The 122,544-nt window shown below is 42.8% G+C and overlaps 4 protein-coding genes and 3 long non-coding RNA genes across 9 annotated transcripts; 4 read left to right on the forward strand and 3 right to left on the reverse strand.

Moving 5' to 3' along the window:
* The first annotated feature begins 50,195 nt into the window (after positions 1 to 50,195).
* On the forward strand, positions 50,196 to 56,678 carry smu1a (SMU1 DNA replication regulator and spliceosomal factor a). Its single transcript, XM_034597628.1, has 13 exons — positions 50,196 to 50,324; positions 51,753 to 51,963; positions 52,373 to 52,525; positions 52,688 to 52,798; positions 52,934 to 53,062; positions 53,178 to 53,297; positions 53,425 to 53,541; positions 53,685 to 53,812; positions 53,949 to 54,075; positions 54,184 to 54,351; positions 54,655 to 54,807; positions 55,579 to 56,027; positions 56,176 to 56,678. The coding sequence occupies exons 1-12, from the start codon at positions 50,299 to 50,301 to the stop codon at positions 55,675 to 55,677; spliced, it is 1,542 nt and encodes a 513-aa protein (XP_034453519.1). The 5' UTR covers positions 50,196 to 50,298; the 3' UTR covers positions 55,678 to 56,027; positions 56,176 to 56,678.
* Positions 56,340 to 57,388, reverse strand: LOC117769047. Its single transcript, XR_004615144.1, has 2 exons — positions 57,251 to 57,388; positions 56,340 to 56,960 (listed from the first exon to the last, which is right to left on the reverse strand). It is a non-coding gene; the product is annotated as an uncharacterized LOC117769047 (long non-coding RNA).
* A 92-nt stretch (positions 57,389 to 57,480) lies between these two features.
* LOC117769043 (probable carboxypeptidase X1) lies at positions 57,481 to 67,257 on the forward strand. Its single transcript, XM_034597627.1, has 16 exons — positions 57,481 to 57,914; positions 59,198 to 59,350; positions 61,210 to 61,319; positions 61,406 to 61,545; positions 61,790 to 61,874; positions 62,550 to 62,709; positions 62,789 to 62,880; positions 63,689 to 63,812; positions 64,536 to 64,732; positions 64,827 to 65,006; positions 65,198 to 65,395; positions 65,495 to 65,591; positions 65,895 to 66,034; positions 66,129 to 66,231; positions 66,730 to 67,146; positions 67,177 to 67,257. Exons 1-15 carry the CDS (start codon positions 57,572 to 57,574, stop codon positions 67,032 to 67,034), a joined length of 2,427 nt encoding a protein of 808 aa, XP_034453518.1. The 5' UTR covers positions 57,481 to 57,571; the 3' UTR covers positions 67,035 to 67,146; positions 67,177 to 67,257.
* A 230-nt stretch (positions 67,258 to 67,487) lies between these two features.
* elp1 (elongator complex protein 1) lies at positions 67,488 to 77,279 on the reverse strand. The gene is made up of 36 exons (XM_034597622.1): positions 77,156 to 77,279; positions 76,042 to 76,254; positions 75,768 to 75,920; positions 75,553 to 75,634; positions 75,230 to 75,310; positions 75,031 to 75,116; positions 74,762 to 74,952; positions 74,495 to 74,618; positions 74,292 to 74,385; positions 73,660 to 73,890; positions 73,411 to 73,581; positions 73,207 to 73,285; positions 72,962 to 73,117; positions 72,766 to 72,872; positions 72,411 to 72,514; positions 72,276 to 72,329; positions 72,066 to 72,171; positions 71,832 to 71,947; positions 71,621 to 71,694; positions 71,347 to 71,425; positions 71,169 to 71,248; positions 70,946 to 71,083; positions 70,773 to 70,858; positions 70,477 to 70,625; positions 70,170 to 70,293; positions 69,874 to 69,971; positions 69,589 to 69,790; positions 69,434 to 69,495; positions 69,256 to 69,318; positions 69,063 to 69,123; positions 68,754 to 68,867; positions 68,556 to 68,655; positions 68,328 to 68,455; positions 68,092 to 68,243; positions 67,713 to 67,803; positions 67,488 to 67,629 (listed from the first exon to the last, which is right to left on the reverse strand). Exons 2-36 carry the CDS (start codon positions 76,189 to 76,191, stop codon positions 67,562 to 67,564), a joined length of 3,954 nt encoding a protein of 1,317 aa, XP_034453513.1. The 5' UTR covers positions 76,192 to 76,254; positions 77,156 to 77,279; the 3' UTR covers positions 67,488 to 67,561.
* Positions 77,280 to 78,368: 1,089 nt separating this feature from the next.
* LOC117769046 lies at positions 78,369 to 81,045 on the forward strand. The gene is made up of 3 exons (XR_004615143.1): positions 78,369 to 78,570; positions 80,096 to 80,192; positions 80,897 to 81,045. It is a non-coding gene; the product is annotated as an uncharacterized LOC117769046 (long non-coding RNA).
* A 1,772-nt stretch (positions 81,046 to 82,817) lies between these two features.
* Positions 82,818 to 100,641, forward strand: arhgef37 (Rho guanine nucleotide exchange factor (GEF) 37). 3 transcript variants are annotated; one of them, XM_034597623.1, is made up of 16 exons: positions 82,818 to 83,024; positions 83,264 to 83,268; positions 83,332 to 83,428; positions 86,190 to 86,644; positions 87,650 to 87,779; positions 87,882 to 88,029; positions 88,151 to 88,350; positions 88,481 to 88,611; positions 89,055 to 89,159; positions 90,198 to 90,311; positions 92,128 to 92,297; positions 92,893 to 93,040; positions 93,264 to 93,392; positions 94,617 to 94,812; positions 95,240 to 95,409; positions 98,435 to 99,805. In XM_034597623.1, exons 4-16 carry the CDS (start codon positions 86,201 to 86,203, stop codon positions 98,642 to 98,644), a joined length of 2,295 nt encoding a protein of 764 aa, XP_034453514.1. In that variant the 5' UTR covers positions 82,818 to 83,024; positions 83,264 to 83,268; positions 83,332 to 83,428; positions 86,190 to 86,200; the 3' UTR covers positions 98,645 to 99,805. The 3 variants fall into 3 exon arrangements, with proteins under 3 accessions (XP_034453514.1, XP_034453516.1, XP_034453517.1); XM_034597625.1 differs by lacking the exon at positions 83,264 to 83,268 and having other exon boundaries at positions 82,824 to 83,024; positions 83,336 to 83,428; positions 98,435 to 100,641; XM_034597626.1 differs by lacking the exon at positions 83,264 to 83,268 and having other exon boundaries at positions 82,824 to 83,024; positions 83,333 to 83,428.
* A 1,230-nt stretch (positions 100,642 to 101,871) lies between these two features.
* On the reverse strand, positions 101,872 to 102,162 carry LOC117769045. Its single transcript, XR_004615142.1, has 2 exons — positions 102,067 to 102,162; positions 101,872 to 102,033 (listed from the first exon to the last, which is right to left on the reverse strand). It is a non-coding gene; the product is annotated as an uncharacterized LOC117769045 (long non-coding RNA).
* Between the last annotated feature and the right edge of the window lie 20,382 nt (positions 102,163 to 122,544).

Genomic DNA, 122,544 nt, shown 5'->3' on the forward strand with positions numbered 1-122,544 from the left:
TCTGTGGAGCTGCGAGTCACAGAAGTCACATTAAAGAGTCAATATTCAATACAACTTGACACGTTGAGCAGATATAATCACTGACGGATGATCCCTGCTGCCTCCGTCCCCTTTGTGTCGTTTCTGTTTAGCGTGTGTTCCCCAGGAGAATTGAACCTTTTGTTGGGATGAAGTCCCATTGACTGAGCTTACATCATTAAATCGCTCACAATGAAGAGTCTACGTTGGACCTGTTTCAAGGGTGTTTCTCATCTCAGCAGATTCACTGGGGAGGATGAAGTCGATAGAGATTGAAGCGTTGTAGCTATGTGCATGCAGCCTCCTCTGGATTTAACGGTGATGTACGAGAAGGAGCCTGAAAAGCCTGTTGCTCCTCGTCCTCATTCAGATTTGGTTAAGTTGGATCGTTTTGTGTTGCTCGGCTGCAACATGGAGCTGCAGCAGCTTAACCCATCGATGCTTGCGTGTGCAGGAGTCAATAAATCAATCCTACATACTCCAGAAATTGAAGTCAGGGTGGATATGGGCTCTGGAACTGGAGCCGTAGCACTCCATCACCTCTTAAGTCTGACAGCTCACTGCGGCCAAAGGGAAAGTTGCAGAATGATGCAGACGAATGTGCTTCCAGCTGTTTTGGAACAAGCTCCGTCGTCTCCCTGGGATCAGACGATCGGTCCAGTGCAGAATCATTTTCACAATGATTCTGCAGAAGAGAAGAAACAAGAAACAACAGCGAACCTTTATATCTAATTTATTTGCTGATTCAATAGATGCAGTGAACGATTCCCTTGACCTTTCAAAAGTTATGGCCCTATTTATTTAGATTGGAGCCAGGTCCTGTCAGCTTTACCTAATTTCCCAGGGGGCTTTGCTAAGATGGCTACGGTTCTTTCTGATCGGAGAAGCTCTAAATCTTAGTCTGAGCATTTTGTCATGAACTGTTACATCTGATATATATTTTAAACTAATCAGGCAAAACACACGAGTGAAAGCTTCATTGCTACATCTGTTATCCGTAGAGACGTCTCGCATCAGGGGAGATAAACACGTAATCGAAGAAATCTCTTCAACGGGCTGGTTTCTGCTGGTTTTCTTTTCAGAGCTTCTCTCAGTAACAAACCTGCTGCTGTGGTCTCTGTCCTCTTCAGTCCTGTAAACTGGAGCCGCCACAGGTCAAACTTTCTTCCAGCACATCCTCCGACACCCTGTCAGCCTCCATGTTGACATCCTCCCGGGACTTCAGTCAGCTTGAGCCCACCGCTGCCGACTGGGAGCTCCCCACCAGTCCTGCCCTTTCGGAGACGCTCCAGCTCAGTCGTCTGGTCATAACACATTTTGTCAACATCACTCGGGTCTTTACACCAAACTTTTTGAACAAACTTGCCATTGCCATAAACACATTGTTTATGTAAGTTCACTTTATGAACTTACATAAACCTCCTCAGAGCTCCTGTGAGTTTATCATCTTGAGTTACTCCTGTTAACGCTCCTCTTCGTCCTGTCCAGGGTTCATACATCCATTCGTCCTCTTTCCTTATATCACGTTGGTTATATTATCATAAATTTTACAATCAAATTCTCTATAATCCCTCTTCTACGTGGGTTATTACACTATTAGACAATCTATAAACAGATGTGTGGAAGTTAATCTAACTCATATGTATCAGCTGATTTATTTTTCCCATTATCATCTCATTTCTAATATTCTGTTCTGCAGCCGCAGCTCTAATGACGAGGAAATGAATCGTGGGTGATGATGTTCATGTGGAAGGAAATGAGCTGCTGGGATGAATCTCTGTCATGATGTTGAACGGGTTCAGAGTCGAGAGGGTGTCACTTTAATTCTCTCGTGTGAATGGACGTCTGATGTGCTGATGCATCGTGACACAGAGCAAAGGAGTCGGCTGGAATCAGAAGATACAACATCAACGGTTTACATGTGGTGACTGACATGTGCCGGTGGATGATCCCGGAAAATCATTGTTATTTCAGAGACGATGATCGTATCTGTGCAAGAAACACGAGTTGACTCCAGACGACATAAATTTAATATCACGACACGAACCTGAGCCTCTGCAGCTGATGATCAGGGAAGATTGAGTTTCCTTTTTACACTAATAGTTCAGGACCGACTCTGATAAATGACATTTTTACAGATTTATAATCATGTTTCCAGTCAAACATCATTTAGTTTAATGGGGGGTGGAAAGCAGAAGTTAATTCAGCAGCCAAAAACATTTTGAGGCCTCAAATATCAATAAAGTAGCATGAAGGCAAAATTGAGGAATAATATGCATCATCATTATTGTTCCAAACTAAGATTTAAACAATTCTTTATTATAGTTTTTGATTATTTGCACTTTCAGCCTTTGAGTGATCATCACATAGAGACTAGAAAGGACACGTAAAGAATAATATTCAATACTTTGCAGTGTGTTAAATCCCTGAACTTGTGTAATATGGTCATTATCAGCAAGTTCCACTGCTTTGATTCAGCTCTTATAAAGTTTACAGTATGTTAAAGATTTAAATACTTTGCCTTATTTATGGATTCATCATTGTATAAATGGAAATATCTTGTGCACTATTTGGTATTTGTGTTTTTGACACTAGGTAAAGTATTTCTCCAGCAAAAAGCATCTTATTTTAATCCCTTTACTTTACTAACTTTTAGAAACAAGAGAACAAGTGCATGATTATTCGGATCCATCTTTGCAGGCCACTCTCCTCCTCCTCCTCTTCCTCCTCTCCTCCTCCTCCTCCTCCTCTTTTCATCCTCCTCCTCCTCTTTTCATCCTCCTCCTCCTCCCTCTCCACAGACTCAAGAGGCATTTGATAAACAACCGGTTTCTCTGTTGAGCACGGGGTGTGGTGCGGGGGTGTCGTTTATTAAAAGTGTACGGGGGGGGGGGGGGGGGGGGGGGGGTGCATTTGGCTCCTTGCCTCTACGTGGAACAGAGAGTTTGGTCAAATCAAATCCTCTTGAGGGAGCCTGTGAATACATTTTGCCGGAGCGATGACGAGTCATCAGTTATCGTGGGCTGCACAGGATCCTCGTTCCTCCCCGGAGCTTCCACAGGATGAGCAATTAGAGGCTGAAGTGATAAACTGGAGCTTGTTAATCCAAACAACCTGATAAACTTTGTCGTGGCAGCAGAACGAGAGCGCAGGTATTCGTCTGCTCAGCTCAACCATCGGGGAAGACAAAGGAATTCATAGGACACATACGCAATTTGTCTGATGAGACTTTGTCCTCGTCTGTGCAAATATCTTATTATGACCCAGAGCACGCAGAGAAATTAAGTGTATTAAATCAAATAATCATTTCAGCTCTTTTCTTTCTAATTTTATTCTTTTATACTTTTATTCTCTGTTCAACACTTTGAATTTCTTTGTAAATTCTCTTTTTGTGTTGTCTCATGTCACTCTTACAACTTGTCATGATGCTTTTTGTATTTTATGTGAAGCACTTTGAATTTCCTTGTTGCTGAAATGTGCTAAACAAATACAGCGAAGAAGCATGAAAGCCAGGGATGTGTTTCTCAGGGTGAAGCTGCTTGTGTTCACCGTGAGGTCCACACGGACGTGCCCGGTTGCAGCAGCAGTTCGAGCCCAGTCAGGTTGAATCCCCGTGGGCCAGCCCCCCCGAGGCCACAGACACCTGCAGCGGTGCCAATCCAGCAAAGGCAGCGGCCTCAAGGAGCTGACGCCTGCAAAAAACATGATGGGTTCAGCGGTGTTTTTCAACCGTTTCTGCCCCATAGACAGTTTGTGTGTTGTCTGAAAGGTTATTATGGTCTGTTATTCATTGTGGGTACGATGAAGTAACAGCTGCAAAGCTCAGGCAGCAGCTTTAAAGCTACAGTTTGTTTTTCAGGGTGTATCATGTCTTTAAATCACATCACAACCAGTGAAATAAACTTTTTCCTGTGACCACGACTCTTCTGTTCTTACCTTTACACTCTGTAATAATGTCTTCTTACATTTAGAGTGGCGTAAGGAATAATAATAATAAAATAGAAGAACTTTTCCTAACTTCACCAGCACGATTCTGAAAATCAAACCAAGATCTACATGTTGGATCATTTTCACTCCCTTCATTTGACCTCTGACTTTCTTCTCTTATCTCCCGAAAAATGAAAAGAAAATGTGAAAAATGCAGCGGCGTAATATCAATCGTTCTTTTCCATGAATAAAATATCTCATTCTGTTAAAGTGATGCCGTATTAATATTGCACTGCTCAGAGACTTTCCTCATATCTCAGATTCTGTTGGAGATTCTCTCCTCTGGTTCACTCCGAGTTCACAAAGATCCCGTCGCTGTGTCACGGTGGATCAGACGTTTCAACTTGTGAGGGGGGAAACGCTCCGGGGACGGAGTCAGTGTGAGGCAGACACAACTGAACTGAGTGAACAAAAATAAACAGACGTGTTGGATGAATATATCTGCAGCTCATCTGCTCACAGTTATTTCACAGACACATTGAGAAACACAGCGTGAAAGTCTCGCCAAGTTTTTAACAAAGGTCTGCAGACGCTTCTCTGACTTGAAGAAGGGTAGAGAACTTTACTTTGTGGTTTACCTGAGTACTTTCTCTATAAATGAACTTAATCTAACATTATTACTTTATTTTGCAACGGCAGCAAGATATTTACAATCTGACCATCTAGTTCCAGCATTTTACATTTAAACTTCATAACACTAATGTTTTATTTTCTGGATCTATCATTTCTAGATATTTGCTTTAGCTACTTTTCTGGAACTGTGGTTTCATATAGTTATAGTTAGTGGAGTTTTATTAAATTCTAATATCTTGGCATTGTGTACAATTTTACAGTTTAAACTTTCCATTCCATCCTTTGCTTTTTTCAAAATTAAAGCATTTGCAAGGTTTATTTTCTTATATTTTTCATCATATGTTTCAGTCTTTTACTTCCAGAGAATCTCAAAGTGATTAATTACCGTTAGAGCAAAGAGCAGTTTTACTGTTTCACAATGAAATCACGATTCCATTATATCCCAAACTCCTCTCTACTATTAGTTGTTGTTTTCGAGCCTGTAAATTATTTCCTCAACTCCAGATTTCACTAACGATAAAAATAAATCAGACCTGGTTCCTGACGAGTTCTCAGCTTCTGCCTCGTTAGCTTCTTGATTGTGAGAAAGGTTTCCCGGCTGCTCTCACACGTCAGTGGGAAACCAAAGAGTCTGTCTCGGCTCTGCAGTCGATCTCAGTCGGATACGAAGCCGCTGATGGTAAAAATAACGTGTTTGATCAGGGCCTGACTCATTTTGGCTGATTCACAGACGACAGAAATACTCCTGACTTTGCGTGAGAAGAAGCCAAACTAGTGAAAAACTTTTTTAGGAATTTAAAATGTACTTTTTCGCAGATACGTTTTTTAAAAATATGACAAAGATAAAACACTGAATATGTAAAACTGTCCAGATTAGATTTATGTTTCCCAGTGCGTAGTGTTTTCCTGACAGATTCAGCGCTTTAACAAAAGGCAAAGCTCTCAGCGTGGATAACAAATCACCAGTTAGCACATGATGCATCGAGCTGCTCTTATCCCCCTGCCAGCTTAATTAAAATGATCAATCTGGGACACAGCAGCGTGTTTGCCTTTGTTTGCAGGCTAGTCCCTGATTAGGCATTAATAGTAATGATGTATGAATATTTGACGACAGCTTGTGTGGCCTTTCAGGAAACTGGTGTGTGGGCCTCAGGTGTGACGGAGAGAGTCGTAAACGTTACATTTCTAAACTCAATACATGAAGTTTCGGAGAGAAATGTCTCGAGTCAATAAATGAGGAAAAGTTCTTAAAGGTCAGAGATGTTGTTGCTGTTGATGTTACTGAAGCGAGGACCTCAGGTTCTGTGAGGACACATGAACGACCTGATCCTGCCTCTGATTAAAAAAGGAAAATGTCAGTATGAAGATATGGAAACTGTAATTACATCAGCAGTTAAATGATTAAAGTAGGAGCAGCGGTCCTCAGAGGTTCTAGAGTATGAGCCAAATTCAGATAACATTTAATTTTTTACGAGTGATTTAGTGATTAACTTGTCTGATTCACCGATTTGTTTTATTTTTTATTTTATATTTTGAGTTTTCTTTTGAACAGAAATCAACAGAATAGTCCAAACCTGTGAAATCAATCTGCAGTTATTTAAATCAACTTTTTCACTAATGGATTAGGATGCAGCGATTTGAAATAATCATACCATTGAGATTATTCAGTTATATCTGGAATGGCTGAATAGTAAGTGACATATCAGTTAATTGTCACCATGAAGCTATTTTAAATTTTCCGCACCATTTTTATATGGAAACAGATCTCTTATGTACGTTATTCACAAACGTTTCTGAAGACGGAAACATTTGTTAAACCTGACGTCATGTGTGTACGAACCAATGTCGGAGAAATTTAGGATAAGAATACGAAAACGTTCTTGCACGAGGCTCATCGTGTTTTCTAAGTTCCAAAGATACACACAACACATGGATCCTGGTCAAAGTATGAAGCGCACTAGAACCATGAGAGAGAGAAGTGGACAAAGAATCGTGTGTGATACTCCAACACCTGCAGGTTTGACATTTCCAGGTGCAGAAACCCGATGAAGAGCGCGACAGTCGCGGCGTCACTTTGCAGAAGCTGATGATTCTGTCACTTCACCGAGTTCCACATCCAGTCGGAAACACGCGCCTGACACACAATGTGCAGCAAATGGGCTCATCACTTCGACCTAATTATGTCAAATCTGAAAAGGAAGCAGGGATGTGATGAGAGACAAGCAAACGTGGAGGAAAAACCAGATTCTGAGCAGGTCTCCATTGACAAAACAGTAAAAAATGAACAACCTGGATTGTGTGACCTCATTATTCCTCATTGATACACGTGGGTTGTGTGAATGTGTTCGAGGTAAAAGCACCGTAAGAAAAAGCTCTCTCCAAAAACAGCCAGAATGAAGTTAGGATAAGATTTAATGTATCTTGCTACATGACAGAAGTGAATCCTGATGTTCTGCTGCCTGTGGAAACAATATTTTCCAATTTAAAATTCAGCAAACAGGCCCCTTCACTTATTGAGGCTGATATTCAACAGGTTCCATTGACCACACGTGAAATGTATGAAGGGAGACGATGGAGACCGAGTGAGCAAACTCCATTTGCAGCTGAAGGTCATGAGAAGCAGCTGAAAGCTCCACGGTGACATTCACAGAGTTCAGTATCGATTCTGCAGCTGCACACAGTCTCTCCGGCCTCTTTCCACTTGGAGATCTGTTTTCTCGACACATTACCTCTGTGGTTCAGTCTCAGGTTTCTTTATCAGACAGTAAATCCAGCAGCAGCAGCACAAACCTGCTCATTCTGAACCCAGGAGAAGTGAGAGGAGAGAGAAAGTGAGACGTGCACATACAAGGAGCCATTTGTGACTAAACTCAGTCTATTCTACAAATTAGACTGTGGGGGGGGCGCCACAATCTACATGAATAATGGGAAACAGTGGAGGGGGAACATTTTATTCCCAAGAATTAATCACAAAACCCAGTCATGCTAGCAGCAGCAGCAGCAGCAGCGGAAAAGTTACATTCATACGATAATTATGAACTTTAAGAAGTTGAACTCAACTTCTGCATTTACAGGAATAATTTAACAAACCTATAAAAGTTTAATTGTCCCATTCAGACACATGGGAGGTGGAATCATAATGTGATTTAACAATGACAATGATGTAAAACACTATTTATGTATAAATACTCAATAGACAATAGAAAATAATACAGTTCTTCCACAGAGCAAAGGATAAATACATAGAAACATAGATCTGCTAAATAACAGAACGTAATCAATGCCAGTGGATTTAAATTAAAAAGACAAAAAAGTTGTATTTGAAATGATCAATTCACTCATGAAATCAAACCATTGTGACAAATAAACATCATTTTCAAATCCACAGCTAATCAGGTCTAAGATATTAATTTGTATTACAGTAGCGATGAGCAGCTAAACATGCTAACAGACACGTTGTTGTCCTAGCTCGTGTTTACGTGACCCTCGACTTTGAGGACTTGAGGAACTCCTATGATATGTAGTGAGTATGTTGAGCTCACTACATTGCTTCGTGATTAGTATAAAAAGAATCACTGTAAACTATTTGCGATGTGTCTTAGCAGCTCGAACTGTCCACTGGAACTTACATTACGACTTCTTCCCATCATCGGGCGATTGAGCAAATACAAACCCTGTTGGACAGCGAGTGGGGCCGAGGCAGGAGGGCTGTGCTGTCACATTCATTAAGAGTCTTAAGGTCACTGAGGCTGTCGTCACACAGCGTTTATTTGATTTGGGCAGAAGGGTGAAATCTTGTTATCCTCTCCTAATGAGCAGAAAACACTGCTCGGGATCTATGGAGACGGCGAAGGCCTGTCTGGCACCTTCAGTGGCTGACATTCTCTGTCCCTGCTCAGGACGAGGTTGGGGACGGAGGACGTGCGCGGGGACGCTCTCACCTCAGGATGAGTCTCCCTCGGCCTGTTTGTCCCCGGTGAGCGTGCAGGCAGCTAATGAGGGCGAAGCCGTGGCTCCTCAGCTCGCCGCTCGGGCGTCGTTGTTGTTGTTACCAGGGAAATAAGTGAGAGGAACGTGAAATGATTCGTTATCACACGGGGAGAAAGGCCTTTTTTTTTTTCAAAAGACTGCAGTGAGGATGTAATAACCTGTTTCCAGCTCCTGCTCATTAGTGGACTCATAATAAAACAGCATCTATAGAGTAAAGGACCCTGTTTCTTTATGCTTGTTAATTATTTACCCCGCAGATGTGTTTTTCTTCTTATTTCTAACAGATAAAATGTGATGCTACCAACACCGAGTGGTGACTAAGCATCTTGAGGAGCGGTGCAGCCTAATGTTTCTCAGTATGAGGGAATTGAAAGGTTTTGCTTTGTCAGAGCGGCTGATGTTCTCCATTAGAGCTGAAAACGGAAAGCGAGAGCTTCGGATGAGACGAAGCATTAGACCTGAAAACACATGAAGCCACAACAAAAAGAGAGAAAGACCGAGAGTGGAAGTGCCACAGAACACACTCATTACTCAGCTCATGGACATAATCCACTGAGATACAGTCCTCTGACACTCTTAGTACTTTTAAAACTTTTTTATTACAAAATTAGCGAGGAGCCAATTATACATTGAAAGATAGATAGTTTAAGTAGCAGCCATTTTTATTTTTATTAGATCAATGTACCCATACTGAGTGATGACAGAGCATTCATCCATCCATTCATTCATTAATTCATTTTTATGTAAATAACAAAAAAAGAGATATTATACAAACATATGAGAAAAGATAAGCAGAAAAAAGTATTATTTACAAACACTTAATGATTTAATCTACATATTCGAAAAGGAGCGAGAATAAGTTATTTAATTCCACCCCTACTCCATGAGTCATTAATCAATACTCGTGTGTTAAATCTACATTTATAGTTATAGTTACTGTTATTAGAGATGAGACCAAATGTCGTCTGGACCTGAAACACCAACGCAAAGTGTCGCTGTTTGTGTTTCGTGTGGAGAAACGTTCGACTCGTGTGATAAAAGAAACTAGTCGGACTGTAGAAAGTGGACAGAGGACAGAGGACAGGGGACAGAGGACAGAGGACAGAGCCTCGGCCCGGATATCCTCCATCTAAACAAGGTGCGGCAGTGTTTTGGCTGATTCATCGTCAGACGATAACCGATGAGAGGATAAGAAAACGTTTGAATTATGTTACGATACAGATTTCACGTCCTCTCTTCAGAAACAGCAGATCTCTGCCCTGTCGAATCCTCTGTGCTGACAGAGACGTCACCTTTCATTACGGGTCTGTGCATTTACTCTAAAGCTTTCTCACACATTGATAGAAAAATGAGTACGTTTAGACAAGCCAAGGCAAACATCCAATTTCATTACAGGGCGACACACACACACACACACACACACACACACACACACACACACGGCTCATTCTCCGTGTAAAAGTAGGTTCCCATGGTGATGAATTCCATTATAAAGTATCTCCTCAATATGATGAATATTTATGGCTGGTGTGTTGTTTCCTTCTCTTCTCTTCTGTGTTAGAGCTGCATGTTAGAGCTGGTAGTGGGGAATAATTATGTGGGAATAAACATGTCATATAAAAATAATCATAATAGAATTATGTACAGTAATAAAATGTGTGCTTGTCTGTCGGGCGGCTTATTATTTCACTTTGGTTCTGGATTCACCTCCAAGTGTAAATGTCATGTTGACCTTAAACCTGGATTTGTGTGTTTACGTCATGGAGCGTCTTTCTTTCTATTTCCCATGTTCTCAGGTGAGAGCGTCAAACTGAGTGTGTGTGTGTGTGTGTGTGTGTGTGTGTGTGTGTGTGTGTGTGTGTGTGTGTGAGCCGCTGCTGCTCTAGAGAGTCGGACTCCAGCAGAACATGTGGTTCACTGCAAAATGGAACTTAATCTTCACCACGGTTTCTTTATTGTATTTTATTTATTCTTTTATTTGGAGTCACTTACTGTTAACACTCTATGCTGTCATCATCATTCTGGAATAACTAAAATAATAATAATAAGAGTACAATTAAGATATGTATATAACTTTTCCATTTCTCCCAAGTTTCATCAAAGTTGATTTCCTGGAGCCTCATGTACTGGATCTGTTGAATATGTCACACACGTAAATAAGTGCAACACTTCCCTTTCCTGTTCCTGCTTCAAAGTAAAAGCACTTGTGAAATACTTGCAGGACCAGAAGATGCACAGCTTCATACCGTAGAGTCCTGGCATTAAGTTGAGGTCTGGGTGTCATTCATGTCACATGATAGCTGATGGGCTCCGTGATTGTGTCTCTGCAAACAGGAATGATGTTTGTGTTTGTGTGTTTTTCTAAATAACCAAGTGAACTCAAGAGAAGCTTAAAAACTCAGTTTGTCCTTTTGCACAACATTGACACTGATGATGTGCTCAACTTCACACATTCAGTCCTCGGAGCAGGTCAAGAAATGCTAAGTATTATTATTATTATGCAAACACAACGTGCACGTCTGAGGCAGAAAAGGCTGCAGCACTCCCAGCACTCAGGCTAATGTAATATCACACAGTCGTCTGCAGGCAGCAGTTACATCCGAACCCCTAAAAGCCTCCGATGGACTCAATTATGCTTTCATCAGAAAGAGCGAATCACAACGTTATTTTCCTCTTCCCCTCAAGAAACAGACGTTAAAGTCTCCCGGAGAGATTACATTCATCCAGGCCGGCTGCATTGACACGGACAGAGACGGGAAATTAATACCAGCCAGCAGCCAAACGACGGAACAAGGAAAGTTACGGACCAGCCAGTGTCAGCAGCTGCTCTCAGCACAAAGACAAACTGTATGCAGGGATATCAGGAGATTACATGTGTGCTGCGGACATGTCCAGAGTCTTTAGTGGACAGTGGATGATTGACACCGACATGAACGTGTCCTTTTACCCTTGAGGCTGAAGACTGCAGCTGCTTCCTCTTCTTTATCTTCTTCTACTGTTTAATTATGTCTCAACTTCCTGTAAATGGTTAAGAAAGTCTGGATTATGTTTATTATATTAAGTTGTCACACTGCAAACATCTGAACCCGGAACCAGCTCTTATGGTCGGACTAGTCTTCGGCCCCTCGGTCCAGATCGTGTTTTGATTCAGACTAAACTGAAAAGTCAGAAGTTTTGGACCAAACGAGGCACAAAGGACATTTCTGCTGAACTGGAACTTTCCGTTGTATATTGTCGAACGTATTTTGCAGCAAGAAGCTTTGTGCTCTGGGGATTTATCTGTTCAGATTCTAAAGCATAATCCAAAACACCATAAAATCCTCAAAACCCTGTGTAATGACACATTTTACTTGAGCACCATCACGTTTGGCAGTAATCGTATTAATTAGTCTGTCAAATTAAGTATCACAATTAACTGTAATTACCATCATTTAAAATGGCTTATTCCAATAAAATAGGGGCGTTATTTGTCTCTCCTAGAACTGGTGGGCTGTGTCTAGTGGCTGGTGTGATTCAAATCCCTGAGGCACCTGGGAAACAAGTTATTTCATCTCAAGCTGCCAAAACAGTATAAATGACTCTGTGTTTAATTTATTACAATAAAGTGGCCGATCAAAACTCCACTTACCTCATCAGGGTTGATAACGGCGACAATGAGAGATCCAACATGAGCGTAACTAACTAATTACTGGATTTAAGTCAGCGAACACAGAAGGAGCTGCAGTGTTGTGATCGTTTTGCAGACACAAAACGAGTTGTTGTGTTTTTCTCCTCTCCAGCCGTCACCTGCCCCACGTGGCAGCGTTCACACTGAATTCATATCATATCACGTCTCACACGATCCAGTGGAGAAGGTCACGTCATGGGAAATGAGAGAGAGCGAGAGAGAGAGAGAGAGAGAGAGAGAGAGTAATCCCTGTCACGCTCCCTCTTTTCTCTGCAGGCAGTGCACGAGATGAAAACCCCGGCAGCTGTGTGAATATTGACGAGCGTTTCTTCCTCCGGCCTCGTTCAGTTCAGAACAAATCGTTGTGAGGGAAATTACAACCGTGCAATAAATCTGAGCAATAAAAAGTGTCATTACTCTGCCATCGTGCAGCAGCTTGAAAGTCTGCTGTGAAATTTCCTGGAAAAGTGGTCTTTGTTTGGTGAAATACATTTTTAACGGATTCAAACCAGAATCCTCGACTCGAGATGAAAAGTGACGACTGTATCGTTGTTTCTTATAAAAGAAGAATCGTCTTCGTGAATGCGATTGTCTGGAATTTGTCAAATTACGATTTCTGCAGCTGTGTCTTCACTTAGAAATGCATCTTTTACAACAGATATGATTTTTATTCCTTTTCCGCTTCAACCTCTTCCCCTTTCATTCATTTGTTCCAGATGTAACGAAGCTGCTTGAAGTTCACCTTCCTCTGCCAGCGAGGCCGACTTCTCCTCCTGTTCTAATAATAATCCTGCCCTTGTTGCTGCCGGCCGGGCTTCCCTCCTACACCTCTGCATATTTAATACGATACCTGCTGTTGCTGCAGGGTGTTCCTGTTCCTCCTCTCCCTCACCACCAGGGAGGAAGAAACCATCTCTGGTGCCACCTCTCATCTTCTCATCCAGAGACCCTATAGATGCATTGTACGGATGCTGTTCTTGCAAATAAGCTAATACGTGTATTTGTAAAAATGTAAAGTAGAGCGGATACAGCTGTTTTAAATAGATCTTTGCCTTGTTGTTTTACCTGCTTTGCTCTAAAACCTGAATAAACTGGCTCCTCGCTGTGCTTTGATGATCACATTTCATATCTAACTCTTGTTTTAACTACGTTCTTTACTTAAACTCCAGCAAACACCTGCAGGTTTCCTGTAAAGTCTTTGTTTCTAAAACCTTAACGACGACACAGAGCAACGTCTTTCTGTACGTTTTGCTGTGAATCACTTTCTTTTGAATCCGTCCAGGGCTCAGTTAATAACGGAGCTATACTGAGCAATTTCATATTGATTAATTAAAAAACAATTTACTCAAACTCTGTGGGCGTTGAAACATAAATACAATATTAAAATCACCTGCGGGGGAGCACGTAATGAGCCAGCAGGTAGTCAATCTGTGCTCCGCTAATGGACTGATGAAAGACACTGGCAGTGTTTACACACACACACACACACACACACACACACACACACTTCATTTACGTTGTATATTTCCAACATATTAAAGTAGCCTTTTTGTCTGTTGTGTATTTGTCAGTATATAACATTTATTGTGTGAACATTTCTATCACGTACAGTTTATATATGTTCGATATTTACATACCATGAAGAAAAACAGGTATTTTAATCACATCATCGTCATTTACTCAAAAACTGAATATATATTTTAAAGCTAAATTACAATAAATAATATAATGTAAATTGAACACAAATTGGAGGTTTATTGAATCAATCAATTAAAGATAGGACATATGAACATCATATTGTACATTTATATAGAGTATTGGGAACATGTCGGATTTGTTAAAATCAATTGTGAAACTTTTAATTTGTTTATTCAAATCTATGGTACGTGTTGATGCTGCAAATGTTGTATTTTTATATCTTATTTTATACTTAAATGTGTTTTGAATAATTTGTCCACTCTTGGGTAATTTTGTACAACAGAGTATTGGGGGTCACATTAAGTCCTAATATTATGAGAATATACTATATATAATAATACATTTACTTATAAAGTAATACTTTTAGGAGTAAAATCAGAAGATCAACCTGTCGCCTGCGTTAAAATGACGAATGTGGAGCATCTTGTAAAGTCTCAACTTTATTAATGAAATTACTTTATTCTCGTTAAACTACGACTTAATTCTTATAATATTACAACTGTGTTCTCCGTATGTAAGAACATTATTCTCACATTATTTCTTCAGTACGGCTTAATACTCTTTAGTAATTTGAAAACCTGAGGTTTGTAGTAAGGTAATTAAAACTATAATGCACTGATAATAAACACTGGAGTTACTGTGAGAGTGTTGTATTGAGTTGGATGTATTTTTTCTACATGTGCGTCTGTTGCATGGAAACAAAAGTTCCTCCACTTGTTTTCTTCACCATCTGCGTCACTTCAGCCTCACACAGAAATGATTGAGAAGGCGACAAACTCCTCGCCTGTGAAAACCCACTGGTGCAACGGTTGAGCATCATTTCCTTTCCTCGGTGGGCGGGTGGCAGCTCAACCTTTTCGCTGCTGGCAGGAGCTTTTCTCAAAGGACGTTTCTGTTCAGTTTTTTTTGCTGAAAAAAACTGGAAAATTCTCTTAAATTCACAGCAACAAGAAAAGTCAACTGTGGCTCATCAGAGGTTTGAACCTGACGGCAGCTCGGCCTCAGTTCACGCATGTGAACTCAAACCCTGGGAGACGTCGGGTGTGTAAACCTGTGAGTTAGAGCTCAAACACTAATGTCAAACTTCACCTTCCAGTAGCAGTGTTCACCACGAGCAGGTCTCTGTGCTGCGTGACTGAGCCTCAGCCCGACGTAATGGGATCCTAGAAGAGACCAGATTAAATGCTTCACAGTCGTTACAGCTCCGCCATGTTGACAACAACAGGAAGTCTCATCTCATCCCAATGAATGATTACAGTTCATTTCATTACGTTACAATCACTGAGGCGGTGGATTTGTTTCAATCTGTTCAATTTGTATTTTGACGAATGAAAATTCCCCAGAAGAAAAAACGCAGTGAAACCTTTTCAGTTTGAAACTAGAATCTGATTTAAGTCTCCTGAAATTCAATCAACCTGCACCAACTGTCTTTTCTCATCAAGATCCGTGAGTCATTTCCTGGGAAATCAATGAAAATGCAACGTTAAAGAAATGTTTGTCTGGATCCACATCAAAATGGATCGGCTCCTGTTTGACTTCAGGTTCCATCGGTTCACAAACGTTCAGAAGTTTCTGTTCAATCAGTTTGTATTTGCAAAGCCGACATTCAAAAATCACAACGTGCCTCATAGGGTTTAACAATCTGTTGCAGGTGCCCTCAACTGATTCAAATTATCATGAATATTATATATTGTGATGAAAAACACAGAAAAGATAACCTCCCTGGTGGGAGGGAGTGATGCAGCACAGCAGAATGAAATGGTTGCTATGAGGAAAAACGTTATTTTGGAGAAAGTGGAGCTCTCCATTACTTTTAAATCTTTCTGGGGCCTGGTGGTCCGGGATCGATATCCCTCTCACCTTCAGGTAAGTAGCACAAAAACTCCTGAGACGCTCTGATTGAAAGCTTTACGGCCTTTACCTGTTTAGATTTTAAAGAAGATCGACTCAGGCCACATTTTTATTAGCAGCAGCGGTAACAGAGGTGTGGGGGGGGGATTGATTCGACAGTTTATCACAGCCTCTGCAAAAAGAGGTGTTTCTGCAAAAAAGTTATCTATATTATAAACTAAATTCAAAGTTTAATGTGAATTCTACCTAAAATCGTCTCACCTTTTGCTTATTTGCTGTTTTCCATTAAAAAGTACAAACTTTAAATTTTTCATTTAATTAGAAAAGTAAGTCGGTGAGTTTACAATTCAACGTTTGGAAGAATAATTCATATTATTCATCACAGTCGGAATCAGAGCCTTATTAGATCGAATCAACTGAGCTGCTAATGGAAGAGTTGCTGAGATTAATTCGATGGCACCGAGTCGTAGCTGCACAATATGCATATAATTACAGAGAAGGGGCATCACAAAGCTCCCGTTACACAAGTCATAAATCTAATTTAAGATAACGTGAAATCCCAAATGACCGGAGGTAACGTGAAGTATGAGCAGGGAGCAAAACGAGGCTTAATATTAAACGACAGGTTTTCATTTTAAAGAAGCCGGGGTCTAGCTCCTGCTGTCGGACTGGATTTCATCACTTCTCCACACTCTGAGCTGCAGAAACGTTCCCGTTCTAATCGAGTTTTCTTCCTCGTCAGCTCCACGACTGATTGGAGCCGTTAATGACTGAAGAAGCGTCTTCGTCTCGGCACGATGTGGTGACACAACGTTTTGCTGGCAGAACATTCCTCGGTTTTGAATTCCAATTAGCCTTTAAAAGAAAATGGCAAAAAAAGTCCCAGAAACAGTCTTTGCCAGTCGGCACATTGAGTTCACGCTCGGTGGGAGAAGTGCGTTTTGAAAAGTTTCTTTGTCACGATAACTGCTTCTGTTCTCAGTGAGTCAGCAGTTCAGCACAAATAAACTTTTATTTTTTTTTTCAAACTGGTACAGCTGAAATTTATCAGGCATTTAATTAGAAGAAAGCACAGATTGAATGTTTTTAATTCGTGCACTGCAGGAAAAAGACAATGCAAGTTCCTAATACTCAATTAAATAATGAAAAATTATGATTATTTCTCATTAATTTTCCTTACAAAATAAATTATTTTAAATTAAAGTCTGCATCGGCCATCATATCACTTTGTGCCGCGGCTACAGAACAATCTGGACGTGTGGGAGGTTTATTTCTCATTTGAGGACATTAAATGTATATTAAACTGCAGGTTACCATGGCAATTAAACTTAAAGATGAAAACTTTAATGTCTTACAAAACATATTCTGTGCATATTTCACTGAGATGTTGAGTTTCAATGTATTTGCAACTTGCCAAATAAGTAAAAGACCAGCACATCCTCATATTTGGGTTTCACATGTAAAACCTATGTAACACACGCTGTTGCAGTTTGGCTGTAGATGAATTTGAATTCAGAGAAAGGTCGGAGCTTCAGCTGTTTCAGTAAAAAGCAGATCAACATGTTGTCAAGTCAAAGCAGCTCCTCCCCAAACTGGTCTAAAAGGAAAATAGATGAACCAGGCAAATATTACTTTTACAAAAACTTGAATCTCTATAAAAGTTGTTTCAAAACGCTCATTGCTATTCAGGTGTCCTCCTCAGAGACAGTGGTTGCAAGGGTCTTGTTTGGTCTGGGTCATGGTGGCAGGAGGCTCAAGCCCAGGTTCTGGGTCTGCTCCCCTGGAACACTTCCACAGAGCAGCAGCCAGACGATCTGCTGTTTAGATTTCTGTTGATGGCTCAGTAGCTGTTTTAGATTCTCACCTCGTCTCAAAGCGTGAGCCCATGAATAAAACTGCTTCTTTCCAGCTTGTGCTCATCACCCAGATGATTGTAGGTGATGGTTGAAGGTCAACTAAGAGCATCAGCTTCCACCTCAGCCTCCTCCTTCTGTAAATATCATTTCTCATCTTTCCCCCACTTTGGGAAAAACATCCAGACCAACTTGGACTTGAAGAGACTCACTTCAACTTCGAAGGCAGTGATCTGGTGTTTGTATCGCATCAAATTTGCAGAAGCTAACTTTCATCCTCACGGCTTCACAACCATCCAAGTGCAAAGATAAAAACAACAGACCCTCTAGAGGAAGCTGCTCTCGTACTGGAATGAACTCGCCCCTTGTTTTTGAGTCCTCCACCAAGAATGATGTTACCTGACGAGCACCAGGAAGAAGCGTTAAATCTGAAAATAGCGGTTTCTTGGTTTAATAAGCTGCTATCAAACCTTCATCCTATGTTCTATTATTCTCATCTTCTTTCCCGGGCTCCCGAGCTCCCAGGTTTATTTCACTCAGACGAATCCCCCCCCCCCTCCGAGTAATTCGGCTTCTGCTTCAGAAAGAGTCAACAACACGTGAATCTGAGCAACTGATGAGGCCGGCTGGAATCACAGATGCTTCAAAGTCAGCGGATGCACAACAGTCTTCAGAGATTCGTCTAGAATGTGTGTGTTGTTCAAAACGGGAAGAAAACGTGAAGTTCCCGAGGAAACTTTTCTTTAAGGACTAATGACCTGCTCCCCCTCAGTTCTGTTGGAGTTTCTCAACAATGGCAAATTAATCTTTTCATTCAGAATTAATGGGAAAGAAAAAAAAAACGACAATTCTAACAATAAGGTCCGTGCAGGATTTAACACAAGCTCCAGTATGTGATTAGGGACAACTGTACATGTATCTGTATCGAATGTTCCTGGTTGTTTCTCTGCTTCATCATTGTCTCATTTCTTCTGCTGCTGTTTCCCATCAGGTCGAGAAACGAGTCGATGCACCGACGCTCCTCTTAATCCCTGATGTGTGTTAAAGATTGAAGTGAACTCAGACCTTTGTGTGGAGATGGCTCGACGTGTACACTGTCTTAAACCATGTATTGTGTACATTTATTACTATAATTTACAGATTCTTGAGAGGAGCCCAAAAAATCTGGAAACTCTGGCTTTTACGTGTTTTAGCTTTACCGTTTTTTATTTATATTTCTCCATATTTATTATAAAATACTTGAGCTTTTCTCAATTCTCATCTTTTGGTTCTGATTAGATGCCAAGCAACCTCCATATTGTATCGAAGACTGTGAGATTAGAGGTAAAAGAGGAGTTTAAATTGGGATTATATATATTGTCAAGTGTCTGTTTGCAAGGTTAAGAATAAATGTTCAAGCTGAAATCTATAAAAACTACCATTAAGCAGGATTTTATAAAAACTAATATTTCCACTAAACGTGCTGGAACAACATTGTGAGATGGATTGTTTTTTGATTTCCCAGAGATCTATGATAACAAATACGACAACAAACTATACCACGAATGTTCAGCTGAGATCATTTGGGTTCAGTCAGGAATCGATATCGTTATCTGTATCTTCAATAGTTTTCAATCTATATCAGAACTGAACATTATGAAAAACTATGCCATTTTCATTGGGAGCAGCAAAAAATGTGGAAATCCTGCTGTAATGTTGCTCAGCCACTGAGGAAGCTGAGTCCTGTGTTGAGAAATGTCTCAACATAGCTGCAGTTCATCCATAAACACAGAGGAGAGACTCTACATTGTTTAAATCTGTTCCAGAATGAATACTTAACAAGAAGATGCCGATGTGGGTCAGCGATCTCAGCGCGAAACACTCAGTGTCCCAAGGATACCAACGTCTCAGTGTTCAAAAGGCTTTGAAGATTAGACTGAAATGAAATTCCAGCTTGTGAAACACCAAAGCTGTTTTTTTATTTCTGCTCGGGGGCGAAATGACTCCACAACATCACGACAGACTCACGGCTGTGACTCTCAAACCAGAGCAGCGAGTTAAAAAACGTGGAAATGTTGAGTTACGAAGCTGATAAAACATCCGCGGGTTCACAACTCAACACTTCTCCTCTGCACCGAGTTACTTGATTCATGCGTTAATTCCAAAAGTATTCATTAGTGGAGCTTTGAACTCATTTGACTCCCTGAAGCTGCCTGCTGGGCCTCGGGGAGTCTCAGGGCCCCCGACAGAAAACCAGCGCTCCGAGCTTTGTGCTGTGGAGAGAGTCTGGCTGCATTGCATCATTTAGTTTCACGTCTCCTTCACTAAAAAGAAAGAGCGAGAAACCCTATCCCAGCTCAGCGGGGGAGTAGTGCAACACCAGTCAGAGGGAAAAGTTAAAAGCTTTGCTCGGGAACAGAGTCAGTCTGCGGCTGTGGAAGCTCCAGCGCTGCAGCGTTGAGCTGAAATGTGACGGGAGCGATGGCGCCGGCTGCTCGCCCAGTTCATCTGCAATGCGTCTACTTCAGTGGAATGGGAGCGTTTCCTGATTGTGTGTGTTCCCCCTCTAGTCGTCTCTGTTTCCTTCTCGCAGTTAATCCACAAACATGAATAAATCCAAATTTATTTTACCAAAAACGCCCGTTGTGATCGGAATCCATCAAAGGAAAGGAAAATCTCCTTTTCTCAATCTGGAGCCTGTGACATATGATTGTACTTGTAAATACTGCACATGCTGTGTGTATTACTGTATGTGTGTGTATGTGTGTGTGTGTGTGAGCTGCATTGTAATGTTCTCTATGTTGACTACAAGCAAAGATGGAGATTTAAAGGATTTCTGCGTGGGAGTCTGAAGCTCCCCACGGTGTTTGGGCTGTACAGGGAACAAAGACGGCAGCATGGTGCTCATGTTTCTCATGTTCCCCGGCATTAGATCTTCACATGTTTGGAAAGTGGGGCAACGAAGCAGGTTTCTCCTGAAAAAGACGGGGGGGGTGTTTGGTTTTAAGGTTGGCAGGGTGGTGGAGGTGACAGGAGCGAGGATGTTGTTGATTTATTTGAAATGAAATCAATCAAGAGGGATTTGGAGATTTAATATGTGATGTGATGGAGTTTGAGGTAAGAGGGATCTGCTGGGAACCGACAACATGAGAGAGAATCATTTACTTTCAAAAACCTTTGACTCTGAAACATAAAAGTAAGAAAGTAAGTAAGTAACATAAGCGAGTGAGGACTGGAGTACGGGAAAAGATTACAGAGTGGATTAGGACTTCGAGATCTTTGGTCTTTGGACAGCACAGGTTTCTAAGTTTAAAAAAGCTCGTCTGTGAAAGTTTGTGATCAGATTGCTGAGAGGTAGCATGCATATGAAAAAGAGTATGGGGCCCAGGATGGAGCCTTGTGGAACACCGCATAGCAAAGGTAATACTATGTAACGTGTATTGATTTCAGTCATTTGTAGATTTGATGTCTTTACATTTGGAAATTATAAACCTTTTCATCACCTGTGACAGTACGAACCATGTATCCTCTCAACTGTCCATGAATAAGATACAGAACCACAACAAAAGATTACGTAAAGTTTGCCTCATGTGTGGCATCTGTTTCCATCTGAGTTAGTAGGTTGATACTGGACTGATAATAGAATAATGTAAATACCAATAATGTAAATACCAGGTCTGAATACGCATTCTGCTGTTACATACATATATACAAACATATACCTAAACGACCTAAACACAGTTCTTACACAATGATCAGAATCCACCGCACAACTGTGTAACTCATACGTCTTGTGTCTCCTGAGAGAGTTTATAAAGACACAGCGTGATGAAACTGGATGTGGCTGAGACTCAGCCCACTCGCTGCTCCTCGCAGGCGGCGTCCACACAGCCCTGATGAAGTATTGATTCCTCGCCTGCTGTGGCTAATGAAGATAACTTTGAACATCGACAGAATATGTAAGCGATCCAGTGGAAACTGCTCGACTGCCTCTGCTGCCGCCGCCTCCGAGCTCGTCTCTGTCAACAGCTTAACGGCCTCTGGTAAATATAAAGTAAATGTAAACAAGGCAAATCGCCCAGAGTGAGAAGCAGCGAGCAGGAATACATCACTTTGGACCTCGGAGCTCCGTGTGGTAAATGTGTTCTTGAAAAATGAAAATACTTTAAAACATAAACACATTTGCTTCAGTGGAAAACATTCAAAGTCTCAGTGTGGATCCGTGTGCAGACTTCGAAATGTATGAAGTATTTTGGAATTTTAAAGTTCTGGGAAATCTCAGGCCATAAAACTGCAGGTTAGTATTGATTGGAATTTTTTTAAATGCATCATAATCCTCCTGAAATATTAAGATGTAGGTCACATACGCCTGAAAACTTTATGAGTCTGTACGAGAACTGGAAAAAAACAGGAGCCGTGTCGAGTTGAGTTGAGTTTAAACTTTGAGTGCATGTAGCTACCGTGAACCCAGAGGGGGAAACAATTAGTTTGATAACATGTACAAATCCAAGTCGTCAGGAGAAGGTGACATTATTTAATACAGCAACTCGGCTTTAATGACATTGATACGCCTGCATTGGAGCATGAGAGCAGTCCGGTGTCTTAGCTGCTCCCAGGACTCCGCCCTTCTGGACAGAGATCTCAGATGTTGTTCCTTGAATCTGCTGCAGCTGCTCTTGTAGTTTGGAAGTTACAGCCCCGAGTCCTCTGATGTCCACTGGCATCTCTGTCTTCTTCACTTTCCCTCTAGCTCCTCTTTCGGGCCATTTGTGTTTGTTTGTTTCCTTCTTCTTGCTGTTGCTTGGGATTGCAACATCTATCACCAACATCTTCTCTTGGCCACCATGTGTCCCCTTGGTTAGTCTGGATTTGCAAGTCCCACAGGATCTTTGCTCAGTCGCTCTCAACCACCTTTGGAGGTGTCCTTCATTTTGACCTTGGAACGTCCAGCTCATACCCGGCACATTGTCCCTGTGCTCTGTGCCACTGGGTTCTGACGCCTGAGGACATAAGGACAGGTAGGAAATATATAAAGATGGACGAGTGTTGTATAAGAGCTTCTCCACTGCTTTTCTGTTCAAAAGAACCAACACAATAAAAGGTCTTTGCACAGTTTGAATACAAGATACAAGAGTTCAGTGCTCAACAGAACGGATGCAAGGACATTTCAGTTTTATCCAGAACATCACAGGTGATTTCAGAGTGCAGCTTCCTGCAGAGACGTTTTTCTGTGACTAAGACTAATCTGGTGTGAAAGAAAGAGACAGATACTGAATGTGTTTCTGTATTTGTGTATTTATATGGGACAGCAGACGTGCATGTTTTCATAGGGAGCTTGTACAAATACCAGTGTTTGTCTGTAGGTAGAGAAGCTGCACAGAAAGAGCAGCTTAAAGCACAGTTGTTTAGGGATTAAAAAAAAACTCTGTTTCTCAAGTTTACTTTTGTATTTAGTGATAAAGTGTGTTTATTCTCTGTGGGTGGACTTTACTACCTGAGTGAGGAGCAGTGATTATAATCTGAAATTACACCATAAACCTTCTCTGAAAGCTTAACACAAGTGCAGAAAGGGGCCACGTAGACCGGGCATTAAAAAACAACGTGCAACACCACAAGGTAAATATTATTTTTAATATTCATCATCAATCATTTTAGCCTGAGGCTGCAACATAAAAAAATTATAAATATTTATAAATTCATAAATAAATAAATAGGACGCTGCCATGTAAACAGTTTTTTTCTGATTAACTTAACCCAAATAAGGTAATATTTGGTATAAACATATCGTCATAACATCACGTCCTGTTGGAGTTTTCACAGGAAAAAGTAGGAAAATATCTCAGGTTGGGCTTTTAAAGCTGGTGGCATAACATCAGACTTATTATATATTCAATATTCTACTCGCAACTCCTGTAAACGCTATAGTCGAAATGATTCTGAATAAGGTTAATGGGAATATTGGTGTAACGTAAATGTTAAGTCTCTTGTACAAGACAGCAGAGACACGTATTTAGTGTGTGTCGACTTTCTGATGACTAACGCAGACGCGCTGGTAAATTCGATACCGACTCTATAGGTTCCGCTTGGTGAAAATCAAGTGAAGCCACAATGTCGCTCTTAAATTCAGCTTAAAATAAAAGTGCTAACGCGTGGGAACATCTGCTGATTGGTCTAATTAGAGCCTGTCATGTGTGTGTGTGTGTGTGTGTGTGTGCGTGTGCACATGCCCGAGTGCATGTATGAAACCTGGATTCCATACGTCGCATCTGAGCAGACTGGCAGTGTGTAATTATCGTGGCTGTTTATCGTCCCATGTTCGCTCTGAAGGTGTCAGCGCTGAGCCGTCCTCTTTACGTGTGATGGATGCTGTAATTACACACAAGGAAAAGCTGGCTACGTAAATTGGCTGGAAAGTAAAGTACAGCTTTTGTTTCCGTGACCCTTTTACCAAACATCCATCTCTCCGACAGCAGCGCCAGACTTCTGCTTGTGTTTTTTTAAGATTTGCAGGTTTTTTAATTTGTTCACTTTTCTGGTGACTCAAGTCCCCGGGAGCCGTCGGTAACTTTGCGACTCCGCCGCTGTTCTTCTTTTGCTTCTCGGTGCAGCTGTGCAGATGCCACACGGATGTATAGGCTGCCTCCGAATCTGCCAGTTTAATTTAACTACATCAAAGGATACAATCGAGGGCCTCTGAATAATGTACGGCACCGTGGGAGGCAGCATGCAACTTCTGACAGCGACATTTTGGGAAACCTGCAGAGGGAGAATTAGAAAAGAAGAAGACACCGGGAGAGTGACACAAAGAGCAGGCTGGGAAATCCTCGGTTTAATTGCACTGTGCTCGGAACCCCCCCCCCCGGTTCCTCAATAAGTGAACTATCTCAAAATTATAAATGAAAAACTTTCTTTTCTGCCTGTGTGGCTGAAATTGGATCATTTTGTGCTGACGGGAAGCGTTTTCTGCTGCAGGTAGATAGAGAGGTGTAGTTTAGCATCTGAACTAATGGAGACAAACTGTTCCCGGGGATTTGTTTGGTCTGTGGGTGGGACATCCATCAAGACACCGCCGCAGAGGAAGCTGCTTCCCGGGCTGTGTTCGGGGACATGACCTGTTTTGAGGGAAACAACGGGCGAGAGCAGATAAATGTATTATTGTTCTCGTCACTTTTTATATTCCAGGTGGATTTTCTTATTTAAGCTGGACATTGTTCTCCTGTCCGGTCGCTCTCATCCAGATGAGGGAAGAGAGGAGCAGATAAAATGTTGATATTCTTCATTTATACGTCTTGTACCTAGGTTCAGTTGTTGTTCTTCTAAAAGGCACTTGCTCTGTGGAACGTAGCTCGAGTTTTTACCTTAACTGTATTGTTTATTTTAGTGTAATTGTTATTTCTTTATCTATGCTGTTTGTCTTATGTTGGCCTTTTGAAAATTGTTCACATTTTTGGATTGCACGATTTCTGTATTTGTGTTTAATGCTTACTGAGGTGAGATTGCGACCATAAGCTTCGCAGGGTTTCTTCGATCTCACCTGCACATTGTTCAATATTTTATCTTTTACCCTATTTTATCTTTTTTATAACTCAGCAGACTTGTGGACTAATTACTGTTATTACTGATCCGCATGCCGTCTTATATATTTTAACAGCTGGTGTTGAAGTTTGAATAAAAACCACAGGCTGCTGGAAATTTTTTTTTTTATTTATCGTTTATTTACTGTGACTTTGTTCCTGGAAGAAAAGATTAATAAAAGCTGTGTTTGTGTTGAATCGTCCCCGCTGACCTCCTGCTGGTGAGTCCCTGAACCTGCAGAAGCTGCACAGTTTGTTTTTCCATTAGAGGAAGAGCAAATGTAAATCTCCTTCTCCTTCTCCACACACCTTCTGTGTCGTGTTTGATTTACAGAAGATAAAACGAGTCAGTCTGGATTCATCCACAGTGAATTGAAACCAGCTTTAATCGTGATGATTTAACACTTTTTATGAAGAATGTAGAGTAAATTAAAATATTTTAAAACCGGTTCATTTAAGTTTAAAAGCCAGGAGCTATTCAACGATGTTTGAAACTCTTTCCTCTCGTCCCTGAGGCGGATTTCCCGACTTACTGAGCGACTCCACTGGAAATGTGTGATTAATGTGTGGCTTAATCAGAGCAATCGTTTGAAAGGTCATCTAATGAGCAGGAGTGAAGATCATATGTTCGCCTTTGTCCCTCACGGTGGGAAGCTGCGGCGGGGGGGGGGGGGACACCTGCCGTCTCCTTGTCAAAACATTAGCTGGTGTTAATTAGCTGGAGGATTCTCCTTGTTTTAGTTCAGCCGAGGGCCACTGAGACCTGACAGAGGATAGAGGAGGCACACGCTGCTCAGAGGACTTCAGATGCTCGTGAAGTTCAAATTAAAGGTCGACTCTCGGTGCGTCTCCGCTGTGGAAGAACTTCTTCCTGAATGTTGAGAGTTGTGAAGAATAACAGACGCGATGTGATGAATTAGAAAAGAGCAACACGGTCGTTCTGTGTCTGACTGACTCGTCTCGTGAACCCTCAGAAGAACGGCTGCTGACTCACCACCAGGTCGTACTTTCAGATGTTCATCACTCCTTCCTCGGTTCAATGACCTACGTGTCCGTTGATTGAACTGAACACTGCATCAGGTGAATAACAATAATAATGAATGTATTTAAATAGCACCTTTCAAAACACTCATTAGAAAGTGTTTCACAAAGAGGACGAACAGAAAAGAAAATAATACAACATAATTAAAGATTATTGACAAAAGAAAAGGATAAGGATAAGAAACATAATAGCAGCTAAAACAATAAAGTGAAATTGCATTAGCACGTTTTCCAAAGACTAAAACCTTCTATTGTCAGTTGCCGTGTGATTATTTCTTCGTGCACCATTTTGACTCGTACAGTTGCAAAACACATTAAGGATTCCTTCCATAAGTCCGAGTCACAGATCTTGAATGATGTAGACGCACCTTTCGGGACCTTTCCTGAATAAATTTCCATTTACAGGAGACACTGTTCTCCTCCTGACTGAAAATGTTCATAATTGGTTTCCAACAGAAACTCCATCAACGGCGTCTGCATGGTTCCATTAGTACATGTTTGGTTGCACAGGAAAAAACCTTTTATTCTTATTTCTAAAAGAAATTCATTCATTTTCTTCATCTTAAACCCGTCCGCTGAGCTTCCTGACACTTTATAAATGAAGACATCCACCAGCGATATTAACGGCGCCAGTAACAGCTGCAGGAGCACGAGCCACCTTCATGAATTCTGACTCCTGAGTGAACCTGCGTTGCAGCAGATTGCGTTTTAATGTCGCCATGAGTCACGAACCTGCTTTCATCGCACACAGCTCGCTCCTCGCAGTGTTCCCCTCCACACACACCAGCAGCGTGTTTTAAAAACGGAGGCTTTTCAAAGGGAGAAAACCTCTGCACACAAATAATGGAACACCACAGGACGTTCACCAGACTGAATAAAGTCCCAGATCCCCTCAGGGCCACAGCACTGACCTGCTTCCATTAGCAGCAGTAACGATGTGGCCTGTGGTCGGGTCTGTGCTTATATTACCTATCTCCAAATTCATTACCTTGTATTGGTTTTCCATTCATTAATTCTCACTGATGACTTTCTGCACTGTGATTTACCACGATTAGCTCAGCTCGCCCACAGTGTCTCTCTCTCTCTCTCTCTCTCTCTCTCTCTCTCCCTCTCTCTCTCTCTCTCTCTCTCTCTCTCTCTCTCTCTCTCGGTCCCCTCCACTCCTCCGCAATTTTCTTGTTTCCACTCTTGTTTTATCTCGTCTTGACTCGGCTTTTAGTCTCTGCTCCTCGCCGCCGACTCAGAGGACTCCTGCGGACACCAAAAGGTCAGTAAACGTGGGACCATTAAGTGCACACACACACTGTCCAGTCTCCAAAACACCAAACGATACAGCAAGGACACACACACACACACACACACACACACACACACACAGACACACAAAGTCATTGCCGATCCACGAGTCCAGTATTTGACACTAACTAGAAACCAGCATGTGGAAGCAGAAAATCACAATAGGTGTCCTGTGTGTGTCTCTCTCTCTCTCTCACACACACACACACACACACACACACACACACACACACACACACACACACACACACACAGACAGGAGACTGTATTTCACATATAATATGATCCACACACTGACATTTACTTCACACTTCCTCGTCTGTGGTTCAAACTGAAAGTAATTGCCGCATCTTTTGAGAAAAAATACTTGACATTTAGTTGAAATGACAGAGTCACAATTTGTTGTGTGTCACCTTTATTCACAGCAACTCTTCCCACCTTGAGATTTTATGGGTTTCTGTACAAATACATGTACTCTGCAGTAAATGTACGTGTTTGGTCAGAGAGCTGTTCGACATAAAGTCATAAATACAGTTTAGTTTCTCATATAAATTCACTTACACTAATTTTAATGGACAGTTCATCATGTGAATCATCTGTTGCTTGTTACGTCTGTGAAAGAAAGAGACAGATACTCAATGCAATGTGTTTCTGTTTTTGTGTATTTATATATGACAGCAGACGTGCATGTGTTCATAGGGAGCTTGTACAAATACCAGTGTTTGTCTGTAGGTAGAGAAGCTGCACAGAAGAAAGTAGAAAACAGCCCGAAGCACAGTTGTTCAGGGATTAACTAGTTTCTCAAGTTTCCTTTTGTATTTAGTGATAAAATGTGTTTATTCTCTGTGGGTGGACTTTACTGAGTCAGGAGCAGTGATTATAATCTGAAATTACACCATGAACCTTCTCTGAAAGCTTAACACAAGTGCAGATAGGGGCCACGTTGACCGGGCATTAAAACACAATGTGCAACACCACAAAGTAAATATCATTTTTCATTTTAGTCCGAGGCTGCAACATAAAAAAAATTATAATGTTTTCTGAATGTGTTGTTATTGTGTTGACAATAATCTTGGGATTTCTCGTTAATGTCAAATACTGTTTAGTTTCTCCAATAATTTCACTTACTCTCATTTAATTTTTTTTACTAATTCCAGATGTAGAAATGACGTAAATGAAGGAGGGAGGTGGGTGAGCATGAACGACAATCAAGGGGCAGTTTTTGTTTATATTTTATTAATCCTGAGCCTCCACGTTGTTGTTTCATGTGCACGTCGACAACACAACCTTTTCCCTTCTTGTGTCATTATCCCACAAACGGAGCAGCTGACTGACTGCAGCAGGACAGATGTGTGAACAGATGAAAACTGTCACTTTGCCCATTTGAACGGGGACAGGGCATCACGCCGGCTCAGTGGGGGCTCAGGGCAGGTTTGCAAAAATTCAGCCCAAATTGGCTTTTAGCCGCACAACAAGCTGTTCAACACAAAGCAAACGTTTCCTTCAACCAACCCCTGTCAGCTCGTCTGACATCGTGCTGCGATGCATGTGGCTGGAGGTCGCTTTGTGCTTTGTGCTGCAGAGGGTTGGCTTCTATCCATTCACCCATAAGTATTAAGAATGTAGTTTAATAATACATTTGTACAGCTTTTTATTTAACAAAGGGTTTCAAGAAAGGATGAATGAACAAAAGATGGAAGCTTTTTTTTTTTTTTTTTAAAGGTACATGTGACACTAGTAGGAAATCTAATCTCAGCAGGAGAGTTAATCCAGAGTTTTGGGGTCCGGGCTGTTACAGATTACAGGGTTATGGAAACGACCAGATCTAAAATGGACCCCGCATTTTTCTGTCCTTGCAAACAGCTGCTTCGACTGGTTGTGCGCCTCCCAATTATTTCAACTTGGCCCAGGCTGTGTGGCCGAGCCCAACATTAAAGAGCTCGAGGGGAAAAGTTTGTGAAGAGGAACATCTCCACATCTTCATGTGACCCCTCCCACACTCACTGCTGTTGGTAAAGACGAGGCATTCTGCAGTGAACTCTGGAAGAAAAACCTCTGCGACCTGTTTGTAAAGACTAAGACGATCGCTCAAGCCCAGAAGGAAACGAGCCGCTGCCAAAACTGTTTGCCTTTCTTCTTTTCTCGGCCTTTTCCCAGCTGTGCGGTTGTGTTTTTCTCGCTGGTATATGATCATGTCTTCCTTTTCCAACTCTTCAGCAACTTGTTTCTCAGAGTGCAGCAAGAGTTGCCAAAGAAAACTTTGTTATGTACACCATCCAGTCCTTTTCTCTGGTTCATGCGAGGCTGGATCTTCCTTGAACGCAGCTCCCCTGTCACAGCAGCCCGGCGGCCTTGAGGAGTCTCACCCCAGTCGAAGCTGTGGTCGCAAACAAACTGCAGCCACGCAGAGTTCCTCTTCTTCTTCTTCACAGCGCGCTGCACGAGGTCCTGTTGGAGGAACCGTCTTTGAAGGAAGCCTCGTTGTCACAAAGGCACAAACGGCTGCAGGCCCCCACGCTTCAGTGGATTTTATGTGTTTTGTGTTGCTCCCTGTGTGACGGACACGCCGCCGCTGTCAGAGGCAAACAGTGAAGTTAGGAGGACCCGAGCTCGACAGGGAACCACTCTCAAGGCTTGAGAGTGGACCCAGTCTTGTTTAATTCAAAGTCTTTTTCTCAAAGTCGGCGGGGGTTCTAACAAGCTTCAGAACTTATCCAGACGGCTTTTAAGTCAGCACATCTCCACCACGTGAACCAGTCCCCCGCTAATGAGACTTCAGCCTCAACACTGCGTCCTGGCCTTTGTCTGCTGTTGCCGGGTGACGTGTTGGATGGCGCGACGCAGAAGTTGCGCTGTAGACAAAGTGTTTTTTAAAAGCCTAAAAGACCCCCCCCCTTGAGTAACAGAAAAACACATGCTGTGGATCTGTAATGACCCAGAACTTCACTTCCTGTGTGTACGTTGTCGTGACTGTGTGGTAGAGACACAAAGAGCAAGAGGGAAACTGTGTGTGTGTGTGTGTGTGTGTGTGTTGGGGCTGTTTTTAATTGTAATGCTTAGTGGCAGAGTGGAAAAGCTTAAGATCGTGAGTGTTACCCAAAAACTGAATGTGTTGCAGTTCTGCAAAAAATGGACCAAACAAGAAGAAGGGTCTGTTTCATGTGGATACGCTGTATAAAGGTCTCGGTTTGTATTTGCACAAGAACAAACTGTATTTGTGCTTCTGCTTCTCCGAGATTGAGTCGTGGACACACTCATCTAAGTAGAATATTCCAAACCTTCTTCTCTTCAGCCACGAGTTCCAGCTCCTCCTCGGCCCCGAGGCGTCCACAGGTCACATGGTACCTGACGTCCATCCAGCGACTTCTGGATCTACCCCTCGGTCTACAGATATATTTCATTTGTTTATCCATTTGTATGTATTGTAACTGTCCGGAGAGTTTCATGTTCTTCTCCAGGTACTCCGGCTTCCTCCCACAGTCCAAGGACTTGTACTTAGTTCCCCCCCCCCCACGGCCCTCGGAGGATAAGCTGTATGGATGATGGATGTTTTATGAGAAACCAACCCATAAATCATATGTTTTGTATGTCTGGCCATCGACTGACTTTCTCCCTCTGTCGTTCTTCATACAAACATCAGACTTTTCCTCTCACAGTGTATTAACCGATGCAAATGAGTTTCATATTCACGGCTGAATGCATTTGTACCTGCAGAGTTAATGTAGGGAACAAAGGAATGGTCCCCGCCAGGTTAGAGATTTCTCTAAAGGTTAATGCATTTCCGTTTAGTTTGAAATGAGGTTTATAATGGAGTCAGTCTTGAGTTAATACATTTAAATGAATACAATGTCCTCATAGTAAATGACAAAAGGGATGATGTGTGTGTGTGTTTGATTACAACTCTGCTTCGGCCCAATTTGTCCTCTGATTGTAGAAGCTGCTTATGTCTGATTTTATTGGGCCTCAGTGCTGGAAATGAGAGCGGTTTACCAGCAAGGGGCTGATTGTGTATTTAATCAATATCAATGACTCAACGCTGGCTGCTCGTATACGCAGCTCATCCTCCGCTAAAAGTCACAGCGGGAATACAACGGCCCCTTTCTCTTAATGATCGACATTAAAACATTTCACTTACACATGAAAAAGTGATGAAAAGCACTTTAATTACACCAGTTGCCACGATGGTGACTTTTTTTCACATATTAGTGCCAAACATGTCTGATTGTTCCCTGTTCCCATTAGGACGCTGATCTGTCCTTATTAGGACAATTTGTCGTTTAATGTCAGAGGAACGAGGAAAGAGTTTTGAATTCTGCAGCAAATGAAGAAAATCTCCTCTGAACAGCTCGATGTTAAAAGGTTCAACTCTCAGGGTCCGAAGGCAAATTAATTAGTGACCAACCCGACGAGGACACCGGCCTCCAGCGCCGAGGTTTTATTTCTCCATTATCCACCGGAGTTTATTTCATTGCACCGGCTGGAGTTTTGTGCTGAGGTGGCAAATGTGCTTTGTTTTTTTCAGCCTCTGAGGAAACATAATGTCACTAAGACACAATTAGATCCACAGAGGAGCTTTTTGTATTATGGGATGTGTATAAGTACCTTTTATCTAGAAATCCATTCGTTACTAAGACATGCCGACACATTGGTCCTGCCGACGAGCGATGGGATAACAGTGACGTCATCCTATCCAGTAATAATTAGGCTTAATTATTATTAATTCATAAAATGCACAATATCAAAATATTAAATATACAAATATCAAATCATCACTATGATGGTGGACAAGATATTATTGCTATTGGGCCGACAGTTTCCAGTCAAGTACCTTTTCTGAAATTTCAATTGAATGCTGAAAATCTATTTTACGAACAAATAAATAGAGTTTGTATCAAATCTCTTCATAAATCGTTTGATATTAGAGACAGGTTGTCATAACAACCCTCAGCTCATGGTTATTCCATATATTTTAATTTAATATTTATCTCTGCTGTATTAAATTCACTTTCATAAAACTTACTACTTTACACAGGATAAGAATCTGCTCTGACCTATAATTCGCTGCCGTGTGGCCAACTTGTCCAAACGTAGATGATCCACGATCGATGCCACAGAGGAATTATTTCTCATCAGAGCTTTTCCAACCAACAAATCTAGAAACAAGCATTTGAAAAACCCACTTGACTCCGACACCAGAGGCTGTTTGATGACCTGCGGTCGCAGCGGTGACTGCATCACTCTCATCTCTCTGAGACGAGTAATTAGAGACGAGACGTGCGACGATGGAGCTATAACACGATGAGAGAGTGGTGGTGGTGGTGGGGGGGGGGGGGGCGCACTCTGCAGGCAACTTTTCTTTCAGTGTGTGAAAATGAAAGTGACGCTGTGGCTGGAAACTCACATAAAGTCGCCACAATAATTAATCAGGGGCCTTAACCTCAGTGTTGACATTTCCTCTAATGGTGGCTTTACACACACACACACACACACACACACACACACACACACACACACACACACTACAAATAGGCCAATCACAGCTCCTGCTCGAGGGAGAACAAGCTGTTGAACCAATAACAGCAACGAGCCATTTGTGACGTGCTGTGTCACTCATTCCACGTCACCTCTCATCCTCACTGAGGTTTGAACCACGCAGATGATCGCTGAGTCATTATATGAGCAGGGAGATGTATATAATATAATAATAATAGTGCAAAGTGTTAAAAATGGTGCAAATTAATAAAATACACAATAAATATCAATGTGGAGAAGGGTCATGTTAAGTTATGAGTAAATTCAGGAGGTAAATACTTTCCTACCCTGTTTTATTCTCTAGTCTTTGTGGCTTGAACTTCGATCAAAAACTGAAAAAGAGCTCGAGGTCTGAAAAAGTGTCGAGGACAGTTTGACACACCTCAGGGACAAGAGGACAAGACGGGGTTTTCAATGTGAAGCTGGATTTGACACTGACGTTTCTCAGTGTGGAGAGAAAGGTGACGGGAGTGACTGACAGCCTCAAGTGAGATCTCTGTCTCATCCCCACACTTTAGTGTCAGCAAAAGATATATTTTATTATTTTATTTAACCTCAGCGTCGTTTTAGAGTCGCACTACGGGCAGAACAGTGACACGACTATTTGAAATTAAAGTAAGAATCCCAATAACTTATACTTTACACTTTATACTAAACAAATATAATCAAAATATGACACAAGGGCAGGACAGTTAACAGAAAAGCAAGGTCTTCTTGTACAAAAAACAGGCCAGTGACAGATTGTATCCCCTAAATGTTTGATAGCAATGTGTCATTTGTAATCAAACTGCATTAACTTGGAAAGATTAACTGTAAAACCTCCAAATTCAAAATATTAAATTATAAACGAGCTCCTTTTGAAGTTTTCTCTATCAGTCCTCAAACTTCCATTTGCTCAGCCAGCGGCTCTGAGGCGTGAACGAGCAGCGACATGTTATTGCAGATGAATCACCTCGTTCCCTGACTAAATAAAGGTTATAGGAACCTGACATTTGTTCCCCCCACTTGACGCCACGGTCGCTGCCGTGTGGTGACACTGAGAAATACCAAGGCGAGCGGCGACAGTGTGTGAGCTGTTTGACACGAGACGCGACCTCACGCTGATGCTGTGTTCGACAGGGGTTTGTTGTGGGCCAGGTTTTGACGGTGCTGGAACATGGAGGTCCTCACGTCCTCTGCAGGAGAAACAAGCAAAAGATGAAAAATGCAGGAAAACAGGAGAGAAGCTTGGTTCATGAATTCTCAAGAAGCGAGGATTGTGTTGTGCACGTCCATCACAACAGGAAGAAGAGAAGAGGCTGACCAGACGAGGCAGAGGAAGTATCTCACAGTATAATGTGAGCACACACCTGCAGGGATCTTCTCAGTATGGACACGTATCCTTTTGTTGCCTGGTTTCATCCAGCAAGATAAAACGCTTTTTTATTTATTTTTACATAGAAGAAGGTTTCTGACTCTTTCAGGTTCATTTGCACATGAAAGGAGCGAAGACTGAGATAAATAAAAAAAGAAAAGATGGATAATAGACAAAAAGAACAGAAACACAAACCGTGGGCGAGACGAACAAACTCCAGTGGGTTCGAGAGATAAGTCGCACAAAAGAAGAAGGAAGTTTTCAATGTGAAATATATATATATTTTTTTATATGTGTGTTTAATAAGCAGTGACCTGCCTCATTTCAAGCTGTCACTGACTGTGTTTGCCTTCACACTGAAACCTGGTTATTATCTGGTGTTTGATATATTTATTTTCTATTTAAGAAGCCTCATCCTGGCTGCAACAGAAGCCATTGTTTGTTGTGTTTCCAGCCAAAAGCAATAAGTTCAGGACGAGCTGCTGACGCCGATCACAGAAATCCTCTGTGGACCAGACTGTCTCATTCGGGTTCAGCCTTCGTCCACGTGGCCCATGTCCTCTGACTCTGAATTTAGACACAGCTACAGTTATACTTGTATTCATCGTGTATATGGGGATATGAATAATCAGATTTCCACATAAACACCATATCCCAAATATGATCAAAACCAAAATAAGCCTTATAACCTGGATCCGAGCGCATTTAAACACAAACACAGTTCTTAAAACAGCTGCTCCGATGTTTTCTTTGTCTTATGTAAACCTGCACTCAGCTGGAGACCTAATGAAGTGGAGATGGACTGAGGTAAATCGAGCAAAGAGACCAAACAACATCAACGCTGGTTTATAAAAACCACCGAGGAGTTTTGGTTCATGTGGCAAAGAACAGATCCCCTCTCTCGTGGCCTTGGGGCTAAATAATTGCTTTGCCGTCTCATGGTCAGGAGTGGAAATGACACACTAATGTGGGCTGCCTGCCTCCGCACATCCTTGATGGAAGGAGATTGGACTGACAACACTGATAACGTTGATCGCTCCATCTTCCCGCTGCGCTCCCGTTTCTTCGCCACCTTGAAATAAAGGTCACACATCTGTCCGTCTGAGCTGCGACTGTCATTCCAGACGACCGACTCAGATCTTTGTCACCGGGCGGAGACGGCGACCGTTTCAGCGGCTGATGAGTTCTAACCCTCTTCTGCAGTTTTTTATGTTCTCACCGGTTTGTGTTTTTTAGTTTTACAGAGATTTCTGATATATTTATGTAAGAGTCCGTTCAGGGTAAAGCAACAAAGGTGTTTTGTTTTTCTTGTAGTTTCTGGATTGAGATAATACATTGTTGGCAGATTGGAGTCAGTGAACTAGAGGAAAATACTGCAACTCAATTTGAAAACATCCTGGGCAACATTTCACACGTTATTAACTCTGCTATAGTGTCAAAATCTGTCTTTATTGCCAAGTAGGTTTAGACGGAAAGTTGGAAAGATTAATTGTACAACGACGTCAGTTTGGAAACAATGGAAACACAGAATCTGTACAATCACAAATCTGTTGAAGTTATTAGTTTTTATCATCAAATAATTGATTAAAATCAAACTTATCAGAAACATGAAGACTTGAACTTACATCCGTGTGATAATAACTACATCTAAAATAACAGGAACCATCTTTGAGAAACATTTATGTGACGTGTGGTCCAATGTCCCGTCTGCTAACCTGGAGGGGGCGGGGTTTAAGACCTATACTTCAGTCAACCACCAGGGGGCTATCACACATCCTTCACTCCACCAGTTCTCTAAGTGCACGATAAATGTCTCTTTGACACAAGGACGTGTGTGTCTCCCTGTGGACTCTCGACTGAAGACACATCCATGTTTAATTCATCCGTGACCTGTTTAATTTGGGACAAGTGAGTTGACTTGGTGCTGCTCACGGTCGGATCCTCTCAGTGGAGACGTTGCTCGGAGACGAAGACCAAAAGTTACTGTTAATGCCAAACAAACATTTCCTTCTGCTGCTGGTTTGGTTTTCAAGTCGAATCAATGTATCGCCAATGATAAGATATTGATTTAAACTTGTACTTTCAGGTTAAATCAGGTTATAAACCAACATTTTCAGCTGTTTGCAGATTAACTGTCGTCGTGCTGTTGAATGTTGAAGGAAGAAAAACATGTTTTATTATTTTTTTGTGGTTTTAAAGCTAAACGAAGCTCTACAGATGTCGTCTGTGCTGATTTTCATTTGATTAGAAAATATTTTTGTTCCCACAGAAAACCTGAAGCATCAAACTCCTCACAGCGTTTGTTTGGCCTTGAGTCGAATGAATGGAACCTTATTTCACTGTGAAACTCTTTATATCTTGTTTCTAAAGGACGCAACATTTAAAATCCTCCGAATAACCATATAAAAGTTTCCCCCACGCGACGGTGATGAACTCACGACCTCCGTCAAACTCCCTCCAACTCGTTCCTACGCCGTGGAATCGCAGCATCGCAGCAGACGATCGGAGTTTTAAAATCACCATGAAAACAAAATTCATCAAACCTCAGTAAATTGCCGAGTGAATTTCACGGCCCCGCTCTTCACCCCCGGTACAAGATAAAGTGGCACTTATGAGCGCGGAGAACAATCGGAACCCTGGCAACTATTTTGAGAGGAACGCGTTCACTTATCTGGCTCTCAAACGTGGCCCCGAGGTAACATGTGATTATCTTATCAACCAGCTATTCAACAGCCATTATTTTATTGTCAGACCTGGATGAGGGGATGTGGGACGGGGGGGGGGCTGACTGGTGATCCTCAGGGAAATGACTTGAAGAAGCATCATGAGACTTTTGTCTCTGTTTACCTGCGCGAGGAAAAAAGACCAAATGACCTAATGGATTCAGAAGAGCGGTGGAAAAACACGTCCATTAAGAGCAGCTCGTCAGCCTGAGGAGCTACGTGTCAGGAGGTCTGAGCAATAATCAATACTTGGCCTCATGGAAAAAACATGTTGGTGTGTAATGAGAAAATGAATGTAGTATAGTGGGGAGCTATACGTTATAATAATCCCAGTTAGAGGCTTCTAATCAATACTTTTTGATTCATTTGTTGTCCAACTCACTAAGAGGTTTGAGGTTTTCATGCATTTCTATCTTCAAAAAATACATATTTATAGAGTTCTAGTCTTTTCTTTTGAGGTTTATTTGGTGAATTTTCATCTTTATTGTGAATAAAAAAGACTTTTAAAGAGGCTATAATGGATATTTTGGGATGTTTGATGACGTCTGATTCCCCAGCTCATTGTGCAGCTTCGGGGTTCTGAGTCCAGCAGCAGGTCGTCATTTGTCGTGGCTCAAGTGCTGCAGGTCACTTTCACAGTTTCAGAAAAAAAATCACCACAGACCAAACAAAACAGGCAGGTGAAGAGAAACCAAATCCTTGGGTCTGAACAGAATAAATAAAATCCTACAGAACTCATCCAACTCTCCACAGGATTCAGGCGAGGGGGGGGGGGAGATCACTCGATTTTGTTTGTACAGCACACGGACACCGGCGTCTGTTCTTATCACCACAAACTCTCTTGACATCTTCGTCTGTGTCTTCGACGTGTGAGACACCACTTCTTCTTTTTGTTGTTTTCATTTTTCCAGAAGGATCTCTGGAGTTCAGTTCATGTCTGAAAGCAGCTGAAGACAAAGCATCAGGGTTTTTGAAGAAGGTGAATGAACTGATGGATAAATATCAGCGATTAAAAACCTGAGGTGAATAGATGAACGCTTTCTAAATGCTCCTCCCTCCAGTTTTGAGCCTGGCAGTTACACAACACACTGTTAAATGTGAATGTGTTGACTGTGGAATAACAAATTGTTGTATATAGGAGTTTCCTCCCTCCTCTTTTAAAGATGAACACTATCAAATGAAGCAGAATTTACCACAAACCGAAGCACAGCCTTCAAAACGCTATTGATTTTTGTAACTTCTTTGAGTCTCATTGACTCCTCGGTGTGAATTGCTGTGAGGAGCCTTTCAACGAGACGGATATCAGGAGTCTATCATCAGCATAATGGAGAGGAGGTGGTGAACTTACAGCCAGGACTGATTGCTCTGGAGCAGTGAGAGGAGTTTCCTCCTCGCTCTCGCTCCGTGTTCCAACTTAAACTAATTCTGTTTCACTGCAGGGAATATGGAGGGTGGTGCGTTATCACCTTTACATTCTGCGAGAGGCGGGTGAACCACTTCAAACACGTCCAGTCATTATGTTCACGTGACGGAGGATTGATTAAAGCCGCATGTGAGTGTTGGAGAGATTTCCGGACAGCAGGAGGAAAAAGATTTATTGCCTCGCAAGAGTACAAAAGACAAGGGGGGGTGAATTAATCTGAGCAAAATGAGATGACCTTTAATATCAAGCCGAAACCGACCTGAAGTTCCCCCGAGTTGCTCTGATTGTGTTTGTCATGTTTTCACAGCCCGGCGGCGGAAAGGCCGACTCCAGGAGAACGAGTTTGATAGTTGATAAAAGCAGCGAGAAGATGAGCTCTCGTCTTTTCAGATAAGATCTGCGAAAAGCTCAAAAGAGCCAATTTGTCACCCGTGTGTCTGCAGCTTTTTATTTATACATTTACTGGCTCCGGAGTCTAATGACCTGGTTTACTTTTCTAATGAACATCATATCTCACCCCGAGCGGAGACTGAGTGACATGACGCAGTCGAGTAAAGAGCAGATCAGAGTCGAGTCTGTGTCCTTTGGGTTTATGTCTTATCGTTGGAGTTGTTTATTAACAACAATACAAAAGAGAAATGAAGGTGGGGGGGGAGCAGTGTGAGAAACATGTGAAGAATTTCAACTTTCAGTGGTTCTAAAGGACTAAATCTATAAATCATCAATCATCAATATAACAACATATCAATATGTATCAATATATTGATAATGCATTGTGCACAGAGAGGAAGTAAAACACGTAATTGATCTAACTGAGGTTTATCAAGTGTTTGTCATTCTCTGCTCATAAGGAGGAGTTTGAAACCTTCACTCAGGAGTTTATCATTTATCATGATAATTATCTATATCGACTGATATGGACATTTTTAACTCGATATCTTTTTGGGGATATCGTGGAGCCCTTTGGTTTCAGTGCAGAAGCAGAAACCTTGAATAGCATTAAAGTGGAATCGCTAAAAATAGGTTCAAATCACATAGAGAGCAAGCAGCTCCTCCCTCCGCAGAGAAACCTCATCTCACTGATCCTGTATCTGAAGTTCATTTGCATCAAAGATTAAAAAATAACAAAATTAAAGATTTGGTCGGGACACACTATACCCTCCCTCAGAACTGAATTATCAGAATGCCCTTGAGCAAGGCAGACAAACACCAAGCTGCTTCGGTAGGACTTGTTCGGTCGGCACTCAGCAGACTGTGGTTTCATTAGGCAGCGTCCTGCTGAGGATTCATTTAACTGTGAGTGAGTCTGATCACATTAACGATTAAGGAAACGCACGCTCAGTCAACTTTCCCTGGAGAAAGACGACAAGATAAAATAAACTTTATTGATCCCTGCGGGGGCACGAGGCGGCGGCGGCGGCGAAGAACAGAGACGTCAGTTCGTGAAGGAACGATCTTAAGATAATAAGAAATAAGAATGAAAAGACAATGGAGGGTATAGAGCTGTTGTTTTAGGATATAAATAAAGACGGCAATAAATTAGGATATATATTAAAGATCTTCCAGATATTTAGAAACTAACAGGTATGATGTCACGTGGCTGAGAGAGTGAGTTCATGTGAGGAGACAGAGAATAGAAAAAAGAAAAGAGGCCGAGCGACTCCAGACTTCTTGTTCCTTCCAGAATACTGAATCAGGTCTTTTTCTGACACCAGTCAACAGGACACAGCGTTTAGCCCCGAGGCGCCGGCTCCTGCAGATCTGCTCTCTGTCACAGCAGCATTTCACTCCGGACAAAAGAAATCTGCCCTTTTCACAAATGTCATCTGAACCTCGGAGTCTTTAATCACAAACCTCAAAGAAGTAAGTTTTTACAGATGAAGTTCACACACAGAAAAAGGATCTGACTATTTTAGTCCATTTGTCCTAAATGTCACAGCGGCTCAGATGAAGCCGAGGGGATCAGTGGAAGGATGTGAAAGTAATGTAAGAAAATAAAAGATCTAACTAAACATATGATGCAAATGCTCATCAAGCTAGAACACGATGTTAATGACGGCGACTAAAGAAAAGACGGTTGCCACGGTGACAAGTGTTCTGTTTAAAATTGAAATGTGTGAAGTTGATCAGATTAGTTGTTCTTAGAGAATATTGAAAAGTTTACAAAAGCACGAACATCCAAACTTGATGAGCTCGATTAGTCCACGTTGGAGGAAAGACGCACTTGAGGGATTAAAACAGAAATCAGAAATGTCTCTGCTTCTTGTCTCCGTCCGGTGGTTCTATGATTTGTCTTTTTCTCCTTCAGGAAAATGGCTCTTTTTGTCTGCGGCTGTCCAAAACTGATTAAATCAAGGAAGTGTCCTGTTTGTAAAAGGACACAGGGAACAAACCAGCAGCTGCGTCCAAACGCACTGGAAACGCCTCCGAGGCTCATCGGCTCTGCAGCGTTGGCCTCGTGGGGGTTTCAGTGTTTTATAATCTCTTTACTCCAATGAATGGAAGTTCAGAAACACCTCTGCTCCTCTCTCACATCCGTCATTTCTTTCATTGTCCTCGGCCTCAAACGACGCTCATTACATCATCTCTCACTTCGGCAGAAGAAGCCTGCAGACTTTTTTTTTTTTTTTTTCGTACGCCTCTTCTCCGAAAGTGAATCAGGAAAATGGGATTGATAATGATTCTCAGAGTAAATATTGAGTGGAAGGGAAGCAGGGAGCAGCTTGTGCAGCTCTCCTCATGTTCAGTGTCTGGCTAAAGGGCGTCTGTAGCTCAGTGAGTCAGTGTCAGAACTGTCAGGTTTATGGGTTTGATTCGCTCTGAGTCTGTAAGAGTATGAGTCTTTGGCTACTTTATCTGTGTTTGCTATCTTTTTCTTCTACTAACGTCCAACGATCCACACAAATGTACTGGGTTCTTCCTGCACAAATGAACACCAATGCAAACCAGGTATACAGATTGTTAAGTTTTGCCACATTTATAGAAATGTTACACTTTTATGACCGAAAATATGAGCAACAAATCCCCAGAAATGCTTGTGATCATGTTACTACGAGCATTTCTTCTGACGACAGGTTAAGAAGCGTCCGTTGGGAGAATCGACTCGGTCCAGTAACAGAAAGTCTAAAGGAGCCTGTTGATTTAATCATCTCCTCCTGCTCTCGAGTGCAGGAAGTGAATCGGCTCATCAGGCTTTAGTGAGAGCGCTCAACAACATGGAAGTGTAAGGAAGCCCATTGAGGCTATTTCTGTTCCCAGTTTGCAACTTTTATGGCATCGAGTGAGTCGCCATCGTGTTCTTGTTAATGCATCCATGGTTTTTAAGTGTGACCACATTTCCGTGATCGACATCACCAGCTTGTCCCCCCCTCACTGCTGCAGTTGGGCACCACGAGAAAGTTTTAACACCCCTGGATCTTTAACACGTGTGCCGTTAGGTTGATGGACATCTCATCACTAGCCGGCGCCATTACCTCTTTGAAAACACGGTTCATCAGCCAAATGCAATGAATCCTGGGATAGGTTGGTCTGAGAGGGATCCACCCACGTCTGGAGGAGCCTTCGCAATGTGACGGTCTGATTGAACCGCTGTGACGCAGGATGCAGCCTCAGATTCTTACTGATATGTCCTCCTTCTTCCTCTCTCATCTCCAGACGTAACCCTAATTACACATTATTTTTCCTTAGTATGATTGCAGGTGTCGCCCATCGGCTTGAGCACAAAGGTGGAACAGCACAAAAACCACTGAATTCCACCACCTGATAACATTTGGAAACCAAACGATGATTTAAACTTCCAGATATGTTTCTCTGAAGCTCGGGGCTGATTCTGTCTCTCAATCAATAATTAACATTCATGCAGCAGAAGCTTGAAACAACAGAGAGCTCGGTCTGTTCCGCCCGTTCAATTAGCCGGCAGCCAAATGTTTATGCATGAGAACATTTATGAAATGATGCTGGTGCTTCTCGTGTCTTTGGCCCCTGTTTCACCCCACATGCATCACACAGTGCAACGGGAACACCCCACCCACCTGCGAGGCTCATTTCAGAAACAGCACATGTTCCTAATAAGGGATTAAATATGAATCAATGCATATAAATAAAGGAGAGTAAAGAATCCTTGTTTCCAGTGTGGTAGGAGGACAGCTGTTGGATTTAAAGTGATGCGATGGTGTGTAGCGCGAGATCACATCGAACCAATCAATGTCTGCGGCCTCCCCGGCTGCAGCCGACAGCTGTAGGAGATAATACCTCATGATGCGGCAGCCAGCGCGTTCGCTTTCTCCTCACGTCCGGCTGATTGGGCTCCTCTTTGAAGCTCGGCGATGGGCAGGAGAGAAACTGACGGAGGCTGTCACACACTCTGCTTCTCCTGCTGCACACCCACAGAGTCTACCTGGGGTGTGTGTGTGTGTGTACGTGAGAGCTACAGGGGAAACATTTAAAACGTCCCCTTTTCAGGGGCTTTCTCTGCATATGTGAGGATTCGTCGTGGTAACAAACGATTGGTGTCACTGTGATGTCCGAATGATGTGTAACCTGTTTTTAATGTGGGTTTTAGAGGTGCTGGTGGATCGATGATTTCATCTTGGGATAGAGCCGGAGTATCAAGCTGTTTCCCGTCTTTCCAGTCTTTATGTCGGCGGTAACATTTACTGGACAGATATTCATGTTCTCCTCTGTTTCTCTTCAAGAGAGCGACTGACAAAATATCGAGAAGACGACTTAAGAAGCTTATCTTTCTATTTCTAATTACTGTACATAGGATTAATGGAAGTGCATGTGCATACAGAAAACATCCGTCAGTACAGAACATCCTTGGTTTATTATATATTCTACTAATAGCTGTAGGAGCTTCATTGAACCAGGCAGTTTTTTCTTGACCTTTTCAATCCCACACAAATATAATGAGCAAACACAGGATAAGAACTCGACAACAAAAATTTGTATTTACAAGCGATTTCTTGATTTGTGAAAATGTTAAAGTAATAAAAGAAGTATAATTGTATGAAAATGTCAAATGTTCTTTTCACAAAGCAAATCTTTGTTCTTCGGTGCGAAAAATAAGACTCCACTCATCATGACAGTAATTGCACCGTATTATATCAGGCATCATAAATTCAAAATGCAAATATGAAAGAAAAGGGCCAATCTGGTTCTCATTATGACCTTTGCAAAATGGGCTATTTCTGTTCATTCACTCACTTGTGACGCTCCGGCCCGTTCCAGTGGAGACCAAATGCCACAGAAAAAAGTAATATGTCTACGACAGATGAGGAGAGGCAGTGACATTTCACACTTCTTGTTCCATTTCTGCAGTCGCCCCTGTAGAAACCCACCGATGATTTCCACCCCAATCCAATATTTGAAAAGGAGCCGTGCACGCCACTCCTGTCTCTGTAGATGACAACTGCCATGGGGCGCACTGACAGTCCACGGCCATTATTTCAGCTTGAAATCGTCTCCATGCTGAGATGTGCTGCTGTGGAAGAGTGAAAATAGCCTCAATCAGCAAAGAATGAAATGTTGAGGACTTCCTGTGAAAACCACCGGGGTCTCGGAGGCCAAGTGGACAGTTGACATGTTAACACGATATAGAAAAACCCAGTGTGTGGGAAGAATAAGGCCAAAAAAGATCAACTGGAATATATTTAATACTTAAAAATGTCCGTATTGTACTTGTTTCCGAGGCTTTTTTCACTTCTACCTGTTCCTCAGACCACGGTCCAGACAAACGGACAAAGATTTATTTCCGACCAGAAGAGGTGTTCTCGGTCTGGATCAGGAAGTTGAGACAGTATTAAACAATAGAAGAAGAAGCCGCAGATCTAAATCGGAGGCCATAAAGGGGCCACACTTTACACAGAGGGACCAATTATGTCGCAATTGTCCGTGATTCAGTAAAGTGCAAGTTTAAGTCGTTGCTTCTTTACAGTTAGCTTTAAAGCTTTGAACAAAACCACACATCGTTGAAGATATTTTTTAAAAAAGCACATTGTTTTCTCAAGAAAAACATTCTTAAGATGTTATCATATCAACTGTTAGTATTGTTGGTAGAGGACTAGTTTATTTAAGAAGAAGACGAATGACAGGACAGAGGCACTTCAGTAGCAGCTGCAGTCTTCCCCTCCGACAAAGTGAACTGGTTAATTCATTTCCTCCAGTCTAACGGAAAGACAACTTTTTTCTGTGGACTAATCAAGACGCCACCATCAGACACACGTCCATCTACAAGCGATTCAATGTCAAGTCCACGTTTGTGATGACGACAAGACGTACATATGTCATCAACGGCCTTTAGTGCACTCCCTAAATTACAATGTGAAACCAAAACAAACCAGAAGTAAATAATGGAACAAAGACTTGGAGCTTGGTCCGAACGTTCAGTTGTTAAATTGATGAAACAATCCCCCCCCCCTGTAGGTTCATTTGGGTGGATCTGTCCCATGAAGTGTACTTGAGTCATTGCTTGAGTCTTTGTATCCCATCCACGAGCTTTGTTCCAGCCCAGCACCACACGCTAATTAAACCACCACAGATGAATTTACTCTATTATTGGATTCTTTGTGCCGCCGAATATCCCAAACCTTCCAGAGTCCCCTTGCTCTTCACAGCCTGGCTCAGTGTGGCGTGCTGGGACCGTGCGGGACAGAACAATACCTCGGTAATCCTGAACAAAAGACGACAGAAGAAAAATTGGACCTCCATATGTTGGCCTCTTCCCCCTCAGGACCCTTCTGCGGGGACTGGCAGAAGATGGATTTACTTATTATCGTGCCTGTGCATGCCAATGAACGAGACCGGGGGAATCAATAACTCTCTGGGAGGAGCGTGAGGAGCATACAAATGAGCGGTCAGGCCAGGCTATACAAGCGAGGCGGTGCAACACAGTAGCACAGAGAGAGACTGACGCAACCGCATCCTCGCTGCTGTATAAATTATTAGACCTTACTAAGAGAATTACTACGTTAATTAACTGCAAACAGCCTCCCTTTGTCTTCTGCGTTTTGCATAATAACCTCGTTTGCCACATTCTCCTACTATGGGTTCCTGAGGACAATTAGGTTTTTAATTGTGAGTCTCAATACGAAGATCCGAGGCTTTTTATCCGTTGCTCTGTAACACTGAAGATTTTATAGTCATACGAGGTCACAGGCTTCTCTAAAGAAAAGGCTCTCGGGTTTTTTAATTTGAGCAAGAGATGAAAACATGTCCCTCTTCCACCAGCAGTGGAGCTGCTTTGTGAAATGTACATATGTGGAGAAGAGCGTGAAGCAAAGAGTAGTTTGTCTTCGTGTCATTCAAAGCAGTTCATTAGGATGTTATCTAATCAGACTGTGGACTATATGATGTTTGGTGTCCCCTTCTCACTGGTGGTTCTAGCTTGTGTGGTGCCCTGGGTGAGTCCATATATGAATAACAACCATAAATACCATGAATTATATACAAGCATAAACATACACAAATATACAAATGGAAAATTAATAAACAGGAACCTTCTGAATTCTGACTTTCTTGTCTTTCATGATGCAAAGTCATCAATTACATCCTCAAATCAAATCTATCCAGCAATTACCGGGTTACTACTGATCACACTGAGTGATTTAACTCATTGAATCGGCTTCTGAACTAAATTAGTTGCACTAGATTTCCTCACTCTCTGCTCCTCAGGCTCCTGGTGGAGAGACCTGAGGAGCTTTGACCTGAAACTACAGACTGCCATGCAAGCTTCTAATGTGTCCTCAAAAATATTTGACATCTCAAAGTGTATCATGGCCATTCTGAAAGCATGTCCACAAAGCCCTCCAGTGAATTTTTAAGAAAAACCTGACACCTCGAGTCAGACTAACGTGTGCAGGCGCTGGAACAAGCGGAGAAAGACCCACTTGAAACCACCGAGTCGTGTCAGCACTCTGCGGGTGTTTTTCTTCAGCCCCGGGAGCTTTTCAATGAGAAGCGGCAGCAGCATTCACCCGGGAAGTGAGAGCTTCCATTTGCATTGTTACAGGTGGAAACACGGTGTGTATCTCTCCTCTCCAGACTGCTGAGAGACGAACGTATATCAGCTCACGTGGGCGCTGCCTGGTTCGCCGCCTTACAGGCACAATCCCATTTCCAGCTCAGTGCTTTGTCGCCTTGATGACCCGTAATTCATGGAGCTGCAACGCAAGCTGCTGCAGCACGATAGAGCCCGATTCTGTGGCTTTGTGTGGGTTCGTGCACCTGCTCTCCGGCAAACTGAATACTGTTCTTTGGCTACAGCGTTGGTCCTTATTCCAATTTTTTTGTGTGTGAAGGAGGTTGAGGACATCAATAAGGGCTTCTCAATGAGTCCCTTTTGGTTTTATAATACGAGCGTTTGGACTAATGGACGTGCCGATTGGGCTGAGGCTCAGATCCGAGCAGCAAATCCATCAAGGTTGAATGCCTTACTACCAACCAGCAGCAGCAGCAGCAGCAGCCCCATCACCAACACCTCTCAGGGACACACAGTCACGAGAGCGCACACACACATTCCTCCCACCGCCACTCGTTACTCGAGGGGCTGACTGACTGACGGAGAAATCAGCCATTAGCAAGGAGCCGTGAGTAGCTCCTTAAATTAATGGACCCTTGTTCATTGTGTTCAGCCGCCAGTTACACTCAAGGGCAAAGCTCTTAAAGAGACATAAACAAAAACCAAACAAAGCAACGAGGCTCTGATGTTTAATTTGGCTGTTTTTTATTCACAGAGTCGCGTGTTCTGCATCGAGTGGTTACTGGTAATCTTTATGAACGGATTCTTCATGTGGATTCGCAGGATCTGAAGGCGAAGGACGAGATTTGGGGCGATGGAAGCGTTCTTGGTCTTGGAGAAACACAGAAGCACAGGAGGAAGTATCTTGACATTTTTAAGCCAACACCACAAGTCTGAAGGAGGGAGGAAGGAGTCGTTGCCCCACAGAGCGTCAGACTCTGACACCCGGGGCTGTGGTCTCTGGTGAAACAGGCTGCAGATCTGAAGCCCATACGGCTCAGCTCACACTGCATGAGAAAGTGTCGAAGTTCAGGGTATTGTTCACACTTCCATGTGACGCTCAGTGGATCTGACACTGTCTCACATCAATTATCAGTTTCCTATTCTGATCTGGATCGTGAATCTGTGGCACAGCATCTCATCCGGAGTCGTGTTCTGACACACGTGCTTTTTGTCCTTCAATATCTCCATGTTTGAGAATGTGCAGAGCGTAGCATGCACACAAATCATCTTTGCTATTCTAATCTCAGAAAAGCCCGTGCATCTTATTCTGACAGCACACCTGTAATCCTGTAGCTGACAAGACATCACTGAGATTTACTATTATGTGTATTATGTCATTAATCCTTATTAAAAAGTAACGGCACTGAAGCTCAGCTATGATGTACAGAAGGTATTTATCACATCACATACATCACAAGTATTTGGAAGCTTGGGACACGTTTGACAGTTCTTATGCTTCTCGATAAACTTAACAGAGCAGAACACAGAAATAAGAATGGCAATCATTAGAACACATACCTGGGGGACAACTCACGCAGACGGGAACAAGATGGAACTCCTTACCGAAAGACCCCGGACGGTGACAACAAGGCCCAACTGTTCCTTAAATTCGTTCAAGCTGCACAGATTCAAAGATATGAGTCTTGTAAATATGTCACTTCCACAACAGAATGAGAGCACAGGAAACTTAAACCTAAATGGTCTGAGTTTAAAGAAAGTTGGATCGCTGTCTGACGCCTGAACAGAAGCTGTAATCTGGTCTGTCTGAGCAGATCCAGCTTGGATGGTGCTCTTCCTCCTCTTCGTCTTCCTCAGCCCTCTTGTCATGTATTGGTTCATTCCACTGTAAATCTCCCTTTGGCGCCGCACTTTGATTTATTATTATTGTCAGCGAGTGTTCAGTGTGGCCAAGTGGTCATTTTTTTTCAGTGAAGCATTTTTAAATGGTTTCCATGAGAACACAAGAGATTTGAGTTGTGAAGATTGGGCCAAGGAGGCAGAAGTACCTGCTTGGGAAGAGATGGGATTTTGAGGCAGTGAAAAGCAGATGAATACTTAGTTCATGAATGTCAGGACTTTCTCTTCCACTTTATTCTTTGCTTAAAAACATCAAATGAATGAATGAGAAGTGAATAAACACAGTTGACGTGTGTCTGTTGTCTCTAAATCCTTCCAGAGGAGATGCCGTGGTGGTAATGTGTTCTAATTATAATGGGTGGGCTACGTTTATCTGGCGCCTCACATAAATATAGAACTTTCTTTGTTTTTCTCAGAAAGGATAAAGTGATTACATTACAGCCCTTTGTGTCGCTGTCATTCTTCCAACATGGTGGCGGTGTCTCCCTCACTGGGAAACATTTTCCCAACAGCGTCTGCTTTGTCACGCCAGAAGACGGCGGAATCATATTGACGTCTTCCCTCTGCTCGCGTGTTAATATATTCATATATGACTGCGGTGTTATGGCAATGTATGAAAACACCTCCCCTCCCCGTCCTCTCCACCTCCCCCCATCACGTCCCAATATTTCTCTCCATCTGCAAAGGCAAATGGATCCAAGCGTGGTCTGCTGCGTTCCTGGTGCCAAATTCATTTCCAATGTGGATGAGGCTCAGAGTAGGATTATGTCGCGATTTGCCGAAAAACAATCAAGCCCAGGCCTCTGGGCCACCAACTGAAGTGGTGCTGCACTGAGCCTCATCATCATAACCTTGAAAGACCTTCACTGGCAGCGAGGAAGGAGTCAAGAGGGCCTCTGAGAGAAAAGCTGTGCTGATAGCACCACCCGTTGATCATCTCGGGGAAAAAGAGGAATATCAAAGGCTGTGCAATTTCCAAATACTTATAATAACGTTATTATTATACATTATATATTTCAGGGGAGAAAAACCTACAGTATCTGTACTTTAACCTCTTATAGGGAGGAGAGAAAATACAGTTTAATGGAATATATGTTAACAGATTATTCTGCCACAATAATAATTCTGTTGGTTTACCAGAAAATACAGTGATGGTGTGTATTATTATAGGTTCAGAGGTCTCACCTTGAACCTATACTAATAATAAATCAATAATATGACAATTTTTTATTATAGCACATAATGATAATCGTTCTTATAATAAGCATAAAAACAAAGATTACATGTATTAAAGTCACACACTCTTCGTATTCTCCTCCCTATCCAAGCACAGACATTCACCTACACACCCCCACTATATACTAACTCATCAGCTTCAGATTTATTTATCCGCTGCTGTATTTACACATCTATTACACATCTGCTGTATATATATATTTACTCATATGCTACAAGAGTTATTCATCTGCTGCTCCCTGTTCCTGCACATCTTCATTCACCTTAACTGTGCATAATCTGTATATGTATTTATCTGTTGTATATATATTTATTCATACGCTACAATATGTATTCATCTGCTGCTACCTGGTCCTGTACATATATTCCTATTAATCCTGCTCTTACTTGATAATGAGTGTATTGCACTGATGTCATTGTTGTTTTCTTTCTGAGTATTAACCTCTGGGGACAAATACAGTTTTTTTTTAAATCTGAATGGAATTTGAATTCACACCCTCATCTTCCACTTGGACTTTTATTGTGAAAATCCGCCCCCCCCTGTCCGCCCTGTACTTCCGTGTTAGCGCCTGTGCTCGTGTCTGTGTCCCAGCTTCAGATCAGCTGCTGCTCTCAGATTAATAATCATGTCTCTGGAGGTGGAATCTGCAGAGTGAGTTCTTCACATTCATTCATGTTCCGTCTGTTTCTCCTCCGCCACGAACCGACTCGGGTCCGAATCCGCGTTTAAATCCCAGTTCGTCTCGACGAGGCCTGGTTCAGCCTGTGTTAGCATTAGCGCTACAAGCTAACCCAGGAGCTAAGCTAACGTGCGGTTGTTGGCTCTGTTTCAGTTGTTTGTGAAGCGGAATTAACTTCGGGTTGAAGTGTTTCTGGTTTATTAGAGGAATTAAATGATCCTGTTTCAATTTGTCACCACTTCACTGTGGATTAGATGGAGTTTGAAGGTGGAGCTAAAGTCAGTTAGCATTAGCTCATGCTGCTCTGCTAGATGCTGCAGACCCAGTGGATCCTGAGTTAAACTACACACATTCAATTAAAGTCACAACAGGAGCAGAACCAATGTTTGATGGTCAAATAGATTTCCCAGTTAAAATCTCCCAGTTTAACGTGTTTTCCAGTGACAGATGTTTGAGGCTGATGCTAATATTGGATTTGTCAAATTCCTGCAGAATCCAATTCATTTTTAAATATTAATAATTACCCTTGTTGCCTGTGTTTATCTTTATCTTTATATTATTCACATCTCTAGTCTTGTATTTAAAGTTTTACTCTTGCACTGTTTTCTGCTGCACCATCACTTCACAGGCTGTGTTAGTCTAATGCTCAACTTTATAAACCTTCAGTTATTTATCTTTATATCTGTATTTATATTTGGCTTCAGTATTTGTGTCATTCAGTCACCTTCTACTTATAATATCTTTCAATATCTCCATTAGCACAAAGTTCTTTACAGTGACAGTTTGTAGTGTTTCTCTCTGGATCAATAAAGTTTCTATTTATTTATCTAGTGAAACAACACATGTAGAAGATGTGAACTGTGTCTGGATTTTATATGTTTGAAGAATTATTGTTATAAGCGAGTTGTTGTTATTGACACAACTTGTGAATCACAGTATCTCCACACTTCCTGCAGCTCCCTGCTTTACATGCAGCACGGTGTAAACGTTGTAGGCATTAAAAGTAAAGTGAAGATGCTTTCAGATATAACACCATTGATATTTAATATTTATCACTTCACACTAAATGCAGTTAATGCAAAAAGACTTTCAGATCATAGACTGTCTGCAGGACTCGTTCTTCTGAATCTCTGATGGATTCATGGTTTGATAATAAATAATCTTAACATCTGAAATGCTTATAACTCAGGAGTGTATGTGCCAATAAGGATAATCTGTAATAATCCTTACCACTTCACTTTTGAGGTGGCAAAATGAATTCAAACCAATAGTTTGTTTTCATGTCACTATTAATTATTTACCAACTTATACGACCGTGTGTTCAACTCTTTGTTGGATCAGTTTTCTTTCCGTCTTGATATATTTAATTTAACAACTTGCATCATTTGTGTTTTCCACAGCGTGATCCGTCTGATCATGCAGTATCTGAAAGAAAACAATCTGCACCGGACCCTGGTCACCCTGCAGGAGGAGACCACAGTGTCCCTGAACACCGTGGACAGCATTGAGAGTTTTGTAGCAGACATCAACAGTGGCCACTGGGACACTGTTCTTCAAGCCATCCAGTCCCTGAAGCTCCCAGACAAGACTCTGATAGACCTTTATGAACAGGTGAGAGTTGAATTCAAACATTGTCTACATTTTACTCATGCTTCTTATGCCCATGCTCCATTTTGATATGATCTTATTCTCCCATTTCAACCACTTTATAAACTGAATGACAGGTGTTTCAATATTTCAGCATTTTGTAGATATCCAACTGTTGATTTCTGCTGATGTCTTTTCTGTAGTGTTGTTGTTTGTGGCATTGTTATGATATTACTGTCCAGAAATCTGTAAATTCTATTGTTTCTATTCAATGAAGAAGTTTGTTTCATCTATAATTCTACTCACTGTAGATGTTTTAATTGATTGTCTCAAAAGAAAAGCCTAATTTGCTTCAAGATCTCCCGATTCAAACCTAGATCACATCTGAAATCTTCTTTGTTCTGAATCGGACTGTGTGTTGTCTCCTGACCAGGTTGTGCTGGAGCTGATTGAGCTGAGAGAGCTGGGAGCGGCTCGTTCCCTTCTCAGGCAGACGGACCCCATGATCATGCTCAAACAAACCCAACCAGAGAGATACATCAACCTGGAGAACCTGCTGGCTCGCTCCTACTTCGACCCCAGAGAGGTGAGTCCAAACCAGCCGGTGGAGCGGTGACGACCCGGCAGCTGGTTTATCATCATGGACACACACTGGTTCAGTTCTAAATGTTTTTATAAAAGAACAGCTGACGCATCTGTGTTTCTGTCTCGAGCTGTATTTTTAGTATTTATGTTTCCTGTCGTTCAGGCGTACCCAGACGGCAGCAGTAAGGAGAAGCGCCGAGCTGCCATCGCCCATGCCCTGGCCGGGGAGGTCAGTGTGGTGCCCCCCTCTCGTCTCATGGCTCTGCTGGGACAGGTATGTGCTCTATAAATCTGCAGGTTGGATGAGTGACATGTGCATGTTTGTGCTTTTTTTATTAATACTTCTAATACATAAAAGTTCTGCTACCATCCATATAAAGTCCTAACGAGGATTTTCTTTTTCCACCAGTCACTGAAGTGGCAGCAGCACCAGGGTCTCCTGCCTCCTGGTATGACCATTGATCTGTTCAGGGGTAAAGCTGCTGTGAAAGATGTGGAGGAGGAGCGTTTCCCCACTCAGCTCTGCAGACACGTCAAGGTACCAACACCGTCCCATAGTACAGATGGTAGAAGGCTGCACTCAGCCAAGCAGACTCTTGTTTTTGTAGAAAACATGTTGTCAAATGCGATTTTATTTTTTCTCCCCTCCACAGTTTGGACAGAAATCTCACGTGGAATGTTCCCGGTTCTCCCCCGACGGTCAGTACCTGGTCACAGGCTCCGTGGACGGCTTCATCGAGGTCTGGAACTTCACCACCGGCAAAATCAGAAAGGTAGCTGACGCACAAGAGAGACGCACACAAACCGGATTTTCCTTTCTAGATAATGTCACATTACATTCATACTTGTTTCAAAATGACACCTGCTCTGTTGAAGTAACTGTTTCCCTGTGGTGTAAAGGATCTGAAGTACCAGGCTCAGGACAACTTCATGATGATGGATGATGCCGTGTTGTGTATGGGCTTCAGCCGGGACACAGAGATGTTGGCCACCGGAGCGCAGGATGGAAAGATCAAGGTAGAGGACAAACTTTACTTGTGTCTTACTCGTGTTTTGATTTTATTTTGTTATTGAACATTAAAAATAACTTCATGCTATTATCAACGAGAAGAAAAACGTTTCAAATGCCATTAAAAACCTGTTTGTCTGTGTGTGTTTAGGTTTGGAAGATCCAGAGCGGTCAGTGTCTGAGGAGATTCGAACGTGCCCACAGCAAAGGAGTAACGTGCGTGAGCTTCTGTAAAGACAGCAGCCAGCTCCTCAGCGCCTCCTTTGACCAGACCATCAGGTAAACTCCGATCTGAAACACCAAACACCTTCAACCCTTTGTTTTCTATCTAAGATTCATGAAAGTCAGCTGTGGAAAAAACAGTTGAGTCCTTGGATAATGTTTGTGAACGTTGTTTCTGTGTGTTTTTCTGAAGAATCCATGGACTGAAGTCCGGTAAAACTCTGAAGGAGTTCCGTGGTCACTCCTCATTTGTCAACGAGGCCACGTTTACACCGGATGGTCACCACGTCCTCAGCGCTTCCTCCGACGGGACAGTGAAGGTGAGAGAAGCTGCTGCTGAAAGAAACATCCACATTATTCATTCCTTCGTTTCCTTTTCTTCTTCGCTTTACTAACAGTATGTGTATTATGGTCTGTGTCTTCTCCAGGTTTGGAACATGAAGACCAGCGAGTGCTCAAACACCTACAAACCTCTGGGCACGTCGGCCGGCACCGACATCACCGTCAACAACGTCATCATTCTGCCCAAGAACCCGGAGCACTTCGTCGTGTGTAACCGCTCCAACACGGTGGTCATCATGAACATGCAGGGACAGGTCCGTGTAGAACCACCGTGACATCAAACATCCCAGCTCTTTATTCATGAAACACTCTCTGCTGCTGAAACATTATTTACACTTGAATGTGGAGATCAGGTTCTTTTTTCTACAAATTTGAAATGTAGGTTATTTTTGTTGAAATACGATAAACAGCAAACGGTTGTAATTTCCAAACCCGAATGTCGTCAACACTTTGAATACTGAGGATTTTAAAAATGTTTTCATTATGAAACCAGGGTAATAAAACTGCCCACCTGCCTTCTCACATTCATGCTGTGTGTGTTTGGATTCCTGGTGCAGATCGTGAGGAGCTTCAGCTCCGGTAAGAGGGAAGGCGGTGACTTTGTGTGCTGCACGCTGTCGCCCCGCGGCGAGTGGATCTACTGCGTGGGAGAGGACTTTGTGCTCTACTGCTTCAGCACAGTGACGGGCAAACTGGAGAGAACACTGACGGTACGTGGCTGCATCAAAGAGACGGAGACATCACAGCGTGTTCGCTCATCTGCTGCTGATACACAAAGTTCTCCCTGTGAAGTTTTGATCCAAGTGTTGAAAGCAGGATGTGAATATGTGATAGAATAACTAAAACAACATCAGAGAGAAAAGGACCACCTTTAAATAATAATATTAATAATAAACAAGAAAAGACAAAGCTGCATTTTCTTCATGTCCTGTAACTAAACCATGTTTGGACTTTACATGTATTTTCAATCTAACTTTATTGTATAGCATCTCTCATTCAGGATAGTGGAGTTTAAAGTGCTAGACAATTAAAGACAACAAAACTAAATACAAGTTTTCAAAAAATATAATTTAACTTTTTGTAATTACACCCTTATAAAGTGTTTAAATGTTATTACCATATATTTATTTCCATTTTTAAAAAGATTCTCCCTTTTTCCCAAGGAATCTAATAATTGATGTGCTTGTTTAGAGACATGCTGTGTTTTGAGAAGGAAGAATTACCATCAACCAGAATATTATATTTATATAAATTGTTTTGTTTTGATGTCCAAAGGTCATTTCAGCATAGTTTCATTTTTTGTTGCACTGATTTGGTTTAATACTGAATTTATGCTTGTTGTAAATTCTTGTAATTTACGACTTTTGCTAGAACAAATGATTTCATTATTACTCCAGGATTGTAACTGTAGCTGCCAAAGGTCACTTTAGACCACAGCATCTCGCTCACATCTCTCTCCCCCCCCCCCCCCCCTCCTCCAGATCCACGAGAAGGATGTGATCGGCATCGCCCACCACCCGCACCAGAACCTCATCGGCACCTACAGTGAGGACGGCCTTCTGAAGCTCTGGAAGCCTTGACGTGTGGACACCAGGTTGAAACTGGACGTTCTCACTGGGCAGCCGCTCTCCTCTCTCTGGACTCTGTGTTCATCCACAGTGAATCTCTCCCGGGTTCGTGTGGACGCACACGTCGATGATCCGTCACATCCAGCTGCATGTTTTCACGCGGAATTGGTCGTTGTGTGTAATTAATAAAAAACAAATGTTGTGTGATTGAGAACATGCAGCTGGATGTTTGTGCAGCTGAGCTTTATTTACCTCGACCTCTGAGAGTAAAGGTTCATCTTTACAGTAGTTTTTACTGGAAATGTTTCATTCAATTTCTCAAATCTGACTCTTTTTATATCTTTAAATTACTTTTTCAGTTTGTTCAAGTTCATAGAAACTGTTTCTGTGCATCTTACAAAGCAACTTGTGACACTGAGTTTGAAACAGGGTGTCATGTTATTCAAGAGGCGAAAATAACTAATTTGTCTCATGAAAGTTGCTTTAAAAAGCACGTTACAGTCACTCAAGAGACATTTTCCATTTCTGTTCTCACAGAGGTTTCTCGACTCCAGAGGGTTCAGGTCCAGTTGAGGAGTCAGATGTTCAGAACGAGATAGAAACAAGACTTTAGTTCTTGTTTTGAAAATTCCATTTTTTGTAAATATATTTTTTTACATCTTTGTTTTTGTCTTTTCAAGAAGATCTGGTTAAAAAGTTGTGTGTCTGTGTGTCTTTCCTCAAGTCACACTGTCGCCTTCTGCAATATAGAACAACACATTTCAGTTTTATAAGTCATCCTCTCTCCTCCCTTTTCAAAACGTGAATTTGTAGAGACTTTATATTTTCTTTCTTTTTTTTTTAAATCAGGCATCTTTTTTATTTCTTATTCCTGGAGTTAGGCCCCCGGGTGATTTAGGAAACTTCCCTCAGTGCATAAGTGACCAATAATTCACACAAACCACAGATTGTGTAACTCGGATGTTCAAGTGTCCCGTGTGTTTCTTGTCTTTGCCATTAAAGCTATTTAACCAGAACTGGAATGAGCGTCTGAGAGTTGTGTTGGTGGAGAATCAAAGTATCTCAGTACAGAAGGTTTAAAGAATCAAGGACACCAGAGGTCACTGTACGACCGTCACTAAATACCTTTCCAGGAGATTTAAGCAGACGTGTGTTATTAGGAGAAATTCTCCAGCCATGCACGGAGCCTTTGTGCAACAGGAAGAGGTCTGAACGGTTTGCTCCTCGATGAAGAGGAGGGTTGACTGCATTTAATCCGTGGATAAACTTTGGTGGAGCGGCTGTTGGTTCAACATCTGCAGAGAGGAGAGTCAAGTCTGACAGGAAGAGACATGACAGGGCTTTATTTGCACCTTCAAAATAAAAGCAAGCATTTGCTAGTGTGTTTTAGAGGTTAATATGGTTATAGATGCTGATGTTTTCAAAGTAGACTGAACATCTGTTTACAACCAATAAGTTTGCACGTATACAATATATGAAACAAAAAGAAAGAGTTGCCAGGAATAGTGTGTTTATAATATTCAAAAGACTTTATGCCAAGCTTACATTTATTTATTTAAGTATGATATTCAGATATCTGGTATACCTGATATGTTTCTCTGTCTTGTCCTTTCTTACTGGGTCAGTAACAAAAATATCAATAATAATTTCATCACTGACTTGTCTCCAGATTTTTTCTCTTTGGTTATTGTGTCTGTAAAACATCAGAAAGTCGTAAATCATGTCCCTTACAAATTCCTTCATTTATCCAACGACCTAAAGCCTCACTGGCAGAAATGGGCTTCACACAGTTTTGTATTATATCACATGAACACATCTCGTCCTCCTGGGTTTTATTTTCTTCATCTGTGCCCGGATGTGGTTCCTGTGTTGTGGGTGTGTTGCCAGTGAGGCTCAGGGAGGATGAATGAGTGTCTGTGGAGTCACTGGAGTTTCTGCAGAGTTCACAGATACTATGGCTGAAGTCCTGCTCTTCACTCTGCTCTTGTTTCTGCATCATGGATCACTTATCCTCGTTTCCTCCGGACCTGCTGACGACTCAGTGACATCCACTGTTGCTTCTCCTTCGACTGTGACCCCCTTTTCTGCAGGAAACACTGTGAGCGCTGCAAACAACACTGAAGACCCCCCCACTGGATTCACAACAGACAAACCTCAGACGAGCAGCAAACATGTGACTGAAGCAACAGCCGAGAGAAAAGCTCCCAGACCAGAAGCTGAGGAAGAGGATGAAGGGCCTCTGGAGTTTGGTGAGTGCCCACTGAAATAATATTGAATTTTTTATTGTTTGTGGATTTTTATTCTAATTTCATTCATTTCCAATTAAAACATCTCTGCAGGAAGTAATTGTTGAATTAATAATATAGCGTGAATTCAATGATTTATAGATTTGACCTGTTTTAAGGATTATTGCTTCACTATAGTTGTACTTTTGTACAACTCTGGTTTCACGTGTTTCCTTTTCCTGGGAAGAAAAACATCTGTGGTGATGTAAAAAACTACTGTTTTGAAAGTTGTGTGTCAGTTTGACTGTAAACAAACCTCCCATGAAAAATGTGTTGTTTAACTTGTAAATCAGATGCAACAAACTATCTAGAAGCTCAGAGGTGTTTGAGTTGTGGAGGATGTCAGATGTTCCTCGAAGCTTCGTAGATTATCAGAGGGTGAAAACGAGCTTTGCTGGTCTTTGCATATCTGCGGTCAGAGAGTCAGTGTCCGAGGGTTGGGGGAGGATGTTCCGCATTCTACCCTGTGAGCACAGAGAGCTTTCAGCCGTGTTCTACTGATGAAAACCAGATGTGAAAAAATAACAGAGTTACAAGACCCCTCGCTCTCTGTAACTCCTGAAACCCTCAGGTTCATGAAAGTGTTAATTTAACTGTACACTCACTGGGGCTGCAGCCAATCGACTGAAATGTAAATAGACGCAAACATATGCAGCCAAAAAAACCCAGAACACAAGAAAACAGTCTCAGATGTTAGAGTTGGTTTGTTCTGCTTGTTGCAGCCCTGCACTGAATCCTCATAACCTTCCATGAAATGTGAGAGAAAAGTTTTATCTAAAAGATTCGATGCAAACCTCTGCGCGTGTCTATGAACTCTCAATCAGGCAGTGCTAACTTTTCTATATTGTAATAATAATTTTATCTCATAATAACCTCGTTAAAATGTCACAAATCTTGATCTATATAAGCGTAAGGTCGTGCCTATAGTCCAAAAGGATGCAGACACCTTTAAAAATTTGACTTTTTTGCAATTATTTGAAGAGATATATTTCAAAATGTGCTTTTCAGACCATATTATAGTTGGTCTTGACCCTTGACCTTTGATTGATCAGCTCGGAAAGTGAATCATCCGGAGATACGCTCCCAAGTCACATACCCACAAAGTTTGGGGAACATCCGTCCATGCATTGTTGAGTATCTTTGTACACACACACACACTTAGAGAGCGCAGAGCAACACCACTGACCTGAAGTCAAACTCCGTATGTTCGTGTTTCCTGGTGCATTTAACCGTTTGCCTTTTCGTAGCGAGGAGATCAACCAGGAGCGTTGCAAAGAAACCCAAAGTGGTGCCGAGGAAACCCCGAGTCCTCAGCGAGAAGCCAAAGGTTGTTAGGAAAACCGAACCGCAGGTCAAACTGAGCGTGAGCCAATCAGTGGCTGGCACGGACGCGGCCTCACGTATGTATCGGGATCGGCCCTGAAGGATTCAGCATGTCACTCAGACACGGGTCAGATATTAGAGGCAAATAGTTCTCAGTGCTTTCACCTTCAAAGTGGAGTCTGCTGCAACAGGATTTGCAGCAGATCCACATTTGGAGCAAACGCAGGAAAGCACCAGGAAAACACTTCTCAACTATTTGCTGTTCAAGTTCCCAACATCTGATTCCAGGGGGCAGCACATCCTGTATATCCAGACTTACAAAGAAATCTGTTTAATCTGAGCTGCTTCTCTCCACTCTAACCCGAACCCCTTTAAATTCTAACCTTGGAATACGGTTTGGTTTTGCATGGCTCAGTTTCTGCCTTCAGGGATCAGCAATCAGTCCAACAGCTGCTTTGTGTAGGGTTAGGGTTTTCTTGTGTTGCATGTATACTTGTGTGTGTACTGGACCTGGAACTGAGCCCAGTGTAGTATGTGTGTGTGTTTATATAAGTAGAAGTGTGTATGTGGAGGAGAAGCAGAGATACAGTTGTGGAGGTCGTCTGGAAATAAGAGCTGATCCTCATTAAGAATCAATCGATTTTCTGTTTATTCACAGTTTATCTCAACAACTTGTCGACAGGAGCAGTGATTATTACACTCATTTGCAATATTCTGTGTATAAAACACTTAATTTTCTAAATATATCAGTGTAGCCCACAGATTTTCAGCCATGTTGCTTTTCTTTCACCGTCCTGCTACAAACTGCAGCTCCGTTTGATACATAGACTGTTTGGATTCTGTCGAAGGTCACGAGCAGAAACACGTTGGTGAAAGACAGAAGATTTGTTCCAGTTGATCAGCGACTGTTTGCAAACTGTTCCCTGAACATGCAACAAACTGCATCAACTTTGAAGCACATTGTGCAATTAAAACCACATTTCAATAACACAATCTCATGTTAATAATTCTGACTAATCCTGCAAAAACAACATGATTCACTTCTGTGAACTTAAGTGAAGTTATCATCAGTTGAATTTGTAATCCTGCACAGCTCCTCTCAATATGTGTTGATCCTGAGCGGATGAAGCTCTGAGATCTCGTGGATAAAAGTCAGGAAGATGAGACGCAACACGTCTTTGATGAAACATCTCATGTCTCCATCTCCCCCCCCGACGTCCCCTGTGAGGAGGAAGAGGAAATAAAGCAGATCAGATTTAGATAAACACAGGGAGCAGACAGTAGGTTGTTTGTTGTCCCTCTTATCTCGAGAGGAAGTTTACGTCCTCAGATTCACTCAAAGAAAAATATTGAGATCAAATAAACGCACAAAAAACACAAAGTGCGACCTGATCCTCAGTTTGGCTTTCGGCTAATTGACTGTTTTTGTCTTCTGGGCATCATGTGTCCGTTTGCTGAGTCCGTCCAGGAGAAATCTTTGCTTTGGCAGAAATCCAGTGGTCGACACCAACAAGGAAACTTTACTCCTTTAAAGCTGAGACACAGTTTGAGTCACAAGCAGCTCCACAGAGATCCAGCTGGACTACAAGGCTAAATGGGGAAACGGCCTTTCAAGGAAATGTCACATACATTTAGTGTTTGTTCACGTTGCCTCTAAACCTCAGGCTGACACTTTATAACAGCCAGTAAAACGTCCCAACGCCAGGAAGAGGCACTGAACCCTCCAGACAACCAGAGTCTGTCTGACGAGTTCTGTGGCAAATCAAATCCCTGCTGCACTTTGAAACCTAAGTTTTAAGTTAACACCTCTGCAGACCTTGTTCAACTAATCATCTACCGCCGTCTATGCCCAATTAACCAAACTTCCTCCACTTGCCCTGCTTCTCATCACATGATCATTTTGAAACTGGGATTAAATCTGTGTCGATGGTGTCAGAGTGTCCTCCGCTGGGCCTGGAGTCCCTGAAGGTCAGAGACACTCAGCTGAGGGCGTCCTCCTTCAAACGCAGAGGCCTGGGACCTCACCGCGGCCGCCTCAACATCCAGGTAACCACGCACACTCACCGTAAACCACACGCTCGCTCTCCTGCAGCACTGTCACTTTGTACACGTGCACTTGTCTTGTGTCTCAGTCGGGGGTGGAGGATGGAGATATCTACGACGGAGGCTGGTGTGCTCAGTACAGAGACAAGAATCAGTGGCTGGAGGTCGACGCTCGGAGGCCGACCCGCTTCACCGGCATCATCCTGCAGGGCCGCAGCTCCATCTGGAGGTCAGAGCTTCGCCCAGAGTTTCTATAGCAGCAGGGAGAGGGATGGGAAATGTAGTTTTAGAAAGCAACATGAAAATATGTTTATTTCAGAACAATTTCCCTCTATAGTTTAACTGTAGCATCATTTTAAGACCTAGCTTTTCTTGTTTTTTCCTCTCTGATTGACAACCTTTTATTTCGGACCTTAGCTGCTCCACATCACATGTAGAATAACATGTACCACATGTGTCTCGCTCTCTAACAGCTGGAACGTGGTGCACACCTACAAGGTCCAGTTCAGCAACGACTCTCTGGTCTGGAAACCGAGTATGAACGGGACCAAAGAGGCTGTGAGTGAAGAGTTTCTGCTGTTACTGATTCTCTCCGACTTTCTGTTCCTTGGTACATTTTCCCTCTTTCACATTTCAGAGCTGCTCTGGTTGTTGAACCAGTGACGTCGCTCATGGACTTTGTTATAATTGTGGAAAAAGCCAGTGGCTGAATTACAGTGTAATAATTTTCCACTTTCACATTTTCTTACTAAAAAAGACTTCAGCGTATGAATGCAACTCAGAAAGTGATGAAATATACATTTTACAATTCAGGGCCTGAAATTAACTGTGTTGAATGTCAGTAAAAACATATGAGTGGATGTGTGACAGACATTTTTCCACTGAGAGTAATGGTGTCAGTAAAATGTTCAGATTTCTATGTGATATTGACATTTATGGTTTTCATTGAGGTAAAATAAAATATTCATAAGTCATCATCTAGACTTTGTGGTATTTTGTCGAACACACACGTCATTCTGTAAGTTAAAAAGTTCTTCATCTCAAAAAGATGAAATCATAAAGAAAGATGCACAAGTGGAAGTTAAAATTCAATCATTTTCAGTATCATAACTTTATCTTCTTCTTTTCGATCTTCTCAAGGAGCTTACCTGTTTCATAGAATCAAAGATAGTTTCTTAATTTGTCCACACGAGTCTTATTATAGAGGTTCCCCCGTGTCTCCCTGTGTTTCAGGTATTCGAGGGGAACGAGGACTTAGAGACCCCCGTCCTCGCCCTGTTCAACACGTCCACTGTGGCTCGGTACATCCGGATCAACCCTCAGACCTGGTACCAGAACGGGACGCAGGGCGACGTCTGCCTGAGAGCCGAGGTGTTGGGCTGCACGCTCCCAGGTACGGGCTGCCCGCAGTTTTCATGTTACACATTTTAATGTTTAACGGCTGTAACACACTCCGCTCGAATTTCATATAGATCCAAATAACATCTACGCCTGGCAGACAGAGCCGAGTGAGTCCAGAGACAAACTGGACTTCAGACACCACAACTACAAAGAGATGAGGAAGGTAGGACAGCGAGTGGCGTCCTGAATCACCTCAAATTAATAAAGAAGATAATGTTCTGTGACTTTTCAACTGAGATTTAACACAACCACTAAGTCTGGAGAGAAAATATATGTGAAATTCCAATGTTGAAAAATGTAAGTGTTTATTTTTATAGTAACTCCTGCAAGGTGCAACTGTGTGTCTGTGTGTGTGTGTGTGTGTGTGTGTGTGTGTGTGTGTGTGTGTGTGTCTGTGTGTGTGGTCCAGTCTGACCACCAGAAGTAAATATTATGTGAGGTTTCACTTCACCGTGACAGTGTCCTCACTGACCTGCTACTACCTGTGGTCAGTTTAAAGACACCGTCCTGGGTCTGATGGTCAGCCACACACACACACACACACACACACACACACACACACACACACACACACACACACACACACACACACACACACAGACAAACACCGTGGGAGCTCGTTGGAATGTTGGAATAAGCTCAGCATTTAAATTTGGTTCAGACAGATTTGTGGATGTTAATTTACGTCTCATCCAATAAACGCATAAAGCAAATTACTCAACTCATGTTAGTGTCTATCTCTATTAGAGAGACAGACAAATAATTAGTAGTTAATTGACAGTTAACTCAACAAAATCTTGAAATTCACTTTACAAATATTATTTGAGGTTAAAATATGTCAAGTTTGAGAAGTTTCTGAGGTTTTTCTTTCTCTGAACCTGTGGTTTGTTTGTTTGTTTCCCAGCTGGGACTCGAGCCCATACATTCTCACTCAGTCAGATTCCACTGACACTCAGAGTTTCTGTCCACAGCTGATGAAGTCCGTGCACGAGTCGTGTCCTGACATCACTCGTATCTACAGCATCGGAAAGAGCTACGGGGGCCTGAAGCTCTACGTCATGGAGATCTCCGACAACCCTGGGAAACACGAGCTGGGTGAGACGCTCGGAGAAAACTGATGTGACAGTTCAAAACTTAACCTCTTGCATCTCATCATGACATCACTCAGTTCTGGCCCCAGTGTCAGTTTTCTGACTGGGATGGTGACTCTTAAATTACTGGTTCCTGCAGAACAACTCCGACCAAAACCCCAACACCACAGAATCTGCTGTTTGGATCCACCTCCGTTAAACAGATCAATTCATCGACCTCATGCATTTAAAATATGTCGTCGTGTGCAGGGAAACAGATTTTTATATGCAAAGAATAAATATATATATATATATCTGCACAAACCCAGATCAGCAGACTCTCAGAAACACAATGTTCAGAGAAGTGGAACTCCTCCACATTATTGGTTTTGAGGGGATGTGTGAGATTTCAGAGCAACTTGTGAGAGAAATGTATGTGAAGAAACCAGGAAGGAGATCCAGGTCCTTCTCCGTGAAAACACAGATTCTGTTAATAACAAAGTTCTGAGCACAGACTCCTCATCCTCACAGCATCTGATTATAACTGCACATTAAAGATATTAGATTTATTTGCTAACTGTGTCTTGATTTATAATTTTATATAGACTTTATTGTATCTGTATTAACTCATCTGGACATGTCTGGACTCTGAACATGAGCAACACCAAAAGTAAAAGCATTAAACTGTCAGACTGTATATTAGAACCTATGATCGTAACCTGTTTGTTTGTGTTGCCGCCCCCTGCAGGTGAACCAGAGTTCCGATACGTTGCAGGGATGCACGGGAACGAGGTGCTGGGCCGAGAGCTTCTTCTCAATCTGATGCAGCACATGTGTGAAGAATACAAACGTGGCGACCAGCGCATCGTCCGCCTCGTCAAGGAGACTCGCATCCACCTCCTGCCCTCCATGAACCCTGATGGCCACGAGACGGCTTTTAAAAAGGTGCCTGGGACTCTGGATAAAATGATCAGACACCTGATATATGAATTAAAATAACCTGAACCTCTCCATCCTTCTTCATCTCCGTCATCCTCAGGGCTCGGAGCTGGCGGGTTGGGCCGTGGGCCGTTACAGCTACGAGGGAATAGACATGAACCATAATTTTGCCGACCTGAACTCAGAGATGTGGAACGCCATCGAGCTGGAGACGGACCGGTCCAAGCTCATCAACCACTACTTCCCCATCCCTGAGGCGTACACCTCTGAGCAGGCCTACGTACGTACACACATATATATACATATATATATATATATATATATATATATATATATATATATATATATATATACACCATTTCATTTGTTACTCTTAGTTTGTCATAGTGGAGAAAACAGGTTTGAGTTAAAGACGTCCTCTAAACATCTGTATAATCTGAGCTGGATCTATTTTCCCCTGACTGACATCAGGTGGCGTCAGAAACCCGAGCCGTGATCGACTGGATGCAGCACATCCCGTTTGTCCTCAGTGCCAACCTCCACGGGGGGGAGCTGGTGGTCGCCTACCCGTTCGACATGACCCGGGACTGGGCCCCTCGGGAGCACACGCCCACCCCCGACGAGAGCTTCTTCCGCTGGTTGGCCACAGTGTACGCCAGCACCAATCAGGTCCACCAGTCCTCCTCCTCCTGCTGAATGAAGGAAGTGTTGGATTGTGTCGTCATTGTGTTGTTACCATGTTGTTGTCTTCATCTCTTGTTGCTGCAGGTGATGTCCAACCCGGACCGGAGGCCCTGCCACAACAAGGACTTCCTCAGATACAACAACATCATCAACGGAGCCGACTGGCACAACGTACCAGGAAGTAAGAAAGTGTGCGTTTCCTTAACTTAGCTTGATCTAGAGTTATTTTTCTGAAATTCATAAACTTATATTCTAAGAACTATATCGTTTTATTTGTCTGTGTTGAGGTAAAACTTTCCAGAGCCCTTTAACTTTATTTCTTTGTTGTATCTAGCTGTCAATCAACATATCAATAATTCTATATTACCTAGATAGATGGATAACTTTATTTTGAACGTACAGACTTGTTGTTGTCCAGGAGGGAAGTGAAGTTTTACAGCTTCAGGCCTAAAGCACAGCTGCTCCTGTGTTGTGGCTCCTGCAGGTATGAACGATTTCAGTTACCTCCACACCAACTGCTTCGAGGTGACGGTGGAGTTGTCCTGTGATAAGTTCCCTCACGCCAGCGAGCTTCCCATCGAGTGGGAGAACAACCGAGAGTCTCTGCTGGTTTACATGGAGCAGGTCGGCATCAGTGCTTCTCTCTCTAGTTCTCTACTTTCTCTGATTTGTCGCTATTTGCAGAAAATTGTTGTTATACATCATCAAATTGTTCCAGGTTCACCGGGGGATTAAAGGTGTGATTCGGGACAAAGACACAGAGGCTGGAATAGCAGATGCTGTCATAAAAGTTGATGACATCGATCATCATATAAGATCAGGTACAGTTTCACATCTCACCTCGGATTTTAAATCAAGGAGGAAAATTAGAGATTCTCTTCATCAAAACTAGAATAGAGCACATATCACTGCCAAGATGCACCAAATCTCACACGCTAACAGAAATCAGATATCCTTAATATGCCTGATTGTTTTTCATCAAGATCCATTTATATTATTTGTCAGTAAATGTCAAAATGCCATATTTCTCGCTGCCCCCTGATCAAGATCAATATTTAATGGCTTTTTCCCTGACTCATACCACAACCTTCCACATGGTAATTTATCCAGTAGATTTTTGCAACACATTTATGAATCTTGGAAGTTTAGATTTTTATTCGGTCACTCAAGGTGTGGTTCCAATAAGTTGTAGCATATGTTTTACAGTGCAAATGCATATGGAATTTGTGGATGTAGCTAGTAAAGAAGATAATATACAGTAATATTCCTCCATCATAGTATTCTGATTTAATGCCTTTACCCACATCACACTTTCCCAGTTGCTGATGGTGACTACTGGCGGCTGCTGAATCCCGGCGAGTACAAAGTGACGGTGAGCGCAGAGGGATACCTCCGCTCCTCCAGGACCTGCCGGGTCATGTACGACCACTACCCGACCATCTGCGACTTCCGCCTCACCAAGATCCCCGAGCAGAGGCTGAAGCTGATCATAGGGAAGGGGGGGAAACTCTCCGGGGACCTGCAGCTCAAGCTACGTCAGCTGCGTCTGCGTAAACTCCGGGTCACCACGAAGGCCATCAACCAGAGGCGGGCTGCTGCAGCCAAACGGGCGAAGAGGGTGTGATGAAGAGGAGGAGGAGGAGGAAGGTGGGGGTGGAGGTGGAGGATAACATGAGAACAAAGCAGGACTTGTTCAGTTCACTTTGAGTTCAGAGACAATCAGATTTCACTGGAGTCATGTCCCCATTTCCTTTTATCAATGCTCTTATTTAAACTCAACACTGGTACGAAAACACACCAGATGAATGGAAAAGTACATTTCCTGCTGTGGAGCAGCAGAACAACTGGTTGTGTGTATGTAATTGCACAATTCTTGCAAAATAAAAGCATCATGTCCACAAATCTAGTAAGACTGTCTTCGGCATTTTAATTTAATGTAGATAAGCAGGTTATTAAGTGAGATTTTCAGGTGAAACATTTAAAAGTTTCTCTTTGTTTAACATCATGTTGATAGAAATGGTAAAAGACATAATTTGAATGAAATGAATGACTTTAAATAACAGACGAACACATTTGGTGAGAGGACACATGAACTGAATCTTTATTTATAACATATTTAACATTTAACACTTAAAAACATCAGAAATATAACTAATTGAGAATCGTGAGCTTCCACTTGATCCCGTTTCTCATCCTCGGTGGAGGCATCGCCTCAGCATCTGTAAAGAAACAGCGTTGTCAACAAATGAAAATACTGGGCAAACTGAGAAAACACTCAAGTGTCACAACAGCAGCTGCCGACCTTGTTGTGGAGCTGCAGGTCGCTGCTGCTGCTGCTGCTGCTGCTGGAACGAGGCCATGATGCTGTTTGCAGTCGAGTTTGGTCCAGTGAGCTGAAGAGATGAGAGTTAAATGAAAAGAACAAGATTAAAAGAACAATGTAGAATCTTAACTCTTTAGGAATTAACTTTCTGGGATATTATTAATTCCTTTGTAAACTGAAGGCTGATTTAAGTTTATAGAAAAAGTGCACAGGAAAAAGCTGAATTCCTCATGAAAGTCTTTTCACAAAATATATCTACACATCTTAAACCACTTACAACAATGAAGACATGAAGACAAATTGAATATTTCATAACTCAAGTGTGAAACGGGCATTTGACTTCTGGTGTGGTAGTTACCGGAGCCTGGTTGTTCTGGAGGCCTTCGGGCCACACCTCCGGCAGCGCGGCCTCCATCGTGTGCAGAGCCTCGTCGTAGCCCAGCTGCAGCTTCTCTGCCTGCTTGTCATACTGGAACAGCACCAGGCCCTTCAGCAGGTTGTGCACCTCCTCTGCAAATCAACAGGATTCATTATAACAATACAAAGAAGATACAGATGAGTAGGCGTCTCAGTGTTTCTCTCCCGTCTTCTTACCTCTCATCTTGTCCACGGTGGTGAAGATCTCACCCAGGGCGTACATCAGCGCTCTGTCCTCCAGGGGGCTTCCTTCCTTGAGACTGAGTTTCTTCCGCTCGGCTTTCCGTCGGTTCTTTGACGATCTCCTGCAGACGGAGCATTAACATTAAACCAGAAACAAAACTTATAATTCATCACAAGGACTAAGTGTTTGAAATGTAAGAATCACGTGAGGTTTTGTCTTACGAGGAAATGCGGGAGTTGCTCTGGGAGTATTTGGAGCCGGTCATCACAGTGCTGGCTTCAGAGTAAAGCTCAGCATCAGGACAGTCTGGACCTTCCTCATCTGATGGAGAAGACAGACGGACCTTAATTGTGTAAAAAACCCCAAAATTGTGATTGAACCCCCCCTCTATTCTTTCATGACTTGTGACTTATTCTCACCCAGCATGTCCAGTCTGGCCTTTTCCTTCTGCTCTCGAACCACAGCCAGTCGGGTCCTGTGTCGCGTGAACGTCGCTATCTGAGCCTCCAGGAAGACGGTCTGAGTGCCGACAGCTGATACAAGACAACATCACAACATCAACACACACAACAAAACATCACAAGACAATACTTCTTTGTGTGGCCTTTTCATTTCAACTGAACAAAACCCGTTTGTTTTTTGTTTAGCCTCCTCATACGTTCTTTCATCAAAATGCTTCAAACCAATTTGTCCTTTCTCCTCCAGTTTCCAGTCTGAACTGTTCTTACCCTCTAGCAGAGCAGGTTTCAGGTTAGTTTCTGTGATGTCCTGCCGGTTGTGCATGTAAATCTGAAGCAGACAAGGAAATAAACCATCACACATGCAGAGAACAAACAAACACAGAGGGACTAAGCATTTTCACATTTGAAGTCGTTTGAGAAAAGGCTACGTTTTTATAAAAAGGTAATGTTGCTCACTGACCAATCGAAGCGCCTCTTCCCAGACTGCACCTGTGATCAGAGCCAAGATGGCTTCCTCACAGTCCTGAAACAAAGACACAGACCCTCAGACCTCGACCAGCAGCTGCAGACAGAGAGACGTCTGTCGCTGGTTTGATTTTGCTCAAGCAGTTAGTGGTTCTATCAGCAGAGGATCTTACTTTGGCGTACTGGTCCAACAGCAGAGCAGCTTCTGAGAACCGCCGCTGTTCAGTCAGCTTCTCTACAACAGAAAGAAGCAGAAGCAGTCAGGACGAGGACGCCCAGATGGAACCACACCATGTCTCACCAGCCATCCGTCTGTTGCCATGGTTACCTGCCAGGTCCCTGGCCAGCAGAGCGAGCTGGTCGGGCGGTAGCGGGATCTGCTGCGCCACACAGATCGCATTTCTCCAACTGGAGCTGCTGGCGAACGCCTGCAGGGCGCTGACGGACTCTCCACATCGCCATAGCAACAGGCCGGCCTGCTCCGCCTGCTGCTGCTCCACAAGGTGCTCGGCATAGGAGCAGCTCAGAGCCTGGAGGTCAAAGGTCAAGGTTTAAGGAGGTGGATCTTTATAATGATGAGCTATCTGTGGTGTGTTGGTTAGAAACTCGTCACCTTGTACTGAACGCTGTTTGCTGGGAACAGTCTCAGAGCTTCACTGTAGAGTTTCTGCTCCTTAACCAGCTGCAGAGCTTCAAGGAAATGTTCCTGCCCTGAGCACAGAACACAGAAGGTTACGCTCTGCTTGGCTCTTTGGAAAATAAAACTGCAAAACACCGGCACAGCTTTAACACTGGAGACTTTTCAGACATGTAGCAGAATAAATTACTCGCCACTACAAAGAAAACCACGAGTGGGTTTTAGATAAAGAGAAGCAGTAAGAGGAACATGACAGATACAAGGAGACTGACCACACTTGCTGAGGTGAAGCAGAGCCTTGCTGTAGCGCTTCAGGTGCTTGTCGATGGTGTAGCGCTGGTAGTTCGGCTCCAGGCGCTTCAGCATGTTTAAGAAGGGGAGGTACTCTTTGGGGTCCTGCAGGGGGGGGGTGCAGACAGAGATAAATGAACATTGGCCGAAGCTAAGATGTTTAATTCATACAGAAGTTACAGCTTGAGTGATGATCATGTCTAATATCGTGGTACATAGGATTTCTGTTTTTATATGTGCTGCAGAGAACTTATAGAACATGTCTCCTCCTCCTGTCCTGAGTCGTACCTTCTGGGATTTCTCCGCCACCATGAGCACAAGGTCGAAGTCATACGTTCCCAGAGAGTGTTCGTAAAGGTCGTTGACATTGACGAGGAAGAGGAGGTACTTCAACGCTTCTTCAGCACTAACGGCGCCCGGAGCTGCAGAAGGATTTTCTGGGCAAATGCACACAGAGCAGGAAATGATGTAATAACAGAGAATAAAATTAAACATCCTCTCCATGTATCCTCTACTGTGCCTGTATTTGTGTGTGTGTGTGTGTGTGTGTGTGTTCAGCTGCTGTAAACTGTGTGTGTGCTCACCTCGAAGCTCGTGGACTTTCTGCAGAGCGATTTCCAGCTCTGGAACCGTCTTCTTCACATGAGCCGTCAGTATTGACAGACAGAACCTGGACGGAGACAACGCAATCATTTAATGTCCCACTAATTCCATTTTCAGTTTTTATGTGAAAAGGCGTAGTTGAGATATCACTGACTTGTTTGGATCCATTGATTCCATGGCGTTCCGTAAAGCATCACAAACCACATCCACCTTCTTCTGCCCAGAGGCTCGCTGGGACTGAACTGGGCTGCTCTCAGGACGAGGGTACATGGTGCTGGTTGTGTCCTCATCTCTGGGCACAGAAGAAGAAAGAATGTTAGAGAAGGTTTATCTTAAATTTGTTTATGTGAAATCAAACTTCTTTAAGTGCACCTTACTTGAGCTCAGTGAGGAAGAGGTTGATGAGGTTGATGGAGTTCAGTTGTGTGATGAAGGTGTCCATGTTCTCCAGGAAAACCTGCAGGAGGAAAATAAACATTACATATTATATAAAGTATTATTTAGTGTCTGTATTGGAGAAACTTTAGGATCTGCAAGTTAGAATTCAGTACAAACCTTTGGGTTGTGGTCATAAATGAGGTTCAGGTTGATCCTCAGCTTCTTCATACACTCAAAAGCTTCTCTGAACCTCAAACTGAAAAAACAAAACAAAAAAGAACATGTAGGACTCAGATTAACACTCTACATACAGATATATACAGATATATATATGTTTTGGGTATAAAGCAAGTCTGGGTTTAGGTGAAATAGTCGATCTAATAGTTTAGGATCGTTAAATAGTTTATTTAAAAATCAAGTATATTATATGATGGAGGAAAATCAAACCCACCCGTCCAACCACTTCCTGAGCTGAGCCAACACCAGCGCTCTATGATGCACAGTCTCCAGGTTCCCACGAGGCATCTGGACACAAACCGAAAGGAATCAGAAACTAACAGAAAATCTTTCTGCATTCATATGAACACACTCACCATGTGCTGCCACAGGTTTCACAGTAGAAACAGGGAAGGAAGCAACATGTGAGTCTGTGCTGAACTGACCTGTAGAATCACTTTGGTGTCTTGAGGCACCACAGTGACGATCCTGGATCCTCTCTCCACCCGACGCAGCGTCTCGTCATTCTGACCTCCGTCCGAGGACAAAGCCGCCTGCAGCCCTGTAGACGCAAAGGTCATTTGAATCAGCTGCTATCGGCTCGTTGACTGAATGTTTGAATCTAAATATATTAAAAACACTCTGGACGTGTTTACTGCATGTGTTTGCCTCCACTTTACCTTTGACCGTGAGAGCGCTCAGGTGGAGGCAGCGGCAGGTGTGGGAGTGTGTGGTGATGAGGAGGAAGTTGTTGCAGACGGCGAAGGAGGAAACGTTGGAGGCCAGCTGAGAAAGAAACAGACATAAATGAAAATATACACAACATTAGTTTCTCCCTGTCACTTAATGAACACACTGAGAGCGCAGGTACATCAAGGCCGACATCGTACCTCTGTGTCTCCAGCGTACATGTGGGATCTGTCGGTCAGGCCAAGCAGATATTCCTGAATAAATGAAGAAACATTGGTCACAACAACTCTTCCACTTGTGATTAATAATGTAATTACAAGTCAGTGTGTTTCTACCTCTCCACTGATGCTGCAGAGCGCCGTCTGAACGCAGGGAACAGGGAAGTTAGTGGTACATCCACTGGAGTCACGCCAAACGTCCACCAAAGGCTCAGCACAATCTGCACAGACATATTACAAATTAGCCTCAGTTATGGAAACAAGAATCAAGATATGAAGTTATATATATGAGTTATAGAAGAAATGTCAGATGTCAGATCATGTATCCTCTGTGGATTTAACATGATGGAGCCAGAGAGCAAATTGTTAGTGGTAAAATGATTCTTGTAATGGAAGATTAAAATAAAATGTTTTGGGTTGATCATTTTTCCAATGAATCATCTCTTAGGATTATAAAGTGTTGGTTACTGACCCCAGAGAACTTTCCTGATCTGTCCGTCCTCCAGCTGTAAGGCCAGAGTGCCGGTCTGAGAGCAGTGAACCATACTGACCACCACACCGTCCACCTCTATCTCACACCTGGGGCATAAACAAAATGAGTATTACGTCTCTTTCCAAGCTTTGCAGGACAAAGAAAGTGGCCACAGGAGCTTGTTCGGTTTGCCGACCTGACAGCGAGCGTGTCACGATCATCCTGAGCAGGTCGGAGCATCTGCAGCGTGGAGGTCGTCGGCAGCAGACCGGAGCTGACACACACAAACAGCTCGTCCTCCAGCCACAGCAGCTGCCGCAGGGCGAGCGGGTCATCCCGTAGAAGTGGTCCACTGCAGGACGAAGAGGAAGAGCCACACACGGTCAGGGGTGGACCAGAAGGAGACAGTATCATGCACAGTGTTGTAGGTTGTTGTGTTACCTGAAGGTTTTCTGGAGGAGCAGGGGACGAGTCACAATCCTGAAGCCATCAGCTGTTTTGTCGACATGTTCTCCTGAATCTGGAGAATAAGCAGGTTAAATAAAAAGAACACACAGGTCAGAGCATAAAGACAGACTGTTTGATACTTTAACACATGAGAAAAAATAGCTGAGAGATCATTATGAAACATGGTCCATAACCTACCTTGGCTGTAGACCGAGATTTCTCCATTAGCGGTGAACACTGCCAGCTGATTGGTCCTCTGAGGTCGGCAGAGGAACGTCACCTGGTTGGCTGGTGATTTCAGCTGCAGCTCCAATGAGCACATGGGCGGAGGGACGATACCCTGCCTGAAGGTTGTCATCAGGATTTTATCTGAGGGGCATTAGACGAATATTAACATCACGCTGAATCCTGCTACAAGCCTGACCTCCTCCTCTCATTGGTCCTCACCTCCATCGATCACAGCCACGTTGGCGTTGTCAGTGGCGTCCAGCCCGGGACTCCGCTCCGTTGTCCAGCCCCAATCGTAAGTGGTGGTGGACCAGTCGCGTCTCACCAGATGGAGCTTCAGGGGGCGTTCAGGGTCCCAACAGACCGAGACCGGCGCCTTCTGAGGGTCTCGGCCGAAGCTCAAACTCTGTTTCAGGTACCAGTGGTAGTTTCCTACCGTCCACAGCTGGACTGAGGAGGGAGCAGCAACAAGTTTAAAACTCATTAAAGAATATGATCATGACAAACATTTTATTTTTCGTTCATTCAAAGACTGGTGTAAGCATTAACATTTATTTAAAAATGTCAAATGTTTAAAATTAGCTTCTTTACAAAGTTAAAATGATTTAAGTTCCTGGTATTTTAAATCTCTCATTTGCTATATTTACATGAAACACAATATGCTGACATTAACCCAATAGGACAATATTTCAGCTAATATTAACTATTTATTTTCAGGTTAGTTTAATCTTAATTGAGGAATATGTGGTTTAATGTCTGTTAGGATTTCAAACTATGTACTTTAGCGACTCCTAGTGGTAGCATTAAAACATTGTACGGTGATATTTGTGGTAAACTTTGGCTGAACTCACTGTAAGTGTTGACCTGTCCGTCCTCTCCAGGCGTCATGTCCTCCAACCAGACAAGTAAGACTGTGGAGTCAGTGTTCCACAGCAGATCCTTCACCTACGACACACACTCATCAGACTAATAATCTGAAAACACTGCGTGCTGATCATTCAACGCTGATCGTCATCAACCACTTATATTCTGAGTCACATTTCGTTGAACAGACCTTGGCCTGGTCCTTGCTGAGCGGCAGCGTGAAGTCTCCGTGCAGGAGTCCGTTCTTCTCCATGAACACCACGCTGTGTTTGTTGGGATGACGTTGAGTGCTCGCTATCAGGCTGCCGGAGGGTCTGAAACCAAAAACAGAAGATTTTAAATTACTGCTGCCTTTATTTTCATGTAGATTATTATGTATTTAGAAAAGACAACAGGTTCCTTCACAAATGTAGACAGTTCTCCTCTTGTTTTAAAAGAAACATGCTTGAACTCTTACTTCCAGCAGAGCGCCTGCTCCAGGCCGTTGATGGGCTCACTGGTGGATTGCAGGACACCCTCTCTGTTCCACACCCGCACCTTCCTGGCTCCGGTCTGAGGACAGACGGCACTGACGGCGAACAGTTGACCGTCACCTCGCCACGTCACCCGCGGCCTGCGGTCGTCCCACCCAGCCGCTGGCTGCACCTCCTGTGTGGCGAGTTTATATCATTCAGAATATATTTTTTATTTTGTTTTCAGACTCTGAAACTGTCGTTGAATCCTGACCTGGGTCTTCCTCTGTGCTGCCTGTTTCCCCTCTGAGCCGTGGAACTGCGTCTCCTTCTTCCCCCAACCCACTGTGATGAACTTTCCTGCAAATCACACAACATACAGAAGAATAAAAGATTTATATAAACATTGTTCTGTGATATTACAAATACGTGGAGTCACTAATCTGAGCAGAGTCCACTTGGAGCCACCGTACCTTCACCAAAGTCGTCCTGGTGGATTCCAACCTCAGTGATCGGCTCAAACTCTTTGGTCATCATGATGATTGTTTCCTGGCCTGTAATTACAAATTATTAATGTTATTTAATTTGTAGCACAGTTTAATGTGTTTTGTTGAAGTTGAGACTTTACTCACTGAGCACTGATCTCTAACTAATGTCACATATTGTCTCGTAGAGCAGAATTCAGTAGATAAAGGCTTTTAGCTCAATGTTGAAACAAGACGGGAACACTTTTGTTTGCAGTGATGTAAACAATTCTATTAATAAAATGTTTTTGTTATATGTATTAAATTCTGACCGGTTGTGAGAATGACGAGCTCTTCATCGGGACTCCAACTCATGGAGGTCAGACCGCTGTCCACGCTGCCAACACACTCCAACTGTACAACATGATCACAGACATTTTGTGAGAACCCTCATAAACATAATGAATTTCCGTCCTTAATCCCACAACAACCTCAAAGCTAAAGCTAAATTCTTGACCCTCAAACAACACTTTGAAGATGTGAGTACCTGGCACGTGTTGAGGTTGAAGAGGACGACATCGCCGCCAGTTGTGGCCACGCACGCCGACTCCAGTTCTGCCAGGTCCTGCAGTCCGACCACCACCCCACTGCCGTCCTCCGGGAGGAAACCATTCGCCGTTAATGAGGCTTCATTGACAACCTGCGGAGGAGAACAGAGGAAAGTCAGAGACAACTTTCATCTCCACTTGTAGATCAGAATTAAGTGTAAATGCTTCTTCTACAAACTACAGCAGAGATCAATCCCTGAACACATTACTCACCTGTTCACCTCGGGGGTCGTACTCTGTGACTGAGTACTGAGAGGCGACCAGCAGCGAGCCGGTGTCGGCCCGCACGCACAGGAACTGCGGTGAGCCGGGACCGTTCAGCTCCGAGCTGCACAGGCTCTTCAGCAGCTTCAGGTTCCTCATTTCACCTCCGGACGGACGGAGAACTCACCGAACCCGAGTCTGGACCCGAACGCTGCAGAACACCTAAAACAGAAACATCCAACACGCTCAAAGGTTAAACCACAGACAGGTAACTGTCATAAGATCAGTCTGACATGAAGAATCAGATATTAACTCATGACAGAGCTCCAGTGATGTGTCTGTGAGCTCTACACACTTTTGCCAATTAACAGCGAAGGCCAGTATCTGCTTTCACACAACAAGTATATTCTACAAGCAATAACAACTATGTGCAATTGTGTTAAGGTTTTCTTAATAACTGATAATAGGTTTGATCTGGGACAGGACTTCTTTGTTGCAACACCTCAATTTACAAAGAGACAACATTTATCTCTTCGGTTCTCGTTTCAACACAATAGTTGTTTTCAGACTGAACAGTTGAAAGACGCCTGTAGGAAACTAAGTGTGTGTTGTCTCTCTTGCAAACACAACTGCTACGTTAGATTAATCACTACTCGGACACACACACACACACACACACACACACACACACACACACACACACACACACACACACACACACACACACACACACACACACACACACACACACACACACACACACACACTTCTTACAAACAAGCTGTGAGCCTCTTTAAATCAAAATGTGTATGACAACACTTTATAAACTCCTCAGTAAACCTGGATCTGATTCTCCCTTCACAGCATCAGCAACACAACGATCCAGCCAAAGTCAAACATGTCACATAAACCACAGATAACGTTGTGACTCTAATATAAAAACACAGTGAAATACAATTTACTGATTAACCTCTGACGATAAAACTGTGCGTCCTGTCCGACAATGGAACTGGACATGTTAGCTAAACCGTTGCTGCAGCAGAGGCGACGTGTTTTTAGCCACGCGAGCAGAACACGGCGCCTGTGAAAAGTATTAATGTGATAAAACAACAATAAAACTCACCGAGGAGAAATGAAACCTTTTAAAATGTCAACAACACAACAACACGCATGTGGCGCTGTCACACTCTCGACTTTTCCACCTCTGCCACAGCGATGGGATGCGTCGGCTGTATCGCCCCCTGGCGCCGTGGAGGAGGAAGAACACATCAATTGGGGTACAGGGACTTTGTTTTGAGGATCAGTTCATAACATAGAAAATGTATAATTGAGAGAAGTAATAAAAATAATAAGCAATAGTAACAATTATTATTAGGGTAATAATAATATTTATTATTGACCATAAACATCACAAAAGTATATCAATTAATAAAAAAGGAGGTGGGGGGGTGTACAGACATTTGACTTACAGATTTGATGTTGCACACACTATGTTGATATTTATACATGTGCTATGTATACATACTGTATATTTACATACTCCAGTCTACATATACAGGACGTCTCACATGGACCATAATAAGTCTTAAATGTATATTGTTTATCTGAAAAGTAAGTAAAAATTGTAGGTAAAAAAGTATAGCATGACATTTAGTGGACTTGAAGTTGCCTATAAATAAAATGGGAATACATGAGTAAAGTACAAGCACCTGACAATGAAGTAAAGTATCATGTTTGAGTGAATGTTTTTTATTTTCCTTCTCAGATCTTTCTTGCTTTTTACTCTGAAAACCTCATAGATGTCACATGGACCATAATACGTCTTAAATGAACAATGTTTATCTGAAAGGTAAGTGACAGTTATAGGTATACAAGTATAAATACGACAGGTAGTGGAGTGGCAGTTGCTTATAAATAAAAATGGGAATACTTAAGTAAAGTACAAGTACCTAAAAATGAAGTAATGTAAAATGGGAATACTCTAGTTAAGTAAGAGTACCTCAAAATGAGCTAAAGTAAAATGGGAATATTCAAGTTAAGTACAACTACTTCAAAATGAAGTAAAGTAAAATGGGAATTCTCTAGTAAAGTACAGGTACCTAAAATGAATTAAAGTAAAATGGGAATACTCTAGTAAAGTACAGGTACCTAAAAATGAAGTAAAGTAAAATGGGAATACTCTAGTTAAGTAAGAGTACCTCAAAATGAGCTAAAGTAAAATGGGAATACTCTAGAAAAGTACAGGTACCTAAAAATGAAGTAAAGTAGAATATGAATGCTCTAGTCTAGTACAAGTACCTAAAAATGAAGTAGAGTATCACGTTTGAGTGAATGTTTTTATTTCCTTTCTCATATGTTCTCTCTTTTACTCTGAAAGCTGTTCCCTCTTCCGTCGTGCTGTACTTTGTAGCGCAGTGACCGGATGTGCTGTGGTTAGTCTGCAGGTTGACGGACAGCAGGTGAGAGGCGGCGGGTGCAGGTGGATCCTCTTTATTTACCATGTGAGGCTGGAACACGAAGACAGGACCGCGACATGAGGTAAAACCTTCTCTGTCCTCTTCCCGGACTCGAACCCCCGCAGCAGATGAACCGTGTTTCTGTCCGACGGCTCGTGAAATGAAGGTTTTCATGTGAAACCTCTCGTCAGGTCCGTCACGAAGCTCCGCTGGTTTCAGACCTCCTTCAGGTTCAGGTTCAGGTTCAGGTTCAGGTTCATGTCCTTCGAGGAGGAGATGCTGGATATTTAAATAAACGTCTGTGTCGTCCTGCTGCTGCTGCTGGTTCTCATGATGGGAACCAGCACAGACAGGCGGGGGTCTTACTGGTGTCGTTCATCACCAGTAAAGAAGAAGACTCTCACAATATGGCGAACATGAAACACAAGATGTGAACCTCAGGCTCACATCTTGTGTTTGATGGGAGAAGACACGTGTCGCGTTGTGTTTCATGTTAAATATTATTACTACACATGACGGTAGCATGTTCACCTGTTGCACGTGGAGGTTACAGGTACATGTTACACACAACTGAGTCTTGTACTGTGTACTTATACATAAAGGTAATACAAAAATGAGCTATAGTGGAACAGCAGTAGACTGTAAATACTCCAGAGAAGTACTTTACATGTTGTGAAGTAAAAAAAATGCAGTAACTGTCATTAGTTACATGGAGTTGACAGGTACATGCGTGTCTCAGCTTTGTACTCTTATTTATTTTTATTTTTATTTAGTCTCCAGTCTGCAAAGTGTGTTTTGTACAGTATGTACAGTAAATGTAAGAAGAAATGAAGATGTCATACTGTAAATACTGCTCAGAATCGATTTAGGAGAATGGAAATACTCACTGGTGGTTCCCTCCATATAGATTTTGAACTATGTAATATTAACAGTAATATTATTTATAAGTACACATTTGACACACATGTTTTGTATTCAGCTGTGTGTAAGATATTTGTGCTCATATTTCTCTAAACTCTGCGTGCGACAGGTGAACATGTTACAGTGATGTAATGTTTAACCTCAAACCTATAACATGGCGTGAATGATAGATTATTATACACAAGAAATGAAAATGACATACTTTATATACTGCACGAAATCAATTTGGAAGACTCCATATACATTTTTAACTTTGCTTCCACAGTAATATTATTTATAAGTACACAGTTGACACACATGTTTTGTATTCAGTTGTGTGTAAGATGTTTTATGTTGTATTTGTACATACAAATATCTTGCATTTAACTGAATTCTACAACTGAACACAGAACATACAACTGAGTGTCTAATTTGTACCAATAAAATATATTAAAGTGGAGGCATAGTTAAATATGTATGTGGAGTCGACCACAATCAAGTATTTCCAGTCTCTTAAATGTCTTTTGTGCAGTAATTCATCTTATCGTTCTCGTTATCTGTGTTTAATGTACTGCACATTGAGCCAGATTTAAAGTACATTAGATAAAGAGCTGATTAACTGTATCTGAGCCGGTGGTTCACTCCAGAAGGAGACAGACAGACGGGTAAAGAATTCGGTTTTGACTACTTCACTTTGTTTGTTTCAGTTCACCGGTGATAACGAAACCAAGGATATCACGATGTGTCCTTCTGCTGCAGCTTCTGGAGTCCTGAGTGGAACTGCACCGAGAGACCAAACCTGAGGTAATAATACACTTAATGAGCAGTACTTCGTTATAGTCATTCTGGACACCATACTAGTTGATATATCTAAGTATGGGTAGGTACAGTAAAGGTACATTCACTGAACTCCAGATCTTCTCCAGGGGCTGGATGTAAAAAGGTAAACGTCAGAGTCAGAGCTTTTTAATGATATGATTTAATGATTTGCTTAAAAAACATCTGATCTCCGCAGTGGAATCTATTCGTCATGTCCTTCATCCCGAGCTCTCCCTTCACCTGAATGTTTTGGGAATGTTCCTGATGTTGAGAATTTGTCCGACTTGAAACTTGTTTGGCTGAGAAAAATCTTTACATTGAGCCAGAAGAGACGTTCAGGGTGAGGAGTGGGACTGAAACCGGCACCATTCTCCCTTTTCCAAGTCAGTGAACCATTAAACTCAACTTGAAACTGCTATTTCTGGGTAGAAAACAATGCGTAGTGTTGCTTTAAAGCAAGACAAAGTAAATATGACAATGTTAATTCCCCCACTTCGGTTCAACAGAAGAAAGGTGTGACTGTGATCACAACTATCTGCTGTCACTCAGCCAACCTGGAACAACTCCTCGGTCACTGTCAGTAAAGCTGTGGCAACACGAGAATGTCAGGTTGAGGGCAGATTCAGTGCCGACTCAGAGAAGTGATGCAGTCATCACGGCTCATTTTCAGCTTTGTCATGTTCCCTCAGCTGTTTGTCGCACAGCAGGAGGATCTTAAAGTCAACAAACAACTTCCAGTGACGTCATCGTGCAAGTGCAGGGTCAAAGCTCTGTCCAAGAGAAGCATGTTACAGAAGTAATCTGAGTCCGTCCGATTTCCCAAGGTGGCAACAAGTCACCCTTTGGGCTTGCGTTACGTGTCTGATATCAAACGCTGTTGTATGATGGTGTGTTTTTAACATACATCCAGCTTTGAGTTGTGTCTTTATTTGAACACATACTGTACAATAGCCAGGAGGTCACCCAACCCAGTAATTACAGTAAACATGGTTCTACATTTGTCACCCAGTCATCAACTCCTCTGTCCTGCAAGTGTTTGGCATTAGTGCTACGTGTTGAGCAAGATTTAGACACCTGCTCTCATTTATGGGAAAGTGCAAAGGACATGAAGATTCAAATATTAAGTGTAAAGTAAAAGCATCAAAGATCTAGTTCCTCGTAATCATTTACGTCTTGTTTTTTCGGTCAAGGAAATGTTTTTGCCTTTATTGAAAATCAACTTTATAAAGACAACAGGTAATGATTTCTTTCTCTGCTGAACGTTATTGTTCAGACAATATACCAAGGTGGTGATGTTTTCGTTGGGTGGATTCAAGTAAAAATAGGAATCTGGTAGATTTAAATGTGGTTTCATCAGGGTACTGTTAGGCAGTGGCTCTCTTGTTAATAAGAAAAGATATAACGCCTTTAGAACTCTGTGCAGCCCTTGCAGAGTCATTCCTTATAGAAACTGAGTGATTCTCTTTTTGATGAAGCAGGATTTGGTTGTGAGAAATACGTTTGTTCAAAGACTGAGTCACTTTCCCATTCAAGCCAATCAGAAAGTGTTCTCTGTGGAGAGTTGGATAAATACCATCTTTGTTCACCTTTATTCCATCAGCTGACTTGTGTTCATGAAATGATCATAGGTCAGCTGGTAGAAGAATCCAGTGCTGCCACATTCCTCCCTGACATGCTGACGCTGATCTGATTAACCTGACTCCGCTCTGCCCTCCTCCCTCATTCCAGACTCATCCAGTCTGCCCTCAGTGAATCTCCCCATTGTCTCAGGCTGGGCTCCTGCCAGCATCTAATTATAATTCTTCTTACATGCAAATAGTGAGACGACCATGTGTTTGTTTCACTATTGTTTTGGAGGAAAAATGGCAAATAAATGTGATCATCTGATGCTTTAGGAAAGTAATAAGATGCATGTTAGAACAATTTTGAAATTGCTTTGCATATAAATCAGAATAGTTCAGTCTTATTTTATAGAATTTTTATTGCACATGTACAAGAAAATATGAACCAACTCCACAGAATTTAAAGCCAAAGCTTAATTCTGTTACCTATCACATCATAGGTGTTAATTCCTTCCTCTTCTAATAAAACCTCAGAAGTGCAGAGGAGGAGGATAGAAATGAAAGAAGCTGTGTCATGTCTGCTCCGTCATTATGAAAGTTATCTTTCGGATTTGCAGCAACATCCTGTGGTTTGGAGCCAAAATATAAACAAAACACTGTCACACTTTTTACCGACTCCCTCTTAAGTCCATCTTCAAAGCTACTAGTGTCAATGTTGTCTTTTTCATATGCATCTTTGCCTTTTGCACCACAAGCGATTCTCAATTCTCTTTTACTGTAACAGTTGTGTCATGATAAAACAATTATCTATTTGCACAGGCCTGATAATGTTACATTTTCTTTTTAAATAAAGTGGATGGTTTTGCTGTACACCTCCAAATAACACAGTCCTCTAAACTTTGTGTTTAAATGCTTGCTGCTCAGTGGGTTAAAAGTTTCTTTAGTTGTTAATTTAACAGTTTGAAATACAACCTGCGTAAACCTTTTATTTCCGGCTGAGAAAATGTCCAAAGGAGGGATCTTTAAATCTCCTTTTTATCTCCTCCTCCCAGAAAAAACCCAGACAATCCCTCTGCAATTGGAAGAGGATGGTACGCCCCGCAGTGCTTTTGTTTCCTGTGCGAGGAAAACTTCAATCACTTCAAGGCTCCGTCGTCATTGGTCCGTCCAGTGTTCCGTGAGGTCCCTCTAGGTGTCCACCGATTGGTTCTGCACCCCACTTGGAAGACTTGTCAGCCAATCGGCCTCTGCCCGGGTGAGTGGTGCTTCCTTTTCCCACCAGCTGCTGCAGTCAATCAGCTTATTCAGCAGCGTGAATGTGTGTGTGTGGCCACCCTTTCCTCCCCCCCCCCCCCCTCTCTCTTTTCCTCTACAAAACAGCCAGCCCACCCTCCTTTCCACTACCATCCCCCCTTTCCTCACACACTCATGCGCTGTCTTTCCCTCCCTCGCATGCACATATACATTGAAACACTGCTGCCACATGAGGCCCAGCAGCAGCCTGCTGTGTGTGAGTCACTGGAGAAAGTTACACCAGCCCTGTGTGTGTTTGTGTTTTCCATGCAGCAGCGTCTCCTCTGCAGCAGTTTCCTGGGACAGAGCACAGCGACAGAGGGGAGATCGACCTGCACTGCAGCTGAATCAGGGATTCTGAACAAGGTAATAAAGACCGGATCTCATGTACATGTTGTTCTCAATGATTCGTTTTAATGTCACTCTCACACACACATAGCTGTGGTGGGAGGTTTGCTGTGGTTTTGATGGGGCAGCAGATGTCAAAACCTGGAGCGATGACAAAGTGGTTTTGAAAGGTAGAAAGTTTTTTTTACGTCAGGTTCATCTGTCTCGTTTATAAAGAGGTTATAAGTTGTGGCAATTTGACACCTGGGTCTTCCTAACTAAGACCTCTTAAGAATGCTTTATATGTAGAGTTATATACTTTTTCAATTAAAAAAGAAGCTTTCAAATGTGAAAACACAAGCAACCAGTCAAGAAATGTGTCAGACCAGCACTATTTAGATTTACATAACCTACTGTGTGATCAAGTTTGTATTTGATGCCAGATTTTTGGTTGTTGAAACTCTGTTATCCCCAAGTCTGGGTCACCATATGCTGCTCACCCTTAAACCATCTGAGGGAGGGGAAAGATAAATCTGTGAGGCAGGATTGGATCAAGTACAATTCAGTCCATCACAATCCTGCAGATCATTACAAAAAGGTGACTTTTGATACCTTAAATAGAGTATTTGACATTTCTATGATATATATATATATATATATATATATATATATTTTGCACCTGACCCACAAAGGGCCGAGCTGAGACATCTGAAGGTCTCTGCAGGAATGCTTCAGATTGGATGTTTTATATTGTGTGTTGGGAGTTGCTGTCCTGTCCCTGGTGTGTCTCCACTCTCCAGAAGATAATGGGCATCTTGACATGACTAATTGTGACCTAGACTGTTATCTGCTCGCTCATATTTAGTATAAATACTGTTCACATGCACGTTAGACCAAGAATCTTTCTCCGTCAACAGATCCATGTTGGAATAAAGTCATGGATTCAAGTTAGGACAATAAATCCAACTTTCATCAGACATCTGTGCAGATTCTTTTTCACCAAAAAACATTTTTAAAAGGTTTCAGAAATATAAACACACATTTCTATCCTCGCCTGTTTATCAGGTACAATCCACTATGATGAAAACATGACTGCAGTGCTGTTGTATTGGACAACTTAACTTAACTTAAGTTTAAAGATAGGTGCATCCAGCAAACTGGCATATTAGTGTATATTTAAAGGAACAGGATCACGAATGGAACCGTACAATTATATTTTTCTCATTAAAGTTCAGGCCATTTAAGGTTGAGTATTGAGTATGAACCTTTTCAGTAACATTTTGTGGATCTTTAGATTCAAACATCCTCTTTAAACAATAACTATTTCCATTTTAAAGTTTTTTTATTTACGTGACAATGTTGGAGAAACATCACTTCATCATGTGCAGTGACATAAATACACTCAGGTTAGCAACAGCAGTAGTTTAAGATTAAAACCAAGTGAAACACACAGCGTGTCTGAAACTAAACTTCCTCTCACACAGAGTAACACAGTTTTATGCGGTGGAGCATGTTCTCAGATCAGTCACAGGATCTAACTTTTAGTGCTGGACTGTGATGCACAGAAGAAGAAGAAGAAGCTCTGAGTCATGTTGCTGGTGTTAGAAGTGTTAAGTGTCATGAGTAACGCCGCACACCGGGTTTATAATTTGATCACAGAGTCAGAAATAAAACTGTCATTAGAGTCGGGCCTCAGAATCCACACAAGGCTGTTCAGCTGAACCGTGTAGAGGCTAATTTTCACAGCGGTGGCGGCATTAGTCGCTCTGTAAGCAGCTTGCAGCCTCCTGGTGGGTCGGACATGTGGTGTTCCAACTCAGAGGATCCATGACAATGGGTCCCCCCCCCTCACTGCTTGTTTCTGTGCCATAAACAAAGTAAACAAAGTCACTTCATCTGTAGCTCTGCTGCTATTGGGCTGGCCGATGCTGTTATAGAGGCTAAATTCACATGGGAAACTTCAGCTGTAATCCTCAACACGCTTTCTCTACCTCTCTGGAACTTCTGCACTTCACTTCTAAGTTATTAACCATAAATCAAGTGCAGGAATGTTCCTTGAAATTCTAAGAATCTTCCTATCGAAGACTCAGTCGGCACCAGATGTTAAATAAACTTGTCCTAAACTCCCCTTTTCACTTTTGCTAAAGGTTAGACACCGGAAATTGAATTTGAATGACAATAACACTCCTCCTACCACTTGGTCCTTTCACACTGAGTAGTGAAAAGGTTGCAAATGTAACACCGGATGTCTCCAACACAACAGCAGTGGTCTAACATGTATTCTGTGTACATTTGTTTCAGGGCCACACAGATGTAGCATAGACATGTGAAATGTGCTGTGTTTGTCTCTGGTGCTGTTTGGACAACACAGCTGTGTGAATACAGGATTCAAGGTTCTACTGTCTCTGTACTGAACCTGACAGTCGAATACATTGTGAAAAGATTTTCCTTTCTGCCTCTTTTATAAGGAAAGAGAAGTGGGTTTGGTCATAAGAACTCATATTTCATTTTCTTCTAATCTTTTGTCTTCTTTACCTCTTCCTCTCCCCATTCTTCTCCTTATCATTCCTATTTCCCCTCTTCCCCTTCCTCTTCTCCTTGTCCTTCTCCTCCTTCCTCTCCTTCTCCTTTTCCTATTAGTACAAAATGATCTCGCAGCAGTGGATTTACTAGTGGTGGTATATTTATAACTGTAAAGAAGAAGTTGGTCCTGTTTTGGACGATGAGACTTTGTTTCTACATACCTGGATAAGTTGAAAATATATGAACATGGTGTCTAAACGAAGTGTCTCTTTGACAGTGATCTCCATCATGGAGATGCCCAGGAGGCGACAGCCTTCCTTCACGTTGACTCTCCCCAAACCAGCCTCATCTGAGCTGGCTTCATTTGGAGCTTTACAGAAAGATTCGATGCCCCAGGAGACAGATGAAGCCACAGAGAAAACTGAATCTGGAGAAGAGACATTCATCCCAGAGGCTGAGGAGTCGGACGTTTCTGTTGAACCTGTAGATACAAAGTCAAATCTTTCCTCACAGGATAGCTTCTCGGAGGAGACTATAATGTCGGAGGAGAGGTTGGCACAGGAGGCTGAAGAGGCCAAGAAGAAATCTGAAGAAGAGGAAGCAGCAGCTAAAGCGAGAGCAGCCCAGAGACAGCTGATGTCCATCGAGGAGCTGGTCCAGTCTGAGAGGAATTATCTTCGACTGCTGCAAGTCAGCACAGTGACCATCAGGAGCAACCTGCAGACACTACAGGTATTCATGAAGTGTTGGTATTAATGAGCAAGGTATGTTACCACAAGTTCACAACTTTCTGCAGTTGAGGCCAGTGACAGCAGCTGGGTAGTTGTGCACGTTGTAGAACTCCAAGGTGCAAATATTTTAAACTGTTCGACTAATGTTTGCACAGTACATCTTTGCTAGGAAAAGGCTGATTTAACTAAAATTCTGAAACACTCAAGTAACTTAGGTTTTATTATCATGTCTTAGTTGTGATTGTTATGATCATAAACCCTTTTGTTTGTGCCCTTAAACAAAAACTAACTCCTACTTGTAGAATTGTCTCTGCAGCATCCGAAGCCCCTTGCAGAGGCTGCTTGATGCTTTATTATAACTAGCTTTTCATTACATCCGAGGTGACGCTTATTACTGTTAAATAATCATTTATTACTGATGTGGTAATGAAATGAGGCCTCGTAAAACATAATAGAATCAGGGCTGACGCACAGAGGGAACACGGGATGAGGCAAATGACAATGAAATGAAATTGGAAAGAGGGAAACTCGTGGAGTGAATTGAGTTTCAAAATGGAGATGTAACAATGTGGTGGAATATAATGAAAGATGAAGACTGGGAGTGAAAAGAGGAAGAGAGAGGAAGAGGGCTGAGCAGAGAGATAGAATACATTTAGATGAATGAAGCCTTTTGTGAGACAGAAAAGTGGCTGCTTTGTTTTCTGTGGCAATGTGCAGATTGTTCCCACTGTTCTTTCATTACAATAGAATGGAGCAAAACAAAATTCATCTCGTCAGCTGTGCATTAGCATTAATTTGCACAAAAAGGAGCAGACAAACACATGTACCGTGGACGTTTGCTTCATGTGATAAATTAGTATTTTAAGTAATTGGAACTATTATAATGCTGCACAATCTTCAAAGTGTTTGTTTTCTGTTGTATTTCTGAATATGTTTTGTCTGAGAGGTGCACAGTGCATTCCTGTAATTCACTACATTCATTTGTGTGTGTGCCTGTAAACTTTAGCCTCCTCTAGCCAACCTGGACAGCATGTTTCTCTACATCGAGGAGGTGATGGACGTGTCGAGTCGACTCCTCAGCTTGTTGGACCAGCAGCAGGTTCAGCTGGGAGATCCTCAATTCCTGGAGACGCTCTGTAAGAGACACAACTCTACACTTACAGCCATGGACATGTCCCCATTGAGTATGAACCTCCATTTCTATTATATCGTTGTAAACACGTTTTCCATTCTGACAGGCGCGTCGTTCCTCAGCCTGTCTTCAGACATCGAAGCAGCCTATAAGGAATACTTGGCCAACTACAACAATGTTACCGTGTTGGAAAACAGCTACAAACAGAAGGAGGAGCTCTGGAACGAGATTGTCAGTGTCATCAAGGCCTCAGCGTAGGTTCATCACATTTTCTTTTCCTTCACACTGGCCTGAGCTCATTAAAAACTGTGGAATAGTTGTTGCTTCCTGTCCTGAAGTTGTCTGATTGTTGATTGTTGACATTCATGTCTCCAGGCCTGAGGTGAATGCTACTTCTCTGAGTTTCTTCCTGGTGATGCCGGTGCAGCGGATCGCCCGCTACCCGCTCCTCCTGCAGACCATTAAGAAACACACCGACCCGGCTCACCCTTCGTACGCAGTCCTGGAGCACACGGCTCACACCTCTATCGCCATAAACTGTCGTATCAACGAGTACAAACGCTTCAGAGAAGTTGGTAAGTCAGGGTTCTGCCAAAACTGTCAACTACTAAAACATAAACAGATGAATACGAGTGGATATGTTGTTTTGTTTGTTCAGTTTTGCTGCTTAAAGTTGCCCATCTGTGTTTTTTGTGTGTTTCGTAGCTGACAAATACAAGAAGACTGAAACCTTAACCATCAAAGACAAGATCCACCGTCTCAACTCCCACAGCATTGCCAAAAAGACGGCGAGGCTCAGCCAGCAAATCAAACACGAGACCGGAATAGTTCCTAAGGTTGGATATGAAGTTCATCGCACTATTATAAATATCACACTTTTGGGTTAAACTGCCCATGAACAACACCAGGATGCTGCTCTGGAACTGATCCTGACTTGTCACCGTCAGAGAGACAAGCAACGCTATAAGTAACGTTTACAGGATCTCTGAGAGCCATAAATAACCTTCCAGTACACACCCTCACTGCAGCAGTTAATAATTGACCAGCGGAGCGATTCATCCACAGAAGAAAACATCCATTATGGTCTGTTATTAAACCTGCTGTTTACACTGGTGGCTCCACACTCTGCTACAGCGAGGTTACACCTGTTAATCCAATAAGGTCAATGACCTAATAATTTACCTCCATGACCATCCTCACAAATGGGAGTGATTAAGGTGTCTAAATTGTATATATATCATCCTATCATCACATTTAATCTCTGTTCTTTGTGTTGCAGCTGGTTGACGAGGAGTTTAACGTCCTGGAAGGTTTCTTCTACGTCCTGGGCCACGGGATCCTGGAGCTCCTGGAGAATGTGGAGACGTATCTGCACCATCTACAAGTAAGCTGCAAATGTCCAAGGTTATAATAACACACAGTTCATTTATCTAACTTAACATTCTGCTGTTGAGATGTTAATTCTGAATGCTGTTTAGATTAAAGGATGTTTGAGGAAGAACAAAAATATAATAATCTCTTATCCGTGAGGAGTTATTTGCCTAGAAAAGACACTAAACCCCAGATTTCCTGCAGGATCTCAGTGTACAGTTATATTTTCTTTACTTTTACATTCACACTGCAGACGATCACACTGTCTGAATTAAAGTGTTGCTCCCGCTCGCATCTCACTTGAGGGTTCGTATCTATTCCTGGAAGTGACCCACATGTGACAGGAGAATCAAATCGCAGAGACGTGTTTTGTTTTGTCCTGGTTTTCACGGTGACGGCTTCCAGGATAATGTCCCTTTGGTGATGCAATTCCAAAAATTGGTTTTAATTGTCATTGTTGAAATTACAAAATTCATTATTTGCAAGTTTTTGTTGCATACAAGAAAATCTGTGTGGCATTCATCATGTCCTCGATGCTTTGAGAGCCACTAGAATTAATTCTACTAGAACATACTTTCATTTCTCACCATTGTTCCACTACCGCATTCTTAGTGTTGGTACAACAAACAACAATTGAATGAAGACATCTTATTCATTCCTTCTCATTCAAACATCCTCCCAATGACTGTATGTTGTGATTTTCTGGTCACTTGTGACGAATGGAGAACTGGAACATCTTGAACATGTTGTGGTCGTGAGTCACGCTGTGTCAATTCAAACCCTCCTTAAGTCCCCGAGGTCAAACACACAACTCTACTGTGTACCTTTCTAAAATTATCCTGTGGAAACTTGTTTTCCTACGAAGAGAAGTTGTTTTTTATCCTCTTCCTGTGACCATCAGCACTTGGTTTTCTTGTGTATTCACAAAGCAGCACCTCTTAACTACGTCTAATTTTCACATGGAAACCTTAAACTAAAATAAGGAAACACTGGTCAATTATTCAGAGAAGTCAGACACCTGAGTAGTGATTGACATCTTGTTTGTGTGCAGGGTTTCCTGGCCTGTAAAACGGAGGAGTTTGACTTTGACATGGACGGAGAGAAGCTTCCTATCTGCTACAAGGAGATCACCACAGCGCTCAGACAGTGGATCCTTCCTACGTTTGTGAGTCTAACAGTCAAATCTTATCCAGGTATCAGTGGTGGCAGAAGTCAAAGGATTTAAAGGGGACATAGCATGCCCATTTTACCACAAGTTGATATGGTTCCTTGGGGTCTTAATGAAATGTCTGTAACATACTTTGGTCAAAATACCACAAGGATCATATAAAACAGCACCCTTTTTACCCTGTATAAAACAGCCCTCCACAGAGCGACCTGTTTTGAGTGCCTGTTCCTTTAAATGCTAATGAGCCAGCTCCCCCCTCCCCCCTCTCCCCCCATGATTTTAAACGATATAAATTACATATTTTATATGATATAAATTATCAAATATGCATCCCATACTTTGTATTCCCCTTCTGTTGTCCTGGAGTTTTAATTTTCCCAATCACATAATTAAATGTCCCCCTCTGCCCATCCACTACAAGCACACAAGCAGACAGACAGAGAGAGAAAGAGAGGGGTGGGGGGGCTATGAAGACCATCATTTACCCCCGAACCCCGACATTCAACGGGTACAACAACAAGCGGAGAAAGCAGAATCGCGGGCTGACCTTATATATGCAGTCTATGGGGCTGACCAGCGGAGAGATGCTCGTCCCGTGTGAACAGCCAGGCGGCTGCTCGGCTTGAGAACGGCGCTGCGCTGCCTCGCAGCTGCGCTTCCGCGTCCGGTGTACCCCGGCGTAACTACTGTAACCCGGCGTAACTACTGTAACCCGGCGTAACTACTGTAACCCGGCATACAGTAGAGCTGAACACTGCGGAAGTCTTCCACACAGCTGGCAGTGTGGAAGACCGCTGCGAGGCAGCGCAGCGCCGTTCTCCAGCGCGCAGCCGCCTGGCTGTTCACACGGGACGGGCATTTCTCCGCGCTGGTCAGCCCCATAGACTGTATATATAAGGTCAGCCCGCGATTCTGCTTTCTCCGCTTGTTGTTGTACCCGTTGAATGTCGGGGTTCGGGGGTTACAGTAGCGCTCCACACTGCCGGCTGTGTGGCGCTGACACAAATTCCAGCTCACGCACGGGAGAGCGAGCGGTCGCTCCCGAGCAGCTGCTGCAGCCTCCCGGTCCCAACGATCCAGACAAATGCCACATGTGAGTGAATCGCGGGCTGACCAGCGGAGAAATGCTCGTCCCGTGTGAACAGCCCGGCTGCGTGCTTGGGAACGGTGCTGCGCTGCCTCGCAGCCTCCGGTGTAAACCCGGAAGTAACGAGTGTGGGGGGACGGGGGGTGGGGTGGGCCAAGACCATGTAGGGAGACTTCCAGTTCCTTGTTACGAAACAATACCCAGGAAGCGCAATCGAGTCGCTCAAGCATGACGTTTCTGACTTAGAGGAACTATAACAAAACGCGCGAGTGTTTTTTCCCCAGAGTTTTTGGGTTGGTAGACATGCTAGATACCCACATTAACCTGTAGAAGCACTAACAAAGTGGAATTTGCATGCTATGTCCCCTTTAAGTTAAAGCAGCAATACATTGGTAAAACAAGTTAATAAAACCTTTACTCACTAAACCTTTATTACTTTTAGTCCCACATTTCTGTTGAATCTATAAAGCCACCATTTCATTTTAATGTTTTGTCCTGTATCTGTTTGTCTGATTTTATGTTGTACTAGTGAGTTGAAGGCAATTTTCCACCCTTGGTGAACAATAAAATATAATTTTTCTTTTATTTCCATGCTACGTTCCTCCAGTGTTTTCTTTTGATTTCCCTGAGACCCTGATTTAAGTGTTGTACGTGTTTGCAGCAGAGGATTTTTCTCATCTTCTAAAAAAAATGACCGTAGTCTCTCCTTCCCCCCCTTGTTCCCAGGAGAAGAGGCTGAGGACGCTGATTCACAAACCGCTGTGTGCGCTCCGTGACCTCCTGGTGGGCCCGAGGAACCTGATCAAGAAGAGGCTGGACAAGCTGCTCGACTACGAACTGATAGAAGCCAAATCTAATCTGACCTACGAGGAGCAGGCGGTGGCCAACACCTACAGGTGCAAGGAGAGAGTTTGTTGTTGACTGAACTTCTAGTATCAATGAGTCATGTGCCTGTCATAATACTACTGTTTCAGTTTGACCTTCCATAGTAGCAGGATCCATTCCAGTTGTAATAAACGATCTAATGCTATCACATATTCAGCATTTGAATAGATGATATATTAATTTAATAAAGTTATAAATAAGTAAAACCAGCCACAAAATAATGATAAATTGTCAGATAGTAGTTTACACATTTATTATAGCAATTGTATAAACATAAAGTTGTCGGCTGAACACAGAACGTACGACATCCACACCTCTCTCAATATAAAACAATTTAAAAACATGACCAAGCACCAGAGTACAAGTCACACTCTTCCATAAAGTCCAGTCAATTATGGTGTCAAACCATAAACACTATTTTTACTGCTTCGTCCTATGAATCATCACAGTCCACATAAGTGCACCCTCTGGAAATAAGCTTGTGGAGCACATTTAATGAAAGGGTTGAACATTATTCTGTCCAGGCTTTTGCAGTGGTGTTAAATTTAATAAAAATTTCAAAACTTCACATGTGAATCTCCTCTCTCTCTCCTCCTCTTCTCTTAGGACAATCAATACTTTGCTCCTCAATGAGCTTCCTCAGTTTAACGCTTTGGCTCAGCAGATGATCTGGAGCATGTTGGGGACGTACAGCTGTCTGCACAAAGACCTCGCCTCAGACATGGAACAACTTTTCCAGAGCTTTACACAACAGGTAGATAATCCTGTAATCACATGTGTAATCCACTGAGACCCTGCTGGAAAGTATAAGAATCGTTTTTTAACAGGTGGTGAACTCAGTTTCTTGCACGTTTTAGTCACTCAATAGAGAAAAGAAATCACAAAGCTTTCTTTCAGCGCACTTCTTTAAAATGTCAAATATAATTGTCATGCTCATTTTGTTTCTTTCTCTCTGTTTCGTCTCTCTCTTCCCTCAGCTGCCGCACAGCTCTCTCAGCCCCGGTGCATTCTGGGAGTGGGCAGAGTCCGCGGCATTGGAAGGGGCGAGGAGGCTGGAGACTCTGTGTCGAAGTGTAGAGGAAACGCTCAACGCGCCTTTCGTCCAGGTTCGAGTTGAACTAATGTCGTGTTGTGCTTATACTGTGCTTTTGTTTTGAATTAGAAGAAGTGCGTCAGATCATTATGAGACTAATTAAACTGTTTGTCTACGTTAATGTGGAACTATGCTTCCTGCTCAGCGACGTGTCAGATGTCCTGGAGCAGGGCTACATTCCTTAAACCTGCCAGACAGAATGTATAAATAACCTACTGTAAGAGCAGGTTACCGCCGTGTCGTGCTTCCTTTGTGTTCTCAGTTGACACAGATTGGACTTGAGCAACTTCATCACAGTGATTCACGTATGCAGCTGTACGTCATGCATGTGACATCATGAATCAGTCACCTTGAGAATGCTGCTCGTCTGGTTCTGCGACTGTTTTTTAATTACTTTACGGTTTGATCTTATTCGGTGACTGGAAACGTTTAGTGTATTTATAACCTGTCACTCAGAGCAAGATGGTTTTATTTTCAAATATGTTCTGTGATCAGGACAACGACAGATTTAGATCTTTCAAAACATAATTTAACGTGAAAAGTTTTCAGTTCTCAAAAGACAGAACTCTGATTGGTCATCAACACAAGATAGTTTATAAAGATGGACAACACAAACAGTGAAGCCAAAGTGTCTCTGCTGCCCCTTGGTGGCTGTTTGCAGTATTGGTCCTAAACCCCACATCCAACATGTGGATGGGATGTTGAACAAACTACAAAAATAAAAGTACAGGTTAATTACATTTTCTTAAATATGGTTTCTGTCATTTTAGGTTGTTCTTATCGCAATAATGTATTATGGTTTGGGTTTAATTAAATTTGGGAGGAGGTGGAGATGCATCATCCCTCTTTAATTACATTCTGTGGTCAGAAACATAATCTAATTCAAATGAAATATATCTTCAGAATCAGCTTTAGAAGCTGAAACTAAGTATTTTCTGTTTTCTACCCATAGCCAACAATTTTAAAACAACTCTCTAATTTTCTTAATAGAAATAAACTCCATATCAAATGAATATTTAAATCCATCACTAAGAAATAATTTAACTTCTAAACACATTTAAGTTGGTTAAACCTGCACACGGCTGTCATGTTGCCGATGCCACTTTTATTACCTCCGTTACTACACTGACTGTCTTCTCTCCTGCTCAGGCCTCTCTCGTCCTTTCTGCCTTTGTCAGATCTAATTAACAATCTTCCTCATTCCATTTCCCTCTGCATTCCTCCTCTGCCTCGCCAGCCTCTGAGCCCGTCCTCCCAGCGCCGCCTGAAGCAGCTCACAGGTAAACACGGTTCTGGAAAGATCTACCAGGTGGGGGGAGTTGTTGTGGGAAGCCGTGACCTGGACCTGAACCTGGCCAAAGGGGAGCTCGTGGCCATCATCAGCGAGATGGACACACGCGGGGACAAACGCAGATGGCTGGTGGACGCAGGAGGTACGAAGCAATAACATACAGAGAACATGAGCCGTCATGAAAGAGAAGAAACTCTCTCTCATGTCTGAAAACAGCTCATCCAGCGCTTTTTAAACGCAGCTCGTGGCTCCCATCTTGTGGTGGATTATTGTTATTACAAGCTTTTAACCACTGAAGAAAACCAAAGGCAGTGTTAAATCTAGGGTTAGTCTTAGACTGAAGTTTAAGACTAATAATTATTTGTACGGAACATTTAGAAGTTGTTAAATCTAAGTTATTAAAATCATGCTTTATATGTTGGTTATAAATTATATTCTGGTGTTAACTGATGCAAAAGTAAACTAGAAAAACATTATTTAATGTTAATAGAATGAATAACGTGCATATCAAAGTTCCATCTTTTACACTACGTGCACCACATGTCGTCATCTGTGACTGTTCCTCGCAGGCAGAAGAGGCTACGCTCCTTCCTCGAAGCTAATTCGCTATCACCAGCCATCAGAGGACCCGCCCCCTTCGCCACACCTGACCTTGCCCGATGGCGTGACGGGAATCAGAAGACACTCCTACACCCCCGAGAGCCGGCCGCTGACGGTCAGGAGCCAGCCTTGCTTCCAGGTGATTAATTAATTAATTAATTGATTGATTGATTGACTGACTGACTGACTGACTCAGCGCGATGGAAACGTCACATTAACCTCACAGGGTTCTTCATCATGGAAGATGATCTGATTAGAGGTTGGAGCATGTTTCTACATAAATCTGCATATTAACGCCACGGAAACATGATCTATTAAATCTACAAACTCCTTTTATAGTTCAAAATACATTTTATTGACATATAGAAAATGAAATACGTTGACAGATATGTTAAAGGCATCAGTCAGATTATTTTAGGCCTCATTAGTTTAGTTACACATCATCGAGCAGCTCATGTGCTCCTTGTCTGTAGAGAAATGTTACTCGTAAATTTAGGAAGGACGAACATGAAAGTCTTACCGAAAATGACGTGAACATCCGTTTGCTATCATGATCTTAAATGTTCTGATCTGATTGCAAACTGGTAACGTGTGTGTGTGTGTGTGTGTGTGTGAGTTAATTTCTATAATCAAAAGTTACATATTCTGTGTGTGATTGAAGAGTCGAGTGATCAATGATGGAGCGTCCTGAAACCGAAGCATCAATCTGTCAGTTGTGAAACCGTGTGTGTGTGTGTGTGTGTGTGTGTGTGTGTGTGTGTGTGTGTGTGTGTGTGTGTGTGTGTGTGTGTGTGTGTGTGTGTGTGTGTGTGTGTGTGTGTGTGTGTGTGTGTGTGTGTGTGTGTGTTATTAATGGAAAGGTCCATAATTAGCAGTTTAACCTTGTAAGTGGGTTACTGTGTGAAGGGTTGAGTTAATTTATGCGAGGCATTGCTGCAAGCTGAGATAGATGGTGTGTGTGTGTGTGTGGAGGTGTGTGTGTGTGGGTGTGTGAGATTGATTTACATTGGCAACACACGTGTGTGTGTGAGAGGGAAGTGTCATGGCTTGTAAATTTGTGATGGTTTATGTGGATGTGTACATGAGAGAGAAGGAGATTCACGTGAGTGGATGAGAAGCGGAATTGCTTTTGGTGTGTGTGTGTGTGTGTGTGTGTGTGTGTGTGTGTGTGTGTGTGTGTGTGTGTGTGTGTGTGTGTGTGTGTGTGTGTGTGTGTGTGTGTGTGTGTGTGTGTGTGTGTGTGTGTGTGTGTGTGTGTGTGTGTGTGTGTGTGTGTGTGTTTTAAAGACATGTCTCCACACTGGCTGTTAAAGTGAATGATTGCTCCAGTGACCTTATAGAGGCGGTGTTTCACAGCCTGTCCTCCCCATGTCGGAGCCTCCTGACCCTGAGTCTGCTCACATACAAAACACACACACACACACACACACACACACACACACAACCATGTTCAAACTGGAGCAGATGAATCACAAAAAAGACATTTTCAACATAATTATGTTCCTCCCTCAACATTGAAGCGTCTGTTTTCCCCTGAAGAAGAAAATTTCATTTCAATCCAAACACTGATGATATTTCTGTTTTGTTGTGGCTGAAGAAAACAGAAGTGATTTATGTCGGTCAGCGTTTTTAAGACATGAAGGTGTAGCCGTGACATTAAGGTGCCAAATTTGTCTCGATGGCAATATTTTTCTATGATTTGTGAGAGATGCATTTGAGCCAAAGTGTGAATTTGATTCTCAGTCTATAAGTCTTAAACCTTGAGAGACACAAGTGACCCCTTGAGAGACACCCCCCCACCCCCCACGCAGTGTGAGCTGGGATCGACTTGAAAACAAAAAGTAAATAAACAAAGATAATGATGAATAATCACATATATGTTGCACTTTTCAAGCAAACAAACAAAATATGTACTATATCTATCCACACTTGTGAACATTGCGGCACGGTGGTAAAGTGGTTAACCTGCCAGCCGCTCTGTATTGAACCTCCTCCAGCCCAAAGACTCTGCAGCTCAGCCCTGTCAGTCCTGTGATAGACTGGTGACCTGTCCTGGGTTTACCCCTCAGCCAATGTCAGCTGGGATTGACTCCAGCCCCCCCCCCCGCGACCCTCAGAGGATAAGCAGTAAAGACAATGGATGGATGGAGCTTGATTCCTTCAGGCAGACAATGGTTCCACCTCTGTTGGAGGTGATGGAACGTACTGGACAAACTGGCTGTGTGATCATAGGAATCCCAGATGTTAGTGTTTCACTGTTGTCTGGCTTCTGTACGTATTCTCAGTTAATTGTATTCTCAGCATGTTTTCATGAATATATACAATAACTGAAAGGTGCTGATTAGCTTCTCCACACTTCTCCCAACACTTTTTAATTTCTATCAGAAACTTGGCTCCAGTAAATCTGCAGCCGATGGTCACTTAACTCTTTTTCTTACGTTCTCTCCTCCCCGTCTCTTCGTGACACGATGCTAATTAGATGCTAATTAGTGAAGATCGTCAGGGCAGAGTGAAAGTTGGAGCTGAGAGCTGAGCTGAGGCGTTTGTTAATGACACGGAGCAGCCGGATAAACTCAGCTATTAGCGCTGCTGGGGCCCCGTCATACCAACACAGGCCTCGTTAGGAAGCCCTCTGAGTGTGTGTGTGTGTGTGTGTGTGTGTGTGCGGTGATGAGAAGGGATGTGTCGAGACACAACGAGTGGGGTTAACCTTTTCACAGAGTATTACAATGATTTGTGGTCGTGTTAGTGTGTCTGTGTGCGTCTGCAGTTGTACCCGTGTGCGCGCTTCCTCTCCCGTTTGCTCATTTCTTCCAAGTCGTGTTGTGAATTCTGACACCAAACCGGCACGCTTCATATTTTCTTGTTGCCACAGCAACTGGGCAGGATGATGTCATGGAATCGTATGGTTAGGTTTTTTTCTGATATCGTCGTAAATCAAAAATACGTCTGAATGTGAAAATGTTTAAACTAAAGTTCGAACAGCTCCGACTGTTTAAAAGTTAAAATACTGAGTAAGTTTGAAAAAGTAGAGTTAAACCTGACAAAGTGAGTCTTTATATTTCAATGTGCTTCTTTGAATCACAGCTTGATGTCTGCTCTGATTCCAGCTCTCAGATCTTTGTCTTCCTTCTCATGTGTTGGATGTGTCTCTTCTCTCACAGGTGATGGCAGCCTACGACTTCACAGCCAGAGGAAGCCATGAAGTCTCTGTCCGGGCCGGCGAGTCCGTCCGCGTCCTGGAGGCCCACGACAAACGAGGGCACCCCGAGTGGAGCCTGGTGGAGGGGAGAGGTGGTCAGAGGGGCTACGTGCCCTCCAACTACCTCACCATCACGCCACTGGGGATGGGACCGCCCGGGAGTTACCACTGATGGGAGGGAAGACAGGGAGGACTTGCACCTGGGGAAACACAGCAGCACGTACAGCATCGGTGTGAAGAGGTTCTCACCGCTGCTCTCTGCAGACGGCTTCCAGCAGTGTTTTTAATATTCAGCTGCTTCTTTAAGCTCATAAAACAACGCAAGTATCTACATCGTGATAATCAGTGATTTAGAATTTCTTGAAAAAGGCCAAATTCGAAGGAAAGCAAAGGAAGCTACGATTGTTTTTATTTTCCCGAGGGATTATTCAGCCTATTTAACCTAAAGCATATTTTTTAAAAGCCGACACTGAAGTGGAGACACCAGAAGTCTTGGTTGATGCCGGGGACGAAGACTTGGAACATTTAAAAACAATCTCATCTGCGGTGCCATCGGTGCTGTAGCTAAACTTTCAAACTCGACGGTGCAAAAACATCTCATAAAAACATTAATACCTTTGCACTCGGGTTTGGGTTCGGACAGTAAAACCTGGAGAAGAATCTGAAAGTGTCCACGTGGGAGGAAAAGCTTTGATACGCGAACAGTGTTTGTCCCACAGAAAGTGTGAATATTAGCCCAGTGGTTGATGTATGTGACACACTGGGACAAGATGAAGGAAGCAGGCCCAGCGCTGGGAGTTGTACAGCACGGCGTCTTGCTCGTGGACACCTGGGCAGGTTGCGGCGTTTGCTCACGGGGAGACGGATTTTAATCCTGCATCTTAAGGATGATCATTTCGGAGGATGTTAAAAAAAGCATCGGACAATCAGAAAACGGTTTTGAAGACGAGCAGCGTTTTGGTCTGAGCTCTACATGAAGAGAGACGTTTGGACACGAAGACCCTGAACCGACAAAAGACTCCATATGTCCATGTGTTGGCAAACTAACTGCAACGCTTACACACCCTGAGCATGTGTGTGTGTGTGTGCATGCATCTGTTTGACATGAAGCTAGGCTGACAGGTGTGTGTGTGTGTGTCTGTCTGTGTGTGTGTCTGTGTGCACGTGAAGTCACCTCCTCCTCACCTGGAGGCAGGATCAGCCCTGTATCGAGACTGACAGGTACACAACGCCCTCATCATCTCAGACTGTGTAATGGGATGTAAATGTAAAATGTCTCCAGGCCTGAAAATAGACAGAGAGACAGAGAGTGAGAGAGAGAGAGGAGGAGGAAGTTTGAATGTTTCCTCTTCCGCCTCCTTCGTGTTCCCTCTCTCCTCATAACCCTGATGTTAATTCACTCTTCATCTCATAGATTCACTCCAGCTTGTGAAGGTGAAGTGTCTCTGTTCCCTCGTTACTCTAAGATCTACACTCGTCCATCTCGGCTGAACAAAGTTTTAAAATCATGGAAACAAAAAGAGCATCGACGGGATGAACATGACCTGATTCTGTGTTCGGAGACACCTGATGATGGCCGTTGCCGTGGATACTGTTCAATCAATGCAGCTCACGTCTCACCGGCGTTTCCTCAAGTTGACTGGACTGTGAAAACGTTCCGGGAGAAATCAGGTTGTGTTTTGTCGGATTAGTGAAGATGTTCCACTTCATTATGTCTCGGTGCTTCGAACATTCAGTGGAGCAACACGAGGTTCACAGAGCTGCGTGAAAAGAGACGAGTACCTGCTCGTCTCTTTTTCACGTCTCCTCTTTGTATATTAACTTTTATTAAGAACAATTGCTAAAATCACTACATTGAACCGGGCTGGGCAATTAAACAACGTCAGTATTAATCAAAATATACCAAAAATCTGTCTTTTCACCTAAAAGACATAATAATGAGACATTTATGGAGATAATTATCGATGTAGAGGAACATCTGTATCCTGATCCTGCAGCTCATCTCACCTCGATGAAGCTTTAAAGAAACTTCTCTCACTTTCTTGGTGCAACACAAGTATTTGGTTTTAGTTTGAACGCTCTCGTGAATCTTCTCTCTGGCAACAGCGGACATAGTTTTTCGTAAAACCTCAAAAATACCCAGTTTTCTAAGTGATTATCATTATTTTGACGACATTTAAGGAAAGAAAATGCTAAAATCTTTGCTTTTACTCGTTTTATTTTATATACAGTTTTAAAAAATGGTCAAAATAATGAATATACAGTGCAGAGGAACGCAGACAGACCAGGGAGCTTATTTTAAAGCCTCTACCTTAATAAATAATACATTTCACAAATTTAACATCCAGCCAATTATGACTTCCAATGACCAACTAATAATAAACGCAATGAGTCTTTTAGAAACACAAATAATACAATAATAATATGACATCCCTCTCGGTACGTGAGCGTGTTTTGTATAATATTGAGTCTCCTCCTGTTTCCTGAATTGTGCTGCATCAGCTGCTGTGGATGTGAAGCAGGAGGAGGAGGAGGGAGGAGGAGGAGGGAGGAGGGAGGAGGAGGGAGGCTGGGATCAGGAGCTGCTCAGCTGGAGCTTAGCTTCACCCATCAGCCTGAATGTCAGGACCGAGCAGAGCAGCAGGAGGGAGAGGGGGGGGGGGGGGTGATGATACTTAAATACCAAATGTCCTCAAGGTTAGTGAGATGAAAGAATATGAAGGAAAAACCCTCTTACCTGCTTTCACCCTTTCTGAGGCTGAGAGGAAGAAGTTCAGCTTTTAAATGTTATTAATCAGACATTGATTTCATTTTACTTCGGTCATATTCAGTGTATTTGTTTTTAATTCCGTCTGGTGGCAAATGAAGTTTATGAAACTGTTGCTGCTGATTTTTAGCAGAGTGTTTTCTGTTTCCCTTGGAAAGCCTGAACAACAATGTAGATGGTGTAGAAACGAAACCATTTACACATTAAACCATTAAAACCAGTTACAGGTTTTAATGTGACTGGTCTGTCGGTGTATTACAGAAAGAGGATTTAACAGGGTTTCTTAAGTGAAGATGTTATCTGATCAGAAACTGGATAAAACAGAAACATGGAACTTACATGTATGGTGACGTCCTTACACACACACACACACACACACACACACACACACACACACACACACACACACACACACACTGATTGTGCCTTGCCAAACTTGTTTTTACTTATTCACCACGCCACCAGAGGGTGTACGAGACTTTGTATTTCATTATACAACTGGAAAGAGAGAGAGAGTGTGTGTGTGTGTGTTACCTCCATCTTCACTTTACCTTCTGTCAGTATTAGTCGTTTGCCTGAGCTCACAGTCGACTCCTGCACGTTCTGTTCATGTTTAGTTTATGATTATTTTAGTTTAAGCTACTGTACAGACTTTGTGTTTTTAAGGTATCTCTTTGTAAATGTGTTTTTTGTTAAGGTTTAAATTATTTTTTACGCCACAGGGCTACAAGAGATGAAGTCTTTGAAGTATCGCCAAAGTTATGATGTTTAACTCAATCACTCACACACACTTACTCACACACACACACACACACACACACACACACACACACACACACACACACGCGCACACACTTACACACCAGGTGAGCGTCAGTCAGCTGTGAATTGACTGTGGCTTTAATAAAACTAAAAGAAACCTGCTCAGTGTCCTCGAGTCATTTCACACGTGTGTGATATCCAACTACAGAAAAACAAAAACAACCATTAACAAATAATCAGGCAAGAAAAAATGACCACATAAGAAACTAGAAATATCATAAATATCAAACCCATAATCATAATCAATCCATGGAAGCTGTTTGTATAGAACTCAGCTGTTTTGAAACACATCTACATGTTTTTATTTCTGCAGACTATAAAGGACAAACTGGCAATCTTTCATCTTGCTGGTTGCCAGTTTGAAGTTGACGACTACATCCTCTCGCTCCTCCAACAGTTACCACGGTGGTGCCCGTGAGCAAGGCACCGACACACAGACCGTGCCAGCAGAGCCGTCTTCTCCCTGTGGAAACGAGTTGTGTCAGATTCTTACTGAACATGTTTGCAGAGTGAACTGATTTCCCTGCCGGCTTCGGCCTCGGCGGTGTGAACAGGCCTGTTTTCCTAACTTGTCGGTTTCTTTGCACAGCAGCTGTCACTACATCACTGGCACTTCATCTGAAACCGCGTGTTTACTCGTGCTCCTGCTTCTCGTCCTGCTTATTGGTTTTAAGCGTCTTGACCCTGGGATCGACTGAGCGATCGAACACCGCTCGTTTTTTTTTTTTTTATTCCCGGCACAAACTATTCTTAAATCCCTGTTTTCTCTGAGCCACCTTCGTTGTTTTGTTTTATTGTTTTCCCAGAGCGTCAGTTGTGAGTTTTTTACCTCGCACAGGTTCCTCTTTCATCTTCATACACCCTCAGTGCAGCCGAGTGCAAAACAAACGCACAATAGAAAGCTTAGCAGAGGAACACACACACAGACACACACACATTTGTATGCTGTGCTGTGTTGAGCCGTGCTTCTCTTATGGGCGAGTTCAGCTTCAGTTCTCTTCACCTGCTGTGAATGTAAAACAGCTCAGAGTCAAATATTTCCCAGAGAAATAAAAGTGGAGAGAAATGCTTTGACATTATTTTTTTATTCCCCACCTACTCTGAATTTAATATGAGTGTCTGTCTTAAATGTTCCTAATTTGTGTTTTTCTCTGGGTGTTTCTACCCGTTTTGTTTTCTCAGCCGACGACGAACCTCCAGCCACAGGTGCTCTGATGGTTATTTATCTGTTATTAGCATCATTTTTAGTTCATTTCTAAACCCACTTTGTTCATGTTGTTGATAAAAGAGACGAGTGAAAACATGCTAATCACTAAACGGAGAAAGTGAGACGAACATCTCCCGGAATAGATTCACGCTAAAAGACAGAAAAACAGAGTTTTAATGAAATGAACACAAACGAAAAGGGAAAGAATCAGTCAATCAATGACTGAAAAACACACAAGGTTTAGATGAAACTCTCTGGACATGAAAGTAAATATTGATTTTTACATTTCAAACGAGACGCTGTGTTTTAATAAGCGTGCTCTGGTAATTTTTTAACTTCAGACATTGCCAGACTGGCTGCTTCTCTCTGATTCCAGTCTTTATGTTTCTCTACACTGCCCAAAAACTATTTAGTATTAAATTTGTATAAATATACGACACAATTGTTGAAAATCGATAATTGATGCAGAAGAATTTGCGATATCCTTCATATTTATTCCACATATTATTCTTTCCTGCTGCCTACATTACCCACAGTGCATCATTACACCCTTGCAGACATGATCAATGCACTAACCTCCTTCATCATACATGACGTTGAAACCTGCGTCATGAACTCATGATCACGTCTTTCGTCTCTCTCACTCTTTTCTTTGTCTTTGCTCCATTTCCCCAGGATCCAGTGTTTTAGATTCCGATCTTTAAGCTGGAACTGGATGTGAAAGAGTCTGACATGTTTCTAAAGTGGTGCAGGACAGACGGTTGTTCCCTGAAGGCCACCGTAGCGTCTCCTACATGCTTGGACAGAGACGTGTGAGGGGACGAGTCAACCTTTAACATACATGCTTCAGTCTATGATTTACTGTGTCTACTTCAGTCAGTAGGAATGTTCTGTGTCATGTGCTCGTGTGTTTACAGCTACTCAGGTACCACTTATCTTTAAAGTATATTTCAGGTATTTTCAGGGGTTGAACTATTGTGCTTATGCCACTGGTATTTTGTTTTGTGAGTTAGAAGAGTTTACATCCAACAGAAATCAGCCAAACTCAAACCGGGGATCCATGAATATATGATAAACTGCTCAGGTTGGTTACACGTCAAAAACAGAAATCAGATTCCTTGTGTAACGTCCTCTGAGCCTCACTTCTCTGCAGTCGCTGCTGAGATGTTTTTTCCTTTTTCTTTGTCGACCAAACCGACCCTGAGACGCTCGTGTTGTGTGTTTCTATCAGGAAACCCACTTTATCCTGTGCAGCAGTAAATCAGTTGGTTTGACCCTCGCAGGCAGGAGAGAAACTCTGAAGAGCTGCAGTCGGTTTGTTCTCCTCTGTCTCCCCAGAGGTTAGACTTCAGGTGTAACACCTTTATTGTCAATCTGATCTACAATGAATTTAGTCAATTCAAATAAATCCCACTAATAAATATTCATATTAAATTTTCATTCATTTCCTCTGTGGTTTCCTTTAATGGCTCTACCCTCTGTGTGTGTGTGTGTGTGTGTGTGTGTGTGTGTGTGTGTGTGTGTGTGTGTGTGTGTGTGTGTGTGTGTGTGTGTGTGTGTGTGTGTGTGTGTGTGTGTGTGTGTGTGTGTGTGTGTGTGTGTGTGTGTGTGTGTAGCGTGCAGATCTGCACAGTAACACAAAGCTGTAGCCTCACATCTTCTGAGTGTATCTGGTCTGTTGTGTTTAAGACTGGAGCTGCATGTGGAATCTGAGCCTGTGTGTGTGTGTGTGTGTGTGTGTGTGTGTGTGTGTGTGTGTGTGTGTGTGTGTGTGTGTGTGTGTGCGCGTGCACGCACCGAGCCTCTCCACAGGGAACATTAGCCGGCTTCAGTGGGCACTGGAGTGTGAATGCAGAGCTGGTTCGGGGCTTTTAGAGCAGCACTTAGTGAACAAATGCTGCCTTTGTGTTTGTGTGGAGGAACATGGAGGCTGGAGCTGCAGACACTCGGATGTTCCGTGTGTCGGTGTAAAAGTAAACATGCGCACGTATGAATATCTTATGGATATTCTTGGATATTTGTAGATAGCAAACATTTCCTATGCAGTTTTCTGTCTTTACTCCACATGTGTGTCCATTCGAGCGTGTGTTTAGTGGCATGAACGTGTGTGTGTGTGTGTGCGTGCGTGCTCATTAATGCTTACGTCAGCAAAACCTTTTCACTGTCAGGAGCAGTTTGATGCAGAAAAGCTCCTCCAGGCGCCCGGCAGCCTCTGAATGACTGCGTGAGAGCGAGTGTGTGTTTAGAAATTAGTCTTGGAATCAGTGTGTGTGAGTTTGTGCCCCCGAGAGTGTGTGTGTGGGAGGATGGACGTGCCCTGTGTGTGTGTGTGTGTGTGTGTGTGTGTGTGTGTGTGTGTGTGTGTGTGTGTGTGTGTGGCTGAGCCTCAGCAGCACAACAGTGAACAGATCTCAGAGCTATAAATATCTTGTCCTCTAGCTGAAGCTGAGCTATAAATAGGTGCACAATTCCCACTGCCCCCTAGGGAACAATGGAAGAACTGCAGCCAAGCTATGGATGTAATAACCTCAGAATCAGATCAACACATCACAACACAACACAACACAACACAACACACATCACAAAGTCAGGTTGTTTGGAGCTTTGGACAAATTAATGTTTTGTTGGTTAGTATTTATTAATGAACTGTTACTGAATATATGAAACATGCAAGACGTCACAGTGAGACTGGAAAATGCATTGGTATTTAAAATGCACTAGAATATGATATAATATCTCAGTGATCGCAGTGATTTATTTTGACGGAATCTGCAGAAACGGATCGATAACAAAGGAAACACAATAACTGGTGAGTGACCTGATGAAGAGCTGAGTTCATTTCAGTTCTCACAGAGAAACAATTTAATCAAAAATCTATAGACTTCAGCAGGAGAACAAGTTGTGGCAGATCAGCAGTGTGTGTTTGTGTTGAAGAGCAAAATGGAAAACGCTGAGAAACAATTTAACTGAGGAGACACGGTGCAGGTCAGTGTGGAAACACAACCAGATTTATTGTATTTACTTCTTAACTCTCTCTCTTTTGTTAGTGTTGCATTATTGTGTAGTTTCTTCTATTGTGGACAGTGTGTCTGACACAAATAAAACAAATATCACTGTGTCAGTGTTTGTGTGTGTTGTTAAAGAACCATCATTTATAATCTTAAAGCCACCAGCATGTTGTGTCTTCATCTTTGTTGAGCAGCTGTGTGTATATGTGTGTGTGTTTCTGCTAAGAGCAACAACGGTCAACCAAACTGTTCATGTTGCTAATAGCAGCCTTGGGCGGGGGGGGGGGGGGGGCAAGCCATCTGTGCCTCTCCATGCAAGACGTAAGGGTGTGTGTTGGTGTGTGTGTGTGTGTGTGTGTGCGTGTGTGTGTCACTGCCTTATTTACATCTGATCCTGAGTATCATGATTTATAGTGGAAGAGGTGGAAAGCAGGAGAGAAAACACACACTCGTACTTCGACTTGGCGCCGACGCTGCGACCGACTGTGTCACAACATCCTCACACACTTGTTGGATTCAGGTGTGAAGCAGCGTCTGCGTGTGGTCGGGGGGGTCGAGTCCGGTCGTCACAACATCACAGCGTTGTTTGATATTTAAGACTCAGCTCTTAGGTTCAGGTTAGAATTAGATCTGTGTCAGGGGCGGGGGGGGGGGGGGGGGGCGGAGATCTATTCGTGGTGGTTAAGGTGAGGGTTGGGGGGGCGAGGGATTGTGTGTAAGATTGTCCTCACAACTGTAGAAGCATATTATTGTGTGTGTGTTTTATAAGCTGAGTATTATAGTGTATTTTTACCAGTTTATCTTTTGGACATTTCAACACTGGCGTCCATTTAATCTTTGGACTGTTCAAACGAGACGTCTAGTGATGCAGGAGGTTTCACACAGAGGCAGAGGCACTGCTATAATGTGTGTTACAGTGTGTGTGTTACAGTGTGTGTGTGTGTTACAGTGTGTGTTACAGTGTAAATAGTAAATGTATTTATAAAACACTTTTCTAGTAGTGATGACCATGGAATGAAGGAGCCGGGAATCAAACCACCGACCTTCTAGTTAGTACTCGACCCGCTTTATCCCCTCTTTAGTGTGAGTGTTATAATAGTTGTTACAGCGTAAGTGTTATAGTTTGTGTTACAGTGTGAGATTTATTGTGTGTGTGTGTGTGTGTGTGTGTGTGTGTGTGTGTGTGTGTTGCCATTGGAGTGAGGACATTGTCATTCAAATGTCTGTTTTCAGGCTCATTGTCAGAATACGTTTTAAGCAGTATATGTGTTACTGTGTGAGTTTTATTGTGTGTTTGCATCTCTTTCTGTGTGTGTGTGTGTGTGTGTGTGTGTGTGTGTGTGTCTCAGCTCCCCATCTGTCCGGGGGGGGGTTTGAATTTGGCTGCTCCTAATTTCAGACATCAGCTGTCCCCCCAAACTCTCTCTCACACACACACACACACACACACACACACACACACACACACACACACACACACACAACGTGGATCGTCTGATTCTGCTCAACACTGTGACAGCTCTGACTGACAGCTCCTCTCAGGCGTCTTCTTCACAGTTTGACATTATAAAGATCATAATATCTAGAACCATTAAGAACCAGCGGCTCTGAGGCTCTGGTTTTATTCAAACTGGCTCACGAGCTCCAGAGCACGTAATGATCCTCATTTAATATCAACCCACTATGTACTGTATGTGGGGAAGAAAGTTCAGTATGAACCGAAGACTGGAAATAAAGTGCCTCGATCGCCCCCTGGTGGCTGGCTGCAGTATCGGTTATAAACCTGCGTCCTCCATGTTCGTCCATTGGACCTGGACCAAACTAAAACGTCATAGTACACGTCAAATAGTCGTTTTAGGAAGTTCATGTTTCTGGTAAGTTTGTTTTTTATTTGATGCTTTCAAAACACGGTGACACATCATGATTGACAGCTGAATCTGACTTGTATCGGCAGGACCTCACTGCCGTGGCTCCACCCCCTGAAAACTAACGCTCACGCTCCAAATGACGTCAACAAAGCAACTTGGCAGTGCTCGTCATCGAGCTATTTCAGCCTCAGTGGAGACACGTCGTCTATTTTTATTTACTTGTTCCAAACTCATGATTTCTTGTTAGCACAGAGGACATTAAAATAAAAAGAACAATATTATACCGCGGCTCCATTTCCTGGATCACCTCTGCACAGACTCTGCCTCTTAATGTTTAAGATGCAGATGTTTGTATCCGGGTTAGTTTGGCTTCATTTTTGAATAATGGTCTAAAGTCAAAGGTCTGAATCTTAAAGTTTTATTGTTGTTTCCCTGCTGTGGTGTTTGTATAATGTCCACTGACTTGAGACGTGTGTACTTTCCTCCACCTCAGCAGCAGCCACCTGCAGTTTGTTTCACCTCAGTGGTTAAAAACATCATCACATAAACGAGTGTGGAATCAGGTCAGTGGCTGAATCCTACATCATCGTCCTGTGTGAACACTCGCTCACAAACACACGTGCAGACAAGCAAAACAAATGTAAACACACTCATGCGTGTTTATTCCTGAAGCGCTGCTCTGTCGTGTCAGAGCTGTTCACCCCCCCCCCCCACCCCCCAAAACAGCTTTAAGTAAATGTCTCCTCATCTTCCTCTGGCTCTTCATCGCAGACATGTGGCACCAGCTCATTAGCTCAGCCAGCGAGGGGATGTTCTTTTCAGGCTATTCTCCCTTCTTGCTGCTAGAATCATATCTCAGTATATACAGTGTAATGTCTCTTAAGTGTAACTCTGCTGCAATGTGTTATAAGAATAATCTTCTATCCACTGAACCTGAATTTAATTTAGTGGCCAGAGGAAGGTTTTGGGAATTTATTTGCACGATACACAAAAAAGACGTATTGCATTATTATCATCTGTTATTGATCCCGCTCCTCTGGAAAATCCTGCTTTCTTAAAAAAGACCCGGTATTGACCCGTGGACCCGCTCCAAGGTTTGGACGAGCATCAAACTGACGACCTGTGTGAGAGGATATCTGCTCAGTTGATAACAAGTCGAAGGAAAAAGCTTCTGCACATAAATAAAACTCCCAGGTCACATTTTCCGATTAGAACATAAACCTGTTTAAATTTCTCTTTCTTGGTCGATGTTTGAAAAATAAAATGACACAGATACTTTATTTCTTTCTATAAAGGCATCAACAAAGTGTAGACTTCTCTTTATCCTATATCTTTATTTATATGTTTGTGAGTGACCATGTCTTTGAGAAGTCAAAGGAACAAAGATAAGTTGATGTAACTATACGATATGTATATATACAGTATAGATGTGTGTAATGTATAGTTCTGCTGCAGACCCCCCCCCCCCCCCCCCCCCCCCCACGTTAAAAAACTATAACACACTTGCACTCTAAGAATACTGATCCATTTTCCACTTAATCTAGCAAACAGAAATACACACACACACACACGTTGGTTCCTCAAACATATCAGGTGATTGCCCTGATGACACACATACACACTGGGATGCACAAACGCATACACTCAAATGCACACAAATAGAAACGGTGTCCTCTGCCAGACACACACACACACACACACACACACACACACACACACAGACACACACATCCTTATCATTCTCATCTTACAGCCTGAACTGCCAGTCTTCATTAGCAGTCTTAAAGTGTGTAACATTACACAGACTGAGCTCAGCTGGGAGGCATCTCACTTCTCACCTAAATACAGTCTGAACTTAACTGTTGTGTTATTTGATATAATTGAATGAATATTCAAAACAACCCCAGTGAGTCACTGTCTTACTTTAGTTTTACTCTTTCTTTTTCAGATGTTGTTGTTTACTTTTACCTCAGAAGAAAAACCTGTTTGGAAATTGACCTGAATTCAAATTTAGAACTTTATTCGACCTGTGATATTAATAACAAGTTCAGACTTTACTCTGATTTATACAACTTGTTTACTTTGTTCCATAACTTCTCATTGGTCTAAACAAGTTGACAGAACGACCTCCGACACCTGGACTTGTTTTATATCTGACTTGACAAACAGTAAATCACACAAATGTTCATATGATATATGCGTCTTTATTCATGTGCATGTTTAATAAAATGGCAGAATCTGATCATATCTTGGTGCTTAGTTGACGCCTGTATGTGTATAAATGACACAAGTGTAATCCAGGCTTGTGTCAATCTGCACATTCAATCATTCACTTTAACCTTTTTCCAAATTCAATTTCCAGAAGGTTGCTCTTCAGGTTTAAACAACCAACCAACACTTTTTGTTTTTCTGGTGCGAAGCGCTCTCACGTGATTTGTGACCTGTAATCCGTAAACAGCCCACAAGGCAATAACTAGAGGTCGAGACCTTCCTCCGCTTCCCCCTCTTTTCCTCTCTTCCCCCCTTAGTTCCTAGAGAAAGCTAAATCCAGCCGTGACCTTGCTGCTCGGCACGACTCACCTCCGAGCTCCACCTCGCTGAGCTGTAAAACAGGAACCAAACTGAAATAAAAAAGGATAAGTGGCTATCTGTCTTAGAAGAGGAAGATGGGGGGGGGGGATACAGTAAGGGAGGTGGAGGTGGAGAAGAGGGAGGTAGAGGACGGAGAGGCTTGGGGCAGAAAGGGGACGAGGGGAGGGGAGAAGATGGTAGAAGAGGAGGAGGTGGGGAGAAAGGTAAAGGGAGTTGAAGGACTGGGCAGTTAATAGATGGAAGGATGAGGCCGAAAAATGACAGAATGGCAGAAGATCAAAAAGACCACAGGGATAAAACAGAAGACGAGGAGAAAGAGGAGGTCACGTTTGTAACGAAACCCATAAAGACTGGGTCAGTGTAACGACGGGGGGGGGGGGGGGGGGAGGGTGAGAAGAAAGGGCAGACGAGCTCAGTGAAGGATTCCAGTATATCAATATGAGAGAGAGAGAGAGAGAGAGAGAGAGAGAGAGAGAGAGGGAGAGAGGGAGTGAGAGCGAGAGAGAGAGAGAGTGAGAGCGAGAGGGCGAGAGAGAGAGAGGGAGAGGGAGAGAGGGAGGGAGAGAGAGAGAGAGAGAGAGAGAGAGAGAGGGAGAGAGAGAGAGAGAGAGAGAGAGAGAGAGGGAGAGAGAGAGAGAGAGAGAGAGAGAGAGGGAGAGAGGGAGGGAGAGAGAGAGAGAGAGAGAGAGAGAGAGAGAGGGAGAGAGAGAGAGAGAGAGAGAGAGAGAGAGAGAGGGAGAGAGGGAGGGAGAGAGAGAGAGAGAGAGAGAGAGGGAGAGAGGGAGCTTAAGTGATTTAGTCAATAAGATGTTCTTCTGTCGGCCTTGACTCACCAATGCCTCTCCGGCTCCTCCTGACATCGTTTTTTATCCCTTAACCAGCCGCACATAAATGACACGCTTCAGCGGGAGAAGGGAGGAGGTCAAACCGCTTCACGCCGTGTAAAGTATAAAATATATAGAAAAGCAGCGAGTGCTATTCCACGTCTGTATACGTCCACGTCTCTGTGGTGGACACATGTTCAGGTCTGTTGCAAAAGATTTACTCTCCAGGAAAAGATTGATATCAATATCACACGAATAAAAAATGTCCCTTGTGTGAATAGGGATCTTAAAGGATTATTTCTTTTTTTCTGTCATTTTTGTGTAGGTCTCCGTCGTTATGGATTCTCGTGCTGTCAAATCTCTCTCTGGATCGGCTCCATCAAGCTGTCATCGCGTGTTTAAATCCCCGATTATAGGGATGCAAATAAAAGCAGCCCTCCGGTGCATCTCAGATTTCACCAGAAATTGGCAAATGGAATAGAAGGATTTGATCTACGGTTTGTGTGACTCACATTATTCATGCAGCAAACATGGACGATGAAAACATCCAGTTCTCTCTCTCTGTGTGTGTGTGTGACAGATTGTATTTTGGAGATTGCTCAGAGTTCATGGTTTAAATTACAAACTGGAACTGATTTAGATTGCGTTCACACAAACACACACACACACACACACAAACCCACAAAAAACTGCACACACTTGTAGGAAAAAGCACATTTCACACATGCACTCACTCACACAGCCGGCGTCGGCAGAGTGGACAGATGCACGGTGACAGTGCTGCACTGCGCTGGATTAATACACTTAGTGTTCCACATGTCAAACTGCATCACTGCAACCGGGAACACTTCACTCTCTCTCCCCCTCGAACACTCCCAGTCCCGATTACTTCTACCCACCACAGCCGCTTGTGGAATCATCCACCCATTTAACCAATTGCGGTCTAACGGCGAACCAGCAAACATCAGGCTGACACCGCGACACACACGCCCACCGCTGTACTTGACACCAGATGCCAACCAGATTCGCCGGCCTCCCACGTAACGACCCAGCGAGACGGGGGAACCACGACAAGCGAGGAAGTAAGTACCAAGTCACCATAAGCATTCCAGTGTGCCACTTACGTACTGGTACTTGTAGGGATGAGAGGTTTACTGGGTCAGAATCATGGAGTGTGTCCACATCTGGAAAGTGAAGCCAATGCAGAAGTGCCTGGAAACCTGCATTCTCTTGAGTGGCCAATAGAGGGCGACTCCACTGAAGTCAACATCATCAGTCTCTAGTTTCAAGTCTTCTTCAATACACGTTCAGTTTATAAATTATGGATACCGTGTGATTGACAGCTTGTCACGTCCAACAGCTGCAAGTGTAGGTGGGGGTGCAGTGTCCTCAAGCTCTCAGTCAGGCTCCACCCCCCCGCTCCTCCAAATATGGTTATTTCTGGTTTCGAAAAAACCAAGATGGCGCTCGGAAACAGTGGGTTGACACTTTGGTTATAATCTACGACATGCGGCTGTCAATCACCAAGTTTTTGTAGCGTATAAACTCGTGTTTATAGGCGATGTGGCTCCGGATACTTTGTTCTATACATGTACAATATCATGAGTTGAGTCATGACACGAACAACAGAAGAAAAACCAGTTGCAGTAGCTGTGGGTAAAGTTACCGGAGTAGAAAACGCTCACTTACCCAAACCAGTTTAACCCACAACCCCCAGTATCACCCACCCAGTCCGACGGGCAAGAAGCCAACATACCATTTAACAGGCCAAGTGGGGAGCCGGTCATTCAAGACCGATAAACAGGGGAAGGTCAAGACCATAAGAGGCGCGACTCGTGGAGAACGCCGCTCATGATAAAGATGTGGTGGATGAATATCACCCGGCACATTGTGTACATGTGAGTCGCTGCATTAATCTCTGCTGGTATGGGGGCGCAGGCGTTCTCGTGTGTGTGCATGCAGAGGTGCTGATAGGGGAATGGTGATGAGGAAGCTGAGGGTCAAGTGGGGGAGCAGGCGCATTAGCTCCATTCACGCTATTTTAAGCCCCCCCCCTCCTCCTCCTCCCCTCGCCGCTCCTCGCTCCTCTTTATGGCCACAAGCCACTTGGTCTGATTTGGACTCTGATGATAGACTCCCATCCCGGATCTGTGGAGATCTTCACTGAGACGCCTTGTTGCTCGAGTCCAGCTGCCGGGTCCAGTGTAGATGTGTTTTTTCATCTTGTGTTTGGAGAAAGTATCTTTGCTGCTGCTCGGTTTAGGATCGAGGTCGATATACACGGAGTAACACACTTCCTTCCTCCCGCAGCATCTATTGTTGAGTTGCCCTTGAACAGTACTCGGAATCCCCGGCTGCTTAAGCATAGCCGTTAAGTGTCGAGTGCACTGTCCTAGTACTCTGCGCTGGATAATAATAAAACTTTATTTTTATCACACCAAGGAAGCAGCTGAAGGTTCTTTACAAGCGGCGCCGCTTCTGTGAGAACGAGGCCGAGAGAACGCTGCCAGCAGAGGATCTGCTTTACAGCTGCAATGTACCGCCATGTCCCCCAGATTATAGTACTAATATAAAATCATTTTCTTCCTTCAATGCACTTACTAAAACGGTTATTATTGGTGTTATTGGGTCATGGTCCACCTATTTTAAATCAAACAAAGCATTTCTCATCATTACATTTACATGGCAACCTTTAAAATTCATGTTTTAGTATTTTGACGTATCTTATTGTTCACGTATCATCAGCTGCGTCTCCTTCAAATCATTAACATTATTATCGACGTTAAACCACAGAAGCAGAGTATTTTCAAACCCACGCAAAGTACTTTGCTGCTCCCAGTGGCAGCTTGACATTGAAATATTAACGAGTTATTACTCGGACACGTTTCTCAGATGATGTCGGTCGACACTCATTAAAACGTGATTTGCACCTGAGCAACTGTGTGACGTCTTTGAAACGGTTTCATTGAATCAAAGAGTCTCTGCAGCTTCTATCACAGGACGTGTTATCATGAGACCAAACTCTCTGAATCCGTGGGGCTGGATTTCAGGTGTGTTTTCACGACTTCGGGCTTTAACCAAACTCCTTCACCCTTTTTACAGGATGTTATCAGATGGACGTCAGTGAACACAGACCGTGTGTCAGCATATTGTCTCTGCTCAAACCTGAGCTCATCACCATGAAGACACACTTTCCACACAGAGTCTGACTCAGCAGAGCAGCGGCTAAATTCTATCTTCCTTTCTGTATTTAAGATGAAGAGAATACGTCTTTTTTTTAAGTCTCAGAAAGCTCAGAAGATTCATCTGTAACCCTCCGTCGAGCAGTTTGTCTCCAGACGTCGAGCCGCTCTCAAGTGTCTCAGTTTCCAGCGATGAATTTGTTTATTGGCTGCGATGGTGATGGAGGTGTAAACTCCTGTCAGAGCGTGACTTTAATCCCCGAGCTGGATCTCCAAGTGTTTAAAGCTAAGCCCGTTCCTCACCGTGGGCTTTCTGGAACGAGCTCGTGCCACATGCCTCCGCTGGCTGCCGGCCAGACTGGACACACACACACACACACGCACACTCACACACACACACACACACACACACACACACACACACACACACTCACTCACTCACTCACTCACTCACTCACTCACTCACTCACTCACTCACACACACTTCAATTCATGTAGGTATGCAACCCCACCCAGATGGAAATAGATATGAGCACCTTAACGTGCACACAAGTAGATTCACAGTTTTACTGCCTCCGACACATGCTCATATTTTTCAAAAGCATTTTCGTGACACCTCCAGAATGAAAAATTGTGTCTCACACATTGACAAGTAATTATTAAACAAAATTACCCCCAAAAAGCTTTAGATTGTAGCCTGTAATGTACAAATGATAAAATAAGACATTCACACATTAATATTCATGATTAAAAAAGGAACTTTAACACAACGTAACTCAGTTAATCTGCTCAGTGTGAGAAGTTGTGTTATTATTAGAAATAGTTCACAAACCAAACCACCTGCCAACTGTCGTTCATTTCAAATTAACATATATTATAGATCCTACAAGACACCGGCTTTGTTTTTAATTCAAATAAAACCAGTTAGAGGAGCTCAAATGAACAAGGTGTTGACGATGGTGGATTAACAATTAATATAATACGTTGTCAAAGTAAACATAATAAATAAGAAGAATATATTAACTTAACAAAGAGGTTGGCGAATAAATTCATTTCTAAATTTCTTTCTAAATTAGTCATATGAGTGTGTTTTTGATTGTTTGTGCATTGAACAGAACCTGAATGCATCTTAAAGTGAATTCTAACAGATTTAAAAGATGGACGAGACCTTGAGGCTTCGTGGATTTTTCAATTAAAATTAATCTCTTGCTTCCCATTTAATTGATATTTCGGTTTGTGTGGCTGCTGCTTATTGACCTTCATAAAACAAGTGTTTCATCGCTTCTTCTTCAGTCTCACACAATTCACATTTAACGGTCTTCTGCACAATTTAAGTTACCAACGAGGATAGATATCACACAATATTTTGTAATATACTTCTTTCATTTTGTTGGGAATATAACTCGTATACCACGACCGATTCCTTTCCCATTGCCAGAGGAGTTTACCACCACCACCACAATACGTACACAAACATTCATGGCTATTCAAAGTACGTCATAACATCGTGCAGGAAAAGTGCAGCGTCAGCGTCTAGACTAACAAAATAAAAAAGAAGAAATCGGCACATTTACCCGGGTGTCGTGTTTTAACTTCAGTGCCGATCGGCAAATAGTAAAACATTGATCAAATAAAGTGGTCAGAGTCTTGGAAACGTCACAAGCTTGGAAGCAGAGACGGTGTTTATACAGAAACACTCAAACAGCAGCGTGAACACAGGGAGAGAAAAACCTGTTTGAACTCTCCTGCTTTCATCAGATCATGTTTCCTCTCGATCTGTTCTGCTTTGTGTAGGATGTGGACACACACACGAACACACACACACACACACACACTAGCTGTACAGAGTCATAATAAGGCTTACATGTCAACAGAGACGCAGACTTACACTCTGTCACCACACAACACAACTGTTTGCAGTGTAAGCAGCCGACATAAAGGATTTCAACCCAAAGCCAAACACTGCTGAGCCTGATAGGGGCGACGATGATCTAATCAGAGTCCATGGGAACTTCAACCACTTCTCCACCGAGGGTCTTTTTACCTCGTCAAGTCCTCGATGATATCAAACCGACGTGTTTCAAGTTAAAAACAAAGATGCAAATTTCCTCTTCACACCTTCGATGCTCCGGGGAAAAAAACCACAATCTGATTTACCGGCTGCCGAGGTGCCGCGACCTTCGACCCCGCGGTATGAACTCCAGATGATTGCTTTCCTATCTGTGCTGTGGAGCTTATTCTACAGTGGCGCTCACTGTAAGTCACACTGTGTGTTAGTGTCAGCAAAACCACTAAACGGTAAACATGACATCTGGCCACCTCCCGTGTGTCGCTGCCGTTCGGACAAAATCAGCTGAAGACATATTTCCAAACTCTAAACCCCAGCTATGGTCAAAGACGAGAAGGTCTAACAGAGGAAACTCCAGAGTTAAACTTTATTATTCAGCTCTAATATTAAATCTTGACCTGTGCGTCTTCTCAAATTACAGTGTGTTGCTCTGCCCCGTGTTGTGTGTTTTCTCCACCTGCTGATTATGTGTCTGGCAGCAGAAACAGACCGAGCCGGCTGATGGGAACATAGCATTTTATGGCACATCAATTATTATTTATACCGGCCGTACTGACTGGCGGATATAATTGACGGCCTGCGGTAACTGCACATTATCACAAAAATAAAGTGAGTTCACTGCACTGAGGTTGTTGTGCCAAGTAAAGAGTGAGGATCATTACCGTGGCAACAACAGGGAAAGTGTTGTCACTTTGTCTGTGTTTACTTTTAACCCTGAAGTCGTCACTAAATTGTAACTGTGCAAAGTTGATTACATGTAACACGGCTGTGGCTCAGGGGTTAGAGCGGTCGTCCTCGAACCAAAAGGTTGGCAGTTCGATCCCTAGTGTCAATCAAGATACTGAACCACAAGTTGTCCCCTCTCATAGAGAAAGTGCTGCACATAGATGCACACTGTGATTCAAGACTAGAAAAGCTCTATCTAAATACTTTATTTACTCATATGCACTTTTGTTTAATCCGGCCGGGAGACGGTCGCTGTGGAAACATCATACGGGAAATATTTTGGACGCCGTGCCTCCGATCCCGTGTTTTTCCAAATAACTCCAGCAGATACCAGACAAGACAAACATCTCCTTGCTTGGTGGGTTTCCATCGCAGGCAGCTGATGCTGGATCCTCTGCCTCTGCGCTCTGTCTCTGTGGGAGAATGTGTGTGTTTACAGAGCAGCGACACTGACAGATGAGCTCATTCAGGACCAGACCAACTTGCTGAGATGAGATTGTCCCACTATTTATCTATCTATCTATTTATCCCTCTGTTTTTTCCTCCAGTCAGTGCTACTCTCCTCCCTCTGCTCCCTCTCTGTGTTCTTGCAGCGCCCGGCCGTCACCACTAAGGGGCTGTGGGGAGTTGTGAATTCCTGCCCTCAGCTGATTGGTACATGCCAGGAAACCGCGTCTGTCTCCCTGATGCACTGAAGCATCATTTGATGTTTCAATCTCCCACACAGACTTCCTATTAGCACTCTGTGATGGTCTATTACAGCGCACTCTCTCAGTAAAGCTGGGAAATAAGGACACTGCCCCGGTAAAGTGGAGCCGAGGTGGAAAATTCAGTTTGAACATCTCATCTGGAAAAAGGTGAAAAGGTCGTTGAGAGCGAATGTGCTGATGGAGCCGGAGGTCGCAGAGTGTGTGAGGAGAGAGAGAAACCAACATTTACACAAGTGGAGGGTCGATGAACATTCAGAACTTGTGTCGTGGTTCATGTGTCCGTCAGGGAGTCAGGTGACTACACAGTGGATGGAGCTGATCCCACTGTGTTTTAACTGATCAATACCTGAGGCCTGATGGACACGAGCACACGATGGGTTGTTGTCTCATAAAGTCGACAATGTGTTATTCATCCAACTGCTGTGTTTACAGTAGTTTTCAAAGTAATTTCTTATATCTTATACTTTTTGTTATGCTAGTAGCAGGACTGTTGGTCCATCGCTTCAGACCAGACAGAAATATTAGGACCTGCAGACGTTCATGTTCCCAAGAGGATGAATCTCATTGAAAACCTAATATCTACCTGCTAAATATCAACATGTTAGCATTGTCATTAAAAGCATATTAGCATGATCCGGTTTTATTTCTCAAGGACATTTGTCCAGATTGTTTTCATTGCAACACACACACACACACACACACACACACACACACACACACACACACACACACACACACACACACACACACACACACACACACACACACACACACACACACACAGGTACAGTACATCCATCAGATAAATCTTTCATTAAGGAGCTCAGTCCAGATTGGTTGACGTCAGGTCTGAACTGGTTACACTGGTCACCAGTCTTATCTTTATCTTTGAAATAACAGTTACTGTCACAGACATTAAAATGTATTAGAACATCAGGTGAATGTTCTTCCTCCTCTTCTCTCACATTTTTCTCCTCTTCACTTCAGACCTGTTGTAATTCATCATCCTGCTGAACCAGCTGACTTCTTTCTGCTGGACTTCCCTCACTTATTCAGTCGGGTTCTAAAATATGACGGAATTATTCTTTTCTGTGATTTTAATATCCATGGTGATGAGCCTCACCACTGCCTCTGTTTTCTTTTTTTTATTTCAAATATCACAGAATCAAAATGTCTCTGGCCAAACTCATAACCGTGGTCCCACCCTCGACATGTCCTTTAGCCTTTAGCCTTTAGCCTTTAGCCTGGGTCAGACATTATCATCTGTGGATATTATGGACATGTTTGTATCGGTCATGCATTAAACTGGCTCGTCCCACCACCAAGTAAGTCGTGCCTTTAGAAAACTAAAAGTTCTGCACACTTTTTATTTTTATTTCTTCTGGTTCTGGCTGTTCCTTAACCTCAGAGATCTTTGCTCCCTCGATCCAGCTTTGACACCAGAGAGCAGCCTGAGCTAAATGTCCGTATTCACAGCTGTAAACGAAAGAACCTGCAGCTACATGTTGACGTGTTCAGGTCCATCGCCTGCTCTCCAAAGAGCTGTGATTTCTTTATAACAGGATATTGAACGCTGTCAGATCGCGGCTAATACTTCTCTGACCTTATTTCAGCAAACGGCATAACGCTGGGTTTCTGTTTGAGACTGTTGGCGAGTTAGTAAACGCTGCCTCTCTTTGTGATTCTGCTGACTGAGAAGTTTTAAACGTACTTTTCTAGACATCGATTACCATTATATTGATAATCTGAGTCATTCTGCTCCTGTTACTTCGCCTGACGTCCTTGAACTCGTGTCCAATGTGATTGTATTGACGAGATAGAACTCAACAAGGCTTGTATGTGAAGTTTCAGGTTGTCAGAGGCCCCATTTGCTTTATATAATAAACTGGCTGCTGGTTTCTTCAACGAGCATCATGTTTATTACGTGTTTGGACATTAATGTGTGTTTACGACTGTTCTGGAGCATGTCTGTGCAGATCCAACCACCCACTGTACCTGCAGGTTCGGAAACAGCCTGTGATCCGTCAAGATTCCTACCTCAGTCGATACACCGCAATCCCAGAGCACATTTCCTGTGTGTGTGTGTGTTCTCTCGTCTCGCGGATGAAATTCATGCTGCTCCTCCCTGGTCGTCTATTAAACATGAACATCTGTATCTGCACGGCGAGCTGCTTCCAGCTGCAGCCGCGCTGGCTTCGGTGATGAGGTGGATCGGAGTTCAGACGAGTGAAAAACGAGTTTCTGTTTGTGTCGTCGATCGATAAAAGAAAAAGTAAACAACAGGAAAAGATTTTACTTCACCTTCTGGAATGAGAAGCTTCACTCTCGCTAATGTTCGGGTTTGTTTCCTGTAGCATAATCAGTTTCCTCTAGTTTCCAATAGAAGTTATCAGTCAGGGGAATTTGCCTGAACTGAGCATCGTGAGTTTTTCACCTGAGCACTGCTGCTGTGTATCAGGATACATTCTAACAGACACATTTCAACTAAGACGTCACAGAATCACCAAAGTTCAATCAAATCAATCCAGAAATATAGATTTATAATATATTTATGTCTATTTAACTGCTTAAAGAATAATGAAAAGATGACAACCTTCAGATGATAGAAAACAAATCTGTTCATCGTAAACATCCAACACAAGTTACACAAGTTACACAAGTTACACAACAGCGTCTGCTTCGACTGTCGCTGTGTGAACTGAGGGATTATCACTGACATGTCAGGTGAGCTCACTTCTGGCTGTGCCTCATTGGTTCAGGTAATATGGTCGAGGAAGGTTTGTTTACAACCTGTCACATCGCCCCCCCCCCGTGTTCCCCCGAGCTCGCTCAGTACGAGATTATTCCACCACGTTAATAAGACCCGAGCTGCAATGATCCAGAGATGTGATTTAAAGCAGTTGCTTCTGTTATTGCTCTTATAATAAGAACCGAATGCAAATCTTTTATAATCACATTGGATTATTTTATCGCTTTGAGAGAATTAGAGATTAGTGCTCAATTTAATCATGTGAGAAGTTTAGTGAGGAAATGTCTCTTAAGTGAAACTACTAATATCTTGTCGGCGTCTTAAACATGGTGGCTGCTGTCTGTTGGAGCAATAGACGTTTTTAAAGATGGAGGACGTATCAACACTTCCTCCTTCAGGTAAAACATCTCAGAAACGGGCGTGGCCATCGTACGCTTCTAACGTCACAGGGAGCCGCCCGGACGTCTGTCAATCAGCTGTCAATCATGATGGTTCACTTTTATAGCATCATTAATTAAAACCACAACACATGAAGATATGAACTAACCTAAAACGACAGAAACCATCTTTGAGAGAAATGCATGTGGCGTGCACGCTACTTAGATTTTCTCAGTTTGATCCATGTCCCATCTGCTAACACGGAGGAGGCAGGGCTTATGACCCATATTCCCCCCCGCCACTGGGAGGCGATCCAGATAATCTCAGTTGTATAAGAGCCAGTTGTGTGGTTGTAAACAAGTCGATGGATGAATTGACAGAGCGTGAGGGTGTGTGTGTGTGTGTGTGTGTGTGGGGGGGGGTGGTTTCTATACTACTACACTATAGTATGAGAGCGACACATATACAGACACACGCATGAATATCCATGTTACCCAATGACATCATGTATGTCGGTTTGTAAATGAACAGATCGGTGTGTGTGTGTGTGTGTGTGTGTGTGTGTGTGTGTGTGTGTGTGTGTGTGTGTGTGTGTGTGTGTGTGTGTGTGTGTGTGTGTGTGTGCGTGCGCGCTGCCCTACATTTAAAGTGATCAATACTGTTGTAAATTAGACTTGAGGGCTTTCCTATTCCACTCCAGTGGTGAAACAGGGTTGTGACCTCTGGCTCGATCCGTACATACTGTTACATGTGTTGTTGCATATATGTAAATCCCAATGCACATGTAAATAAGTGTGTATGTCTGTATTACAGTGTAGTTGTGTGAGTGTGTGTTTGAGCTTCTGAATGTGTGTGTGTGTGTGTGTGTGTTTGCACTATTATCAGGTTAAACTCTGAGACACTAAACAGATACTGAAAGATTATTATTATAAATAAACACAAACTCTTTACCCACTTGTATTTCATCCATTTAACTTTTATTTAAGATGCCTCCCTGAGTCTCGAGCTTTTTAAGTGATAATCTTCTGGATTACAGGCTGAATTGTTTTGGGGGTTAGAGATAAAGTAAGAGTGGCTTAAAACGCAGGCGGCTACTTTCAGAAAGAAGAACAGAACAGACACTGAAACAAAAAGGTTGCCTTGAATATGAATTTGAATGAATATATACGAA

Source organism: Hippoglossus hippoglossus, chromosome 10 (genome assembly GCF_009819705.1).
Source record: "Hippoglossus hippoglossus isolate fHipHip1 chromosome 10, fHipHip1.pri, whole genome shotgun sequence".
In the NCBI taxonomy this organism is placed as follows: domain Eukaryota; kingdom Metazoa; phylum Chordata; class Actinopteri; order Pleuronectiformes; family Pleuronectidae; genus Hippoglossus; species Hippoglossus hippoglossus.

What these genes read in the sequence shown, in the direction of transcription:
- smu1a (XM_034597628.1), top strand. Translation starts at nt 50,299, where the DNA reads ATGTCTCTGGAGGTGGAATCTGCAGA. An exon ending in AGCTCTGCAGACACGTCAAG is followed by an intron (nt 53,063 to 53,177) that starts GTACCAACACCG and finishes TCCCCTCCACAG; the next exon opens with TTTGGACAGAAATCTCACGT. An exon ending in CGCAGGATGGAAAGATCAAG is followed by an intron (nt 53,542 to 53,684) that starts GTAGAGGACAAA and finishes GTGTGTGTTTAG; the next exon opens with GTTTGGAAGATCCAGAGCGG.
- LOC117769043 (XM_034597627.1), top strand. Translation starts at nt 57,572, where the DNA reads ATGAGTGTCTGTGGAGTCACTGGAGTTTCTGCAGAGTTCACAGATACT. An exon ending in GCGGCCGCCTCAACATCCAG is followed by an intron (nt 61,320 to 61,405) that starts GTAACCACGCAC and finishes CTTGTGTCTCAG; the next exon opens with TCGGGGGTGGAGGATGGAGA. An exon ending in ACTACAAAGAGATGAGGAAG is followed by an intron (nt 62,881 to 63,688) that starts GTAGGACAGCGA and finishes TTCTGTCCACAG; the next exon opens with CTGATGAAGTCCGTGCACGA.
- elp1 (XM_034597622.1), bottom strand. Translation starts at nt 76,191, where the DNA reads ATGAGGAACCTGAAGCTGCTGAAGAGCCTGTGCAGCTCGGAGCTGAAC. An exon ending in CTCAGGAAGTGGTTGGACGG is followed by an intron (nt 71,426 to 71,620) that starts GTGGGTTTGATT and finishes TTGTTTTTTCAG; the next exon opens with TTTGAGGTTCAGAGAAGCTT. An exon ending in AGCAACTCCCGCATTTCCTC is followed by an intron (nt 68,456 to 68,555) that starts GTAAGACAAAAC and finishes CTCCGTCTGCAG; the next exon opens with GAGATCGTCAAAGAACCGAC.
- arhgef37 (XM_034597623.1), top strand. Translation starts at nt 86,201, where the DNA reads ATGGAGATGCCCAGGAGGCGACAGCCTTCCTTCACGTTGACTCTCCCC. An exon ending in CGTATCTGCACCATCTACAA is followed by an intron (nt 89,160 to 90,197) that starts GTAAGCTGCAAA and finishes GTTTGTGTGCAG; the next exon opens with GGTTTCCTGGCCTGTAAAAC. An exon ending in ATGGCTGGTGGACGCAGGAG is followed by an intron (nt 94,813 to 95,239) that starts GTACGAAGCAAT and finishes TGTTCCTCGCAG; the next exon opens with GCAGAAGAGGCTACGCTCCT.